At 43.4% G+C, this 143,450-nt stretch overlaps 4 protein-coding genes and 8 pseudogenes across 11 annotated transcripts; 8 read left to right on the top strand and 4 right to left on the bottom strand.

The window, feature by feature from the left end:
- The first annotated feature begins 48 nt into the window (after nucleotides 1-48).
- On the top strand, nucleotides 49-921 carry LOC142836825 (UDP-glucuronosyltransferase 1A7 pseudogene; annotated as a pseudogene).
- A 14,509-nt stretch (nucleotides 922-15,430) lies between these two features.
- Nucleotides 15,431-16,405, top strand: LOC142836824 (UDP-glucuronosyltransferase 1A7-like). The gene is made up of 2 exons (XM_075951433.1): nucleotides 15,431-16,285; nucleotides 16,388-16,405. The coding sequence occupies exons 1-2, from the start codon at nucleotides 15,431-15,433 to the stop codon at nucleotides 16,403-16,405; spliced, it is 873 nt and encodes a 290-aa protein (XP_075807548.1).
- A 3,804-nt stretch (nucleotides 16,406-20,209) lies between these two features.
- LOC142836967 (UDP-glucuronosyltransferase 1A8 pseudogene) lies at nucleotides 20,210-21,091 on the top strand (annotated as a pseudogene).
- Nucleotides 21,092-28,483: 7,392 nt separating this feature from the next.
- LOC142837063 (UDP-glucuronosyltransferase 1A8 pseudogene) lies at nucleotides 28,484-29,400 on the top strand (annotated as a pseudogene).
- A 7,149-nt stretch (nucleotides 29,401-36,549) lies between these two features.
- LOC142837062 (UDP-glucuronosyltransferase 1A8 pseudogene) lies at nucleotides 36,550-37,520 on the top strand (annotated as a pseudogene).
- A 5,065-nt stretch (nucleotides 37,521-42,585) lies between these two features.
- On the top strand, nucleotides 42,586-45,559 carry LOC142836823 (UDP-glucuronosyltransferase 1A8 pseudogene; annotated as a pseudogene).
- A 4,374-nt stretch (nucleotides 45,560-49,933) lies between these two features.
- Nucleotides 49,934-131,155, top strand: LOC142837060 (UDP-glucuronosyltransferase 1A6). Of its 8 annotated transcripts, XM_075951896.1 has the most exons (6): nucleotides 79,819-79,932; nucleotides 84,117-84,975; nucleotides 126,731-126,862; nucleotides 127,479-127,566; nucleotides 127,810-128,029; nucleotides 130,310-131,155. In XM_075951896.1, exons 2-6 carry the CDS (start codon nucleotides 84,118-84,120, stop codon nucleotides 130,605-130,607), a joined length of 1,596 nt encoding a protein of 531 aa, XP_075808011.1. In that variant the 5' UTR covers nucleotides 79,819-79,932; nucleotide 84,117; the 3' UTR covers nucleotides 130,608-131,155. The 8 variants fall into 8 exon arrangements, with proteins under 8 accessions (XP_075808009.1, XP_075808012.1, XP_075808008.1 ...); XM_075951894.1 differs by lacking the exons at nucleotides 79,819-79,932; nucleotides 84,117-84,975 and adding an exon at nucleotides 49,934-50,842; XM_075951897.1 differs by lacking the exons at nucleotides 79,819-79,932; nucleotides 84,117-84,975 and adding an exon at nucleotides 56,673-57,338.
- On the bottom strand, nucleotides 53,231-53,688 carry LOC142836957 (large ribosomal subunit protein uL24-like; annotated as a pseudogene).
- On the bottom strand, nucleotides 62,351-62,819 carry LOC142837131 (large ribosomal subunit protein uL24-like; annotated as a pseudogene).
- On the bottom strand, nucleotides 68,315-68,757 carry LOC142836976 (large ribosomal subunit protein uL24-like; annotated as a pseudogene).
- On the top strand, nucleotides 102,059-112,942 carry LOC142837130 (UDP-glucuronosyltransferase 1-2-like). Its single transcript, XM_075952098.1, has 3 exons — nucleotides 102,059-102,922; nucleotides 111,814-112,015; nucleotides 112,818-112,942. The coding sequence occupies exons 1-3, from the start codon at nucleotides 102,059-102,061 to the stop codon at nucleotides 112,940-112,942; spliced, it is 1,191 nt and encodes a 396-aa protein (XP_075808213.1).
- On the bottom strand, nucleotides 118,470-119,195 carry LOC142837065 (dnaJ homolog subfamily B member 3). The gene has a single exon (XM_075951898.1). The coding sequence runs from the start codon at nucleotides 119,193-119,195 to the stop codon at nucleotides 118,470-118,472; it is 726 nt and encodes a 241-aa protein (XP_075808013.1).
- Nucleotides 131,156-143,450: the final 12,295 nt, after the last annotated feature.

The following is a 143,450-nucleotide window of genomic DNA, read 5'->3' as shown; positions in this document are numbered from 1 at the left end:
AGAGCAGAGAGTCTCAGCAACTGGATTGCCTCAGACTGAGCTTCTCCCATGGCTCCTGCAGATTTCCCATTCTCCCTTCCTCTGTGTGTGTGTCTTCTGCTGGCCTCTGGCTTTGCCCAGGCAGGCAGGCTGCTGGTGTTGTCCATGGACGGGAGCCACTGGTTCACCATGCACATGGTTATGGAGAAGCTCATCCACAGAGGGCATGAGGTGGTGGCGGTCATGCCAGAGGTGAGTGGGCAACTGAGAGAATCCCTGAATTTTACAATGAAGACATACTCAACTTCTTACACTTTGGAGGATCTGAACCATAAGCACAAGAAATACACTCACGCTCAATGGAAGACTCCAGAACAAAGTATGCTTTCTTTAATGACAGGCTCAGCCAAAGTTTATTATGAATTAATAATTTCCCACTGTAGAAGTTTGTTTAATGACAAGAAGTTAGTGGAGTACTTGAAGCAGAGTTCTTTTGATGCTGTGTTTCTGGATCCTTTTGAGCTCTGTGGCTTAACTATTGCCAAGTATTTGTCGGTCCCTTCAGTGATGTTTACAAGATATTTCTTTTGCCACTATCTTGAAGAGGGCACCCAGTGTCCCAGTCCACTGTCTTATGTTCCTAGACTTTTCTCAAAACTTTCAGACACCATGACTTTCAAGGATAGAGTGTCGAACTTTGCTTTTTACATGGAAGAGCGTGCATTTTGCTACTACTTGTTTAAAAGTGCTACAGATATTGCCTCTGAAGTTCTCCATACCCCAGTGACTTTGGAAGACCTCTTCTCCCAGGCGTCTATTTGGTTGCTACGCACCGACTTTGTGTTAGATTTCCCCAAACCTGTGATGCCAAACATGGTGTTCATTGGTGGGCTCAACTGCCAACAAGGAAAGCTGCTTTCCAAGGTATGTTGTCGTCTTTAGCACATGAAGAGGGGCCTGGTTTCAGGCAATGAAAAGGAAATTTTTTACTCAGTTGTGATTTGATGTTTGTTTCACTGCATTAGGAATTTCTCCCTGGGTAGAGGATTGTTTTCTGCCATTTACTAATTAGGCAAAACTTTATAGGTTCCCTCTTGATTAAATTTGTATACCTGTGACACATTTCCATATATATTTCAAGGAATAGTCTTATTTTAAATATTTATGTATGCCTTCTATTTGTGTTTGGGGTCATGAAATTGGAAAGGGATTGGGACAAATACACTTGTTTTAGGAGCAACAATGGCAGAAAAGATAGACATGTCACATGAAAACAGAAAGCAGAATGATCAGTGGTAAGAAGAGGTCATATAGAGGGGAGTAAAATACAGCTTGCCTGAAAAATTGCCCTGACCACTTTGTATGATGACGCAGAAAAGAAATTTAAGAAGACAACAATAAATCTTGAAGCTATGTGTTAAGGCTTTCAGAGATGTTTAAAAAATACATTATTCTATATAGCAGCTCTCAAGTTTGTCAGCTGCATTCTATAGTATTCCACATGCAGTTTTTCTGTATTTCAAAAATTAGTGATATAATATGTATGGTGCAATATAGTTAAATTCTTTCTCAGACAAATCAAGTATAATAAAATAAAACAAAACTCACCACATCAAACTTGGACAAGAGAAGCAAACAGAAAAATAAGATCACGAAGAAAAGTCACAAGAATCAGAGAAGCGCTTGTTACCACATTCAGGATTCCTGTGAAAGTACTGAACGGGAAGCTATGGTATCTGTCTAGAGGGCCTGGGGCAGGTCCATGCAGGCCCTGTGCAGACTGCTTCAGCCTCGTCAGTTCATATGAGCTTTGCTGAGTGATTTAGCTGGTCTTGTTCTTTGTTGGTCCTCCATTCCTTCTTTCTCCCTGACTCCTTCTGCCTCTCTTCCATGAGGTTCCCTGAGCTCTGACTAGAGGGATTGGTTGGATACATCTCACTGAGAGCTGTGTGTTCCAAGGTCTCTCTATGTAATTTCTTGCTGTGGGGCTCTGTTTTTGCTCCCAGCTGTTACATGAGGGATCTTCTCTGATGATGGCTGACTAAGCTACTGAGCCATGAGTACAGCAGAATATCATTATGAGTCATTTCATGGTTACTTTTTCCCCTTAAGAACAGAAATATTTGGTTTCACCCTGCTGTCTGGACTTAAACCCTCTGATTCTTGGTCACCTAAGCAGAATGAGGTATGGGTTCCAACTCACGGAGTGGGCCTTAATTCAAATCAGACAGATATAGGTTACACCCACAAGGTTTGCGCCTCCATTGCCCTATCTTATTTTGTAGGTAAGACAGATTCTAGGTGAAAGGTTTTATGGTTGGGTTGATGTCTCCTTTTCTCTTTTGGTAGACTGCGGAGTACAATTCTGTATGGATAGCTTACAACACCAGGGATCCAGCGATGAGCAGGAGATACAAAAAAGAGACCGGCGGGGCTCATGCCTGCCTGATTTATACGTAAACATTAGCTTGAGGCAAACAAGCCCCCCAATGGGCTGGGCTATCGCTGGATCTCTGGTGTTGTAAGCTATCCCTACACAATTCCATCTCATAGACATTAGAAATTAAGGGTGAAGGTTTGATGTAGGCACCAGCTCAACTGTTCATGTTTATTGGGTTAATGAGTTGTGTGGATGTTTCCTTCAGCAATGGGGTCTTGTTGTCAGATTGTGGAGAGTACCCCATTGTCTTGGCTTCAGCCTGGGTTGTTTGGGAATTTCCACAGGGTCCCTTGGAATGACCAACAACTGAATTGGAAGAAAAGCATTCCCAAGGAGGAAGTTTAGTTTAGTTTGGTGACAAATATGGCCAGTAGTAGTTTTCTGTCCCTCACTATTTAGAGTCATCTAGATTGTCTTCATATATTTATTACAGGAAGTTTCCAGTGCCCTGCACTGAGTTTCTATATTGCCACTCAAATGTTTTTCAATTCTAGCTGTCTCTCTTCTCCTAGCCACCCTCAAACTCCTCTGCCCTCTCCTTCCCTCCTGAAACTCCTGCTTTTATCTCCATCCCTACTCCACCCTACTCATTATTGTATATTACTTCCCTCTCCCTGGAAGATCCACTTGTCTTGCCTAGTCTGTTCCCCTCTGCCTAACCTCTCCGGGTCAATAGATTGCATCTTGGTTATAATTTTTATAATGGCTAATATCCAATTATAAATAAATGCATATCATATTTATCTTCTGATCTAAATTACCTCATATAGCATGATTTTTCCTAGTTCCATACAGTTGCCTACATATGTCATGATATCATTTTTTTTATAAACTGAATAATGGTCATTTATGTAATTGTATCACATTTTCCTTAACTGGTCTTCTGTTTAGGGACATCTAGTTTTTTTTCCCCTAAACTCTGGTACATAGGACAACAATGAACCTGGGTTGATTGAGGAAGTGTCCCTGTGGTAGGATGAGGTGTCCTTTGAGTATATGCTCAAGAGTGGTATATACCACTGGATATTGAGGTAAATCTATTTCCATATTTCTGAGGAGCCACAATTCTGATTCCCATAGGGCCTGTATGAGATTGCACTCTTATATGCAGTGGATAAGTATGTGATGGTTACAACACAATGCTTACAAGTCTCTCTGGAGAATTCATCACACAGGCATATTTAAATCTTGCAGCAATGGTGACTCCATGGAGTTGTCATACCCAGAAGGGCAACACAGAGTTGGTTTGGCTCCGCACCAGCCTTCCCTACACAAGGTGTTCTTTAGTGAGGGCCCCGCTTTTCTGTGATGTTCTTCAGCATCCAGTCCTTCTCCCTGACAACTACCTTTCACTTCTCACCATCCACCCTTCTTAGACCATGCTAGGATGCTCAAACAGGCAGGCACATGACAGATGCAGAGACTGTTTATGAACAGTTTCTTAATTTTTCTGAATTCTCAATATCCAAGCAGATCATTACATAACAGTGTTTAAAAGCTGGCACAACAATAGAAGGCATGATCTTCCCAAGGCAAAGGTCACAAGTTTTTCTCTTCTGGAAAACACAGAACTAGCCAGTCAGCAAAACCATTTCATGAAGTATCCTTCTGGATAAATCATTGGCAGGGACTGGGACTTCACCTAGGAATATGTAAATCCATGCCACCATTGAGGTGAGTTTGGTATCTGGATCTTCCCTGCCACTATCTTAGAGAGGTCGAGTCTGGCTGCTGGGTTGCCCTGGGATAGGCTTGTCCTATGGTTCTGCAGATTTCCCAGCTTCCCATCCTCTTTGTGTGTGTCTGCTGCTGCCCTTTGTCTTAGCCCAGACAGGTAGGCTGTTGATGTTGCCCATGGATGGGAGCCACTGGTTTACCATAAAATCTGTCTTGTTCAAATGGACCATTGTGGTCTTAGGTTAGTGGCGATGGTGCAAGAAGTGAGATAGCAGTGCAGAAGACCCCTTGATTATACAGGAAACACTCAGCTTCTCACTCTCTGGTGGGTTGTGACTGAGAGTTCAAGGATTTTTGGACACTCAGTGGAAAAAACAAGAGATCGGTATGTTTTCTCTATCAGTGGGATCAGCCAAAGTTTCTCATGACATCATTTTTTCACTGTGTAGAAGTCTATTTAGCAAAAGGTAGTTAATATCTTACCCACATCAGACGGTGTTTTTTTTTGAGGCTTTTGTGGACCATTTTGATGTGTGTAAAATAGTTGCCAAATATCTTTCCCTTCAACGTGAGTTGGTGATTAGTGTGATGTTCTGCTTAATGTCAAGAGAAGTACGTAATGTGCCTGGCCCTTTTGCATATTCCTAAACTTCTGTCTTTCCTCCCTTATACTGTGACTTTCAAAGAGAGTGTCCAAAGTCACAAAGCCACTGTCCCAGGAATATTATCTGTCCCTTCGCTCAGAAAGGGTGGCTTGTCTACATATATTGGTCGTGGGGAAGATTCCTTGTTAAACTGTTTGTCATTTATGTTTGTAACATTTATAGTCTGGTCCAATGAATTATCTCTTGCAAATTTACTTACAAAATTTTATAAGTTTTCCCTCACTGGTGTGTATGTACATACAGTTGAGTTAGTTATTCCTAATTTTCATGTTGTTTAAAAATCCTGGTTGCATATCAATCCCTTCTCATCTTTTCTTCCATCCATACGTTCCCCACTTGCAAAAGTGCTTCAGGAGACAAGGCTGCAGCTTTCAATATGTTTTGAAATTGTTCATAATAGATGTGTATAATAATGCATCATTTAATATAGACTTTCTTAAGATAATATCTAGTTATTGGTGCTGTGTATTGCTCCTCCCCTTGTACTTTGCTTGGTAACAGATCGCTGACATCTTCACAGGTGGAAGCTTATAGAACTTCTATGACCTTCAACAATGCTTTATCACCTTCATATTTTCAACCAACCACTAACAATAGACACTTAAGCTTTTGTTTCGTGTTTCTCTATGGACAGGACTGTGCAAAGTGTAACATACCTGTTTCCTGTTTTAACTTTTCTCAGACTGGTATCCTAGATACAGAATAGCCTGGTCTAATTGTACGCCTATTTTTATGTGTATCATATTGCATTCTCTGAGTTTGAGAAGTGGATTTTAAACCCCACGTGATGTGACACTAAGATCAAAGCTGAATGACAGTGGTAACTTTTTCCACTTCCTCTCTTTTTAGATGTTGTCCACTTAATGAAGTTGTCATAACTTTTCTTGATGAAAATACTGTATGTAGCCACTCATTTTTTCCTTAACAGTACTAGAAATTGAACCCTAGTTCTTATATGTGCTAGGCAAACATGTTACTACTGAGCCATATCCTCTTTACTTTTTACTTTTTTTTTTGAGACACATCTGACTAAGAATAAATTGACTAGGCTACCTTTCAACTCATCCTATAAACCAGTCAGGCCAAATTCAGTGTCAGTGGGTAATCCTAAGGTCATCCATGAAGCTTGCTTATCTTAGTTTTGTAATCAAAGTTTTCAGACTTACACAGGGACATTCTATAGCGTGATGAATACTCTTCTTACATCCTTCCATATCTTTTTTTAAAAGAATGCAGTGTGTCAAGCATAGACTTGGTCAGGGGTGTGAGTCCATGTACCCCAGGGTGGCACAGGGATGAACAGGGATGAGCAGAAACACATCTCCAACAAGATCCATGCTTGTTTTCCCCTAGGGTGCCATGACACTGAGTTCTGCACACTGGGGTGTTGCGGGAGCTCCTTCCGCTCCTTCAGCCAATAGCCGCTGAGAGACCACACAGCCGGGTGGCAGGAACGCGCCCCTCACAACACTGGTGCTTTTTTTTCTGATTATTATTGAGCTCTACATATTTCTCTGCTCCCCTTCTGCCTTTCCCCTCTGCTTCAACCCTCTCCCAAAGTCCCCACACTCCCAACTTACTCAGGAGATCTTTTTCTTCTTCCCATGCAGATTAGATCTATGTACATCTTTCTTATGGTCCCCATTGTTTTCTAGGTTCTCTGGGATTGTGACATTTTGGCTGCTTTTCTTTGTTTCATGTTTAAAAACCACTTATGTTTGAGTACATGTGATAATTGTCTTTCTGTGTCTGGGTTACCTCACTCAAAATGATGTTTTCTAGCTCCATCTATTTTCCTGAAAATTCAATATGTTGTTATTTTTTCTGCTATGTAGTACTCCATTGTGTAAATATACCACATTTTCATTATCCTTTCTTTGGTAGAGGAGCATTTAGGTTGTTTCCAGGTTCTGGCTATGACAAACAAAGCTGTTATGAACATAGTTGAGTACATGTCCTTATGGCACGATTGAGCATCTTTTGCATATATTCCCAAAAGTGGTATTACTGGGTCTTGGGGAAAATTTTTTCCCAATTTTCTGAGAAATTGCTGCACCGATATCCAAAGGGGTTGTACCAGCTTGCATTCCCACCAGCAATGCAGGAGTGCTCCCTTTTCCCTACAACCTCTCCAGTATAAGTTGTCATCAGTGTTTCTGATCTTGGCCATTCTTACAGGTGTAAGATGGAATCTCAGAGTTGTTTTGATTTGCATTTCTCTGATGACTAAGAATGTTGAACATTTCCTTAAGTGTCTTTCAGCCGTTTTAGATCCCTTCGTTGTATATTTTGGAGATCAGACCTCTGTTTGATGTGGTTTTACTGAAGATCTTTTTCAATTCTGTAGGCTATTGTTTGTCTTGTTGTTCGTGTCCTTTGCTTTACAGAAGCTTTGCAGTTTCAGGAGGTCCCATTGATTAATTGTTTCTCTCAGTGTCTGTGCTGCTGGGGTTCTGTTTAGGGAGTGGTTCCCTGTGCCAATGCGTTCAAGTGTATTTCCCACTTTCTCTTCTATGAGGGTCCACACTGGTGTCTTTTAACTGTCTGACACTAAGGATCAGTAAGAACACATCCAATTTATCATTTCTTGTTAATGTAATATAATGATTTTATATTTATTTCTATTCATTTGACATAACAACCACAGTTTGCCCTCTCTGCTCTTCTCCAACTCTTCCCTACCTTTCCCTCAGAGAGGGTAAGTCCTCTAATAAGGAATCAACTAAGCCTGGCATATAGAGTTTAGACAGGACCAAGTCCAACCCCCTGCATCAGGTTTATGAATTTAATGTTTTATAAATGTTATTCGAGACCCTCCAAGATGGCAAAAACCAGAGACACACAAGGTAAGACAATTTAGTTTTTAAATTTTTTAAAAAAATTCTTTCTTGCTGGGCAGTGGTGGCGCATGCCTTTAATCCCAGAACTCGGGAGGCAGAGGCAGGTGGATCTCTGTGAGTTCGAGGCCAGCCTAGTCTACAAGAGCTAGTTCCAGGACAAGAACCAAAAGCTACAGAGAAACCCTGTCTCGAAAAACCAAAAAAAAAAAAATTTCTTTCTTAACTAGCTTTCTCCATAAAGGAGTGTTGGAGCCCACAAGACTATATAGTAAATGTACATCTGACAGATTTATAAATTGAGACCCCCCCCAAGTGCACAACTTTTGGAGTATCCCATTTTGTAGAGCTGCAGGAACACTTGTCTTTTGAAAAAGTTGCTGTCATGTCTGTGGAAACCTAGGAAGCCATGAATTTTTTTAATTAAAATGAAATTTATTTCCAAAACACTTCAGCAGTGTAACTTCTGCACAGGCAGCAGCATGACCTTTCCATTCCTCCACACCTAGAGGCCTTAGAGTGACAATATTCACTCTTGGTTCTAACATTCAAATTTACATGGAGTCAATCCCAAAAAATTAGCTGCGAACAAGACCACATAGAAATTCCCATCGAGACAGGCGTGGAGTAGGAAGCTGTTGTGCCTCACCTTTGCTAACAAACAAATCTGGATATCCCCACAGAGATTAGATGAGGAAAATGGGGGAATCTAGGATTCAGGGACATTTAGTAACTTATCTAATAGTTTGAGATGTACTTTCCTTTGGATGTTGGCTCTTTCCTGGGTCATGTCCTTTTCCAGAGCACTGCTTTGTCAGGCTTTACCTGCCCTTTTTGTGATTTTGATATGCATTTTATCATTGTCGTTGCCTATGGAGTTTTCTATATATGTCTATAGAAACTAAAAACCTCATGGAGATCACCCCTTACTCTTCTTCGTTTCCTTCTTTTTTTTTCCTCCCTTCACCTCACTTTATTTTCTAGCCTTACAAATAAAGACTACGTAGTGGTAATGTACTTGAGTTAATTTTTTACCATCGTATCCTGGCCTGCCATAGGCATCCTATTCTGAGCCCTGAGGGGGTATTGAGGCTGGCACTCAAGGCCCCCAATAAAGGAGCTCCTCAGACATGAACTAGCCACACCAAACAAACATTGAGCCACAGATATCTCCCTCCACCTCTCTCCCCCCCCCTCTCTCTGTGTGTGTGTGTGAAAACCCTTTTCTGATTTTCTATGGGGTAAAAAAAGAATTCCTGCCCTGGAACTTGCTAGGACCCGAATTGCTGGTTTTAAGGTATAAGTTACTGGGAATATTTGTAACCGATATAGAGAAAAATAAAGAAACATGGACAAACAATTCCCATTGTGAGTAGACTTCTTTACCCTCAAATTTTTACTCCCCCCCCATTCATTTATTGTGGAGAACTTTCTTGAGGCCTGAAAGGGGTACCCTAAAAGCTCAACTTTTAGGGACCACGTTAATGGTTAGCTGTATGAGGATGTCCGAAGCACTGGAATTTAATATCCAGACAGGTATCAGCTGCCACGTGGATGCTGTGAATTGAACCCAGACCTCTGGAAGTGCAGCCAGTGCTTCCAACTACTAAGTCATCTTTCTAGTTCCCATTCTCCTTTTAAAGATTTTCTCAGAGTTCACCTTCCATTTACCTTCTTAAAAGGACAAGACTTTGCTTATCTGATGTCCACAGAGGTGGACAACTACTTGCCCAGACCAGGTTTCTGAGTCATCTTGCATGGATCAATGAATCCACCTTTGGACTTCTTAGGTTAAGCATTACTGGCCCCAGCATTTTTCTCGAATTGGCTGAGGGTTGCATTTTTCCTCTTTGGAAGAGCTTAGTGTGGTGCATTCAGAAGTAGGTCTGGAAGCAACACTCTAAGTACTCGAGGTAGCTTTGAACCTCCTCTCCTGATAGAGAAGGCAAGCGGCTCAATGTCAGGGATGACCTTTGGAGTTGGCATATGTAGCAGGCATGCTGAGTTACCACTGAGACACACAAGCTGGTCTCTATGGTCTCTGCATTTTGTTTCTGTCCTACCCCAGATGGAATAGGCAAGTAATTCCTACTCTACTTCCTAAAGTAGCCGTCTGGAAAGGGTCTTGGAAGATTAGGGAACCTTCATGCGTGCCCCTGGGATCTCATTTTCTTATTGACACCATAGGTCTGGGACAGTCACCCCTTCCATGCTATGCTGTGCTGAATGGTGGGTGCAGCGAGGGAGAGGCACATCTGCAGTGAATGATGTTATGCTTGTTATTTGTACTATGTTCAGATCTACAAACCGTGCAGAAATTTCAGGCCCTTTTCTATCCAGGGGAAGACATGAAATTATACCTTTACAATACACACAAAACAATCTTTAAAATGGTGCAGAACAGTACAGAAAAGTTAATGCCATGTAACACTTACAATATCTAGTTAAATCTTCATAACATTGCTCTGAGAATCTCTGCACAAATGTCACACTGTCTGGTGCCTGCAGTGTGAGATGGAACATTGTGCCTATACTGTATGTGGTGAGCAGACCCTGAGTATCACTGTTTTAGGCCCAAGTCAAATGGTTTACGTGACGACTGTTTTCAGAAGCAAAATGTATTAGAGGCTTTTTTAACAAATGCACTGCATATAAACAAACTGAAAATTAAAAACCACAGGAAAAAGTCCTTCAACAAAATACAATATCCCTTCATAATAAAGATCTTGGGAAGAACAGGGATACAATGAACATACGTAAACTTAATAAAGGCAATATACAGCAAGCCAACAGCCAACATCAAACTAAATGGAGACAAACTCAAAGTGATCTCATTGAAATCAGGAACAAGACAAGGTTTTCCACTTTCTCCATATCTATTCAATATAGTTCTTGAGGTCTGAGCTAGAGCAATAAGACAAAAAAAAAGAAGGAGATCAAGGGTGTTGAATCTATCTTGGGTCAAGAAATACCAGGCTAATTAGAAGATAGAACGTATTTTTTTGTTGTTGTTATAAGGGGCAAACTCATGAATCAGGAACGAGAAGTCCAAACTCAGCTATGTAGAGCAGGAACCAGAGAGAGAGAGAGAGAGAGAGAGAGAGAGAGAGAGAGAGAGAGAGAGAGAGAGAGAAAGACTGACTGACTCTTGGGCCTCCAGGTGTTTTTCTTCTGGTACCCAAAACGTCACACCCCTAACTCAGTTCCACCTCTTAAAGTTCATTGCCTGACAGAGATTCCCCATCACCTCCCTCTTTTGTCTAAATAAGAGAGTTCCAAACCTATTACAAAACTATATACAATAGGACCAGTTATCAAGTAAAAAATTACAATCAACATAAATAATATTAAGCAAGGAACACATGTTATATGTTTAATAAACATTCTATTTTAAAGAGTCTAAGTCTTGCATCAGAAATGGCTTGGCTAATTTATAAGAGGAAGTTAACTAAGACTCTTTAATCTTTAACTCCAATGAAGGTCTGAGAAGGAAGATAATATTACTTGAGGGGGCAGGAAGTGCAATCAAACAGCTTCCAAAGAGAGTAGTACGTGACAGAGACAATTGGCTACCTGAGCATACACCCAAAGTCTCATTTGTAATATTGAATCAACCAGTTTAGCTAAGGTCTAGTGTAACTGACCGACCATTTTAAAAGCCAGCAATATTTTTAGAACCGTCTTATCCTGTCTTGGCAAGGTTTGGCAGTCTGTGTGTGTGTGTGTGTGTGTGTGTGTGTGTGTGTGTGTACGTGCGTCCTACTTATCTAGTCTGGACACCATGTATTTGTCAGTGATCGAGGCATGGCTGTTCCTTGCCCAAAGGCCAATTGTGCCAAGAAGAAATCAAACTCTTAGTGGAATGTCTTCGTTGCTCAACATTCTCTCGGGAATAGATTGGTGCTGTCAGGAGCAACTATGTCTCGCATAAACAAAACCCCAAGCTCCTTAAATGCTGTGTTCTACAGATCCTTGAAGTAGTTGAAAATTACCTATTTAGGTAGAAAACAATCTCTATATATCTAAAGAACCTATTTAATCTGACTCTATGGTTAGCAAATATGAATAACCATAATATAATACTTAGTACCTGTATAACTAAAAGACTGTGACTTTATATCAGAATACTAAATAATCTGTAAACATCTGTGCAGTAAATGTGGAAAATGACCTCAAAATGTAAACGATGTATAAGTATCTTGATCAGAGGTAGGACTATGTATTGTAATATGAAAATATATCTTAAAATTGTACCAATATACAAAATGTCTTAAAAAGAGGTAGAAACATGCATGAGTACAATCTCACAAAATAACTTTGCATAGGTGTACAAATATTATAAACAGAAATAACAAATATAACTTGAACTTGTATCTATATACAAAAACTATACCAATGTCAATTATCCATAAATAATAGCTCACAAATATTTACTCTATTACCTATTATTATTATTGTTGTTGTTGTTGTGAATAAGTTCACACTAACTTATCTATTATACAAATACAAGTCAGAAAAGAAGTCAAACTCTCCCTATTTGCTGATAGTGATATAATAGTTTACATAAGTGACCCCCAAAACTCTACCAAAAAGTTTCTGCAATTCATAAACACTTTCAGTAATGTAGCAGGATACAAGATTAACTCAAAAAAATCAGTAGTCCTCCTTTACACAGATAATAAATGGGTTGTAGAAGAAATTTTAAAAAATCACCTTTCACAATAGCTACAAATAACATAAAATATCTCCGAGTCACTCTAACCAAAAAAGTGAAAGACCTATATAACAAGAACTTTAAATCTTTGAAGAAAAAAATTAAAGACAACACCAGAAAATAGAAAGATATCCCTTGCTCTTGAGGAGGAAGGATTAACATATCAAAAATGATAGTTTTACCAAAAGCAATCTACAATGTCAATGCAATGTCCTTCAAAATTCCAGCAAAATTCTTTACAGACCTCCAAAGAACAGTCCTCAACTTCATATGAAAGGGCAAAAACAAAACAAAATAAAACAATCCTGTATAATAAAGGGTCTTCTGGAGGCATCACAATCCCTGACTTCAAACTCTACTACAGAGCTACAGTATGGAAAATAGCCCAGGCATAAAAGCAGACAGGAGGACCAAAAGAATTGAATAGAAGATTCATATATTAATCAACATACCTATTTTTGACAAAGAAACAAAAAAATGTGAAATGGAAAAAAGAAAGCATATTTAAAAAGTGGTGTCAACATAACTTGATATCAACATGAAGAAGAATGAAAATAGACCCATACCTATTATCATGCACAAAACACAAGTCCAAATGGATCAAACACCTCAACATAAAGCAAACCACATTGAACCTCATAGAAAAGAAATTGGGAAGTATGCTTGAAATTATTTGCACAGGAGACCACTTCCTAAATAGAACCCCAGTAGCACAGACACTGAGAGAAACAATTAATCAATGGGACCTCCTGAAGCTGAAAAGCTGCTGTAAAGCAAAGAACATGGTCAACAAGACAAAACGGCAGCCACAGAATGGGAAAAGACGTTCACCAACCCCACATCCGAAGAGGATTGATCTCAAAATTATACAAGGAACTCAAGATATTGGTCATCAAAAGAACAAATAATCCAGTAAAAAAAAAATGGAGTACAGACCTAAAAAGAGAACTCTCAACAGAGGAATCTAAAATGGCTGAAAGACACTTAAGGAAATGCTCAACATCCTTAGCCATCAGTAAAATGCAAATCAAAACAACCCGGAGATTCCATCTCACACCTGTAAGAATGGTCAAGATGGAAAACACTGATGACAACTTATGATGGAGAGGTTGTGGGGTAAGAGGAACACTCCTGCATTGCTGGTGGGAGTGCAAACTGACATATCCACTTTGGATATCAGTATAGCGATTTCTCAGAAAATTAGAAAATAACCTTCATCAAGACTCAGGAAAATTACTTTTGGGTATATACCCAAGGATGCTTAATAATACCACAAGGACATGTACTCAACTATGTTTTAGCAGCGTTGTTTGTCATAGCCATAACCTGGAAGCAACCTAAATGTCCCTCGACTGAAGAATGGATAAGGAAAATGGGGTACATTTACACAATGGAGTACTATATGATGTGGGAGTGTCTTCTATCTATCTGTTGCTTTCACTGGTTAATTAATAAAGAAAACTGCTTGGCCTGATAGGACAGAATTTAGATAAGCAGAGTAAACAGAGCAGAATGCTGGGAAGAAGGCAATGAGACAGACGCTATGGCTCTCCTCTCCAAGATGGACGCACGTTAAGATCCTTCCCGGTAAGCCACTGCCTCATTGTAACCCATTAGAAATGGGTTAATCAAGATGTGAGAGTCAGCCAGTAAGAGACTAGAGCTAATGGGCCAATCACTGTTTAAAAGAATACAGTTTCCATGTAATTATTTTGGGTAAAGCTAACTAACTGTGTGGGAGCTGGGCAGTGGGAAACAGCCCGCAGCTCCTTCTGCAACTATACAGCAGAAAAAATAATGATATCTTGAGATCATCATGCAAATGGATGGATCAAGAAAATATCATATTGAGTGAGGTCACCGAGACCCAGAAAAATAAATATCATTTGTACTCATTCATAAGTGGAATTTAGACATACAGCAAAGAAAAGCAGCCTACAAATCACAATCCCGGAGAAATTATAAAACAATGAGTACCCTAAGAAAAACATACATGGATCTAATTTGCATGGGAAGTAGAAAAAGACAAGACTTCCAGAGTAAATTGGGAACATGGAGATCATGGGAGAGGGTAGAATGAAAGGGGAGAAAAGGGAGGGCAACAGAGAAAAATGCATAGCTCAATATAATCAATTTTAAAAAAGTTAAAAAAAAAACAATGGATATGCTGTCATTAAGTCCTGACTCAGTTTTCAGCCCAACGACCAAGCCCAACATCAGCCCCTCCTGGAGCTGTGGGAAAGGTGGAAGTCCTAAATTCTGATTCCTTTGTTCCTAGGAAAGCAGAGCCCTGGCCATTGTACCTGAGATAACTTAGTCTGAGCATCATCATGGAGGCAACAGCTTTCAGAGGTTCAGCTCTTCATCTCTGTCATCCATCCAGATGTCTGTCTGAAAGCCAGGCTCAGGAAGAAAGCCATCCTGTCTTAGGAAGGGCACTAGAAATAACAGAAGCTGATCTAACACAGCCAATGTTTCCGTTTCGACAGGGACAATGGCTGTGTTGTTGGTTTACAGGAGTCCTACAGCAGGGCAGAGTCCCAAGGTTCACTGCCTGTCAGTCAAGACTCCTGCACTCTCAGATCCATGGAACCACGCAGCAATACAGAGATGATTTGATCCTGACCTGTCCTATGTACCATAATGTGCCCTTTAGGAAAGGACCAGGTTTTCTCTGACTTCTGGGATTCCCTATCTACCTCTTCTTGGCGACTCTCACTGTCCACCCTTTTAGTTTCACGTCTTATGAAGACCAAATTAGCATGTGATGGCATTAGATGATCATCATAAACAGCTTCTTAATTTTTTGAATTTAAAAATACAAGCATATTATTTCATAATTTTTTCAAAACTGGGTTTGCAATAGAGAACATGATCTTCCCAGGACAAAATCATGAACTTTTTGTTTTAACCTCAAAAGCACAAAGCAGATACTTTAGTCAATGTAGCTCATTAATGATTGCTCTTTTGAGTAAATCATTAGCACTAAATTTAACTTCCCTTATAAACCTAGAAATCTATGTATCCAGTGAAGGATATCTTCTGCCTGTACTAAACCAGCTCTATTAGAAGAGCAGAAAGTCTCAGCAGCTGGATTGCCTCAGGCTGAGCTTCTCTCATGGCTCCTGCAGATTTCCCATTCTCCCTTCCTCTGTGTGTGTGTCTGCTTCTGGCCTCTGGTTTGGCCCAGGCAGGCAGGCTGCTGGTGGTGCCCATGGACGGGAGCCACTGGTTCACCATGCAGTCGGTTGTGGAGAAGCTCGTCCACAATGGACATGAGGTGGTGGCAGCTGTGCCGGAGGTGAGTTGGCAACTGGGAAAATCCCTGAATATTACTGTGAAGACATACTCAACTTCTCACACTCTGGCAGATCTGGACCAGAAGTTTAAGTATTTTTCTCACACTCAGTGGAAAACTCCAGAACAAAGTGTACTTTCCTTAATGACAGGCTCAGGCAAATTTTTTTCTGAATTAATGTTTTCCCACTGTAGAAGTTTGTTTAATGACAAGAAGTTAGTGGAGTACTTGAAGCAGAGTTCTTTTGATGCTGTGTTTCTGGATCCTTTTGAGCTCTGTGGCTTAACTCTTGCCAAGTATTTGTCGGTCCCTTCAGTGATGTTTACAAGATATTTCTTTTGCCACTATCTTGAAGAGGGCACCCAGTGTCCCAGTCCACTGTCATATGTTCCTAGACTTTTCTCAAAACTTTCAGACACCATGACTTTCAAGGAGAGAGTGTCGAACTTTGCTTTTTACATGGAAGAGCGTGCATTTTGCCACTACTTGTTTAAAAGTGCTACAGATATTGCCTCTGAAGTTCTCCAGACCCCCGTGACTTTGGAAGACCTCTTCTCCCAGGCGTCTATTTGGTTGTTACGCACTGACTTTGTGTTAGATTTCCCCAAACCTGTGATGCCAAACATGGTGTTCATTGGTGGGCTCAACTGCCAACAAGGAAAGCTGCTTTCCAAGGTATGTTGTCTGTCTTTAGCACATGAAGAGGGGCCTGGTTTCAGGCAATGAAAAGGAAATTTTTTACTCAGCTGTGACTTGATGTTTGCTTCACTGCATTAGGAATTTCTTCCTGGGTAGAGAATTGTTTTGTGCCATTTACTAATTAAGAAGAAATTCTTTATAGGTTCCCTATTGATTAGATGTTTATACTTGTGACATATTTGCATAGACATTTTAAGATACAGTCTAATTTTAAGTATATATGTATGTCTTCTATTAGTGTTTGGGGTCATGAAATTTGAAAGGGAAGGGGACAAAGAAACTTGTTTGAGGAGAAACAATGGCAGAAATGATAGACATGCCACATGAAAACAGAAAGGAGAATGTTCAGCAGTAGGAAGAGGACATGTGGAGGGGAAGGCTGGGTAGCGGGAGAATGGAATTATCAGGAGTAAAATACAGTTTGTTTGAAAATTGCCAAATGACACCAAACACTTTGTATGCTGACGCAGAAAAATAAATTAAGAAGGCAACAATAAATAATGAAGCTATATGTTAAGGCTTTTGGAGATGTTTAAAAATACATTATCCTATAAAGCAGCTCTCAAGTTTGTCAGCTGCACTCTATAGTATTCCACATGCAGTTTTTCTGTATTCAAAAATTAGTGATATGATATGTAGGATGCAAGGTAGGTGAATTATTTTCAAATAAAATATAATAAAATAAAAATAAAACCCAAACATCAAAATTGAACAAGTAAACAGAAGTATAAGATCACGAAGAAAAGTCACAAGAATCAGATGATTTTGTTACCACATTCAGGAGTCCCATGAAAGTACTGAACAGGAAGCTATGGTGTCTGTCCAGGGGGCCTGGGACAGCTCCATGCAGGCCCTGTGCAGACTGCTATAGCCTCGTCAGTTCATAGAGTTTTGCTGAGTCATTTAGTAGGCCTTGTTCTTTAGAGGTCCTCCATTCCTTCTTTCTCCCCAACTCCTTCTGCCTCTCTCTTCCATGACGTTCCCTGAGCTCTGACTGGAGGGACTGGATGGAGACATCTCACTGAGAGCTGTGTGTTCCAAGGTCTCTCTATGTAGTGTCTTGCTGTGGGTCTCTGTTTTCTCTCCCAGCTGTTACATCTCTCATGATGGCTGACAAAGGCACTGGATCCATGAGTCCAGCAGGACATCATTATGAGTCATGGTTACTCCCAAAAGGTGTGGGCCTCTATTACCGTATCATATTTTGTAGGCAAGATGGATTGTAAGTGAAAGGTTTTGTGGTTGGGTTGGTGTTTCCTTTTCTCTTTTGGTAGACTGCAGAGTATATTTTCATGTCATAGATAATAGAAAAGGAGGGTGAAGGTTCGATGTAAGCACCAGCTCAAGTGTTCATGTTCATTGAGTTGTAGATGTTTTCTTCTGCAATGGGGTCTTGTTGTCAGTTTGTGGAGAGCAACCTATGTTTTGCTGACAGCCTGGGTTGTTTGGGAATTTCCACGGGACCCCTTGGAATGACCAACAACTGAACTGGGTGAATAGCATTCCCAAGAAGAAAGCTTAGTTTGGTGACAATATACGGACATTAGCAGTTCCCTGTCCCTCACTATTTGGAGACCTCTTCAGGATTGCCTTCATGTATTGATTTCAGGAAGTTTCCAGTGTCCTGCACTAGGTTTCCATACTGCCACTCAAATGTTTTCCAATTCTAGCTGTCTCTCCTCTCATGGCCACTCACATCCCTCTGCCCTCTTCTTCCCCATGAAACCCCTGTGTCCCCTTCCGTGCTCCACCTCACTCATAAAATGTTTATTATTTCCGTCTCTCAGTGTGTCCTGCCTGCTCCCTTCCTCTATGCCTAACCTCTCTGGGTTTACAGATCACAGCTTGGTTATCATTTCTATGATGGCAATATCCAATTGAAGTCAATACATATCATATTTCTCAACTGATCTGGGTTACCTCACCCAGGATGATTCTATACATGTGCCTACAAACATGATACATATTTAAAGTGCTGAGTAATGCTCCATTATGTTAATGCTCCATTTTCCTTAACCGGTCTTCTGTTGAGGAACATCTAGGTTTTTTCTTAAACTCTTGTAAATAGAACAACAATGAATCTGGTGTATTGAGAAAATGTCCCTGTGATACGATAAGGTATCATTGAGTATATGCTCAAAGGCGGTATATACTGCTACAAACATAGTTGAGCACATGTCCTTGTGGCATGATTGAGCATCCTTTGGAGACATACCCAAAAAGTGGTTTTATTGGGTCATGAGTAAGCTTGTTTCCCAATTTCCTGAGAAAACACCACACTGACATCCAAAGGGGCTGTACCAGCTTGTATTCCCACTAGCAGCATTGTTTGTCATAGCCAGAACGGGAAACAACCTAAATGCCCTTCCACCGAAGAATGGATAAAGAAAATTTGATACATTTACACAACGGAGTACTATACAGCAGAAAAAATAATGACATCTTGAATTTTGCAGGAAAATGGATGGAGCTAGAAAACATTATTTTGAGTGAGGTAACCCAGACCAGAAAGACAATTATCACATGCACTCACTCATAAGTGGTTTTTAAACATAAAGCAAAGAAAAGCAGCCTACAAATTACAATCCCAGAGAACCTAGACAACGAGGACTCTAAGAGAGACACACATAGGGCTAATCTACATGGGAAAAAAAAGACAAGATCTCCTGAGAAAATTGGGAGCATGGGGACCATAGGAGAGGGTTGAAGGAAAGGAGAGAGGAAGGGAAGGGAACAGAGAAAAATGCATAGATCAATAAAATTAATTTTAAAAAGTTAAAAAAAAACCACACTGCATGTGCTGTCATTATGTCCTGACTCAGTTTTCTGCCCCAGGACCAAGCCCAACATTAGCCCCTCCTGGTTCTGTGGGAATCACCCCTCTCTGGAGACAAGGAAGTACGGCAGTGGGAGGGCTTGTCCCTTAAAAGTACACAGGTGACAGACCAGGCCAGCAGATCATGACAAGAGTGCCCTGTAGAGCTTCCTGATGCATGTCAACAGTGAACACCACAGTTTCCTTCTGGGCAAGCTGTCTTAATCCCAGAAGTACAGGGAAAGGATTTGAAACCAATTCCTAGGAGAAAAACCTGCATGAGGTGTGGGGGCAGCAGCATTGTCTGTAAACACAAGGGGGAAGCAAACCCCCAGATGCAGCAGTGACATGGGAGACAAATGCATGGATCTGTGGAGAAGGTCCCTGGGTAACTGACAAGGAGTTCAACCTAGCTCTCAGCTTCTCCATGGAATATGGGGCTGTCTACATCATTGGATGCATCCAGGGGGACAGTGTAACAGGAATGGTGGTCACCTTCCTTTTAGTCCCTGGAGTGGTCTGTGCAGAAGCAGGTCACCCTTATGTCAGCAATTCAGAGAACACACAGTGTTGGGAGGTGGAACAAGAATTCTACTGCACATGCTCCAAGACAGCAGCATTACTCATCATGCAGAGTTGTTTCTAACCACTGTCTGTGAGCAGGCCCAGGCTAAGGACCCTCCCACTAGGCTTTGACCCAGCAGCAGGCAGCAAATCCCTTGGGAACACAGTATGCTTTTGCTTTGTGACCTACTCTAGAAATGCAAGATTCTTTGAAACTTGCTTCCTTTGGTGAAAACTTTTGGACTCCTTAGGGTCAGGATATTACTTTGTAACTCTTTCTAAACTCACATTGCCTGACTCTGCCCAAGAAAAAAATCTTACTGGAATACAAGAAAGTGTGCCTCATAATATTTGATCACTGAAAGGTGTTCTCCAAGTAAATCATTGTCAGGGATTGTTGTTTCTTAATGGTGCAAGTACATGCCCTCCTGAGGGAGCAGATTTATCTCAGTCACACTTCCTCCTTTGTCAGAAGAGCTCAGATTCTCTGTGGCTGGATTATCTCAGGCTGAGCTTCTCCCATGGCTCCTGGATATTTCCCAGCCTTTTTTCCTCTGTGTTTGTGTCTACTGCTGGCCTCTGGCTTTGCCCAGGCAGGCAGGCTGCTGGTGGTACCCATGGACGGGAGCCACTGGTTCACCATGCAGTCGGTTGTGGAGAAGCTCATCCACAATGGACATGAGGTGGTGGTAGTCGTGCCAGAGGTGAGTTGGCAACTGGGAAAATCCCTGAATATTACAGTGAAGACATACTCAATTTCTCACACCATAGAGGATTTAAACCGGGAATTCAAGTATTTTTCTGATACTCAATGGAAAACTCCAGAAGAAAGTATGCTTTCTTTAATGACAGGCTCAGCCAAAAATTTCTATGAATTAATATTTTCAAATTGTAGGAGTCTGTTTAACGAAAAGAAGTTAGTGGAGTACTTGAAGCAGAGTTACTTCGATGCTGTGTTTCTGGATCCTTTCGATGTGTGCGGCTTGACTGTTGCCAAGTACTTGTCGGTCCCATCAGTGATCATTGCAAAAGTTATATTTTGCCACTATATTGAGGAGGGCACTCAGGGCCCCAGGCCCCTCTCTTATGTTCCCAGAGTTCTCTCAAAATTCGCAGACACCATGACTTTTATGCAGAGAGTGTGGAACCACATCACCTATATGGGGGAACGTGCATTTTGCCCCTATTTTTTCAAAACTGCTACAGATATTGCCTCTGAAGTTCTCCAGACCCCAGTGACTATGGAAGACCTCTTCAGTCAAGTGTCCATTTGGCTGTTACGCACTGACTCTGTGTTGGAGTTTCCCACACCTGTGATGCCAAACATAGTCTACATTGGTGGGATCAACTGCCACCAGGGAAAACCACTTTCCAAGGTATGCTATCTCTCCTTCAGCACATGAAGAAAACCTTGGGTTAGGCCAAGAAAAGATAAATTCTTTTCTGAGCTGTGATTTATCATTTACCTCACTGCATATGGTATTTCTTTTTGGGTTAGAGATGTTTTATGCCAACTCACTAATTAGGAAACAAATCTATATTGGTGCCCTATTGATATGACTATGTAAACCTGTGAAGATATCACATATACATCCAAAGCTACAATCGAAGTTTAACTATGTATGTGTCCTTTCTCTGTGTGTGTGGCAAGGTAATGAAATTAGAAAAAAAATGGACAAAGAAAATTTCCTTACGAGAAACCAAACCAGTAAGTAATGACAGACATACCATATGAAGACAGAAAGGGGGATGTCCTGGGGTAGGAAAAGGACATACGGAGGGCAAGGCAGGGTAGCGGAAGAGCAGAATAAACAGAAAAGAAAACGTCTGAAAAATTCCAGAATACCACTGAATACTCTGTATGACAACTTTAAAAAATAATTTAAAGAGACAAAAAAAAACATTCCATGAACATTTTATTGCTTTTGGAGATGTTTAAAAAACGCTTCGAGCGTTGAAGCTGTGATCATTTTCTGTAGGCTGCACTTTATAGGAGCAGACAAGCAGCTTTTCTGCATTTCAAGAATCACTGATATGATATATAAGACACAAAGTTGGTGCATTTTCACAAACAAAATAAAATGTAGTGAGAGAAGAACACTACCATATAAAATTGGAAAATACAAGCCAACAGAAATGTAAGAGTGCCAAGGGAAGGGACAAGTTTCAGAGACTCACTTGTTAGCACTTTTAGGAGTCCCACAGAGGTACTACATGGGAGCCAGGAGGAAGTGGTGCATGCCTTTAATCACAGCACTTGGGAGGCAGAGGTAGGTGGATCTCTGTGCATCGTGTCCAGTAGGCCTACCAGAACTAGTTCAAGGACATCTAGGACCGTTACACAGAGAAACACTGTCTCGAGAAACCAAAATAAATAAATAAATGAAATAAAAAATAAAAAAAATTTAAAAAAGAAATAAATATACAAATAAATAAATGAATAAACAAGCAAATGACTAGACTGGAAGCTATGGTGTCTGTTCAGCATGGTACAGGTCCATGCAGGTCCTGTGCAGACTGCTTCAGCCTCGTCAGTTCATACGATCTTTGCTGAGTGATTTAGCAGGCCTTGTTCTTTGGGGATCCTCCATTACTTCTTTCTCCCCGATCCTTCTGCCTCTCTTCCATGAGGTTCCCTGAGCTCTGACTGGAGGGATTGGATGGAGACATCTCAGTGAGAGCTGTGGGTTCCAAGGTTTCTCTGTGTAGTGTCTTGCTGTGGGTCTCTGTTTTCTCTCCCAGCTGTTACATCTCTCATGATGGCTGACAAAGGCACTGGATCCATGAGTCCAGCAGGACATCATTATGAGTCATGGTTACTCCCATAAAGTGAGTGCCTCTATTACCGTATCATATTTTGTAGGCAAGACGGATTGTAGTGAAAGGTTTTGTGGTTAGGCTGGTGTTTCCTTTTCTCTTTTGGTAGACTGCAGAGTATATTTTCATGTCATAGATAATAGAAAAGGAGGGTGAAGGTTCGATGTAAGCACCAGCTCAAGTGTTCATGTTCATTGAGTTGTAGATGTTTTCTTCTGCAATGGGGTCTTGTTGTCAGTTTGTGGAGAGCAACCTATGTTTTGCTGACAGCCTGGGTTGTTTGGGAATTTCCACGGGACCCCTTGGAATGACCAACAACTGAACTGGGTGAATAGCATTCCCAAGAAGAAAGCTTAGTTTGGTGACAATATACGGACATTAGCAGTTCCCTGTCCCTCACTATTTGGAGACCTCTTCAGGATTGCCTTCATGTATTGATTTCAGGAAGTTTCCAGTGTCCTGCACTAGGTTTCCATACTGCCACTCAAATGTTTTCCAATTCTAGCTGTCTGTCCTCTCATGGCCACTCACATCCCTCTGCCCTCTCCTTCCCCATGAAACCCCTGTGTCCCCTTCCGTGCTCCACCTCACTCATAAAATGTTTATTATTTCCGTCTCTCAATGTGTCCTGCCTGCTCCCTTCCTCTATGCCTAACTTCTCTGGGTTTACAGATCGCAGCTTGGTTATCATTTCTATGATGGCAATATCCAATTGAAGTCAATACATATCATATTTCTCAACTGATCTGGGTTACCTCACCCAGAATGATTCTATACATGTGCCTACAAACATGATACATATTTAAAGTGCTGAGTAATGCTCAATTATGTAAATGTATCACATTATCTTTAACCGTTCTTCTGTTTAGGGACATCTAGTTTTTTTTCTTAAACTCTGGTAAATAGAACAACAATGAACCTGGTATATTGAGGAAATGTCCCTGTGGTACGATAAGGTATCATTGGGTATATGCTCAACAGTGGTATATACTGCTACGAACATTGTTGAGCACATGTCCTTGTGGCATTATTGAGAATCCTTTGGAGACATACCCAAAAAGTGGTTTTATTGGGTCATGAGTAAGCTTGTTTCCTAATTTTCTGAGAAAACACCACACTGACATTCAAAGGGGCTGTACCAGCTTGCGTTCCCACTAGCAGCATTGTTTGTCATAGCTAGAACCATAAAACAACCTAAATGCCCTTCCACCAAAGAATGGATATGGAAAATGTGGTATATTTACACAATGGAGTATTATACAGAAGAAAAAAATCGTGACATCTTGAATTTTGCAGGAAAATGGATGGAGCTAGAAAACATTATTTTGAGTGAGGTAACCCAGACACAGAAAGACAGTTAACACATGTACTCACCCATAAGTGGCTTTTATACATTAAGCAAAGAAAAGCAGCCTACAAATCACAATCCCAGAGAACCTAGACAACGAGGACTCTAAGAGAGACATACATAGGGCTAATCTACATGGGTGTTGCAATAAGGGAGTGGGCTGCTTTTCATCCTACCCGGTTCCCGCACGGCTAGCTTTAAACCTAAAATAACCACACCAAATTGTATTCATTTAAATACTGCCTGGCCCATTAGTTCTAGTCTCTTATTGTCTAATTCTCACATCTTCAATAATCCATTTCTTTTTTTTTTTTTTGGATATTTTCGAGACAGGGTTTCTCCGTAGTTTTTGGTTCCTGTCCTGGAACTAGCTCTTGTAGAGCAGGCTGGTCTCGAACTCACAGAGATCTGCCTGCCTCTGCCTCCTGAGTGCTGGGATTAAAGGTGTGCGCCACCACTGCCCAGCCGAATAACCCATTTCTAATGATCTATGTAGCACCATGAGGTGGTGGCTTACTGGGAAAGATCCTAACCTACGTCTGTCTAGGGTGGGAGAATCATGGCATCTGCCTGACTCTGCTTTCTCCTCCCAGAATTCTGTTCTATCTACTCCACCCACCTAAGGGCTGGCACATCAAAGGCCAAGGCAGTTTCTTTATTAACCAATGAAAGTAACATGTAGACAGATGACCCTCCTACATCATTTCCCCTTTTTTATTTAAACAAAAAAGAAAGGCTTTCACTTTAACCTAGTAAAATTACATGTAACAAAACAGTTATCAAGCAAAAATTACAATTACAATATTTATATCTATTTTATCTTTTCCCATAATAATGGAAAACTATAACTGTCTATTTATTTCAACGCCATCAAAGACTTTAGAAAGATATAATATTACCTATGTAAACTGGAAATAAGAAACTTCCAAAACTCTAGAAATGACAGAGACATCTCACTGCCTGGACAGTCACCCAAAGTTTTTCTGTACCATCGGGGCATCCATCTTTGGCTTACAGGCCCATAGTATCCAGCAGACATTTCCATGAAGCAGGAAATTCCAAAGACAGTTCAGTCACTTTCTTTTGTGTCCTGCGGAATGTCTTGCAGACTCTTTCATGAAGCAGGAACCCCAAAAGACCATATCACCTTTAGGAAAGTTCAGCAGTCCTCTCTCTGTGGGTTCTTTGTGTCCAGTTTATGCATCAGTCCAGGCAAGAGTAGTTTCTTGCCCAAATGGCTAACCAACTCCATAAAGAGCCTCATCGATGCCCATCTTCCTCTTGAAGTAGCTGGTGCTAACAGGAACAGACATATCTCAGTGTCACGAAAAACCCTGTTATTAAAACATTTAAATGCCATATTCTTAGTCTTTTAAAGATATGAAGAATGTCCATCTAACTGAAATATATCTCTTTATATCTGGAAAATCTAACTAACATGACTACAAGCTTGATTATTATTGATGATTATCCATTAACAACCTATATTTCCCAATTATACATTACATTTTCAAATGAACTACGCAATCACAATACCTTAATCAGTATCAGAAATACTTATATGCATAAGAAAATTGACCTTAAAATCCATACCAATGCAAATTATTCATGTCTATATCATATCCCCCTTTAAATGTAAAAGAACATTTGTAAAGAATATCTGGGAATATGGAAGTGGTTATTTTTCTCCAAACTTCTTCCTCCTGTATAGTGGCACTGTTAATCAGGCTTTTTATAATATAACCTGTGTGCTATTTTTTTTTAGTCAGCAGTTGAGTGAAGAAAATTTTAGGGTGTTCATAGCCACCATTCAGAAGGGCCTGGTGTATCATACCATATTGGGATAGAAGCAATCCACAGGGTCTCATCCTCTGTAAAAACAAAAGAAGAACTTTTCAAAGCATCATAACCTTAGATCCAAATTCTGAAGTCAAGATACCTTTAGAACATATATGCAGGTATATCAGCTTAGCAGCCCATACAATGAAATGTCTCTCTGTACTTAGCTCCTTCACAGTTGAAAATTATAAAGAAAACACAGTAATACACAGTATCCAGGCTCTCTGAAAATTTTCCATTTTTACGTGGCTTATTTTTCTTTATTTCTTTTAATCTATAACTATCTGTACTCTCTCTCTTTAAAGACTTTATCCTTTTTTAAGACATCAACTTTATTCTCTATATTCTTTTTATTCTCTCTCCCAAGCCTATGTACACTCAATCAACATTGGGACACATTTAGAGGTCTTTAATACTGAATCTGACCTATTGTGAATCTGTAATTTTTTACTGTCCAGGAGCACTTTTGATTTGCGCCTTAAAATCGCTAAGCACTTAAGAATCTAAGCTGTGAGATTCCTAGGTCAAAAACAGGTACTGCTGTCTTGCTACACACAATCCAACATGGTGGAGCCGCTTATGACTGAATCAGTTGTGCCTCTGAGCTGTAGAGCAGACAGCTGTTCTGGATGTTGGCTCCACCTCTGTCCAATTTCAAAATGGAGGATGTACCATTTTCTACTAGTTCTGGGGCCACCATGTATTAGCCGCACTCAGCACTTTAACTCTGAGACTGAGCATGCAGCACAGAAACTCTTTTCATCCAAGTTACAGCCAAATCAGACAGGCAGAGCACTGTGTAGCCTGGAAACATCTCTCTGTATGGCCGCAGAAATCCGCCATGCTCTCCCACCAGCTTAAGCCTGATCCTGCCATCTACCCAGGTGCAGACAGGGAGCGCTGAGCCATTGCCGTGGTCTCTGAATGCTTTCTTTCGAATCCCGAGTGGGAACACAAACATCCAGTTCCATAAAAGCCATTAAAATGCTAAAGCCAGAGTTTGCACTGACAGCACAGTTCCAGGGAGCAGTGTTTTAAAATGACATGGCTTTTTGTTGCTTCTATTGCTGAAACAGGAAATCTCTCTATGGCACATGCTGGCAAACAGCAAAAAGCTGTGTTAAATGCTCTCTCCATTTTTTAAAGCCCACTCAGGTTGTTAAGTGAATTTAGTCCATCATGTTGGAGTGCCAGTTGTTGACCACGTTGGGCGCCATCTGTAGTGATGAGATGAGCAGGCCTGCTTTTTATCCCGCCTAGCTCCTGCACTACCACATTTACATCTGAAATAACAACACACAAATTGTATTCATTCAAACACTGCCTGGTCTATTAGCTCTAGCTTCTAACTGGCTAACTCTCACATCTTGATTAACCCATTTCTATTATTGTGTGTAGCACCATGAGATGGTGGCTTACCGAGAAATATCCTAACCTACTTCTGTCTCGGGTAGGAGGATCATGGCATCTGCCTGACTCTGCTTTCTTCCTCCCATAATTCTGTTCTGTCTACTCCACCCACCTAAGGGCTTGTCTATCAAAGGCCAAGGCAGTTTCTTTATTACCCAATGAAAGTAACATGTAGACAGATGACCCTCCTACATCACATGGGAAGAGAAAGACAAGATCTCCTGAGTAAATTGGGAACATGGGGACCATGGGAGAGGGTTGAAGGGAAGGAGAGGGGAAGCGAGGGGAACAGAGACAAATGCATAACTCAATGAAATCAATTTTAAAAAGTTAAAAAAATAAACACTGGATATGCTGTCATTATATCCTAACTCATTTTTCAGCCCCAGGACCAAGCCCAAATTCAATCCCTCCTCGTTCGAGACAGGGATTTTGGAGGTAGGAAGGCTTGTTCCATAAAGGGACAGGGTACTCAGGTGACAGACCAGGCCAGCAGATTATAACAACAGCGCCATGTAGAGCTGCCGTATGCACGTCAATTGTGAACATCACAATTTCCTTCAGGGCAAAATGTTTTAATCCCAGATGTACAGGGAAAGGACTTGAAGCCAATTCCTATGAGAAAAACCCACATGAGGTGTGGGTAGCAGCAGCATTGTCTGTAAACACAAGGGGGAAAAAAAAACCCAGATGCAGCAGTGGCAAGGGAGACAAATGCATGCTCTGTGGAGAAGGTCCCTGGGTAACGAACTAGAAGAATCACAGCCTCTCTATAGACTATAAGCTGTCTACAGCATTGGATGCATACAGGGGACAGTGTAACAGGAATGGTGGTCACCTTCCTTTTAGTCCCTGGAGTGATCTGTGCAGATGCTGGTCACCCTTATGTCAGCAGTTCAGAGAAAACAGTGTTGGGCGGTGGAACAAGAATTCTACTGCACATGTGCCAAGACAGCAGCATTGCTCAATGGCAGAGTTGTTTCAAACCACTGTTTGAAAGGCCAGGCTAAGGACCCTACCCCTAGACTTTGACCTAGTGGTAGGCAGCAAATCCCTTGAGAACACAGTCTGCTTTTGATTTGAAAACTACTCTAGAAATGCAAGATTGCTTGAAAGTTGTTTCTTTTGGTGAAAACTTTTGGATTCCTTTGCATCAGAATATTTCTTCGTAACTATTTGTACTCACATTGCCTTATTCTGTCCAAGAAAAACCTTATCTGGAATACAAGCAATGTGCCTCATAATAATTCATCACTGAGTATTGTTCCCCAAGTAAATCATTGTCAGAGATTATTGTTTCTTAATAGTGCAAGTACATGCCCTCCTGAGGGAGCAGATTTAACTCAGTCACACTTCCTCCTTTGTCAGAAGAGCTCAGTTTCTCAGCGGCTAGATTGCTCTGGGCTGAGCTTCTCAATGACTCCTGAAGGTTTCCCATCCTCCTTTTCTCTTTGTGTGTGTCTGCTGATGGCTTCTGGCTTTGCCCAGGCAGGCAGGCTGCTGGTGTTGCCCATGGATGGGAGCCACTGGTTCACCATGCAGTCGGTTGTGGAGAAGCTCATCCACAATGGACATGAGGTGGTGGCAGCTGTGCCAGAGGTGAGTTGGCAACTGGGAAAATCCCTGAATATTACAGTGAAGACGTACTCAATTTCTCACACCATAGAGGATTTAAACCGGGAATTCAAGTATTTTTCTGATACTCAATGGAAAACTTCAGAACAGAGTATGTTTTCTTCAATGTTCGGCTCAGCCAAAGGTTTTTTTGAATTAATATTTTCAAACTGTAGGAGTTTGTTTAACGACAAGAAGTTAGTGCAGTACTTGAAACAGAGTTCATTTGATGCTATTTTTCTGGATCCTTTCGATGTGTGTGGCTTGACTGTTGCCAAGTACTTGTCGCTCCCATCCGTGGTCTTTTCAAGAGATATATTTTGCCACTATCTCGAAGAGGGCACTCAGTGCCCCAGGCCCCTCTCTTATGTTCCCAGAGTTCTCACAAAATTCGCAGACACCATGACTTTTATGCAGAGAGTGTGGAACCACATCACCTATATGGAGGAGCGTGCATTTTGCCCCTATTTTTTCAAAACTGCTACAGATATTGCCTCTGAAGTTCTCCAGACCCAAGTGACTATGGAAGACCTCTTCAGTCAAGTGTCCATTTGGCTGTTACGCACTGACTTTGTGCTGGATTTCCCTGCACCTGTGATGCCCAACATAGTCTACATTGGTGGGATCAACTGCCACCAAGGAAAGTCACTTTCCAAGGTATGCTATATCTCCTTTAGCACATGAAGAGAGCCTTTGTTTTGGCCAAGAAAAGATAAATTCTTTACTGAGCTGTGATTTATCATTTACTTCACTGCATATGGAATTTTTTCCTTGGCTAGAGAATTGTTTTATGCCAACTCACTAATTAGGAATCAAATCTATATTGGTGCCCTATTGATATGCGTGTGTATACCTGTGAGGATATTACATTTACAATCAATGCTATAATATAAGTTTAACTATGTGTGTGTGCCTTCCTCTGTGTGTATGGCATATTCATGAAATTAGAAAGGAAATGGAGAAAGAAAATTTTCCTTAGGAGAAACAAAACCAGTAAGTAATAATAGACATACCACCTGAAGACACAAACGGGGATGTGCAGGAGTTGGAAGAGGCAAGGCAGGGTAGCGGAGGAGCAGAATAAACAGAAAAGAAAATGTCTGAATAATGCCAGAATACGACAGAATACTCTGTATGACAACGTTAAAAAAATTGTTTAAAGAGACAAAAACCTTCCATGTACATTTTATTGCTTTTGGAGATGTTTAATAAATGCATCAAGCATTGAAGCCATCATCATTTTCTGTCGGCTGCACTCTATAGGAGTGCACACGCAGCTTTTCCACATTTCAGGAATCAGTGATACGATACGGAGGTTGCAAAGTCGGTACATTTTCTTAAACAAAATAAAATGTAAAAAGAAAAGAACACCACCATATAAAATTGGACAATACAAGTCAACAGAAAAGTAAGAGTGCTAAAGGATGGGAAAACATCAGAGGCTCACTTGTTAGCACTTTTAGGAGTCCCACAGTGCTACAACATTGGAGCCAGATGCTTGTGGCCCATGCCTTTATCCCAGCACTTGGGAGGCAGAGGCAGGTGGATCTCTGTGGTTCGAGGCCAGTCAGGCCTATTAGAACTAGTGCCAGAACATCTAAAACGGTTACACAGAGAAACCCAGTCTCAAGAATCAATCAAGAAAGAAAGAAATAAAATAAATAAAAAATAAATATACAAATGACTAGACTGGAAGCTATGGTGTCTGTCCAGGGGGCCTGGGACAGCTCCATTCAGGCCCTGTGCAGACTGCTTCGCCTCGTCAGTTCATAAGAGCTTTGCTGAGTCATTTAGCAGGCCTTGTTCTTTGGGGATCCTCCATTCCTTCTTTCTCCCCGACTCCTTCTGCCTTTCTACCATGAGGTTCCCTGAGCTCTGACTGGAGGGATTGGAATGGAGACATCTCACTGAGAGCTGTGTGTTCCAAGGTCTCTCTATGTAGTGTCTTGCTGTGGGTCTCTGTTTTCACTCCCAGCTGTTACATCTCTCATGATGGCTGACAAAGGCACTGGATCCATGAGTCCAGCAGGACATCATTATGAGTCATGGTTACTCCCACAAGGTTTGGGCCTCTATTACCATATCATATTTTGTAGGCAAGACGGATTGTAGTGAAAGACTTTGTGGTTAGGTTGGTGTCTCCTTTTCTTTTTTGGTAGCCTGCAGAGTATATTTTCATGTCATAGATAATAGAAAAGGAGGGTAAAGTTTTGATGTAGGCACCAGCTCAAGTGTTCATGTTCATTGAGTTAATGAGTTGTGGATGTTTTCTTCAGCAATGGGGTCTTGTTGTCAGTTTGTGGAGAGCAACCTATGTTTTGCTGACAGCCTGGGTTGTTTGGGAATTTCCACGGGGCCCCTTGGAATGACCAACAACTGAACTGGGTGAATAGCATTCCCAAGAAGAAAGCTTAGTTTGGTGACAATGTACGGACATTAGCAGTTCCGTGTCCCTCACTATTTGGAGACCTCTTCAGGATTGCCTTCATGTATTGATTTCAGGAAGTTTCCAGTGTCCTGCACTAGGTTTCCATACTGCCACTCAAATGTTTTCCAATTCTAGCTGTCTGTCCTCTCATGGCCACTCACATCCCTCTGCCCTCTTCTTCCCCATGAAACCCCTGTGTGCCCTTCCGTGCTCCACCTCACTCATAAAATATTTATTATTTCCCTCTCTCAACATGTCCTGCCTAATCCCTTCCTCTATGCCTAACCTCTTTGGGTTTATAGATTGCAGCTTGTTATCATTTCTATGATGGCAATATCCAATTGAAGTCAATACATAACATATTTCTCTACTGATCTTGGTTGCCTCACCCAGGATGATTTTTCCCGATTCTTTTCACGTGCCTACAAACATCATGATACATATTTTTAAAGTGCTGAATAATGCTTTATTATGTAAATGTATCACATTTTCCTTAACTGCCCTTTTGTTTAGGGACATCTAGGTTTTTTCTTAAACTCTGGTAAATAGAACAACTATGAACCTGGTGTACTGAGGAAATGTCCCTGTGGTACAATAAGGTATCATTGGGTATATGCTCAACAGTGGTATATACTGCTACGAACATAGTTGAGCACATATTCTTGTGACATTATTGAGCATCCTTTGGAGACATACCCAAAAAGTGGTTTTCCTGAGTCTTGAGAAAGGCTGTTTCCTAATTTTCTGAGAAAACACCACACTGACATCCAAAGGGGCTGTACCAGCTTGTATTCCCACTAGCAGTATTGTTTGTCATAGCCAGAACCTGGAAACAACCTAAATGTCCCTCTACTGAAGAATGGATAAGAAAATTTTGATATATTTACATACTGGAATACTACACAGCAGAACAAAATAATGACATCTTAAATGTTGCAAGAAAATTGATGGAACTAGAAAACATTATTTTGAGTGAGGTAACCCAGACACAGAAAGACAGTTATCACATGTACTCACCCATAAGTGGCTTTTAAACATAAAGCAAAGAAAAGCAGCCTATAAATCACAATCCCAGAGAACCTAGACAATGAGACATACATGGATCTAATCTACATGGGTGTTGAAATAAGGGAGCGGGCTGCTTTTTGTCCCACCTGATTCATGCACGGCTAGCTTTACATCTAAAGTAACCACACCAAATTGTATTCATTTAAACACTGCCTGGTCCATTAGTTCTAGTCTCTTATTGTCTAATTCTCACATCTTGATTAACCCATTTCTAATGATCTATGTAGCACCACGAGGTGGTGGCTTACTGGGAAAGATCCTAACCTACGTCTGTCCTGGGTCAGAGGATCATGGCATCTGCCTGACTCTGCTTTCTTCCTCCCAGAATTCTGTTCTATCTACTCCACCCACCTAAGGGCTGGCATATCAAAGGCCAAGGCAGTTTCTTTATTAACCAATGAAAGTAACATGTAGACAGATGACCCTCCTACATCATTTCCCCTTTTTTATTTAAACAAAAAAGAAAGGCTTTCACTTTAACCTAGTAAAATTACATGTAACAAAACAGTTATCAAGCAAAAATTACAATTACAATATTTATATCTATTTTATCTTTTCCCATAATAATGGAAAACTATAACTGTCTATTTATTTCAACGCCATCAAAGACTTTAGAAAGATATAATATTACCTATGTAAACTGGAAATAAGAAACTTCCAAAACTCTAGAAATGACAGAGACATCTCGCTGCCTGGACAGTCACCCAAAGTTTTTCTGTACCATCGGGGCATCCATCTTTGGCTTACAGGCCCATAGTATCCAGCAGACATTTCCATGAAGCAGGAAATTCCAAAGACAGTTCAGTCACTTTCTTTTGTGTCCTGCAGAATGTCTTGCAGACTCTTTCATGAAACAGGAACCCCAAAAGATCATCTCACCCTTAGCAAGTTTAGCAGTCCTCTGTCTGAGGGTTCTTTGTGTCCAGTTTATGCATCAGTCCAGGCAAGAGTAGTTTCTTGCCCAAATGGCTAACCAACTCCATAAGGAGCCTCTTCAATGCCCATCTTCTTCTTGAAGTGGCTGGTGCTGCCTAGAGCAGACGCATCTCATTGTCATGAAAAACCCTAAGTTATTAAAACATTTAAATGCCATATTCTGTAGTCTTTTAAAGATATGAAGAATGTCTATCTAACTGAAATATATCTCTTTATATCTGGAAAATCTAACTAACATGACTACAAGCTTGATTATTATTGATGATTATCCATTAACAACCTATATTTCCTAATTATACATTTTTAAATGAACTACGCAATCAAAATGCCTTAATCAGTATCAGAAATACTTATATGCATAAGAAAATTGACCTTAAAATCCATACCAATGCAAATTATTCATATCTATATCATATCCCCCTTTAAATGTAAAAGAACATTTATAAAGAATATCTGTGAATATGGACATAGTTATTTTTCTCCAAACTTCTTCCTGCTGTATAGGGGTACTGTTAATCAGGTCTTTTATGGTATAACCTGTGTGCTAGGTTGTTTTTCAGTCAGCAGTTGAGTGAAGTAATTTTATAGGTGTTCATAGCCACCATTCAGAAGGGCGTGGTCTATCATACCATATCAGGATAGAAGCAATCCACAGGGTCTCATCCTCTATGAAAAGAAAAGAAGAACTTTTCAAAGCATCATAACCTTAGATCCAAATTCTGAAGTCAAGATACCTTTAGAACATATATGCAGGTATATCAGCTTAGCAGCCCATACAATGAAATGCCTCTCTGTACTTAGCTCCTTCACAGTTGAAAAATTTAAAGATAACACAATAATACACAGAATCCAGGCTCTCTGAGAATTTTCCATTTTTACGTGGCTTATTTTTCTTTATTTCTTTTAATCTATAACTGTCTGGACTCTGTCTCTTTGAAGACTTTACCCTTTTTTTTAAGACATTAACTTTATTCTCTATATTCTTTTTATTCTCTCTCCCAAGCCTATGTACACTCAACCAACATTGGGACCCATCTAGAGGTCTTATATCTGAATCTGACCTATTGTGAATCTGTAATTTTTTTACCATCCAGGAACACTTTTGATTTGAGCATTAAAATCGCTAAGCACTTAAGAATCTAAGCTGTGACATTCCTAGGTCAAACACAGGTACTGCGGTATTGCTTCACCCAATCCAACATGTCGGAGCCGCTTGTGACTGAATCAGTTGTGCCTCTGAGCTGTAGAGTGTATGGCTGTTCTGGATGTTGGCTCCACCTCTGTCCAATTTCAAAATGGAGGATGTACCATTTTCTACTAGCTCTGGGGCCACCATGTATTAGCCACACTCAGCACTTTAGCTCTGAGACTGAGCATGCAGCACAGAAACTCTTTTCATCCAAATTACAGCCAAATCTGACAGGCAGAGCACTGCATAGCCTGGAAACATCTCTCTTCATGGTGGCAGGAATCTGCCATGCTCTCCCACCTGCCTAAGCCTGATCCTGCAATCTACCTTGGTGCAGGCAGGGAGCGCTGAGCCATTGGCATGGTCTCATAGTACTGTCTTTCCTATCCTAAGCAGGAACACAAACATCCAGTTCCTTAAAGCCTTTAAAATGCTTAAAATCCAGAGTTTGCATTGGCAGCACAGCCCCAGGAAGCTGAGTTTTAGAATGACGAGGCTTTTTTTCCGGCACTATTGCTGGAACAGGAAATCTCTCTCTCTACAGCACATCCTAGCAATTGCAAAAAGCAGTGTTAAATGCTCTCTTTCTTTTTTTAAAGCCCACTCAGTGTTAAGTGAATTTAGTCCATCACGTTGTAGTGCCAATTGTAGACCACATTGGGCACCATCTGTAGTGATGAGATGAGCAGGCCTGCTTTATTCCTGCCTAGTTCCCACACAGCCAGCTTTACACCCAAAATAACAACACACAAATTGTATTCATTTAAACACTTCCTGACCAGTAGTTATAGCTTCTAACTGGCTAACTCTCACATCTTGATTAACCCATTTCTATTATTGTGTGTAGCACCACGAGATGGTGGCTTACCGAGAAAGATCCTAACCTATGTCTGTATCATGTCGGAGGATCATGGCATCTGCCTAACTCTGCTTTCTTTCTCCCAGAATTCTGTTCTGTCTACTCCACCCACCTAAGAGTTGGCCTATCAAAGGCCAAGGCAGTTTCATTATTAACCAATGAAATTAACACATAGACAGATGACCCTCCTACATCACATGGGAAGAAAAAGACAAGATCTCCTGAGTAAATTAGGAGCATGGGGACCATGGGAGAGGGTTGAAGGAAAGGAGAAGGGAAGCGAGGGGAACAAGAAAAAATGCATAGCTCTATATAATCAATTTTAAAAAGTTTAAAAAAATGCACTGGATATGCTGTCATTATGTCTTGACTCATTTTTCTGCCCCAGGACCAAGCCCAATATCAACCCCTCCTAGTTCTGTGAGAACCACTCCTCTAGAGACAGGGAATTTTGGAGGTAGGAAGGCTTGTTCCATAAAGTGACAGGGTACTCAGGTGACACACCAGGCCAATAGATCATAACAACAGTACCATGTAGAGCTGCCTTATGCACGTCAATAGTGAACATCACAATTTCCTTCTGGGCAAGCTGCCTTAATCCCAGATGTACAGGGAGAAGACTTGAAACCAATTCCTATGAGAAAACCCCACATGAGGTGTGGGTAGCAGCAGCATTGTCTGTAAACAAAAGGGGGAAGCAAACCCCCAAATGCAGCAGTGACATGAGAGAGACAAATGCATGGATCTGTGGAGAAGGTCCCTGGGTAACGAACTAGAAGACTCCCAGCCTCTCTATAGATATAAGCTGTCTACAGCATTGGATGCATACAGGGGGACAGTGTAACAGGAATGGTGGTCACCTTCCTTTTAGTCCCTGGAGTGATCTGTGCAGATGCTGGTCACCCTTATGTCAGCAGTTCAGAAAACACAGTGTTGGGAAGTGGAACAAGAATTTTACTGCATATGTGCCAGGACAGCAGAATTGCTCAATTGGCAGGGTTGTTTCTAAACACTGTCTATGAGCAAGGCCAAGCTAAGCACCCTCCCCCTAGACTTTGACCTAGTGGCAGGCAGCAAATCCCTTGGGACCACAGTCTGCTTTTGCTTTGAAAACTACTCTAGAAAGGTAAGATTGTTTGAAAGTTGTTTCTTTTGGTGAAAACTTTTGGATTCCTTTGCATCAGAATATTTCTTCGTAACTATTTGTACTCACATTGCCTTATTCTGTCCAAGAAAAATCTTATCTGAATACAAGCAATGTGCCTCATAATATTTCATCACTGAATAGTGTTGTCCAAGTAAATCATTGTCAGGGATTGTTGTTTTTTAATGGTGCAAGTACATGCCCTCCTGAGGGAGCAGATTTAAATCAGTCACACTTCCTCCTTTGTCAGAAGAGCTCAGTTTCTCAGCAGCTGGATTGCTTTGGGCTGAGCTTCTCAATGACTCCTGAAGGTTTCCCAGCCTCCCTTCCTCTGTGTATGTGTCTGCTGCTGGCCTCTGGCTTTGCTCAGGCAGGCAGGCTGCTGGTGGTGCCCATGGATGGGAGCCACTGGTTCACCATGCGGTCGGTTGTGGAGAAGCTCATCCACAATGGACATGAGGTTGTGGTAGTCATGCCAGAGGTGAGTTGGCAACTGGGAAAATCCCTGAATATTACTGTGAAGACGTACACAATTTCTCATACTCTGGAAGATCTAGACCGGGAATTCAAGTATTTTTCTGATACTCAATGGAAAGCTCCAGAACAAAGTATGATTTCTGCAATGCTTGGCTCAGCCAAAGGTTTTTTTGAATTAATATTTTCAAACTGTAGGAGTTTGTTCAACGACAAGAAGTTAGTGGAGTACTTGAAGCAGAGTTCTTTTGATGCTGTGTTTCTGGATCCTTTCGATGTGTGCGGCTTGACTGTTGCCAAGTACTTGTCGCTCCCATCCGTGGTCTTTGCAAGAGTTATGTTTTGCCACTATCTTGAAGAGGGCACTCAGTGTCCCAGACCCCTCTCTTATGTTCCCAGACTTCTCTCGAAATTCACAGACACCATGACTTTTATGCAGAGAGTGTGGAACCACATCACCTATATGGAGGAGCGTGCAATTTGCCCCCATTTTTTCAAAACTGCTACAGATATTGCCTCTGAAGTTCTCCAGACCCCAGTGACTATGGAAGACCTCTTCAGTCAAGTGTCCATTTGGCTGTTACGCACTGACTTTGTGTTTGAGTTCCCTGCACCTGTGATGCCCAACATAGTCCACATTGGTGGGATCAACTGCCACCAAGGAAAGTCACTTTCCAAGGTATGCTATATCTCCTTTAGCACATGAAGAGAGCCTTTGTTTTGGCCAAGAAAAGATAAATTCTTTACTGAGCTGTGATTTATCATTTACCTCACTGCATATGTAATTTCTTCCTGGGTTAGAAAATTATTTTGTTCCAACTCACTAATTAGGAAACAAATCTATATTGGTGCCCTATTGATATGAATATGTAAACCTTTGAGGATATCACATATACATTCATAGTTACAAACTAAGTTTTACTCTTTATGTATGGTGTTCTCTGTGTGCATAGCAAGGTCATGAAATTAGAAAGGATAGGAACAAAAAACATTTTCCTTAGGAGAAACAAAACCAGTAAGTAATAATAGACATAGATATACCACATGAAGACACAAACGAGGATATCCAGGGGTACGAAGAGGACATCCGGAGGACAAGGGAGGGTAGCTGAAGAGAAGAATAAACAGAAAAAAAAGCCTGAAAAATTACAGAATACCACTGAATACTCTGTATGACAACTTTAAAAAATTGTTTAAAGAAACAAAAAACCTTCAATGTACATTTTACTGCTTTTGGAGATGTTTTTAAAAATGCATCAAGCATTAAAGCAGTCATCATTTTCTGTAGGCTGCGCTCCATAGGGGTAGACAAGTAGCTTTTCTGCATTTCAAGAATCACTGATAAGATAACAAGGATGCAAAGTCAGTGATTTTCTCAAGCAAAATAAAATGTAATGAGAAAAGAACACCACTATATAAAACTGGACAATACAAGCCAACAGAAAAGTAAGAGTGCTAAGGGAAAAGACAAGAATCAGAGACTCACTTGTTAGCAAGTTTAGGAGTTCCACAGAGGTACTACATGGGAGCCAGGAGGTAGTGGTGCATGCCTTTAATCCCAGCACTTGGGAGGCAGAGGTAGGTGGATCTCTGTGGGTTCGAGGCCAGTCAGGCCTTCCAGAACTAGTTCTAGGACATCTAGGACTGTTACACAGAGAAACTCTACTTGAAAAACCTAAATGAATGAATGAATAAATAAATAAATCACTAGAGAGGAAGCTATTGTGTCTGTTCAGAGGGCCTGGGGAAGGTCCTAGCAGGCCCTGTGCAGACTGCTTCAGCCTCGTCAGTTCATATGAGCTTTAGCAGGCCTTGTTCTCTGAGGGTCCTCCATTCCTTCTTTCTCCCAGACTCCTTCTGCCTCTCTTCCATGAGGTTCCCTGAGTTCTGACTGGAGGGATTGGATGGAGACATCTCACTGAGAGCTGTGTGTTCCAAGGTCTCTCTATGTAATGTCGTGCTGTGGGTCTCTGTTTTCTCTCCCAGCTGTTACATGGGGAATCTTCTCTGTTGATGGATGACTAAGCTACTGATCCACGTGTACAGCAGAATGTCATTATGGGTCATTTCATTGTTACTCCCCCCAACTAAGAACAGGAATACTTGGGTTTACCCTAACTGTCTGGACTTCTGGACACCTAAGCAGTGTGAGGTATGGGTTCCATCTCATGGAAATGAATGAAAAATGAATTTTATGCTCTGGTAATGCTGAAGCATGCGTGGGCAGCCCACGCATGGAGGTTCTGTTGAACTTGTCTGTGTTCATGATCTAAGTTAATGGGGAAGACTGACCAGGCAGTATCCATCTCATGGAGTGGGCCTTAATTCAAATCAGACATAGGTTGATTATTCCCACACGGTTGTGTCTCCATTTTCCTACTGTATTTTGTAGGCAAGACAGATTATAGGTGTAATTCTGACTAAACTGAGTATTTATCTGATCCCCCTCCAAATATATCAAGATTGGTTTCTTCTTTAAAGTATGCAGAGCTGGAAATTTAACTGTCAGGGTAGAGCTGTTGTATAACCTTTCAAGTTAAGAGGATTTTTTTTTTTACTTCCCCAGACAAGTAGTTCTAACTTCCCCAGTTCTGGAACCTGAGAAGGAGGGAGGCCTTCTACTTAGATTGGGTTACTGGCCATCTCTTTTCTAGATTATCATAGCTGTTGCCTGCTTTCTCCTACAGGAGCAATAGAGGTGGTAGTCTCTTAGTATGACAGCCAGGGTGTGGTATATTTTTAATTAATTATTTTTAGTTTATCCTCATTGGTGCTTTGCCTGCATGTGTATCTATATGAGGGTGTGAGAAGCCCTGGAATGGGAGTTACAGACAGGTGTGAGCTACCACATGGATGCTGAGAACTGAACTCTGCACCTCTGAATGAGCAACCAGTGCTTCCAACTACGAGTCATCATTCTAGCCCGTATCCCACTGTTTTAATATTTTTCCAGAGTTCAACTTCTATTTTCCTTATTAAAGGACAAATCTTTGCTTCTCTGATGTCCACACATACCTGCCCAGACCAGGTTGCTGGGTCACCTTTCATGGAGAAATGAAGATGTTTAGACTTCTCAGGCCATGCATTACTCACCCCAACATTTTTCTAGAATTGGCTGAGGTGGCATTTTTCCGCTTTGGGAGAGCTTAGTGGGGTGCTCTCAGAAATTGGACTGCAAGCAACAGTCTAAGGACTCAAGGTAGCTTTGAACCTCCCCTCCTGATAGAGAAGCCAAGTGAATCAACATTAGGGATAACCTATGGAGTTGGCATATGTGGCAGGCATAGTGAGGTACCACTGAGACATATAGGCTGTTCTCTATGGTCTCTGCCTTTTTGTTTCTGTCCTATTCCAGGTGGAACAGACAAGCAATTCCCACTCTGCTTCCTAAAGTCAGCTTTCTGGAAAGGGTCTTGGAAGATTAGGGAACCTTCATGAGTTCGTCTGGTTTCTTATTTTCTCATTGACATCATAGGCCTGGGACAGTTACTCCTATGTGCTGTGCTGTGCTGTGTGAATGGTGGATGCAGCGAGGGAGAGGCACATTTGCAGTAAATGATCTTATGCTTGTAATCTGAACTATGTTCAGATCTAGAAACCATGCAGAAATGTCAGGCCTGTGTTTACCCAGGGGAAGACAAGAAATTATACCAGTGAAGGAGATCTTCTGCCTCCATTCAACCAGCTCTATTAGAAGAGCAGAGAGCCGGGTGGTGGTGGCACATGCCTTTAATCCCAGCACTCGGGAGGCAGAGGCAGGGGGATCTCTGTGAGTTCAAGGCCAGACTGGTCTAGGAAAGCTAGTTCCAGGACAGGAACCAAAAGCTACGGAGAAACCATGTCTCGAAAATTAAAAAAATAAATAAAAAAAATAGAAGAGCAGAGAGTCTCAGCAGCTGGATTGCCTCAGGCTTAGCTTTTCCCATGGCTCCTACAGGTTTCCCAGCCTCCTTCCCTCTGTGTGTGTGTGTGTGTGCGTGTGCGTGTGCGTGTGCGTGTGTGTGTGTGTCTGCTGCTTGCCTCTCGCTTTGCCCAGGCAGGCAGTCTGCAGGTGGTGCCCGTGGATGGGAGCCACTGGTGAGATAGTCCTTCAAAGTTCCTGCATCATGAAAAAGTCTGCCAAAGATTCTGTAAAACACAGAAGAAAGTGACTGATAAACTGTCAATATAGGTGGAACTGTCTTTGAAATTTCCTGCTACATATAAAAGTCTGTCAGATAGTATAGGCCTGTAGGCTGAAGATGGGTGCCCAAATGGTGTGGGAGGTCCTTTTGTCTGTGTGTTGCTTTTATTGGTTGATGAATAAAGAAACTGCCTTGGCCTGTTGATAGGGAAGAACTTAGGTAGGCGGGGAAAACTAAATGGCATGCTGGGAGAAAAGGAGGCTGAGTTAGGAAGAAGCCATGGAGGTGCATGAGACTGATGTTGGGAATTTTACCCAGTAAGCCACAGCCATGTGGTGATACACAGATTAATAAAAATGGGTTAAATTAATATAAGAGTTAGCCAATAAGAAAGTAGAGCTAATGGGCCAAGCAGTGTTTTAATAAATACAATTTCTGTGTGGTTATTTTGGGGCTAATCTAGTTGGGTGGCCAGGACAAACAAGCAGCCTGCTGCTACAGATTGGTGTCCAATGTGGGGCTTGAACCCACAACCTTGAGATTAAGAGTCTCATGCTCTGCCAACTGAGCTATCCAGGCAGTGGTGGTACATTTCTTTCATCCCAGCACTTAGGAAGCAGAGGCAGGTGGTTCTCTGTGAGTTCAAGGCCAGCCTGGTCTATGAGAGCTAGTTCCAGGACAGGCTCCAAAGCTACAAAGATACCCTGTCCAGAACCTACGATCTAATCATTTTTTTCATTGACCCAGTGAGGTGAAGAGGTGAGCCCTGAGGGGCTCTTACTTCTGGTGCCAAACACCTGCCCTTGTGTAGGCAGGCATGACCTGTTCTGGGGACAGTGCCAGGTGGGGAGTTTGACTGGGGCGGTACATCTTTCAAATGGTAACGCAGGTGTCCTAAGGTGAGCTCAGGGAGGACAGAAACCTCCCGTGGAGCAGAGGGGCAAAAGCTCACTTGATCTTGATTTTCAGTACAAATACAAGCTGTGAAAGTGGGCCCTCCTCCTACAGATTGGCGCCCAAAGCCGATTTGGCTATTACTCAGATAAAAAGGGTTTATGTGCTGCACACTCATTCTTGAGGTTGGAGTGCTGAGCAAGGTTCCTGCCTGGTGGCCCCAGAGTTGGCACTGGTGGTGCTTCCACCATTTTAAAAGTGGGGAGAGGTGGAACCAGCATCCAGAACCACTGCAACCAATTTGGTTACCATTTCAGAGCTCTTCAAGACTTTGGGTGACTTTCCAGGCAGCGAGATGTCTCTGCCAATTCTAGAGTTTTAAAAAGTTGCTTACAATACACTTCCTGTTTACTTAGGTAATATTATATCCTTCTGGAGTCTTTGATGGAATTAAAGAATAGATATAGTTTTCCTTAGTTATAATAAAAGATAAATGTATATAAGTATTGTAACTATAATCCTTTCTTGATACCTGTTTTATTATATGTAATTTTATTATGTAAAAATTAAAATCTTTTTTATTTAGACAGAAAAGGGGAGGTGATTTGGGGTTCCCCTCTGGATGCTGTGAATACCATTGGTTAATTTGAAAAAGCCACTTTGGGCCTATTGCAGTGCAGAATATGGCAAGGTGGAAATTCCAAGCAGATAGAGGAGGAGAGAGTAGGTGAGTCAAGGAGACAGCATGTTAGCATGTTGCCACCAGAGGAGAAAGACGCCCATGCACCTGTACCAGTAAACCATGATCCTCAAGGTAAAATACAAATGAATAGAAATGGATTATTTTAAGATGTAAGAACTAGCTAGAAGTATGCTTAAGCTATTGACCAAACAGTATTGCAATGAAAACAGTTTCTGTGGGATTATTTTGGGTCTGGGTAGCTAGGAAAGTGTAGGCCTCTGTCTATACTTCCTATGGTCTGTTTGTCACCTTCTGGTTCTTGCCTACTGTCATTAAATTTTGTTTCTTATATTCTGATAGTTTATTGAACATTTTTATGACTTTTATTCTAAATTCTTTATCAGTCATTTTATGGATCTCTAGTTCTCTGGTGCCCCCATTGGAGTTTTCTGAGTTTCTCTCAACATGCCACAGGTCCTTGGTTCTTTATAATGTTAATATCCTTGTCCTGGAAAACAAAAACCTTCTGATGTGAACTTGTCTTGACACGTGTCCTTTGGTAACAACAGGTCTTTGCTATGCATTCTAGCCCGTAACTCTGGAAGGACCAGTGTACTCCCTGAGCAAGAAGGACTTTTATGAGCTTTCTAGTTGACTAAGATGCATGCTGCCTCCATGCTGATGTTGGGTGGGGCGGTTGGCAGGCTTTGCTGCTGGATGAGATGCTGGTTGGGAGGGGGCGCTACCGTGCGGAACTGCTGCCTGGGCATTGTGACTGCTTTGTTTAATCTGTTCTGAAGATCTTCTCCCTGGCCAGTTGAGTCCATTCTTTAAGATCTTAGGCAGGGCTGAAGGCTCAGTTCAAGAGTTCAGCAGAGTTGCTACTCAATAATGTGGGGTCAAAGGCTACCTTCTTATAAATATATAATGGGGGAAAAATTGTCTATGCCAAGTGGGAGATGTGGCATAGAATTTTGCCTGAGCTGAGTGCCTTTGAGTTTCTGAGGTCTATCTACTATGCTCCCGTGAAGTATGCAGAGGTGTGAGTCTCTCTGCCTGTGCAGGGCCAACTGGCAGGTCTTTTTGACTGAAGAGAGCTCCTGATTGACTTTCACTAGAAGGTGCCACAACCTTCAAGCTGCATCTTCTCATTCCAAATAACCCTTTGAAGAGAAACTCTTACTAGTGTTGCCAGCAGCTTTGTTCTTGGATGGTTTGAGATCTGATCAAGTTGACAGCCAGGAAGAATGATCACAGCCGTCCCGCACACTCTTCTAAACTAGACCGTGAGCCATCCCCTTGTCTATGTAGGGAAGTTAGATCACACTCTGAGAAGGGGTAGAAACACAGAAGTATAATAAGTGACGCTGACTCGAATGTCTTCCTATGCCTAAGAGGGTGACTAGGCTGGTTTTGTAGATGGGCTAGGATTTAGCTGTTATCTCTGGACAAGTTCAATAGCTGGCTGGGAGAAGGTGCCGTGGTGACCTGTGTACAGGTCACTAAGACTCTGACTTCCTTTCTTTCATTCAATTTCACTCCATGTGGCATGACCATGTCCTTTCTCCTAGTGACCCCCCTGTCCCCAGTGATGTCACTGAGGCAATCCTCCTAGGAACTCTGGGAACACTAAAGACTTTGTATTATGAGTGCCAGCTCACTTCTCTGTCAGCACGTCCTTGCGCAGGGTAAATGATCTCTTTATCAGCATTGGCCTGATTTGGGAGCAGGGATTGAGTGACCGGACCTGAGTAAGACAATTGTCCTTTTCTTTCTTGTTTGAATTTTGTTGGGTCCCTAGAGGACAGGCCTTCGCACCCCCACGTGATCTGTTTTGCACTCTTGTGGTTGGTTGTTCTGAAAACAAGAGTAAAAACAGGAACAAAACAATCTGTTGTTTTCAGCAATGTTTCTAAAGATGTTTACCCCTTCAGTGATGAGCTTCTTGTTTTTGCTGGCTCGGCCTCCCCTGCTGAGGGCTATATATACCCTGTGAGAAAGTGAAATAAAGGCTTCTCTGCGGAACCTGAAGTTGTGCTGTGTGTTAATACCGACGTCCCTCTCTCAGAACTACAGTTGCCATGGCGTGGCAAATTTCATTAAGTTCTGTGAACCACTCATGCTTCTTGAGCATGTCTTCAATTGTAAGGTCAATTTTTCTAAAGGGGGGCAGGGCCCAAGTCTTCCCATAGCAATAACCATACAGATATTACCCTAGCCGTTTCGCTTTGTTTTGATATAGGGTCTATTATGTAGCTTCAGCTGTCCTGGGACTTACTATGTTCACCGTGCTAGACTTGAAATCACAGAGATCCTCCTGCCTCTGCCCCTCCCCAGTACAATGACTAAAGGTGTGGCACCCTAGCTATTTTTAATCTTCAAAAATGTTCACCTGAGTGTTCCCCAGTCACCAAGAATTGAGCCACTACTTCAAGTTTTTTGCTCACAATCAATGGAAAACTCAAGAAGTAGGAATGTTTTCTCTGCTAAAGAATCCAGCCACATATTTCTTTGAATTACTGTTTCCACATTGTAGGAGTTTGTTTAATGACAAGAAGTTAGCGGTGTACTTGATGCAGAGTTCTTTTGATGCTGTGTATCTGGATGCTTTCGATGTGTGCGGCTTGACTGTTGCCAAGTACTTGTTGCTCCTACCTGTGGTCTTCGGCAGGGGAATATTTTTGTTATTACCTTGACGATGGTGCTCAGTGCCCCAGCTCTCCTTCTTATGTTCCCAGAGGTCTCTTGAAACTCACAGGCAACATGAATTTTATGTAGAGTGCAGAACCAACTCTACTACATGGGGGAACATGCATTTTGTCCCTATTTTTTTTCAAAACTGCTACGGAAATTGCCTCTGAAGTTCTCCAGACTCCAGTGACCATGAATGCCCTTTTCAACCCAGTGTCCATTTGGTTGTTCCACAGAGATTTTGTGTTGGATTTCCCGAGACCTATTATGCCCGACATGGTCTTGGTTGGTGGGATCAACTGCCACCAGGGAAAGGCACTCTCTAAGGCATGTTGTCTCTCCTTCAGCACATGAAGAGAGACCTGGCTTTGGATGATGAAGTTATCCCTTACTGAGCTGTGGGCTGTCACTCACACCTGTCGTTTCCGGTTTTCTTTTAGTTCTACATTTTCATCCCAGTTCTACACCTGTCACCTCAGTTCTACAATTGTCATTTCGGTTTGTTCAGCACAGTCTTTGACAGGTCACACAAATTGTGCAGTAGTACGGCTTGTAAACCTTGCTTGCTGATAGGTGTGTGGCCTACGGACATTCTCAGCATCACCAGGCTGCGTTTAATATTGTTTTTGGAAATAGAGGGAGAAGCACAGTAAGAAATGAAGCTTCCTTTCATTCATTCTCATCCTCTACCGTTTTCTTGAAAACGCTGCCAGGAAATTCGTGTCCTCAGTTTTTCAGGGTTACTACATAAATAGCATAAACACTAAGAACTATTTTTTTAAAATAAGACCCAGTGCCAGCCAACACGCATGGGTTCACTGTCCCTTCTCACCTTCCAGCCAGTAGTTAGCATCACAACACTAGATGTATCCTATTCTCCCAGAAGTTCTTTCTGCAGTTTCTATTTGAGACTCTCAGACATGTGTAAAATGTGTTTTGACCAAATCCACCCACACTCTATACTCTCCAACTTCTTCCCTACCCTCAGATAACACATGTGTTGATTTAAATGTCCTTCTAACACACAAATACTGATGGATATTTAATTCCAGATAGGGCCGATCATCCTAAGTCCTTTCTGGTTTTTTTTTTTTTTTAAATACAGGGTTTCTCCGTATAGCCCTGGAACTCACTCTGTAAGCCAAGCTGCCCTTGCCTGCCTCTGCCTTCCGAATGCTGGGACTAAAGGCTTGTGCCAGCATGGCCTGGTTCCTTAGTCTGTTCTTAATCACAGAGCACTTCCTAACCCCGCTATTATCTCAGCAGCACAGAGACCCAGGAGCAGAGTGGCTGGGTCTAGCTGTGCACTCGCTACATTTTAGTGCATTTAGATAATTGCTTTCAAAACTCAGATCAAACTTGAGGGTTTGGTCAGCTGTGTGTGAGAGTTCTCATTTTTCCATGCCCTCTTCTACTCTGGACATTGTCCAAATGTTAAAGTCTTCTTAATTTTGGTGATGAAAAATTCTGTGTAGCTGTTCTAGTAGGCTGAGCAAGTCATGAGGAACAAGGCAGTAAACAGCATTCATACAGGGCTTCTGGTTCAGTTCCTGCCCCTAGGTTCCTGCCTGGAGCATAAGAACTTTTTATTTATTTGCAAGTACATTTAAATAATAAGGTTCATTTATTTTTAAAATATTGTTTTAAAAATAAGCAACATCTTTTGAAACTCTGAATAAGACAATTAGGAAATAAAACACACAGGACTATATTATAAAATACACACAGAAAAAGAAACAGAGCACTTGACCATAATTCATTTGAGTTCTATTTTATTTTATTTTTAAAAATTGTATTTAATCTGTATTGATGTTTTGCCATGGGTGTTGGCTGTCCTGGAATTGGAGTTACAGACAGTTGTGAGCTGCCATGTGGGTGCTGGGAATTGAACCGGGTCCTCTAGAAAAGCAGGTAGTGCTCTTAACCCCTGAGCCATCTCTCTTCAGCCCTTGAATCCTATTTTAAACAGCTTACAGCAGCAGCACATTCAAGGCTTGTGTTATAGGCTGTTTTAGGGTTTATGCTACTGTGATGAAAGACCATGACCAAAAGCATCATTTTGCTATGGGAAGCAATGAGGCAAAAAAAATAGTCGAGGGGCCCAGGCTCCAAAAATGAATGCATGGCTCAGTGAGTGCAGTGCTAAGGGAGAACTTGAGAAAGGACAGTCATGTGAGAGGCACTAGCTCAAAAAGGGAGCAGTATCTGAGGGGCCCCAGACCCCATAAGCGAATGTAGCACTCAGTGAGTGCAATGCTGGGGAGAACACAAGAAAGGGTGGTTGTATGAGAGGCACTAGGCCAAAAGGAACAGTCTCCCCACTTGTCCCAGTGGACTGATGGAAAGTCGGGAAGTAGGCTGCTAGAAGGCCCAGATTTAGGATTTTTTGCCCACAGCGCAACATTGGTAGAAAGAGGGCTCCATGAATGGAAGAGACAGATTCTGCTGCTGCAGTGGGAGGCAACACAGGAAGAGGAGAGCTCCGGCGAGCAGAATGCCCTTTAGGCTGCCAAGCAGGGAACTGAAGTCCAGCTCACAAGACAGAGCAGGAAACGACAGCGACAAAGGGGGCGGGGGAGAAGTATAGGGGGAGAAGGCAGAGAGGCAGAAGTTGCCTCTCCAGAAGAAGGGCAGAGAGACAGAGAGGAGGGAGAAGAGTAAGAGGAATTTAGAGACAAAAACATAAGTAAACCTCAAGACTAGGCAAGGAATACCTAGTAAAGATGGTGGGACTAGGTCAATTGACCTGCCCTTATTTAATATGACAGTGAGATCACCTGACCTTTAGTGACAATGGTGGTGAGGTCACCTGACCTTAGTCAAAATGGCGGCAGTCACATGTTGTATGGGAAAACCATGTTTTTAGAGCCACAGGAGTTTTAAATATAGTAAAAATGAGAGACATAGAGACCATGTAGAACATACATTTGGATTATATCCATGTGGCCACATCATTCACATATTTTTTCATACATGAAGTAGAGAGGAAAATCGCTCAGCACCTTAAGCAGCAATGCTGAGCAGCAGCGCCACCAGCCTTGGTAGGGAGCAAGGGCTAGAACTGGAAAAACCTGCCTTACGGATCCGACTAAAACTGCCAGTTTGAGGGACCAGCGGCAGCAGTGGCAGAGAAAGAATACAAGGAATAGGAGCAAGAGAAAAAGCGTTCCCAGGTGTGTGGAGAAGGGGCTGCCCAGGGAAAGGAAAAGCAAACGGGCTGGATGTGCTGGAGGCAGGACACGGGCAGTCGTGTTTGCTGGTAGAAATTGGAAAGAAGCTAATGGGAACCTTACCATTTGCAGCACTGGAAAGTGGTCAGAGTCCAGGGTCCCCACATGTCCTCAGCCAGCCTGATCGTGGGCGGGAGGGAACGTGGAGAGAGCCTGGCTAAGTTAGACACCAATCTTATTCTTTTGTAAAGATATAAGGATGGGGGGAAGGCCGGTCCCATGAGGGGTAGCTTGGTCCCGTGAGGGGCAGCAATGGGTCACCTGAACTGGGTGAGTCAACTGAGCAGATACATCATGCAGAGAGAGTTTGGGTATAGAGTTTATTTGATGGATTATGGAGGGAAAAAAGGGGGGGAAGAAAAGAGGAAGAAGCAGAGAGATAGAAGTGACGGGGGGGGGAGAGAGAGAGAGAGAAAGAGAGAGAGAGAGAGAGAGAGAGAGAGAAAGAGAGAGAGAGAGAGAGAGAGAGAGCAGAAGTTACCTCTTCAGGAGAGAGACAAAATGAGAAGCACAGTCTGGAAGAGGTGGGAGAAACACTTGTCTCAGCAGAGGGAAGGATGAAGGTGGGCAGGGCTTGTCTCTTAAAGGGACAAGATATCCAGGTGACAGACCAGGTCAGCAGATCGTAACAACAGCCCCATGTAGAGCTGCTGCCTGATGCTTCTCAACAGTGAACACCACAATTTCCTTATAGCGAGCTGTGTCAACCCCAGATGTACAGGGAAAGAACTTGAAACCAATTCCTACAGGGAAAACCCACATGAGGTGTGGGTGACAGCAGCATTGTCTGTAACCACAAGGGGGAAGCAAGCCCTCAGATGCAGCAGTGACATAGGAGACAAATGCATGGATCTGTGGAGAAGGTCCCTGGGTAACTGACTAGAGGCTTGCCAGCTCTCGGCCTCTCCAGAGAACATGGGCAGTCTATAGCATCAGATGCATCAAGGGGGACATTGTAACAGGAATGGTGCTCACCTTCCTTTAATCCCTGGAGTGGTCTGTGCAGATGCTGGTCACCTTTATGTCATATTTAGAGAACACAGTGTTGGGAAGTTGAACAAGAATTCTACTGCACATGTGCCAAGACAGCAGCATTGCTCATCTGGCAAAGTTGTTTCTAACCACTGTCTGGGAGGAGGGACCAGGCTAAGGAACCAGCGGCAGGCAGAAAATCCCTTGAAAACAAACACAGTTTGGTTTTGCTTTGGGACCTGTTTTAGAAATACAAGATTCTTTGAAACTTGCTTCCTTTGGTGAAAACATTTGAACTCCTTAGGGTCTTAGGTATATTTTTCTTTGTAAATATTTCTAAACTCACATTACCTGACCCTGCCCAAGAAAAAGATCTTATCTGTAACACAAGCGAGAGTGCCTTGTACTATTTTATCATTTATTACTGTTGTCTAAGTAAATCATTGTCAGGTATTGGTGTTTCTTCATGGTGCAAGTACACGCCCAATTGAAGGAGCAGATTTAACTCAGTCACACTTCCTCCTTTGTCAGAAGAGCTCAGATTCTCAGCAGCTGGATTGCCTTAGGCTGAGCTTCTCCCATGGCTCCTGTAGGTTTCCCAGCCTCCCTTCCTCTGTGTGTGTGTCTGCTGCTGGCCTCTGGCTTTGCCCAGGCAGGCAGGCTGCTGGTGGTACCCATGGACGGGAGCCACTGGTTCACCATGCAGTCGGTTGTGGAGAAGCTCATCCACAATGGACATGAGGTGGTGGTAGTTGTGCCAGAGGTGAGTTGGCAACTGGGAAAATCTCTGAATATTACTGTGAAGACGTACTCAATTTCTCACAATCTGGAAGATTTAAACCGGGAGTTCAAGGTTTTTCTTGATGCTCAAATGAAAGATCAGCCAGAGGGAATGACTCTTCTACTATCAGGTCCATCCAAAGGTTTCTTTGATTTAGTGTTTTCACACTGTAGGGATTTGTTTAAAGACAAGAAGTTAGTGCAGTACTTGAAGCAGAGTTCTTTTGATGCTGTGTTTCTGGATCCTTTCGATATGTGCGGCTTGACTGTTGCCAAGTACTTGTCGCTCCCATCTGTGGTTTTTGGCAGAGGAATATTTTGTCACTATCTTGACGATGGTGCCCAGTGCCCCAGTCCTCCTTCTTATGTTCCCAGAGGTCTCTTGAAACTCACAGGCAACATGAATTTCATGGAGAGAGTCCGGAACCACCTGGCCTACATGGGGGAGCGTGTATTTTGCCCCAGCTTGTTCAAAACTGCTACAGATATTGCTTCGGAAGTTCTGCAGACCCCAGTGACTGCGACCGACCTCTTCAGTCAAGTGTCCATTTGGCTGTTACGCACGGACTTTATGTTGGAGGTCCCCAGACCTCTGATGCCCAACATTTTCTTCATTGGTGGGATCAACTGCCACCAGGGAAAGGCACTCTCTAAGGTATGTTGTCTCTCCTTTTCTTCAGCATTTGAAGAGAGACTTGGCTTTGGACGCTAAAGTTATCCCTTATTGTGTGGTGGGCTGTCACTCACACCGGGCATTTTCAGTTTTCTTTCAGTTCTACAATTGTCATCCCAGTTTATTCAACACAGTCTTTGACTGGTCTTTGCAGTAGTACGGCTTGTAAACCTTGCTTGCTGTTAGGCGTGTGGCAACAGACATTCTCAGCGTCTCCAGGCTGCCTTTATTAATTGTTTTTGGAAATAGAGTGAGAGGCGTAGTAAGAAACGAAGCTTCGTCTTATTCATTCTCGCCCTCTACCTCATTCTTGAAAATGCTGGGAGGATACTTCGTGTTCGGTTTCACGGGGTTACTGCAGAAATAGCATGTGTAGATATGAACACTCATCACGATTTTCTTAAAATAAGATCCAGCTCCATTCTGCATGCAGGTTCTTCATTATCCCTTCTCACCTTCCGGCAAGTAGTTAGCATCACAACATTAGATGTATCCTATTCTCTCAGAAGTTCTCTCTGCAGTTTCTGTTAGAGACTCTCAGACAATTGTAAAATGTGTTTTGACCAAATCTACCCATACTCTTTCCTCTCCACCTTCTTCCCTACCCTCAGATGACAAGTGTGTTGTTTTAAATGTCCTTCTAACACACAAATACTGATGGATATTTAATTCCAGATGGGGCCAACCATCCTTAGTCCTTCCTTTCTTTCTGTTTTCTTCCTCTTTTTCTTTTTCTTTTTAATACAGGGTTTCTTTCTGTAGCCTTGGAACTCACTCTGTAAGCCAGGCTGCCCTTGTACTCAGAAATCCGCCTGTCTCTGTCTCCTGGGTGCTGGGACTAAAGGCTTGTGCCACCATGGTCTGGTTCCTTAGTGCTTTCTTAACCACAGAGCATTTCCTAACCCTGCTATTATCTCAGCAGCACAGAGACCCAGGAGCAGAGTGGCTGGGTCTAGCTGTGCACTCGCTACATGTTAGTGCGTTTAGATAATTGCTTTTAAAACTCAGAGCAAACTTCACCATTTGATCAGCTGTATTTGATTTAATTTTCCATGCTTTCTTCTTCTCCGGATCTTGTCCAAATGTTAACGTTTTCTTAATTATAGTGATTAAAAGTTCTGTGTAGCTATTTCAATGTTCACTATCTGTTCTGGTAGTCACTTGGGCCATTTGCATTTTCTCTATGTTAAATTACACATTGCCATCCTTTTACCCTTTTTCTAATTGCTACCAGCATCTAGAGTTCAGATATATTAACATTTGTTCATTTAAATATCTGCTGCACTTTTTTACTTAGTTGTTTAATTTCAAGTTTTTTTAAATTTTATGTGTAAACTGTTTTGCCTTTATGGTTGGGATTCTCATTCATGCAGTACCCATAGGAAGCAGAAGAGGGCACTGGATACCTGAAACTGGAGTTATTTATGGCTTTGAGCAGCCCTGTGGGTTCTGTGAATTGCATTGGGATCCTCTGGAAAAGCAGCCAGTTATCCTAACCACTGAGCCATCGCTCAGGCTCTGTGGTTGTTCATCTTTTGTTGACATGGTTTATATTTTGGGTCAGTTAACTTTTTCTTTCACTTTAAATGGTAACTTTTTCTTAAAAAAACTATCTAAATTTTTAACATGTATGGCTGATTTGAAGACTAAAATATCATAATGTTACTGGACCTCATATATGGGCATTTTTAATTCCTCTAAGGCTGACAGTATTATTCTGACAACTTGGTATAGGTGTGTAAATTTAGTTGCTTTTGAATGACAACTGCTATTTACTAACTCTATTTGAGGAAGGACTTCACACTTCATTGACGGTCATTCAACACATCTCTGTCAGGTCTTACTTTTCCACGATTGCTTCTGTCTGCTTCCAGCCTTTCAGGTTCACCACACTCACAGACAACCCTGTGTTTCCATTGATTGCGTCTGGGGCAGGTTTTAGTATAGATTCCATGCTTACTAATTTCCAAATTGCGTTGGGGATTCCCTTAATATATTCTCCCTTAAAACTTAAAAATTGTGTTGCTGAGGCTGGAGAGACAGCTCAGCAGTGGGAGCTGGTGCTGCCTTGGCAGAGGACCCAGGGTTGGTTCCCAGCAGCCATGCCAGGCTGCTCACAACCACCTCGAGCTACTGCTCCAGGAACCTAACTCCTGATGTTGCCCTCTGGGCACCTTCATACACCTGCACACACCCATACAGTCACATGGTACTCAACTTAAAATAAACCCTTGAAAACTGCTATTGTTGAGCTCTACAAATCAAACACATATTAAGGCCGTGTGCATATTGCATTTTAAATCTTTTCCTTAAGTGGAGAAATACTGGCATATTTTGATATTGTCTTTATTTTTGTTATGCAGTCTTTAATGAAATCTGTCTGAGCCGCCCCTACTCCTGCATCTTCTCAATCGTTTCTTCCGTGTATTTGCCCTTCTTCATTCCTACTAGTCGAGACTTGACTTCCCTTTTCATGATCTTTTTTTTGGTCGTTATCCAGCTTTATCCTGGTGGTACCCACCTTGCTCTGGTGGATGTCCACACGGACAGTTGTGCCATTAGCCTCTCCTGGCTGCACCTGTTCAATGTAGGTGACATAATTCTTTCTGTGCACTTGGACCACTTTGCCAATCTGCTGGCCTTTGTAGCGCTGTAGGACAAAGTGAACTTCATCATCCTTTCGAATGGGCATAGATGGAACATTGTACTTCTGTCTCAGCTCTTTGGAAAGTGGGGACGACATGATCTTCCCCTGAATGTGAGAAGGTACATTGAAGATGTTTGGGGTTCTTGATATGGTCAGAAGTCACAAAGGGATTGAACTTCATTTTGACATCAGTGATCAGTGATCAGTGATTGTCTTCTTAGTCAGGAAGATGCACTCTATTTTACAGATTTAGATTTCATTTTATTCCATTAACAAAATTTTGTACTTAAAATTGTACATTATGGACAAATTTTATCTCTAGCACTAAAATGTATTTCTACGTTTTGTTATTTTAAAGCTATGGTATACAGGTAGTTTATTTTGGTTTTGAGGTAATTATTGATAGTTGAAGTATACTTTTGTCCTTTTATGTTTTATATGGCCATATTATTTAGATACTTCATTATTTTAGAAGATTTCTCATGTACACATAAAACTTGCAAAGATTCCACCATTATTATACCATTTATTTTCTTTTTTGGGCCATGGACCTTTCTGTTGTTTAGTTGTGTCTACTTGCTACCACATGTTATCTGGGATGAGGGAATCACAATTGAATAGCTACTTTCCTAAGTTTGCTGTTGACAAACCTGTGATACATTTTCTTAATTGTGATTGATGTGGGAAGACCCAGGCCATGGAGGCAGTGCCAGCCCTAGTCAGGTGGTTCTGAATTGCATCAGGAAGTAGGCTGAGCAAGCCATGAGGAACAAGGCAGTAAACAGCATTCATACAGGGCTTTTGCTTCAGTTCCTGCCCCTGGGTTTCTGCCTGGAGTCCTACCCTGCCTTCCCTCAGTGAGGTAGTGTGGCTTGGGAATGGTAAGCTGAAATAAACCCTTTCCTCCCCAGGATGCTTTTGGTCATGATGTTCTATCACACCAGCATAAACCCTAAGACAGCCTATATGGTAACTCTGGAATATGCTGCTGCTCGAAGCTGTTTAAAATAGGATTCAAGTGAATTATGGTCAAACACTTTGTTACTTTCTCTCTATGTGTTTTACAATATAGGCATGTGTGTTTTAATTCTTAACTGGCATATTCATAATTTCAAAATATGTTGCTTACCTTTAAAACACTAAAAGGATAAAATATCAAGATATACATATGAATTTATGTATATATAATGAATATAGTACTTTATCAAGTAAAATATGCATTGCATTAAACAATAAAATTTTAAAAACTTATCATAATTTAAAAAATGCTAAATATTAAAATGAGCAAAGTATCCACAAACTTTCCTCAACCTTATGATTATTTCAAGTAATTTGTGGTGGTGGAGATATGACTCAGTAGTTAGAATATCGGCAGCTTTTTAGGAGACCCAGGCTTAATTCCCAGTACCCACATCACAGCTTCTCATGTTAACTCTGTGTCCAGGGAGCTGTTCTCATCTCCATGGATACTGCACACATGTTCCACATACATACACGGAGGCAAAACACACATACACATAAATACAAAAAAGTTATATACCTGTTTTTTAAAAAATAAATAAATAAACTTTATTATTTAAATGCACTTGCAAAAAAATACCTCTTTTACCAAAATTAATCAGACCCAAAGTCTATTCAGCTCAACAAACGCCTCTCTAGGTAGAGCAGCTATTCCGGTTGGACTCTGTGCTGAAAGGCAAAGATGATAGTGGGTGGCATTTTTATCGCACACTGGGGTGTGCTTGGTGAATGACAGATTTTCAGTTCATTCATTCGAAAGAGAGAGGAGGTTCTTTCTGAAGATTAGAGACTCCTGTGTTAGGCCTTTCAAAATTAAGCCTTGCTTTCTTGTCTTGGAAAGATCAGGCAGGATGTGGGCATGGTTACAGAAAGGCAATAGGATCTACAAGATGCTACCTACGCCGTCATGAAGACAAAAAGCAAAACAAAACCCAAAACAAAACAGCAAGAGGGAAAAATATCTTGAGAGTCTATGTGGAGACCAGACCCTAATAGAGGCCTGGTGAGATGATAAAGTGATACAGCCCGTGTAGGGCTGCCTGATGCTCTCCACAGTGAACATCACAGTTTCCTTATGCCTGAGCTCTCTTAATCTGGGATTTATAAAGAAAAGACTTGAAACCAATTGCTAGGAGAAAAACCTGCATGAGGTGTGGGTTACAGCAGCATTCTCTGTAACCACAAGGGGGAAACAATCCCCCAAATGCAGCAGTGACACCATAGACAAATGCATGGATCTGTGGAGAAGGCCCCAGGTAACTGACAAGGAGGATGGCCTAGCTCCCAACCTCTCCAGAGAATATTATGGGGGTGTTTACAGGATCGGATACATCCAGGGGGACATTATCACAGGAATGGTGGTCACCTTCCATTCAGTCCATGAAGTGGTCGGTGCAGATGCTGGTCGTCCTTATGTCAGCAATTCAGAGAACACTGTGTTGGGAAGTGGAAAAATAATTCTACTGCACGCGCTCCAAGACAGCAGCATTGCTCATCTGGCAGAGTTGTTTCTAACCACTGTCTGTGAGCAGGGCCAGGCTAAGGACCCTCCCCCTAGGCTTTGACCTAGCAGCAGGCAACAAATCTCTTGAAAACACAGTTCGGTTTTGCTTTGAGACCTATTCTAGAAATGCTTGATTCTTTGAAAATTGCTTCCTTTGGTGAAAACATTTGGACTCCTTAGAGTCAGGTATATTTCTTTGTAACTCTTTTTAAACTCACATTGCCTGACACTGCCCAAGAAAAAGATCTTATCTGTAACACAAGCAAGAGGGCCTCTTAATATTTGACCATTTATTACTGTTGTCCAAGTAAATCATTGTCAGGTATTGGTGTTTCTTAATGGTGGGAGTACACGCCCTATTTAAAGAGCAGATTTAACTCAGTGATACTTCCTCCTTTGTCAGAAGAGCTCAGATTCTCAGCAGCTGGATTGTCTCAGGCTGAGCTTCTCCCATGGCTCCTGCAGGTTTTCCAGCCTCCCTTCCTCTGTGTGTGTGTCTGCTGCTGGCCTCTGGCTTTGTCCAGGCAGGCAGGCTGCTGGTGGTACCCATGGATGGGAGCCGTTTCTTCATCATGCAGTCGGTTGTGGAGAAGCTCATCCACAATGGACATGAGGTGGTGGTAGTCATGCCAGAGGTGAGTTTGCAACTGGGAAAATCCGTGAATTTTACAGTGAAGACCTACTCAATTTCTCACACTCCGGAGGATTTAAACCGGGAGTTCAAGGTTTTTCTTGATGCTCAATTGAATCCTCAGTCAGAGTTAATGACTATTCTACTAGCGAGTTCAGGCATAGGTTTCTTTGAATTACTATTTTCACACTGTAGGAGTTTGTTTAACGACAAGAAGTTAGTGGAGTACTTGAAGCAGAGTTCTTTTGATGCTGTGTTTCTGGATCCTTTCGATATGTGCGGCTTGACTGTTGCCAAGTACTTGTCGCTCCCGTCCGTGGTCTTCGGCAGGTCAATATTTTGTCATTATCTTGAAGAGGGTGCCCAGTGCCCCAGTCCTCCTTCTTATGTGCCCAGAGATGTCTTGAAATTCACGGACACCATGACTTTCCTGGAGAGAGTGCAGAACCACCTCGCCTACATGGGGGAGCGTGTATTTTGCCCCAGCTTGTTCAAAACTGCTACAGAAATTGCTTCTGAAGTTCTCCAGACCCCGGTGACTGCATCTGATCTCTTCAGTCAAGTGTCCATTTGGCTGTTACGCACGGACTTTATGTTGGAGGTCCCCAGACCTGTGATGCCCAATATTGTCTTCGTTGGCGGGATCAACTGCCACCGAGGAAAGCCACTCTCTAGGGTATGTAGTCTCTCCTCTCCCTCAGCACGTGAGGAGAGACCTGGCTTTGGACGATGAAGTTATCCCTTACTGAGTTGTGGGCTGTCACTCACACCTGTCATTTTCAGTTTTCTTTCAGTTCTTACCTTGTCATTTCAGTTTGTTCAGCACAGTCTTTGAGCGGTCACACGAATTGTGCAATAGTAAACCTTGCTTGCTGATAGGTGTGTGTCTTGAAACAGACTTTCTCAGAATCAATAGGCAGCCTTTATCATTGTTTTTGGAAATAGAGTCAGAAGCACAGTAAGAAATGAAGCTTCGTCTTATTCATTCTCGTCCTCTATGTTGTTCTTCAAAATGCTGCCAGGAGATTTGTGTCTTGAGTTTCACTGGTTTACTGCAGAAATAGCATGTGCAGTTATAAACACTCAGCACGATTTTCTTAAAATAAGATCCAGCTCCATCCTGCACGCAGGTTCTTCGTTATTCCTTTTCATCTTCCAGCAAGTAATTAGCATCACAACACTAGATGTATCCTATTCTCTCAGAAGTTCTCTCTGCAGTTTCTACTTGAGACTCTCAGACATGTGTAAAATGTGTTCTAACCAAATCCACCCCCACTTTTTCCTCTCCAAATTGTTTCCTACCCTCAGATGACAAGTGTGTTGCTTTATATTTCCTTGTAACACACAAATACTGATCCATATGGGGCCAATCATCCTTAGTCCTTCTTATCTTTCTGTTTTCTTTTATTGATACCGGGTTTCTCTGGGTAGCCCTGGAACTCACTCTGTAAACCAGGCTGCCCTTGTACTCAGAAATCCGCCTGCCTCTGCCTCCCAAGTGCTGGGACTAAAGGCTTGTGCCACCACAGCCTGGTGGTTCCTTAGTTCATTCTTAAGCACAGAGCATTTCCTAACCCTGCTATTAACTCAACAGCACAGAGACCCAGGAGCAGAATGGCTGGGTCTAGCTGTGCACTCGCTACATGTTAGTGCATTTAGATAATTGCTTTCAAAACCCAGAGCAAACGTCAGCATTTGCTCAGATGTTTGTGAGAGTTCTCATTTTTCCATGCCCTCTTCTACTCCAGATCGTGTCCAAATGTTAAAATTTTAGTAATTTTGGTGGCTAAAAATTCTATGTAGGTGTATCTGTGTTCACTATCTGTTCCAGACGTTAGTTGGGCTTTTGTGTTTCCTCTATGGTAAATTACACATTGCCACCCTTTTACCTTTTTTTCTAATTGCTACCAGCCTCTAGAGTTCCAAATATTACCACATGGTCATTCAAATAATGTGCTGAACTTTTTTTACTTAGCTGTTTATCTGCTAATTTTTGTTCATTTTTATGTGTAAAGTTTTTTTGCCTTTGTGTTTGGGCATCCCATTCATGCAGTACCCATAGGAACCAGAAAAGGGCATTGGATACATGAAACTGGAGTTACTAATGGCTTTGAGCAGCCATGTGGGTGCTGTGAATTGAACTTGGGTCCTCTGGAAATGCAGCCAGTTATCCTAACCACTGAGCTATCACTCAGGCTCTGTGGTTGTTCATCTTTCAATAGACATGGTTTATATTTTGGGTCAGTTAACTTTTCCCCTCATTTTAAATGCTAACTTTCTCTTTAAAACTATCTAAATTTTATCATATATGGCTGTTTCCAACACTAAAATATCAGAGAGTTTACAACATCTCATATGTAAGCATTTTTAATTCCTCTAAGGCTGACAATATTTTTCTGACAACTTGATCCTACAAGGTATAGTTGTGTAAATTTAGTTGCTATTGAATGACAACTGCTATTTACTAACTCTGTTTGAAGAAGGATGTCACACTTCATTGATAGTCACTATTCAACATATCTTTATCGGGTCTTACTTCCCATGTTTGTTTCTGTCTTCTTTCAGCCTTTCAGGTTTGCCACACTCATAGATAACTCTGTGTTTCAAAGAGGCCCCACTTGTTAGTCCTGTGGTCTCTTCCTCCCAGCACTCTGTTTAATTTTCTGTGCCTACCTGAGTTCTGCCCTATAAAGGGCCCAAAGCAGTTTATTAACTAATAAAAGCAACACAAAGACAGAAGGACCTCCTACACCATTTCCTCTTTTCTGTTTAAATAAAAAGGAAGGCTTTAACATGGTAAAATTACATATAACAAAACAGTCATCAAACAAGAATTACAGTTACAATATTTATATCTACTGTATCTCTTATCATAACTAAGGAAAGTATAACTATAAATTCTTCAGCTCCATCAAAGACTCTGGGAAGTACATTGTAAGCAACCTCCAAAACTCCAGAACTGATAGAGACATCATGCTGCCTGGACAGTGACCCAAAATTCTTCTGTACAATTGGGGCATCCATCATCAGCCTACAAGCCCATAGTATCCAGCAGACTTTTCCATGAAGCAGGAAATTTCCAAGACAGTTCAGTAACTTTCTTCTGTGTCCTGCAGAATGTCTCACAGACACTTTCATGAAGCAGGAACCCTGAAGGACCATCTTACCTTTAGGCAAGTTCAGCAGTCATCTCTCTGTGGGTACTGCATGTCCAGGGAAGCAGTCCAGGCAAGAGCAGTTTCTTTCCCAAATGGCTAAGGAGCCTCTTTGATGCCCATCTTTCTCTTGAAGTAGATTGGTGCTGCCAGGAGCAGATGTGTCTCGTTGTCATGAAAAGTCTTAAACTCTTAAATATTTTAAATGCCATATTCTGAAGATCTCTCAAAGATCTGAAGAATCCCTATTCATCTGAAATCTTCTCCATACATCTAGAAAATCTAACTAAGATAACTACAAACTTGACTATTATAGATGATTATCCATTAACCTATATTTCTTAATTATACATTACATTTTCAAACGAACTACACATTCACAATACCTTAATCAAGAGCAGAAATGTACATATAACAAAATTGACCTTAAATTTGTATCAATAAACCAACATTCATACCAATTCAAATTATTCATACCTATATAATATCCCCCTTTAAATGTAAAAGAACATTTATAAAGAATATTTGGGAATATGAGCATAGTTTTTTCCATACTGCTTCCTGATATTTGGGGACACTGTTAATCAGGTCTTTCATGGTGTATCCTGTGTACTAGGTTCATTTCAGTCAGCACTTGGGTGAAGTAATTTTTTGAGGGTGTTCATAGCTACCTTTCAGGGGGAAGTGGCTATCAAACCATATTTGTGTAGAACAATCCACAGGTTCTCATCTTCTGTGAAAACAAAAAGAACCTCTTTTCCAAAGCACCATATCCTTAGACACAAATTTTAAAGTCAAGATACCTATATAATATACATTCTGGTTTAGCTTAGCAGCCCATACAATGAAATGTCTCTCTGTACTTAGCTCCTTCACAGTCAAAGAATTCAAAGGAAACACAATAATATACATAACCCAGATTCTCTGTGAATTTTCCATCTTTACATGGTTTATTTGTACTCTGTTAGTTTTTAGTATTTATTTTTATTATTTTTACTCCTTTAATCTATGACTATCTGTACTCTATTTCTTTAAAGATTTTACCCCCCCCCTTTTTAAACCTTAGCTTTATTTTATGACTCTCTATACACTTTTTTGTTTGTCCTCAAAGCCTACATACATTTATCCAACACTGTGACTAATTTAGAGGTCTTTTATGTCTGAATCTGTCCTACTGTGAATCTGTAATTCTTTACTGTTCAGGAGCACTTCTTGAAATGCTAAGCACTTCTTAAGAACTTAAGCTGCACCATTGTTAGGGGTAATACGGTACTGCCTGCTAGTCCCGCCAGTTTCAGCATGGTAGAGCTGGTTGCCCACTGAGAGCCAAACACACCGCCCCACTCCCAGGCACACAACCATCCATGTCGCCATTAGGCAAGCTGTAGCATGCTGTTCACAAACCCCATCCAAATGCTCTGTCTCATCAAAAAGCCAGAGGTCATGCTGGCAGCACAGCCCAGAGAGCCAGCATTTCAAAACTGCTGCTTTTCTCTTCTCTTGCAGCTCAGTCAGGAAAATCTCTCATAAAGGAGCTGTGGCATGCCACCAGCAAACTGCAAAAAGCTGTGTTAAACTCTGTGTTTTTGTGTTTAAAATTAAGCTATCTCAGGTTTTTAAGTAGATTTAGTCCATCACGTTGGCACCAATTGTTGCAAAGAAGGCCCGCTTGTTTGTCCCAGCCGACTGGCTAGCTTAGCCCCACAAACAACCACATAGAAACTGTATTAATTAAAACACTGCTTGGCCTATTAGCTGTAGTTTCTTACTGGATAATTTTTATTACATCTTAATTTAACCCATTTCTATTAATCTGTGTATTACCACATGGCAGTGGTTTACCGGGTAAAATTCCCAGCATCTGTCTCTGGTAGATCTATGCCGTGTCTCTCTCTCTCTCTCTCTCTCTCTCTCTCTCTCTCTCTCTCTCTCTCTCTCTCACTTGGCTCTCTTCCTCCCAGCATTCCCTTAAAGTTTACCCTCCTACCTAAGTTCTGCCCTATCAAGGGCCCTAAGCAGTTTCTTTATTAACCAATGAAAGAAACACAACGACAGAAGGACCTCCTACACCAACACCATCTTTCCATTGATTGCCTCTGTGGCAGGTATTAGTATAGATCCTATGCTTACTAATTCCCGAATTGTGTTGGTGATTCCCTTAATATATTCTTTCTTAAAACTTGAAAATTGTGTTGCTGAAGCTGGAGAGACAGCTCAGCAGTGGGAGCTGGTGCTGCCTTGGCAGAGGACCCAGGGTTGGTTCCCAGCAGCCATGCCAGGCTGCTCACAACCACCTCGAGCTACTACTGCTCCAGGAACCTAACTCCTGATGTTGCCCTCTGGGCACCTTCACACACCTGCACACACCCCCATGTGTCACATGGTACTCAAATGAAAAATAAACCCTTGAAAACTGTTATTGTTGAACTCTACAAATCAAACACACATTAGGGCTGTGTGCATATTGCATTAACTCTTTTCATTAAATGGAGAAATACTGGCATGTTTTTGGTAGTGTCTTCTTTTTTTTTTCTTATGCAATCTTTAAGGAAAACTGTATGAGATGCCCTGACTCCTGCATCTTCTCAATTGTTTCTTCCCTGTATTTTCCCTTCTGCTTTCCTACTTGTCAAGACTTGGCTTTCTTTCCCAGGATCGTCTTGTGGTCTTTGTCCAGCTTTATCCTGGTGATACCCACCTTCCTGGGGTGGATAACACACGGATAGTTGTGCCATTAGCCTTTCCTGGCTGCACCTGTTCAATGTAGGTGACATTTCTTCCTGTGCACTTGGACCACTTTACCAATCTGCTGGCCTTTGTATTGTCTTTGGACAACATGATCTTCATCATCCTCTCAAATGGGCATAGATCAACATTGTACTTCTGTCTCAGCTCTTTGGAAAGGGGGGAGAAGACAAGATCTTCCTTGGAATGTGAAAAGGTGCATGAAGGTGTTTCCTGTTCTTGATATAGTCAGAAGTCACAAAGGGATTGAAATTCATTTTGACATCAGCGAACTAATATTATCTTCTTAGTCAGGAAGATGCACCGTATTTTACAGATTTAGATTTTATTTCATGTCATTAACAAAATTTTGCAGTTAAAATTGTACATTATGGACAAATTTTATCTATATCACTAAAATGTATTTCTAAGTTTTGTTATTTTAAAGCTATGGTATACAGGTAGTTTATTTTGGTTTTGAGATAATTATTGGTAGTTGAAGTATACTTTTGTTTTTTTATGTTCTTTATGACGATTTTATTAAGATTCTTTATTAGTTTAAATGATTTCTCATGTAAACATATAACTATTATACCATTTATTTTTTGGGGGTGGTGGCTATGGACCTCTCTGTTGTTTGTTTGAATCTACTTGGTACCACAGGTTATCTGGGAGAGGGAACCACAAGTTCCTTTCCTAAGTTTGTTGTGGGCAAGCTTGTGGTGCATTTTCTTAATTGTGATTGATGTGGGAAGACCCAGGCCGTGGAGGCAGTGCCAGCCCTAGTCAGGTGGTTCTGAATTGCATCAGGAAGTAGGCTGAGCAAGTCATGAGGAACAAGGCAGTAAACAGCATTCATGCAGGGCTTTTGCTTCAGTTCCTGCCCCTGGGTTCCTGCCTGGAGTCCTACCCTGCCTTCCCTCAGTGAGGTAGTGTGGCCTGGGAATGAAAAGCTGAAATAAACCCTTTCCTCCCCAGGATGCTTTTGGTCATGATGTTCTATCACACCTGCATAAACCCTAAGACAGCCTATATGATAAGCCTGGAATATGCTGCTGCTCGAAGCTGTTTAAAATAGGATTCAAGTGAATTATGGTCAAACACTCCGTTGCTTTCTCTCTATGTGTTTTACAGTGTAGTCCTGTGTGTTTTAATTCTTAACTGGCTTGTTCAGACTTTCAAAAAATGTTATTTACCTTTAAAACAATAATAAGATAAAATATCAAGATATACATATGAATTTATTTGTGTAAAAATAATATGGTACTTTATCAAGTAAAATATGCATTCCATTAGACAATAAAGTTTTCAAAACTTATCAGAATTTAAAAAATTCTGAATATTAAAATAAGCAAAATATCCACAAACTTTCCTCATCCTTATGATTATTTAAAATAATTTGTGGTGGTGGAGATATGACTCAGTAGTTAGAATATAGGCAGCTTTTTAGGAGAGCCAGGCTTAATTCCCAGCACTCAACTCACAGGTTGTCACGGCAACTCTGGGTACAGGGAGCTGTTCTGGTCTCCATGGATACTGTGTACATGTTTCACATATATACATGGAGGCAAAACACACATACACATAAATAATAATTTTCAAAAAATCAAATAAATACATAAAATAATGTGTGATATACCCGATTTTCAAAAAAAATTAAACGAAGTTATTATTATATAAATGTACTTGCAAATTGATAAATACCTCTTATACCAAAATTAACCAGACCCAAAGTCTATTCAGCTCAACAAACGCCTCTCTAGGTAGAGCAGCTATTCCTGTTGGACTCTGTGCTGAAAGGCAAAGGTGATAGTGGGTGGCATTTTTATCACACACTGGGGTGTGCTTGGTGAATGACAGATTTTCAGTTCATTCATTGGAAAGAGAGACAGAGTTCTTTCTGAAAATTAGAGACTCCCATGTTAGACCTTTCAAAATTAAGCTTTGCTTTCTTGTCTTGGCAAGATTAGGCAGGATGTGGGTGTGGTTACAGAGAGGCAAGTAGGATCTACAAGATGCTACCCCTGCCATCATGAAGACAAAAAGCAAAACAAAACCCAAACCGAAGCAGCAAGAGGGAAAAATACCTTGAGAGTCTATGTGGAGACCAGACCCTAATAGAGTCCTGGTGAGAAGATAAAGTGATACAGCCCTTGTAGGGCTGCCTGATGCTCTCCACAGTGAACATCACAGTCTCCTTATGCCTGAGCTCTCTTAATCCTGGATGTATACAGAAAGGACTTTAAACCAATTCCTAGGAGAAAAACCCGCATGAGGTGTGGTTGACAGCAGCGTTCTCTGTAAACACGAGGGGGAAACAAGCCCCCAGATGCAGCAGTGGCAAGGGAGACAAATGCATGGATCTGTGGAGAAGGTCCCTGGGTTACTGACAAGGAGGACGACCTAGCTCCCAGCCTCTCCAGAGAATATTATGAGGGTGTTTACAGCATCGGATACATCCAGGGGTCCATTGTAACAGGAATGGTGGTCACCTTCCTTTTAGTCCCTGAAGTAGTCTGAGCAGATGCTGGTCACCCTTATGTCATATTCAGAGAACACAGAGTTGGGAAGTAAAACAAGAATTCTACTGCACATGCGCCAAGACAGCAGCATTGCTCATCTAGCTGAGTTGTTTCTAACCACTGTCTGTGAGCAGAACCAGCTAATGATCCTCTCCCTAGGCTTTAGACCCAGTGGCAGGCAGCCAATCCCTTGGGAACACAGTCTGCTTTTCTTTGAGACCTATTCTAGAATTGTGAGATTCTTTGAAACTTGTTTCCTTTGGTGAAAACTTTTGGACTCCTTAGGGTGGGGTGTATTTCTTTGTAACTATTTCTAAACTCACATTGCCTGATTCCGCCAAAGAAAGATCGTATCTGGAACACAAGTGAGAGTGCCTCATAATATTTTATCATTTATTGCTGTTGTCAAAGTAAATGATTGTCAGGGATTGTTGTTTCTTCATGGTGTTAGTACACGCCCAACTGAGGGAGCAGATTTAACTCAGTCACACTTCCTTTGTCAGAAGAGTTCAGATTCTCAGTGGCTGGATTGCCTCAGACTGTGCTTCTCCCATGGCTCCTGTAGGTTTCCCAGCCTCCCTTCCTCTGTGTGTGTGTCTGCTGCTGGCCTCTGGCTTTGCCCAGGCAGGCAGGCTGCTGGTGGTGCCCATGGACGGGAGCCACTGGTTCACCATGCAGTCGGTTGTGGAGAAGCTCATCCACAATGGACATGAGGTAGTGGTAGTCATGCCAGAGGTGAGTTGGCAACTGCGAAAATCCGTGAATTTTACAGTGAAGACGTACTCAATTTCTCACACTCTGGAGGATTTAAACCGGGAGGTCAATATTTTTCTTGATGCTCAATGGAAAGATCAGACAGACTTAATGGCTTTTTTACTAACGAGTCCAGGCAGAGGTTTCTTTGAATTACTGTTTTCACACTGTAGGGATTTGTTTAATGACAAGAAGTTAGTGGAGTCCCTGAAGCAGAGTTCTTTTGATGCTGTGTTTCTGGATCCTTTCGATGTGTGCGGCTTGACTGTTGCCAAGTACTTGTCGGTCCCGTCCGTGGTCTTCGGCAGGGCAATATTGTGTCACTATCTTGAAGAGGGTGCCCAGTGCCCCAGTCCTCCTTCTTATGTGCCCAGAGCTCTCTTGAAACTCACAGACACCATGACTTTCCTGGAGAGAGTGCAGAACCACCTTGCCTACATGGGGGAGCGTGTATTTTGCTCCAGTTTGTTCAAAACTGCTACAGAAATTGCTTCTGAAGTTCTCCAGACCCCGGTGACTGCATCTGATCTCTTCAGTCAAGTGTCCATTTGGCTGTTACGCACTGACTTTATGTTGGAGGTCCCTAGACCTGTGATGCCCAATATTGTCTTTGTTGGTGGGATCAACTGCCACCAGGGAAAGCCACTCTCTAAGGTATGTAGTCTCTCCTCTCCCTCAGCACATGAGGAGAGACCTGGCTTTGGACGATGAAGTTATCCCTTACTGAGTTATGGGTTGTCACTCACACCTGTCATTTTCAGTTTTCTTTCAGTTCTTACCTTGTCATTTCAGTTTGTTCAGCACAGTCTTTGAGCAGTCACACGAATTGTGCAATAGTGCTGCTTGTAAACCTTGCGTGCTGATAGGTGTGTGGCCCACGGACATTCTCAGCATCACCAGGCTGCGTTTACTATTGTTTTTGGAAAGAGAGTGAGAAGTAAGAAATGAAGCTTCGTTTTCTTTATTCTTGTCTTCTACCTCATCTCGATAATGCTGCCATTTCCTAACCCTGCTATTATCTCAGCAGCACAGAGACCCAGGAGCAGAGTGGCTGGGTCTAGCTGTGCACTCGCTACATTTTTGTGCATTTAGATAATGGCTTTCAAAACTCAGAGCAAACTTCAGCATTTGGTCAGCTGTATTTGAGATTTTCTCATTTTTCCATGCTGTCTTCTACAAAGCTCTTGTGAAAATGTTAAATTTTTCTTAATTTTGTGACGGAAAATTCTGTGTAGCTGTTTCAATGTTCACTATCTCTTCTGGTCGTCAGTTGGGCCATTTGCGTTTTCTTTATGGTAAATTCCACATTGCCACCCTTTTACCCTTCCTTCTAATTGCTGCCAGCTTGTAGTGTTCAGAAAGATTAACACTTGGTCTCTCAAATATGTGCTGCCCTTTTCACTTAGCCGCTTATCTTCTAGTTTTTGTTTATTTCTATGAATAAAGTGTTTTGCCTTTATGTTCGGGCTTCCCATTTATGCAGTACCCATAGGACGCAGAAGAGGGCATTGGATACCTGAAACTGGAGTTACTTATGACTTGAGCAGCCATATGGGTGCTGTGAATTGCATTGGGATCCTCTGGAAAAGCAGCCAGTTATCCTAACCACTGAGCCATCGCTCAGGCTCTGTGGTTGTTAATCTTCTGTTGATATTGTTTATATTTTTGGTTGGTTAACTTTCCCCTTAATTTTAAATGTTAACTTTTTCTAAAAAAATATCTAAATTTTATTATATATGGCTTTTTCCAACACTAAAATATCAGAGAGTTTACAACATCTCATATGTGAGCATTTTTAGTTCCTCTAAGGCTGACAATATTTTTCTGACAACTTGGTATAGGTATGTAAATTTAGTTGCTATTGAATGACAACTGCTATTTACTAACTCTGTTTGAGGAAGGACTTCACACTTCATTGACGTCATTCAACACATCTCTGTCAGGTCTTACTTTTCCATGATTGCTTCTGTCTGCTTCCAGCTTTTCAGGTTCTCCATACTCACAGACAACCCTGTGTTTCCATTGATTGCGTCTGGGGCAGGTTTTAGTATAGATCCCACGCTTACTAATTTCCAAATTGCGTTGGGGATTCCCTTAATATATTCTCCCTTAAAACTTAAAAATTGTGTTGCTGAGGCTGGAGAGACAGCTCAGCAGTGGGAGCTGGTGCTGCCTTGGCAGAGGACCCAGGGTTGGTTCCCAGCAGCCATGCCAGGCTGCTCACAACCACCTCGAGCTACTGCTCCAGGAACCTAACTCCTGATGTTGCCCTCTGGGCACCTTCATACACCTGCACACACCCATACAGTCACATGGTACTCAAATTAAAATAAACCCTTGAAAATGTTATTATTGAACTCTACAGATCAAACATGCATTAGGGCTGTGTGCATATTGCATTAACTCCTTTCACTAAATGGAGAAATACTGGCATGCTTTTGATATTGTTTTCTATTTTTTTCCTATGCAGTCTTTAATAAAAACTGTATGAGATGCCCCTACTCCTGTATCTTCTCAATTGTTTCTTCTGTGTATTTTCTCTTCTCCTTTCCTAATAGCCGAGTCTTAGTTTCCTAATAGCTTTCCTTTCCAAGATCGTCTTGCTGTCTTTATCCAGCTTTATCCTGGTGATACCCACCTTGCTCTGGTGGATGTCCACATGGACAGTTGTGCCATTAGCCTTTCCTAGTTGCACCCGTTCAATGTAGGTGACATTTCTTCCTGTGCACTTTGAACACCTTGCCTATCAGTTGGCCTTTGTACTGTCCTCGGACAATCTGAACTTCATCATCCTCTCGAATGGGCGTAGACTGAACATTGTACTGTGTCTCAGATCTTTGGAAAGGGGAGAAGACATGATCTTCCTTGAAACTTGAGACGGTGCATGAATGTGTTTGGGGTTCTTGATATGGTCAGAAGTCACAAAGGGATTGAACTTCATTTTGGTGGATGCAATTTAATATTGTTTTCTTAGTCAGCAAAAAGCACCCTATTTTACATATTTTATTCCATTTACAAAAATTTACACTTAAAATTGAACATTATGCACAAATTTTATCTTCATCATTAAAATGTATTTCTAGGTTTTTGTTATTTGAAAGCTATGATATACAGGCTAGTTTATATTGGTTTTGAGGTAGTTATTGGTAGGTGAAGTATGCATTTGTTATTTTATGTTCTATATGGCCATATTATCAATTCTTTATTAATTTGGAATATTTATCATGTACCCATGTAACATGCTAACGACCCCTTCATTATTATACCATTTATTTTCCTTTTGGGGCTGTGGATCTCTATTCTGATTGGTTGTGTCTACTTCCTACCATACAGGGAACTGCAATTAAGAACTACTTTCCTAAATTGGGCTGTGGGCAAGCCTGTGATGCATTTTCTTAATTGTGATTGATGTGGGAAGACCCAGGTCATGGAGGCAGTGCCAGCCCTTGTCAGGTGATTCTGAATTGCATCAGAAAGTAGGCTGAGCAAGTCATGAGGAACAAGGCAGTAAACAGCATTCATACAGGGCTTTTGCTTCAGTTCCTGCCCCTAGGTTCCTGCCTGGAGTCCTACCCTGCCTTCCCTCAGTGAGGTAGTGTGGCCTGGGAATGGAAAGCTGAAATAAACCCTTTCCTCCCCAGGATGCTTTTGGTCATGATGTTCTATCACACCAGCATAAACCCTAAGACAGCCTATATGATAAGCCTGGAATGTGCTGCTGCTCGAAGCTGTTTAAAATAGGATTCAAGTGAATTATGGTCAAATACTTCGTTGTTCTCTCTGTATGTGTTTTACAATGTAGACCTGTGTGTTTTAATTCTTAACTGGCTTATTCAGAGTTTCAAGAGATGTTGCTTATCTTTAAAACAATAATAGGGTAAAATATCAAGATATACATATGAATTTATTTGTATAAAATGAATGTAGTACTTCATCAAGTAAAATATGGATTCCATTAAACAATAAAGTTTTCAAAACTTATCAGAATTTAAAATATGCTGAATATTAAAATAAGTAAAATATCCACAAACTTTCCTCATCCTTATGATTATTTAAAACAATTTGTGGCGCTGGAGATATGACTCAGTGGTTAGAATATAGGCAGCTTTTAACAAAACATGGGCTTAATTCCCAGCATCCACATCACAGCTTGTCACAGTAACTCTGGGTCCAGGGAGCTGTTCTGCTCTCCATGGATACTGTGTAGATGTTTCACATATATACATGGAGGCAAAACACACATACACATAAATAATAATTTTCAAAAATCAAATAAATACATAAAATAATTTGTGATATATCTGTTTCTAAAAAACTAAATGAACTTTATTATTTAAATGTACTTGCAAATAAATTTAAAAAAAGTACATTTGTACCAAAATTAACCAGACTCAAAGTCTATTCAGCTCAACAAACGTCTCTCTAGGTCGAGCAGCTATATCTGTTGGACTCAGTGCTGAAAGGCAAATGTGATAGTGGGTGGCATTTTTATCACACACTGGGGTGTGCTTTGTGAATGAGAGATTTTCAGTTCATTCATGGGAAAGAGAGACGAGGTTGTTTTTGAAGATTAGAGACTCCCATGTTAGGTTTTTCAAAATTAAGCCTTGCTTTCTTATCTTGGCAAGATCAGGCAGGATGTGGGCATGGTTACAGAAAGGCAAGTAGAATCTACAAGATGCTACCCCTGCCATCATAAAGACAAAAAACAAAAAACAAAAACAACAACAACAACAACAAAGAAATAGAAGCAGCAAGAGGGAAAAATACCTTGAGAGTCTATGTGGAGACCAGACACTAATAGAGTCCTGGTGAGAAGATAAAGTGATACAGCCCGTGTAGGGCTGCCTGATGCTCTCCACAGTGAACATCACAGTCTCCTTATGCCTGAGTTCTCTTAATCCTGGATGTACAGGGAAAGGACTTTAAACCAATTCCTAGGAGAAAAACCCGCATGAGGTGTGGTTGACAGCAGCGTTCTCTGTAAACACGATGGGGGAAACAAGCCCCCAGAGGCAGCAGTGACACCATAGACAAATGCATGGATCTGTGGAGAAGGTCCCTGGGTAACTGACAAGGAGGACAACCTAGGTCCCAGCCTCTCCAGAGAACATGGGGCTGTCTACAGTATCGGATGCATCCACGGGGACATTGTAACAGGAATGGTGGTCACCTTCCTTTTAGTCCCTGAGTGGTCCATGCAGATGCTGGCCACCCTTATGTCAGCAGTTCAGAGAACACACAGTGCTGGGAAGTGAAACAAAAATTCTACTGAACATGCGCCAAGACTCATCTGGCTGAGTTGTTTCTAACCACTGTCTGTAAGCAGAACCAGGCTAAGGACCCTCCCCCTAGGCTTTGATCCAGCAGCAGGCAGCAAATCCCTCGGAAACACAGTCTGCTTTTACTTTGAGACATAGTCTAGAAATGCAAGATTCTTTGAAACTTTCTTCATTTGGTGAAAACTTTTTGTCTCCCTGGGGTCAGGTTTATTTCTTTGTAACTCTTTCTAAACTCACATTGCCTGATTCTGCCCAAAAAAAAGATCTTATCTGGAAAACAATCAAGTGTGCCTCCTAATATCTGACCACTTAATACTGTTCTCCAAGTAAATCATTGTCAGGGATTGTTGTTTCTTAAAGGTGCAAGTACACGCCCTCCTGAGGGAGCAGATTTAACTCAGTCACACTTCCTCCTTTGTCAGAAGAGCTCAGATTCTCAGCAGCTGGATTGCCTTAGGCTGAGCTTCTCCCATGGCTCCTGTAGGTTTCCCAGCCTCCCTTCCTCTGTGTGTGTGTCTGCTGCTGGCCTCTGGCTTTGCCCAGGCAGGCAGGCTGCTGGTGGTGCCCATGGACGGGAGCCACTGGTTCACCATGCAGTCGGTTGTGGAGAAGCTCATCCACAATGGACATGAGGTGGTGGTAGTCATGCCAAAGGTGAGTTGGCAACTGGGAAAATCCGTGAATTTTACAGTGAAGACATACTCAACTTCTCACACTCTGGACGATTTTAACCGGGAGTTCGAGGTTTTTCTTAAGGCTCAGTGGAAAGAACAGCCAGAGGGAGTTACTCTTCTACTAAAGAGTCCAGCCGAAGGTTTTTTTAATTTAGTGTTTTCACACTGTAGGGATTTGTTTAACGACAAGAAGTTAGTGGAGTACTTGAAACAGAGTTCTTTTGATGCTGTTCTTCTGGATCCTTTTGATATGTGCGGCTTGACTGTTGCCAAGTACTTGTCGCTCCCATCCGTGGTCTTCGGCAGGGCAATATTTTGTCACTATCTTGAAGAGGGTGCCCAGTGCCCCAGTCCTCCTTCTTATGTTCCCAGAGGTCTCTTGAAACTCACAGGCAACATGAATTTCATGGAGAGAGTGCGGAACCATCTCTCCTACTTGGGGGAGCATATATTTTGTCCTGCTTTTTTCAAAACTGCTACAGATATTGCTTCTGAAGTTCTGCAGACCCCAGTGACTGCGACCGACCTCTTCAGTCAAGTGTCCATTTGGCTGTTACGCACTGACTTTATGTTGGAGGTCCCCAGACCTTTGATGCCCAATATTGTCTTCGTGGGTGGGATCAACTGCCACCAGGGAAAGCCAATTACCAAGGTATGCTATCTCTCCTTTAGCCCATGAAGAGAAGTGTTGTGGAATATTATTTCAACTAGGCAAAGATGTTTCGCTTTTGTTCATGCAGCAGGATATTACCTTAACTGTGTGAAGCTCTGTTACCTTTGTTTCTGCTGCCTTTGTTAACAATGTAAGGATGTGTTACATTTGTTTCTCCTGCCTTTGTTAACAATGTAAGGATGTGTTACCTTTGTTTCTGCTGCATTTGTTTAACTATGTAAAGATATGTTGCATTTCCTTCACCTTGCTTCCCTAAGGCACCTGTCTGGTCTAATAAAATGCTGGGTAGCCAATATTTAGGCAGTAGAGGATAGGATAGGGAGGGTTTTTAGGCAGAGAGGATAAATAGGAGGAGAAATCTAGGCGAGAGAAGAGAGAAGGGAAAAGAACAAGAGGAGAAAGGCAGGCATATGCCTGGGGCCAGAAGTCAGATACCTACTGGTCAGCAGTGGAGATAGTAGAAAAGTAAGATATACAGAAAGGAAAAAGACAAAAAACGTGAAGCAAAATGTAAATAAAGAAACAGATTAAAATACGAGTTATAATAAGACTAACCATTCATAGCAAAAAGTTTCTATGCCATGATTTGGGAGCTGGTTGGTGGCCTAAGGAAGCCTGCTACAGAGAGGCCAGGTCTGTGGACAATGATGTTATTCCTTGCTGAGCTGTGGTCTGTTATTTTCATTCATCATTTTTTTTTCTGCTGTGCCAATGGACTCTTCTGACTACTCACAATTGTGCGACGTATAAATATTGCTTCTTGATTTGCGTGTGCACCACTGACGTACTTGTACACAATCACCAACCTGCATTGTTTTTGGAAACAGAGTGAGAAACACAGTAAAAAACTAAGTTTCATTTTGCTCATTCCTGTACTCGACCTCTTTTTTTTTTTTAATGCTCCTAAGAGTGTTGTATGTTTCTTATTACTTCACAAATAGTACATGTAGTTACAGACCTTCAGAATTATTTTTTTTTAACATAAGATCCAGAATCATTCTGGACATAAGATTCTTCACCTTGCGTTTTCACCTTCCAGTAAGTGATAGCCATCTTCTAACACTTGTAGATTTTAATGCTATTTTTTATTATATATATATATATAATCTCATAAATGCGTACAATATGACTTGATTAAATCCACCTCCCACTCTATGTTCTCCAACATAGGCGAACCCTCCCTCTCCCAGCAGTCATTTCTCCTGCTCTTTGTTTAGGGGTGGGACCCTGTGAAATCGCCCCCCTTCCACATCTGTATGTCCATTGATATTGCTGTTGTTCCGGTTTCATTTTTGCAGAAGAGACTGTTTCACAGCAGACTTTCTGGCAGTTAGACTCTTCTTGCCGTCTTTGTGGCCCCTCTTTCACAATGCTCTCTGAGCCGTAAATGAAGGAGCTGTGGTGCAGATATATCCACTGGGGAAAGAGTTAGTTCACTCTGTGTGTGTCTGTGTGTGTATGTGCGCACGCATGCACACTCACTAAGGATCCTCCCCTCTGGAGCGGAGCAGCATGTCCTTCTTGAGGAGAGTCTGAGAGTCTGCAGAAATTGCACCCATTTTGCTCTGAGACCGGTTCCAGAAACACAAGCTCTTTTCGAAACTCTCTTTCTACTACTTTTGGGATCCTTGGGGTCATGCCCATTTCTTCACAGCTGTTTGTAAGTTGCCCGATGAAACATCGCACGACTCTGTCCGGGGCTAAAGATTTTAAGCTTCCTCTAGCTTGATGGCCGCCTAGTGCTTTTTGCTCCCGTCAATGGTCTTCAATGGGAATATTTGCCACCACCACAAAGAGGGTGCTCAACTATCCACTCCCGTTTCTTATGTTCCCAGGGCTCTTTTGAGATTCACAGACACCATGACTTTCAAAGAATGAGTGGAGAACCTCTCTACTACACGGGGAAGTGTGTATTTTGCCCTTGGTTTTTCAAAAGTGCCCTAGAAATGGCCTCTGAAGTCTCAGATACCTGTCACAGTGCAGGATCTCTCTAGCCAAGCGTCTGTTTGGTTGTTAATACACTGATTTTGCGATGGAGTTCCCCAGACTTGTAATGCCCAGCATAGTCTTCAGCGGTGGACTCAGCTGCCATCAGGGAAAGCCACTGCCTGAGGTATATTATCTCTCCTTCAAGAAGAATGAGCTGGATTACTGGGCTATAGCTTCCTCATGAGTACTTGCTTAGTATGTATGAGGTCCTGAGCTTTATCTTCAGAAACCCTGCTGTGCCTACTAGTTTTATATCCACTTGACATAAGCTAGGATCAGTTGGGAAAAGGAACTCTCAATTGAGAACATGCCTTCTTAAGATGCGCTTGTAGGCAAGTCAGTGCATTTTCTTAATTAGTGATTGATTTCGAAAGGCTCAGTTCATTTTGAGTGCTGGTCCTGGAGTGTATGTACAAGAAACAGGCTGAGCAAGCCATGAGGAGCAGGACAGTAAGCAGCGCTCCTCCATGGTGTCTGCTTTAGTTCCTGTCTTCAGGCTTCTACCCTGTCTTCCCTTAGTGATGGACTCATAGGTGCAAGGCAAAATAAACTCTTTCTTCCCCAAGTTGCTTTTGATCATGGCATTTTAACACAGCAATAGAAACCCTACCTATTTAGGCTCTGGACACCGAGAAAAAGAAATTCTCTATTCAACTGAATCTTCTCATTTACAGTCACTGAAAATTAGAATTTCTGGTTCACTGAATCACTTCATCGGTTCTTTTATATGGATCTGAAGATTCTATAAATCTGTCCTTACTGATGAACATACATAGTCTCTATCATTTCTTAGGTGCCTTTCTTATTACTGTTCTTAAAAAAATAATAGCAAAAACCACAATGAGACGAAGATTTCCTTGCTGCGAATCCCGAGTCATTCCATATGGGGACAGTCTTAGCAGTGATGCTCAATTCTTCCACATGTCTACCGTCAATCACTGCGCCTGAAATTAGCATAGAACCCAGCGTCAGGGCTGGCATCATGCTCCTTACTTTTCCTTTTTTATCTTCCAGTAAGTCCTAGACATTATTCTAGGCACCTCCTGACATTTCCGGTTTAAATGATTGCTTAAAAGCTTTTATTTTGGTGATATTACAATTCTGTTTAATCAGCCGTGTGGATATAGATTTCCTAACTTGTGCTTTTTAAGAACGAGACTCTTTAAGTGCTTTCCTGACATTCGTGTTTCCACACACTGGGCTTCTCCCCAGAGGCCAGTGTTCTAGGGACTAAGATGTGTGGCTCTTGCTGTATATATGTCTCTTCATTTTTAACGTGTTTGAGGCACTAATTTCAAATCTTCACACTAGCATAAATAGGTCATGGGAGTTTGGGTTTTCTCCTATCGTCTCCAAGTCTTGATGTTGTCTAGTTTTAAAGTCTGTTGGCTTTTCTGGGCAGAACGTCTCCCACAGTGCTTGCTTCCGTTTTCACTGGTTTTCGTGGATGTATTATCATTTGTGTATCTTCTTTAGTGAGTTAGATATTCATATTCTATACCAAGACAGGGATATTTAATGAGATCCTATGAGCTTCATGAGGATTTGGCATACTACCATTTAGCAGTTTGTATGTTCTGCAGGTATACCTCCACTAATAGCTCTTCATCTTTTCCCGTTTGTAATTTTCCCTTTGGAGTTATCAAACCTAAGACATTTACCTTTGATAATCTTTCTTCAGCTTGTTAATTCCTTTACCAGCCAAACACGTACACACATTTTCTCCATGCTACCGTTAAGTGTTTAATTCCTCCACTGTTAACAACTTCATTTTACTTTCTGGCAAGAGGTTTTTAAAGGATATAGTATAAAGGATGTATCTGTCTCCTCAGAGGGCAGGCTCTATGTCATTTGCTCTTAGCTCCGTTATTTGGCCTCTAAACCGAAATGCTCATCCGTCGTATTTAATTCTCTGAATTCCTGGCATCTGCTGCTCAATTCTCATTCTTGCCCCAATGGCTGGCTTATTCACCCGTGGTCAGATCCTCACCTGATTATATTAAGCAGCTTCATTGTGAGTTAGTGTCTGGGAGATACGCTCCCAGCTGTACTTTTATTTTTTTTCTGAATTTTCTTATTGAGCTCCAGAATGCACTTTCCTCCTTAAATTTTAAAATGGTTTTGTTTGACTCTAAAAAACAACCAGTGAACTAACCAACCAAACAAAAACCTGCTAAGACTCTTTTAACATCACATGAAGTGTCTTCTTTTCTCATTTGAGAAACATTAGAGGATTTTTCTTTGAGCTAATCCTATTCTGAATTAGTCTGCTTTTTTTTTTTGCTGTTTCATATCTTCTTTTACATCTGTTGATAAAAATTTGTTAACTTATTTTATCTGCATATCTTTTTATCACAATTTATTCCAAGGTATTTTGTCGGCTTGGGAGAAATTATGGTATAAACGGGCGATTTTCCTTTGCTATTTTGAGGTGGCCGTTGATAAAAGATGGCTTTGTCTTTTTGCATGCGTATCATGTGTAGTCCCACATTCCTAATCTCTGATTAGTTTAAAAAGGTATTAGGTATACAGTGACATGCACACATTTTCTTCTTCTGAAATCTATACCGCTCATTTCCTTCTGCTAGAACACATACCTCTAAAACATTGTGGAATAATAAAGTTGCTTCAGGCCATTTAAACTGTGATCCTATTACTTGCAAAGAAAAACTGTCTTGATAATTATGATCATCACATTCTTGGCAAGGACATTGTACCTCTGGTATCACGGTGCATAGTTTGGTTAGGGATAGGCTGTGCTCTGCTATCTATTGCTCTGGCCACTTTCAAGGTCCAGCAGACCTTGTAACTGGGACATATTTTGTCATAAATTGACATATTTTTACGAGGGGAGATGACTTTTTAGACAAAGTGAAATAATTTTCTTTCTACAAGGCTAGAGATTCAGTTGTATCAAAATGAGGGATGGAGTGAGAGACATGACTATATGCTCTTCTAAAGGACCTGGGTGTAATTCCCCATCCCATACAGCTGTTCACCAGTCCTAGAAGATATGATGCCCCCCTCTGGCCTCTAAGGGCAATAGGCATACAAGCAGTGCACAGAGCTATGGGTAGGCAAAGTATGCACACATAAATCAAATCTTAAACCATGAGGCAAGGCTTTTTGGAACAGTCAGGCAAGGGTGTTGCAAGTGGCAAGATCTTAGGAGCGTGAGTCAGTTCAAAGATTTCTTTTCCTCACCTTTACTCCCCATCCATAAAGTGCCAAGTACTACCTAGGCCGTGCCTGCACCCTTGCCCTCTTTTCCAGGGTGGGACCCAAAACTCTCTGAACAGCAGTGGTATTAGTTACTCATTGCACAACTCCAGTGCTTATAGATATAAAAGCCATATATGAGTTTATATTGATATGCCTATAAAATATAAGTGTATTAAACTATAGTTTTACAGATAAGTATTATTTTATATGGATATGATTTTATATATCTGCTAAAGGATCTATATGTGGGAAAGGTCTTCTACATGTGCAAGGTTATTTAAAGGTGAATCTGAAGCTAAGGTAACATCACAAAGAAGTGGTCAGATCTCAAAGATAGCCCTTTAACTAAGACCAAGCGCATGGTATCGGTAAAAGGGAAGTTTTCACTGAGTGACAGCTAGGTGTATGGATTTCTTTATCCCTGTTTCAGGTGAGGTTATCTCTTGGAAAGCCACGCAGGTTTCATGTTGCTGGAGAACAGGATTTCTAGCTTGGGTCTTGTGTCTGATAAGGAGGAAACACTACCTGGAGGAAAAAAGTATGTGTGTAGTTGTGTGTGTGTGCACGTGCACGCGTGCGTGTGTATATGTCTCTGTAATGATGGACTTGTGAGCTGACGTGAGCCCTTCTCCATAACTTCTTTTTGCTAGTGTATTTTATCGTGGCAGCAGAGAGAAAACCAGGGCAATGAATCCATTTGATTCTACCATTTTCGCGTTCTGGATTCAGATTTTTCAAGTCTCAAATTGTTCTTTTGTCCTCCGGCATCCCGGAGGTCCGGGATCTTTTATCCATGGCCTATAGGTATCTGAAGGATCTGGAAGAATGAGCACCTGAGAAGGGATTTCCTCTCCATGCCAACCTTTCCAGACACACACAGGACCTGGCAGGAAACTGCCCCATTCAGATCTTTCCCCTACTCCAAATGCCAGGTGTCCTTCACTCGCCTGCCTTGCCGGGGCAGGGGGGGGGGATCTGCTCACTATCCACAGAGACGGGTTCCCTCCTAGGGTCCATCCCTTCATTCCACTGGTCAGTGCCCCATGTCTGAGTTGTTTGTTCTTCCGAAATCCCTACGTGAAAGCTGACATCTCCCTGTACACTCAGAGGAAGTGTGGGGAGTCTTGTAACACCTCCCTCCCACGGTGGGCCTGTGTGTGCCTCCTGGGCAGCAATTCTTTAGTGTTCAAACTTATGAGTAACAGACCTGCCAGACTCCCTCTTTTAGTGCCTAGTACAGACACACCTGCACATTTCTGTGTCTGTGGGCACGCATGTACACACACACATGCACATGCACACACACACATCCACTCACATGCATGCACATGCGCAGACCGGTCTTAGAAACAGTAGAGTCAAGTCTCTACTGTGAGCAGAGCTTGCACAGCAACCCTTCTGGTGATGCTGTACTATGGCAGCTCCTAGCTGCCTTCCTCTCCTGCCCTCCTCCTGCCTTCAACCTCTGTCCCTTTGGGCCTGTCTGGAATAGGAACAGGACTCTGCTCTGAAGGGCCCAGGCCATGGGTCTCTCAGTAGAATGTGTGTCTGGCATGAAGACTCTGAGTTTACCATTCCCCTTGCTTCTCCCAGTCCACACCAGCTTACTTAAAGCCTTTGTTTTTCCAGAGCTTTTCTGTTGTGAAAAGAACCTCGTTAGGCTTCTTGGGAAGGACAGAACTGCACTGTGCGTCCTTGGGAGTGAGTCTCTGGGGATGGAGTCTCACTGCTATGCAGACAGAGCCAGGATGCGGGCACCCTCCCTTAGTCTCTCTTCATTCTGGGTAAAAATAATAACAATAAAACCCGAGGATGAATGCCTCTCCCCAGCCTGGACTGAGTGAATTCTTTGTATGCCTTGGACAACTAACTTTCATCTTGGCTAGGTTCCTGGGACCAGGCTTGCCCGTGAGATGGCCCCTTAATCTGCTTTCCTGAGCCCCATGGCACTAGGGTGCCAAAGTTAAGGCAAGCTTTGGCAAGCCAAAGTATGCATGTGCGTGACAAGGTCTGGGCGAGCCCGATCTGGGATGCAAAGAGCACCCTCTCCCTGGGCGGCCTGCTTTTCACAGCCAGCACTCCCTGGTCCACCCTCAGCAGAGCAAACATGCCCCTCCCTCCTTGGTGGTGGTTGGGAAACCCCGGAGTTCAGGGGCTGAATTGCTTCATTAGCCGATGGTGGTTAACTGAAAGCAGACTCCTGGATCTCTGATTCTTCCCCAGGCCCTCATCACGTGCTGCCTAGAAGCACACTTCTCTAACCTTAATATCCTAAGGCAAGTAACAGATTATGTGTTGCAAGAGTATAATATAGAATTTGAAATATATGTGTCTTTGTCTTCTGTCCAGAGCTTTACAAATGCCTGTAATTTCCAGAGGGATGGATGGGAGGACAAAACTGTAAGGGTTCCTTATTTGTAACAAGCTGTTCGACTTTCTTTTCTTCCTTCCTTCCTTCCTTCCTTCCTTCCTTCCTTCCTTCCTTCCTTTCTTTTGTAGCTTATGCTAAAGGGGGTAACTTTTGCAAAGTTTCAAAGGAGGGGAGCTGGGACCAACTTTGAGATTAGAGGACAGGGCAGAGAAAGGGGCTGAAGGGTTGGGTGGATTACTGATCAACAATAATGTAATCAATCCCGTGTATTGCACAATGAAGCCTGTGCGGAAAGTGCAGAGGGAGCGGGTTTGGAGAGCTGCCAGGTTGCGTGTTGCCCCAGAGCGCAGGGAATTTTCCTGTCCCTGCCCCCACACCCTTTGCACTTCTCCATTTGTGTCTTGTTGCACTGCTGCCGAGATCCACTGCAATAGCCATTAACCGAGTAATGCTAGTTCTAGGAGCCGTTCTAGAGAGCACGCAAAACCAAAAGGACGAGCCTCCGGTCTGTAGCCAAGCAGTCCAGGAGCTGAGGGTGTCTGTAGTAGAGACAGTCTTGTGGGACTAAGCCCTTAACTCGAGGGATTTGTCAACTCTGTTAAGTGCTGCTAAGTGCTGGCCAGCGTTGAATCATACTTACCAGCTGGGTAGGAAGACAGCCCCCTCCCCCCACCCCCACCGCCCGCCCGCGCAGTCTGGTAACACAAGTGCTGTGTGGATGGATGCCTTAAGGAAAAAGTTGGTTTTCCCTTTATACGTATGTCGAAGAGTCTGGTACGAGCTCCTCAAAAGGGAGCTGGTTCTGTGTTTGTTGTTCCTTGAATGAACCTTCACTACGTGAATGGAAATAAAGCACATGGATAAAATGGATAGCAAAGCTAGCCTATTCTCCCGCGGATGCGTACTGAGAGCCTCCGCTATACCAGACACGATCTGGGTGCTGCAGAGACAGCAGAGTAAGAAGAGCATTGATTGACCCTGCCCCGCCCATGCTCCTGGGAGTCGGGGAAAGAGTAGTCGGGAGAAACAATAATGTACACCATTGATCCTGCCCTGCGCATGCTCCTGGAAGTCCGGGAGAGAGTAGTCGGGAGAAACAATAATGTACATCATTGATCCTGCCCTGCGCATGCTCCTGGCAGCCCGGGGAGATATAGTAAATGTACAATAGGTGAGATAATGATAGTAAAGAAGGGAAGCAGCTCCAGAGTGACAGGCTGTTTGACCGTGGCTTTACCAGGGAGGATATCACAGATGGGACATTAGCAGAAAGGAAAGGGGATGCAACATCCTGGTTATTATGCATATTGTTTAGGGGGAGTGCCTTAGGGCTTTATTGTTGTCTAGATGCACGATGACCATGACAACTCTTATAAAGGAAAACCTTTAATTGGGGCTGGCTTACACAGACACGATGCTGGAGAAGGAGTTGAGAGTTCTATATCTGACTTAGCAGGTGTCAGGGAAAGAGAGAGACACTGTGCCAGGCTTGAGCATCTGAAACCTCAAAGCCCACCCCCGTGACACGCTTTCCCTGACAAGGCCACTTGTTTGAATCCTTTTAAATAACAGTGCTGCTCCCTATGAGCCTGCAGGGACCATTTTCATTTAAACCACCTCAAGGAGGGTAGAAAGCTGCAGACCCCTGGTCACATCTGACCTGAGCTGGACTGTCACGGGAACATGCTAATCATGTTTGTTCACTGTAGATGTCACTCTTCAGGGCTCTGTCACGTCATGGAAATCAGTGGCATGCATCAATAAGAAAGGCTTGGGCCATTAGCCAGAATGTTCATCTACCCTTAATAGCAAACAAAGGGTTTCAAAATACATTCTAGGTGCCCTGTGGCTTTTTGAGCCCATTTTAGGACACGTGAAAGGCTATGCTGTTCTCATAGTGGTGCTGAAACGGTTATTTACTTTTCCCAGGTGCATCTTCTCCTAAAGGGTACTGTAGAATTTTCTGGAAGCTGCAAGGGTACGTGATTTTGCATTAGAACAAATGAAGAAGGAGATTAGATTTTTCAGCTGTTACCTAGGAGGTCAGACACTAAAGGAACATGAGAAAACATCAAACAAAACCACTCTTTGACAAATTTCTAGCCCCCAGTTGATGCATGTTAGCAAGATGGGTTTATTCTTGCTTGTATAGCTTAACTAGGAGATGTTTGTGTGTGTCTGAGTATGCCAACTTTAATTTCTCTTTTCTTTCTTTCTTTTTTGTTTTTTTTTTTTGAGACAGGGTTGCTCTGTAGCTTTGGAGCCTGTCCTGTCTTGTAGACCAGGCTGGCCTCAAACTCACAGAGATCCGCCTGCCTCTGCCTCCCGAGTGCTGGGATTAAAGGCATGCATCACCACTGCCCAGCTGTCCACTTTAATTTCTGAAGTGGTCCCTTTGACTACATGAACCCACACAAACACTGTGAAGGCTGCAGTGGAAAGGTTCTGAAGGCCTTTGGCTTAGTGTCTCCCAGGTCAGCTTCCTGAAACACTCACTCTATCTGAGGCACTATCCTGATTCTAGAATTGCGAATAAAATTGACTTAGGTTCTTTTTTTAAAAATTGGTTTTGAGATTTTTATTTATTTTAATTTTATGTGTATGAGTGTTTGCTTATATGTAACTCTGTGTGCCATGAGCTTGCACTGTCCGCAGAGATCAGAAGAAGGTATCAGAGCCCTGGAGCTGGAGTTACAGTTTTCAGCTGCCCAAGGGAGCTGGGAATCAAACTCAGGTCCCCTAGAAGAGCAGTCAGTGCTCTTAACTGCTGAGACTTGTCTTTCTGGCTCGATCCTGTTTTCGAGGCAAACACTCCTGTACTCCAGGCTTTCCTCAAACTTATCACTAGCTGAGGATGACCTTGAACTTCTGATCCTTCTGTCTCCACCTGCCTGATGCAAGGATTATTGACTTGACAAGCGTTCTACCAGCTGAGCTTCATCCCTGGCCTTTAATTAGCTTTTTTTTTAAGATTTATTTATTCTTATGTGTATTGGTGTTTTGTCTGCATGTCTGTGTGAGGGTGCCGGTTCCTCTGGAACTGGAGTTAGAGACAGTTATGAACTACCATGACAGCGCTGGGAATTGAACTCAGGTCCTCTAGAAGAGCAGTCAGTGCTCCTAACCACTGAGCCATCTCTCCAGCCCCTCAATTAAGTTTTCCATTTCCCACCCTTTAATGATCGTGACGAAATTCTAAGTCCAATAGTTAGTGAGCAGCTGAGCTGCTAATTTTGAAGAAGCTAATTCTGGCTTTCTTTCAAAAGCTACAAGGGTAACAAGAAATATCCTTTGCTTAGGCAGTATCCTTAGTGTCTTGCACATATGCTGGTTGTAACTGTGTTCTGAGTTTGTACCGTGTGAGAAGATGGGTGGGGGTTAAGGCCTAACTTGCATATCCCCCCCTCCAAAAAAAAACATTGAAGTCGATGCTCAGGTCAACCTCTGAAGTGGACCTTAGATACGGTCATTGCAGATGGGGGTAGTGAAGAGGAGATCCTCAGGATGGGTCCTAGCATAGTAAGACTGGCATCCTTATAAAGGTAGGGTCGTATGGATCCAAAGACACACAGGAGAAGGTGAAGATTAAGAATTTGGCGGACAGGGCTCTATGTTGCTCTGGACATTATGTCTTCTTTTAAGTTAGTGCTTTCTTCCTGTTGTGAACAAAGTTGGCAAGAAAGTGTCAAAGCATTGAGAGAGAGAGAGAGAGAGAGAGAGAGAGAGAGAGAGAGAGAGAGAGAGCCATTCCTCCACTGACCTTATGCGGCACAGGTCTGCGGTGGGGGGTGACCCCCGCTCCAGGTTGTCCTTTAGCAGCAGCAAAGATCCCCTGGAGGAATAGGTCTATTAGTGGAGATAAAGCTAAGAAACCTAGACTCTCCAAGGAAGGTTGATAAGCTATGAAAAGTGAGTTATGTGCTTAAAATTGGTTAAATATTAATTTTTCTTCCTTTGTAGTCGAGGGCATGATTCAGAGCAAGGGAGAGGAAGGCGTGGAGTATTAAAATCACTGGGTGCGTTAGAGGGAGTAGCTCAGAGTGCTGTGGCTTCAGGAGTGTTCACTGTTGTTGCTTTAACTTCCTCTAGGATGGCTTGCCTCCCTGCTGCTGCTCAGAGAGTTCCTGCAGGGTTTCTCTTCTTAGTGCTTTGGGGCTCGGTTCTAGGTGACAAGCTGCTGGTGGTCCCCCAGGATGGAAGCCACTGGCTTAGCATGAAGGAGATAGTGGAGCATCTCAGTCAGAGGGGGCATGACATCACGGTGCTAGTACCAGAAATCAGTTTGCTTTTGGGCGAATCCAAATACTACAAGAGGAAAATCTTCCCGGTGTCCTATGACCTTGAAGAGCTGCAGACCCGTTACCGCACCTTTGGGAACAACCACTTTGCTCCCCGTTCCCAGCTGATGGCTCCTTTCAGAGAGTACAACAACAACATGGTTATCATCGACCTATGCTATTTCAACTGCCAGAGCCTTCTAAAGGACTCCGCCACCCTCAGCTTCCTCAGGGAGAGCAAGTTTGATGCTCTGTTCACAGACCCGGCCATGCCCTGCGGTGTGATCCTGGCTGAGTATCTGAAGCTGCCCTCCGTCTACCTCTTCAGAGGTTTCCCATGCTCTCTGGAGCACATGCATGGACAAAGTCCAAGCCCCGTGTCCTACGTTCCCAGATTCTATACCAAATTTTCCGATCGCATGACATTCCCCCAACGGGTGGCCAACTTCATTGTTAACCTCGCGGAGAACTACGTATTTTATTGTCTGTATTCAAAGTATGAAGCTCTTGCCTCAGATCTCCTCAAGAGAGATGTGTCCCTACCAGCCTTACACCAGAACTCTCTGTGGCTGTTACGGTATGACTTTGTCTTCGAATTCCCCAGGCCAGTCATGCCCAACATGATCTTCATTGGAGGCACCAACTGCAAGAAGAAGGAAAAACTCTCTCAGGTGGGTGGACTCCTGTCTCCTGGTGGCATCATTTCTTCACAGACAGGTGTGACTCTCGTCAGCTGGGGCCCCCTCTTCTGTATTTGGCATCGTCGCTGGGAAGTCGGTCACGTGACACAGTAGTAGGCAAGGGAATGCTGGGCTCAGAGCAGCAAAGATGTGTGTTCTTGAGGCTGGATGAAGACAGGGTTCTTGCTTGGGTCAGTGATCTGGTGACAGTCTCAGAACCTCTGAATGAGCCTTAGACACCTTTAGTCCACAGAGGTGGAAATTTGACTCAGAGCACCTATTCAAACCACTTTCAACCAGCTTATTCCATGGTCAGAAGTCGGCCAACAAAATCCGAGGTTATAGCTCCCAAAGTCTTGCTTTCACAGGAGCCTGGTAAGCATGGTCAGTACAGTATTAAAGGGGTATTGACAACTATGGAGGTATGTGTGACAGGATGTAAGTGACTTCTAAAATCTGATCATTTGCCCTCTGGCCTTTATCAGAAAGATGTGGTGGTCCGAGCAAGCATCTCTTTATGGCTTAGGATATGCAACTACTTTGGAAATCATAATGTGCATTTTTAATTCAGCTGAAGGGCATCAGGCCACTCCTGTCTTTTATCTAGGATTTCCATCTGAGGAGAAAACCCTCCAGTGGACCCGAGAGCCTTTCCCAGACTTTCTCACCTGCTGCAATGGGCATGCTTTGAGCCAGGGGCACTGGTGGAGGCACAGTGCTGCAATCATTGTCAAGATCGGATTTGGGTCTTGGGATGTAGCTAAATGGGAGCAACCTCGTGTTTACCTAGCATGTGTTTGGCCCTGGGTTCAAGTCCCATCTCAGTAAAAAGAAAAGCAAAGGAAAGAAAGATGTAGGGACAGAAGAAGAAAGGAAGGAAAGGAAAGGGAAAGGAAGGGAAGGGAAGGAGGGAGGGAGGGAAGGAGGGAGGGAGGGAGGAAGGAAGGAAGGAAGGAGGAAGGAAGAAGGAAGGAAGGAAGGAAGGAAGGAAGGAAGGAAGAAAGAGGAGGGAAGGAAGGAGAAAAGGAAGGGAAGAGAAGGAAGGAGGGAAGGAAGAAGGAAGGAGGGAAGGGAAGGAAGGAAGAAAGGAAGAAGGGAAGAAAGGAAGGAAGGAAGAAAGAAAGAAAGAAAGAAAGAGGAGGGAAGGAAGGAGAAAAGGGAGGAGAAGGAAGGAGGGAAGGAAGAAGGAAGGAGGGAAGGGAAGGAAGGAAGAAAGGAAGAAGGGAAGGAAGGAAGAAAGGAAGAAGGAAGGAGGGAAGGAAGGAAGGAAGGAAGGAAGGAAGGAAGGAAGGAAGGAAGGAAAATTTCATTTGTTTAAAAGAATATACTGCTCTGGTCTACCACGGGGTCACAAACCTGTGTTCTGAGCACTCAGGACACTCAAAGAAGCTGAAGTGGGTGGGGTGGCTGATGTAATCGGGGACAGCCTGGAAATGGGAGAATGAGGGAGAGGGTGAAGGACAAAAGGGAGGCAGGAGAGGGAAGGAGGGAAGGGGAAAAAAGAAGAAAGAAGAGAGAGGGAGATGGAGAACCGGGGAAGAGATGGGGAAGGACCGAGAGGGCAGAGGTCACACAGGAGAGGATATCTTTAAGCCTGGGTCTGCAGCTCACAGAAGCCTGGGTCTGCAGCTCACAGAAGCCTGGGTCTGCAGCTCACAGAAGCCTGGGTCTGCAGCTCACAGAAGCCTGGGTCTGCAGCTCACAGAAGCCTGGGTCTGCAGCTCACAGAAGCCTGGGTCTGCAGCTCACAGAAGCCTGGGTCTGCAGCTCACAGAAGCCTGGGTCTGCAGCTCACAGAAGCCTGGGTCTGCAGCTCACAGAAGCCTGGGTCTGCAGCTCACAGAAGCCTGGGTCTGCAGCTCACAGAAGCCTGGGTCTGCAGCTCACAGAAGCCTGGGTCTGCAGCTCACAGAAGCCTGGGTCTGCAGCTCACAGAAGCCTGGGTCTGCAGCTCACAGAAGCCTGGGTCTGCAGCTCACAGAAGCCTGGGTCTGCAGCTCACAGAACACTCTCCCCGGGGTGCACCCCCCACCGAAGTGCTGATTCATCCCAACGGTGCACTTTTTAAAGTCCTCATTTAACCCAGTGTCTACCATGCCGGTGATGTGTGGCTACTTTCTTTGGAGATTGCAAAACGTTTTGGCTTTGAATTTCTGTTAATCAGTTATAAATGCTGGAGTGAGTCCAGGTTCCCACTCGGTGTCCAACATCAGTGTCCAAATAGCTAGAAATTTAGTAATAATTTAGGTAATACTGGCTCAGATGTATGCCTTCAAGTTTTTAAAAAATGTTTTAAGTATTTTTTTTATCTTTCTGCTTTAAGTGAGTTACCAAAAAAAAAAAAACAAAACCCTCAAATATAATTTGTATACCATATAGATTCACTCATTGAATGTTTACAAGTAATGATTTTTGTCCTGATTTTCTCTCTATTGTGTAATAAGGCACACTGACCAGTAGCAGCTTAGGGGAGGAAAGGGTTTCTTTGGCTTACATTTCTAAGCCACAGTCCATCATGGAGGGCAGTCAGGACAAGAACTCAAGCAGAAACCCTCAGGGGAAGTTGCTTGCCAGCTCACTCAGGCCCAGGATTTCCCTGGACAGGTGAGCCTCAGCTGTCCAAGAAAAGCTCTGCCCTGACACAGTGAGCTGGCCACCCCCACATCAGCTAACATCAAGAAACCCACAGCCATGCCCACAGACCGACCTGGCCTAGGCAATCCCTCAACTGAGACTCTCTTTTCAGGTGACTTTAGGTTGTGTCAAGTTGATAGAGTGAAGGAAGACAGTTTGTGTGTAGTTTTATGTCCACAGACTTGTCTACAATCACCAGTGTCATTTAACAGCATCTCCAGGCAGTCCCAAAGACCCCCTTAACCCTAACCTTAGCCTTTCAACCTTTGCTTCCTGTCTCCATGGACTTTGGCATATCTTGGAAATTTCAAAAAGAATTTGTGGGGTTGTTTGTTTGTTTTTGTTTCTCAAGACAGGGTTTCTTTGTAGCTTTGGAGCCTGTCCTGGAACTCACTCTTGTAGACCAGGCTGGCCTCCAACTCACAGAGATCTGCCTGCCTCTGCCTCCCAAGTACTGGGATTAAAGGCGTGCACAGCCACTGCCCAGAGAATTTGTAGTTTTTTTCTTTTTTTAATCAGCTTTCTTTGTATGTTTTTAAAGTTCATCCATGTTATAGCATGTACATCACTTTTCTGAATGAATAATAATATGGGTATAAATATCTCATATTTTATCAGTTTATCAACATTTGAGTTTCTATAATTTGAATAGTTTCCATTATTAAGAAAAGTGCTGTTATGAACATTTTGGTACAAATCTTTGATTACATTATTATTATTTTGGATATATATTCAGGAGTGGAGTTGCTGGGCCATCTAACAGTTTCATGTTTAAGTTATTGATTTTTTACACAGTTGTTTTCACCATTTTACATTCTCACTAGTAATGAATGGAAGGTTCTAGTTTCTCAGCATCTTTGCCAACACTTGTTATTTTCCTCTTAAAATTTGTGGCCATCCTAGTAGGTAAGAATGCTGTAGAGTTTTTATTTTCCTTTCCATAATGGCTCAATAGTCGCCATCTTTTTGACTGCTTATTGGCGGTTTTCATGTCTTTTGGGGGGGGGGGAGTCAAGGCCATTGCGCGTCTCTAAACCATTTCTATACTTGTGGTTAAGTTGTAATGTATGTAGAATGTATCCATCCTTTATAGAACTCTCTTACCAGGTTATTTTTCTTTGTAGTTTCCCTTTTTATGTGTACGAGATGTGCATGTGTGCACGCATGCATCTGAGTGTAGATACGAGGGTGCCCATGCGGAGGTCAAAGGACAACCTTCCTACTTTGCGTGAGATAGGATTGACGATTGCTCACTGCTGTAAATGACAGGCTAGACGACCCATGAACTCTTTGGATGCATTTGTCCCCGCCTCCCATCTCTCAGCAGATGTGCTGGGGTTACAGATGCACGCATCCACATCTGGTTTCACATGGCTTCTGGGGATCTGAGCTCCAGTCCTCGGGCTTGTTCCTGTAAACACTCTGCCTAGTGAGCCATCCATCCTCCCTAGCTTTCCTTTACATCCCTGATACCATCTTTACGGGGGCATTAAAGGGTCTGTTTAGAGAATGTGGGGCAGGCTTCTGCGCGTTTGGGTCCTCTTGAACAGCCTTCAACACTGTCTTGTTTTTTCCATTTAAGACTCGCACTTTAATCTATTACTGAAATATTTTATTTATGAGCATTTGTGCATGCGTCTGTGTGGAGGTGTAGTGTGTGTGTGTGTGTGTGGAGGGTACCAGCAGAAGCCAGCAGAGGGAGTAGGAGCCTCTGCAGCTGAAGGAACAGGTAATTTTGAGCCACCGGAAATAGTTGCCAGGTGCCAAACTCTGGTCATCTGAAAGAGCAGCAAGTGCATTTTAGTGTTAGGTGTCATTTTCAGTGGGATTGTTCCATTTTAATTTTGAATTACATATTACCAGTATATAGAAATATAATCAATTTTTGGATAATGGTCATGCACCTTGTAACCTTGCTGGATTGATTTGACATTTGTAGTGGATTTCTTAGGATTTTCTAAATAGAAGATCATGTGTGCTGTAGAGATGTATTTCTTCCTTTCCAGCCTGAGAGGATTCTTATTTGTTTGTTTGTTTGTTTTTGCTGCTGAATTGCCTAGTTAGAGTGTATGAGGAAGGAAGATGTCCTTTCTTTGCTCCCAATCTCAGAGGGAAAGCATTTAGCATTTCACCTTTACATGCTATACCTAGAGATATTTGGGTAGATCCTTGGATTAAAACATTGAGATAATTTCCAACTGTCACTAATTTGTTTTGTATTCTTACAATACAGGGGCTGCTGGATTTTGTCAAATGCAATTCTTGTGTCTGTTAAGTTCACCCCGTGGTTTTCTTTGCTCTACAAAGTGTAGTACAACAGTTGATCTTAGGCCAACTTTGTCTTTTGGGGACAATACTATTGTAACTATTATTATCCTATTCTGACCCTTCTTATGTGTTGCTATATTTGGTATGACATTATTTTGCTGAGGATTTCTGTGTACACATTCAGGAAAGGCATTGGAAGGTTTATACATTTTAAACATGCATTTTACAATGATTTATTTGGTGTAGGGTGAGGGTGCACACACTATGGGTGTGCATGTGGACACCAAGGGGACAGCTTGCGGGAATTAATTCTGTCACCATGTGTGTTCTGGGGTTGAACTCCAGCAGTCAGGCTTGATGGCCAGCGTCTATGTGCTGAGTTCTATCTCAATGAAACAATTTGATCTTCGCGGGATGGCCTTGTAGGATGAGCTGGAAATGTTCTCTCCTTCCCCACTGCTGTGAAGGATTAGAGCTGCTTGTGTGCTTTGTTCCTGTTTTCTTCTTCCCGGTTAATAGTTGACCAAAGTGCCACTGAGGTAATTTAGTGGCAAAGCCCCCGTAATGGAATAAATAGGTACTTGCAGGCCTGGTCCCATTCCTCTACATGTCCATCTGAAAGGTGCTTACTGGATATAGTTTTGGGGCCTGGGATGCTTCACCCACAGTGGAGAAGCACTTTCTAGAGTGCTATGTCTTGAAGGCTTCCAGGGTTTGGTGCTCCCTCCCACCGGCAACTCTGGATGACCCTGTAGACAGGCCTTCTCTCTGCGGCTCTTGCACGCCCCCTGGTGGATATTCCCCTTTCCTGCTTTCACATGGGACTGTTCCTGGGACCAGGCTGCTTTTAATTCACTCTCCCGTCTGCACAAGGGTCAGTTCAGGCTGACCCCCCCCCCCAAGATATGCCTCCACTTCTTTGAAGAGCACAGCATGGCTGTGCCACACTTCCTTCTGTAATTTTCTCTATGCTGGGGATGAAACTCAGGCCCCTGGTGTGGCACACGAGGCTTTGTTACAGGTTGGATTGGGATTGCAATTGCAAGGTGAGGGAAAGAAGGAAGGGAGGGAGGGAGGAAGGAAGGAGTTGAGGACTATGCCTCAGGCCCTTCAAATGTTGCTCATTTAGACAAATTATCTCAGTTGCATTTGGTCATGTATTACCCAGGTAGAAGAAAGCAGGAACACAGTTTTACACCTTTGAATACCTCCTAGGACACAGAAGGTTAAAAATACAGTTAAGAGTGAGCTGGGGTCCAGGACACTTGGCCCTGAAGACTTGGACATTCTCTGAGTGCTTCCGGCAGCCAGCTCCTGCACTTCCTTTCCTCTGACCCTCATGACTTTTCGTTCTTCTCCGGCCTCGGGTATAACCGATCCATCTTGCTGTCTTCATTCACCACCCCATTCTTTTTCCTTCCTTCTGGAGGCTCCTGAACTGTTTAGCTTCGTTGTTTTTAGCTGTCGACAGGCTGGCAGGACCTTTCTGCAGCCTGGACTGCAGGCACTCAACTACGGCTGCCTCTGTTGCCTCTTCCATGTTGCTCACTCAGCCCTCACTACTGAGAGTTGGCCCGGCCCCTAAGACCACACAAGAAAAGGCATTCCACACGAGGGTGTCCATGAGACAGCTCCCCAAGGGAGCCTGAGCCGCCCAAGGCGTTTGAGCCAATCCTAGCCTGCCTTGCCTCTTTAGTCATTTGAACGGACCAATCACAACCTTGCCTCCTTTGCACCAATCACAGCAGCTCTTCTGCCAGGCCTAGGGGCGTGCTAGCCAGGCGGCTTGGGTTGAACCCAGGCTGGGTGATCGAGAGTTCACTAGAGTTCGTGGTTATGAAAGCAAATCCTCTGGCAAAAACAACCCTGCACGGACCTGGTTGAAGCTTTGTCTCCAGGAGCCAAGGCAGCCAGCTGCAGTCTTTGTACTGCGGTGTCTCGAGGTTTTCACGGAGTGTTGATCAGCCTGTTGCTGTTTTGGGTCTAGTCTGTCTGGATGTTAGACCATAGTCCCGTTGCTCAAGGTCAGGAGGCCAGAGTGAAGAGTCCATCAGCTGCTAATGAGGGCGTAGGTTTGCCCTATCCCCCCTTCCAGCACTTACTTTATTTTCTGAAAACTAAATATCAGAGCGAATTTTAGAATTTGTTTATCATTAAAACTGCAGTGATTCTGTCTCTGCCTCCCCAGTGCTGAGATTAAAGGTGTGTGCTACCACACCTTGAACTCACAGAGATCTGCCTGTCTCTGCCTTCCAGGCATTGGGATTAAAGGTGTGTACCACCACACCCAACTACTCTCTTTTTTATTTTATTTTTTTATTTCAAGGACATTAACCTTTTTTTCAAGCCTGCATATATTTTTTAACACACTGTAAAACATTTAGAGGTTTTCTTCCTCTTTGAATCTCTCTCTACTGTATTTCTCTCTTTTTCTGACCACATGAGTCTTTAATTTGCTAAGCAACATGGGTTGGACTAAAGCCATAGCTTTGACGGCTGGATCCAGCCCATTCCTTAGCTTTCCAGCCTCATGGTAAAATATCCCTGGGGTCCCCCCCCCGCCCGCCCGGCAGCAACCTCCGGCAGGTCCCAGCAGTGCCGGGAGCCGGTGCACCCGAGCAAGCGGCTACAGTCGTCGGCGGTGGCGGCAGGTCAGACATATAAACACAGGAAATAGCCATATAAGAATTTATTAACAAGGAGAGAAAGAAATAAAGGGAAAGAGAGAGAGAGAGAGAGAGAGAGAGAGAGAGAGAGAGAGAGAGAGAGAGAGAAAAGGAGAAAGGCAAAGCCCCGTGCGAGAGGAAAAGCAGGAAGAGAGCGATGGCTGGGCGGAGGTCAGGAGTTAAAAGGAGTGGGCGTGGCTAGGGCAGGGACTGAAAGAATAACACCGCCTAGAGCCAAGTTTATTGCCACAACTCTATGGCATTTCAAGGTCTTTGCCAGCAAGCAAGCTGCAACAGTGTGTCCACAAAAACACTCAAATGCTCTCTCTGTGGCCGGACCTCCTGACTCAAAGAGTCAGAGTTTGCACTGGCAGGATGGCCCAGAAAGCCAGCATTTTAAGATGGCACAGCTTTTTTCCTGCTATTGCTGAAAATCAAAAAGCATGCAGTCAGCTTTTATCAACACCATTTAAGAGTTTCGTGGCAGGACCTCTTAAAGAGCTTTAGGGTTTTGCAACTAAAGCTGAGTCAGGAAGCCTCTCTTAAATGAGAGCGCTTGCCTCTAGCAAGCCGAGCAGACCCCAAAAATTGCTGCTACCAAGAAGCCATGCTTTACTCTATTCTTTTCTGTCTAGAATTATTTCCCAGGCTCTCTCAGGTTTTATGTTGATTCAGTTGTCCACATGGGTGCCATTTTGTAGCATGAGGGCCTGCTAGCTGGGGTTTCTATCCTGCCCAGACCATAGAAGAAGCAGGATGTGACTTGCCCCGCTGAAAAAGGTACTGAGCCATGTGGCTAACATAGATAAGAAAGATGGGCTAATGTAAGTTTTATAAGAGCTAATAGGAAGCCTGAGTTAATGGGCCAATCAGTTTATAATTAGTATAGATCTCTGTGTGCCTGTGTGAAGGCTCACAAGACCTCTGTTCTCACTGTGTGCCCTGATCTCAACTGAGGATGCAGGGGTGCTGATGTTTCCTATGGAAGGCAGCCATTGGCTGAGTATCGGGAGATGCAAGGGAGATACCAGACTATAGTCGTGGCTCCAGAGGTGAATTCACAATTCAGAGGAAAGGATTTTCCCACCCTGGAAGCCTATACCGTTCCTTACACCAAGGAGGAACCCAAGTATAGTTGGTGGCTTTCAAAAATTCTTTGGTTGGAGACACCCGAGGACACTTTTGAAAGGTCTGGCGTATTTGAGAAAGTTATCTGCCTTCTGTGTGAAGTCATGCTTGTGTCTACTGCACACACCTCTGATTAGGCACTGAACTCCAGCTCCTTTGATATGGTTTTAAGGGTTCCTCTTTATCCCTGTGATGAGGTACTGGTGATGTAGACATCCCAGCAAGAAGTTACTATGTCAGATCTCCGTTGGTGCCTTTGCCAGCTTGTGGTTCGGGCAGCGCCCGTTCTTTAAGAACTTGGTTCTAATTTCCTCCATGTCTAATCTTTTCAAAGATCTCTCCGTTCCTTCCCACAGTCTTTGGTGACTTAATTGTTGCATGAGGAGGGTGGCCCTTTGTTTGTCCCGACCACCCGGCTAGCTTACACCTGAAATAACCATACAGAAATTGTATTAATTAAATCACTGCCTGGCCCATTATCTCTAGCCTCTTATTGGCTATCTCTCACATCTTGAGTTAACCCATTTTTAAGAATCTGTATATCACCATGATGTCGTGGCTTACTGGGAAAGATTCAGCATGTCTGATCTGGCAGCTCCATGGCAGCTCTCTGACTCTGCTTTCTTCCTCCCAGAATTCAGTTCTGTCTTCTCCACCTACCTAAGTTCTGCCCTATCAGGCCAAGCAGTTTCTTTATTGATTAACCAATGAAAGCAACACATAAGTAGAAGGACCTCCTACACCAAGTTAAAGTATTGAGATGCCTGTGATTGCAGTGTTCACTGGGAAGACTCAGAGGCCAGGGTGAATACCCCCAGTATCCAGGAGGATAGCACTTTAGACAGAGCCATACCCTAGGCTAATGCAAAGTGAGGAGCTCATGGGAAACAGCTCGTTAAGCCCACTTTATGTCATTGCCTGGGTTGGAACTGGCCTAGATTTTGGTGACTCTTAGCCACAGGTGCACACAGAATTCTCAGCAGACCTTGCTTTATAATCAAGCCATTTGATTTTGAGTTTGAAGTATCTTCCTTTATTCTCACACTTAGCAACAACCTTCAAAAACTGTTCCCTGCTCATTACAGAGATAGCTAGGTAAATGAACCTCACCAGAGAGCCAGCCACGCATCCTCTTTTTCTGGGGCAAGTTGACCTAATGATGATCCTTACCTTACAGTGTACTGAGTTCTTCTTGTAGAGGGGAAGCGAGGCTTTAGAGAGTTCCCCAATAAAGTTACAGATAAAAAATGTTTCATTGTAGATCAAAATGGTCAGGGCCAGCCTGTTAGAATATGCTAACGGAGGATGAGGTGATGAAATAGGTATACACAGCCTTGTTTAATTTTAAATTGGAGGAAAACAAGATATGAACGAGGATGTCCCCTAAAGAGAGAGAGTGTCCTTTCACAGTTTTTCTAAGAAAGAAATAAGATCAATATTGTGTTGTTTAGAAGCAGGGTTGAGCAGGAGTCAAGGATAGATTTAGTCTTCAATGATTAACGTCTGGGAGCCTCTGCCACCCAATGGTGTGGCCAGGTTGGGCTGGATATAAAATGAAAAAACAAAAGCAAGAGGCAGAGCCCGGTGAGGAAGATCTGCTCCCGTGAGCTTCTACAGAGATGGCTACAGGGCTCCTTGTGCCCCAGCAAAAATTGGTGGGGCTGCTCCTGCTCTGTGCCTTGCCCTGGGCTGAAGGTGGGACGGTGCTGGTGATTCCCGTGGATGGCAGCCACTGGCTGAGCATGAGGGATGTTGTGAGGGAGCTCCATGCCCAGGGTCATCAGACTGTGGTCCTGGCTCCAAATGTGACTCTGTACATCAAAGATGAGGACTTCTTCACCCTCCGGACCTATGCCATTCCATACACTAAGCAGAGATTTAAGGAACAAATGGCAGGAGGCGTTAACCTGGTCTTTGAAACCGGAAGCTATATGGAGACATTCTTTAAAATAGCCGAGGCTTTCAAAAATATATCAACACAATTGTTAAAGTCTTGTACAGATCTACTGCACAACGAGACCCTGATCCGGCATCTGAACTCCAGCTCATTTGATGTGGTCTTAACGGACCCAGTTGTCCCCTGTGGGGCAATATTGGCCAAATACCTACATATTCCTGCGGTGTTTTTTTTGCGTTACATCCCTTGTGACATTGAATATGAGGCCTCACAGTGTCCAAACCCACCTTCATATATTCCAGCTCTACTCACAAGGCTGTCCGACCACATGAACTTCCTGCAAAGGACCAAAAACATGCTGTTCTCTCTCACCTTGAAATACTTATGTTATAAATCTTTCATTCCGTTTGAGAATCTGGCCTCTGAGCTTTTCCAGAGAGAGGTGTCCTTGGCGGAGGTTCTCAGCCATGCATCCGTGTGGCTGTTCCGAAGGGACTTTGTGTTCGACTATCCCAGGCCCATCATGCCTAACATGGTCTCCATTGGGGGCATAAACTGTGCCATCAGGAAGCCACTCTCTCGGGTCTGTATTGAAGCCTTTAACCAATCAATATTCTACGCAGAATATATTTTCTAATGCTAACTTTCCTACTAGTCTTTTAAACGATTCTCCCCATGTTTCTGATAGCCTTTCCTGAATAGGTCATCAGAATTGGGTCCTTCTGTTTTTATTTTATGTGTATGGGTTTTTGCCTGTGTGTATATTTGTGTACTGGGATTACAGATGGTTGTGAGTCACCATGTGGGTGCTGGGAATTGAACTCAGTTCCCCTGGAAGAGAAACCATCTCTCCAGCCTTGGATCTTTCTGTTATTCAGTGGTCACTGATAGGACTAGTGGCTGAGGCGAGGGTCCCCGACAGACTGAAGAGTGGTGGTGGGTCTCTACTGAGGCTGTCCATGTGTCTAGGTACTGTCTTCCTGAGGGTGAGATTTCCTGAATCTGGGAGAACAGAGACACTGAGTGGTGACATGCCCTATCAGGAGGAGTGCCACTTGCGTATGTCTAGTAGAGGGATAAAGGGATTTCAGATGGCCATTGTTGGTTCTGCGAGCAACATGGAGGTCTACCCTTTCCCTAGTGTCACCGTTAGCGTCTTCGGGGTCTAAAAATCTTCATTGTAGAGTTCGTTTGCAGCCTTGGTTAGCTTTATTCTACGGTATTTCTCTTTTGAGGCAGAAGTTCAGGTGGAGTCTTCAGGGGTCTTCTGTGTACAGCCATATCGTATACAAACGAGGACACTTGGCTGTCTTCCTTTCCTCTTTGTGTCTTTCTGTTTCTCTCCCCTGTCTTGCTCTAGCAAGAATCCTGGCACTGGACTCAGTGAGTGGACAGAGTAGACATCTGAGTTAGTTCCTGATTTTAGTGGAAGTGCTTTCAATTTCTCCCCATTTCCTTTAACGTTGGCTATAGTTTTCTGGCACACAATGTATGCTATATTGAGATATATTCTTTTCATTTGTAGAGTCTACAGGGCTTTTTGTAGTAAGAGATCCTGGGTTTTGCCAAAAGTCTTTTCTGTATGCATTTGGATGACCTGTGATCTTAGTCCTTCTGATATTCTTTAGTTTTAACCTGCGTTTGTTGATTTACATGTCTTAAACCAACATTACACTTTGGGTATAAAGCCAACTTGATCATGATTGATCTTTTTGATGTGCTCGTAAATTTACTTGGCAAGTATTTGATTGAGAAATTGTTCATCTATTCTCAAGAGAGTGATTGTTCTATGGTTTGCTTTGTCTTATATGTTTATTCATATAGGCAGTATGAATTATACAATTAAGCAGTACTCCATGCGGACTTGGGAGGTATTGAATTCAGAGGTTTTAATTTACTACTTTGATTTTCTATTTTGTACTTCAAAAGGCACCCAGATGCACTTTCTAGGGGTCCTAGTTCATGCCAGTGGGTACAGGTCCTTTTACCCATGTCCAGAGGATTAAGATTTGTTGTATCTTTACTTCAATTTTATTTTCTTGGATTCATTCTTTTCATGGTGTCCCAGATTTACTGGATATTTTGTGTTAAGAATTTGTGAAACTTAACATTTTCTTTGATCGCCAAATCTATTTCCTCTAGCATATCTTCAATGCCTAAGATTTTCTCTTCCATCTTTTATATTCTGTTGTTTATGCTTGCTTCTGTAGTTTCCGATCCTTTACCCAGATTTTCCATTTCCAGATTCCCCTCAGTTTGTGTTTTCCTTATTGCTTCTCTTTCAGTTTTCAAGTCTTGAACTGTTGCTTTCACCTGTTTGATTGCTTTTTCTTTGTTTTCTTTAAGGGATTTGTTGATTTCTTCCAATCTTTTGTTTGTTTTTTCTTCCACTTCTTTAAGGGAATCTTTTATTCCTTCTATAGGGTCTTATAATCTCCCTAAAGTTATTTTTAAGGATGTTTTCTTTTGCTTCATGTGCATTGGGATGTTCAGGTCTAGCTGTTGTAGAACCACTAGTTTCTGGTGGTACTGTCTAGCTCTTTATGTTATCGAGTGTATTCTTACCCTGTTGTCTACCCATTTCTTCCTCCAATTGGAACAGGTGAAGCCTGTGTTTCGGGGAGGGGGGTCCCTTTTCCTCCAATTGGTGTAGTTGGGGGCTGTGGCTCCGTTGAATACTCCTTCAGATGTAAGCAAGGCAAAACCTTCTCTGATCATTCCTCTGGGGGCCTATGAGCCCGAGGCTCAGACGGTTGCTCCTTCTAGGTGTAGGCATGGCTACAGCTCCTATGCTCATTCTTCCTGGTGCAGGAGGGGTGAGGTTGAGGCTCCGGTTTCAGATAATATCTGGAGGCCACGGCTGTGGTCCGACCTCCGTGCTGCTAAGGCTTCTCCCAGCGGCCTCTTGATTTCATTTTCAATTCAATTCAATATCTATTTTTGTTGTTGTTTTGATTTTGAGACATGGTTTCTCTGTAGCTTTGGAGCCTGTCCTGGAACTAGCTCTTGTAGACCAGGCTGGCCTCGAACTTACACAGATCCTCCTGCCTCTGCCTCCTGAATGCTGACCACCCCACGGCTCAATTTAATATCTTATGTATGCCCTTTGCTTAGACTATCTCAAGGTAAGCATGCCAAAAAAAAATAATCTTAGCGTGGGGACGCGGATAATGCTAACAGCTTGGACTTCTCAGATGAGTGTGCATTGACAAACAATGCTGCTATGAATATAGTTGAGCACATGTCCTTGTGGTACGATTGAGCATCCTTTGGGTATATACCCAAAAGTAGTATTTCTGGGTCTTGAGGTGGGTTGTTTCCTAATTTTCTGAGAAATTGCCATACTGAAATCTAAAGCGGCTGTACCAGTTTCCACTCCCACCAGCAATGCAAGAGTGTTCCATTTACAACAATCCTCTCCAGCATAAGTTGGCATCAGTGTTTTTGATCTTGACCATTCTTACCATGTAAGATGGAATCTCAGAGTTGTTTTGATTTGCATTTCTCTGATGACTAAGGATGTTGAGCATTTCCTTACGTGTCTTTCAGCCATTTTAGATTCCTCTGTTGAGAGTTCTCTGTTTAGGTCTGTACCCCATTTTTTTTATTGGATTTTTTATTCTCTTGATGACTAATTTTTTGAGTTTTTTGTATATTTTGGAGATCAGACCTCTGTCTGATGTGGGGTTAGTAAAGATCTTTTCCCATTCTATAGGCTGTCTTTGGTCTTGTTGATCATGTCTTTGACTTACAGAAGCTTTGTTTGGGTTGGGAAAGTTTTCTTCTATAATTTTGTTGAATATATTTTCTGTGCTTTTGAGTTGGACTTCTCCTTCTTCTATCCCTATTATTCTTAGGTTTGGTCTTTTAATGGTGTTCCATATTTCCTGGGTATTTTGTGTTAAGCTTTTGTTAGATTTTATGTTTTCCTTGACCAATGAGCCTATTTTCTCTATTGTATCTTCAGCGTTTCAGATTCTCTCTTCCATCTCTTGTATTCTGCTATTTATACTTGCATTTGTGGTTCCTGATCATTTTCTCATAATTTCCATTTCTATAATTCTCTCGATTTGTATTTTTATTGTCTCTATTTTGGTTTTCAAGTCTTAAATCATTTCTTTCATCTGTTTGATTGCATTTTCTTTGTTTTCTTTAAGAGATTTGTTGATTTCTTCCAAGTTTTTTGTCTTTTCCTCCATTTCTCTGAGGAATTTTTTCATTTTTTCTTTAAGAACCTCAAACATTTTCCTAAAGTTATCTGTTAATTTATTTTCTTCTGCTTCACCCATATTTGGGTGTTCACATCTTGGTGCTTTAGGGCCACTTAGTTTTTGTTGGTCTTGTGTTGCTCTTTGTGGTGTTGAGTGTGTTCTTACCTTGTCTACCCATCTTTTCCTCTGATTGGTGTAGTTGGGGCTATGTCTCTGGTGATCAATCTTCCAGGCGCCAGTAGATGCAAGGCTCAAATGGTTACTCCTTGTGGTGCAGTCAGGGCAACAGCTCCAGTCACCCCAGAGGTCACTCCATATTCCCAGAGATTGCTCAGTACTCCTGGGTGTCTTCTACAATCCTGGGGGTCATTCAGCCCTGCTTCCATAGAGGTTGCTAGCTCGGGCCTGCTCCCTCAGAGGTTTCAGATTCATGCCCAGTTTTACAGAAGTCTCTGGCTCGGGCCTGCTCCCTCAGTGGTGGCTCCCTTCAACCTGCTTCAAGGCGGTCATTGCCTTGAACCTGTTCCCACAGAGGTCCCTGGCTTGGCCCCAGTCACAGAGAGGTCTCTAGCTTGGTCCTTCTCCATGGAGGTCCCTGACTTGTGCCTGGTCCTGCAGAGGTCTCTGGCTCAGGCTTGCTCCCTCAGCAGCCACTTCCTTGTACCTGCTCCTATGGAGGTAGCTTCCTTGGGCCTGCTCTGGCTGAAGTCACTGGCTCAGGCCTGCCTAACTGAAGGTTGCTGCCTTGGACCTGCTCAGGTGGAAGTTGCTGGCTCAGGCCTGCTACCACAAAGGTCCCCGGCTGGGACCCAGTCCCACAGAGGTCTTTGGCTTAGGCCTGCTCTCTTGGAGGTTGCACCCTGTACCTGCTCTGAGGATGGTGCTGCCTCAGCTAAAATTGCCGACTCAGGCCTGCCCTTGTGGAGGTTGCTACCTAGGGCCTGCTCCAGAGGAAGTTGCTGACTCAAACCTGTTCCTGTGGAGGCCAGAGTGTTTGTGACCCTTTTTGGGAATCTCGTGATCAGAAAGCCTTGTGGGTAGCCTCAGGACAAATAAGGGGTGGAGTTGGACACTGCGGCCTCAAAGTCTACTTCACAGGAAATGGTGCAGAAAAACCAAGGAAAGATCACCCAGGTACATTGTAAACAAACAAACAAAAAAAAGCAGGGTCTGTTAACACCACATCAAAAGAACTGGAGCTCAAGGGTGGAAGCAGAGCCTCATTGGGCAGCAGATCCCTCCAGGGTACCACATGGAATGTTGATGCAGTGTTTCCTACTTGCCGTTATTTTTAAAGGCATCCTCACAGAAAACTGCTTTTCTCAGAAAATTAATTACCAATTAGTTCAGAAAGTGATGTCTACATTATTCCCTGGTGTATGGAATATCCTAGGGTTTCGGGGAGCAGATGGCCTCTGCTTTGATACACACAGAACATCTGGAGCCAGGACCACAGTCTCCTGTGAGATCCACGTTCACTTCAGGCTTACTGCCTGCTCTAGGAAAAGGAATTGCCCTCCCTGGAGCCAAGATCTGAATCCCCAAAACTGCTGCTGAGAGTTGGAGAGCAAGCTCAGTTTCTCTGCTCTGGTGCTCCCAAGATTCTGGAAACAGCATGTTCAGGAGGCACTGTCCTGGCTAGCGGACATGCTCAGTGGACACCCACCACAGCTCCTTGGTTCCATTAGACACCCTCACTATTGCCTCCCGCTCTTCTCACTGGACACTCGGATCCTGACTCATCGACTGAGGAGGCCTTAAGGATTTAACTCAGCAAAGCTGCTGGAAAGATGAGCAGGCAAATGAGCAACTCAGAAAAAGGGACACAAGGAAACCAGTATTGGTGGAGCAGACTTTGGATAGAGGCTTAATACAGACCTGAGAGAGTGGTTTTCTGAAGACACAATTTATTCCCCCTGCAAAAGTAGCTTCTTTATTAACCAATGGCAATAGAATTTATTCACAGCATATATCACTGAGGTTCATCAGAGAGCAGCAGAAGGTGTCAGGAGTCTTTCTAAAATGACTAACTAGAATGACTTAACATCGAGAGATGTTAAGAGTGGTTTTTCTCTGTGCAGAACCAGAAGGGTAGGACAGAAGTGAAGGCCAGGCATGGGTTAATAATGCAATGATTAACAGAAGGTGGGCCTTGTCCCACCTGTGGCATGCCTCTGTACAACGTGACTTGATGGTTATATAAGACAAAGACACTCACGTTGAGGGCAGAGACAGGCAAGGAAGGACCTCTGCTGTGGGCTTCTCCGAAGATGGCCACGGGACTCCTGGTGTCTCTGCGAGCACTCGCAGGGCTGCTGCTGCTGCTCTGTGCCCTTCCCTGGACTGAGGGTGGAAAGGTCCTGGTGATTCCCTGGGAGGGCAGTCACTGGCTGAGCATGAAGAACATTGTGAGGGAGCTCCATGCCCGAGGCCATGAGACTGTGGTCCTGGCTCCAGACGTGTCCACGTTCATCAAAGGAGAGGATTTCGTCACTCTGCAAAGTTTTGCTGTCCCGTTCACTAAGGAAGACTATGAATATAACGCGCTGGGCTACTTTAAAATGTTCCTAGAGACAGAACAATCTGTCATGATGTTTTTAAGCAATATGGAACGTATGAAAAACATAGCATTGTTCTACCTGAGGGCCTGCAGTAGTCTACTGCACAACAAGGACCTTATGCACCACCTGAACTCCAGTTCCTATGAAGTCTTGTTAACAGACCCTGTGTATCCCTGTGGGGCTGTACTGGCAAAATTTTTGAATATTCCTGCTGTGTTTCTTCTGCGCTTCATTCCTTCGGACATTGAATTTGAGTCTGCCCAGGCTCCAAGCCCTCCCTCATATGTTCCAAGGTTATTCACCAGGAATTCGGACCACATGAGCTTCCTGGAGAGGGTAAAGAACATTCTCTACAATCTGCCATACAAGATTATTTTCCGCATCTCTTATATGCTCTACGAGAACCTGGCGTCGGAGCTTCTGCAGAGAGAGGTGTCCCTCACGGAGATTCTCAGCCACGCATCCATATGGCTCTTTAGGCTGGACTTTGTGTTTGAGTACCCCAGGCCCATCATGCCCAATATGATTTTTGTTGGGGGAATAAACTGTGTCTTCAGAGAGCCACTCTCTCAGGTCTGTATTAAGCCTCTATCCAAAGTCTGCTCCACCAATACTGGTTTCCTTGTGTCCCTTTTTCTGAGTTGCTCATTTGCCTGCTCATCTTTCCAGCAGCTTTGCTGAGTTAAATCCTTAAGGCCTCCTCAGTCGATGAGTCAGGATCCGAGTGTCCAGTGAGAAGAGCGGGAGGCAATAGTGAGGGTGTCTAATGGAACCAAGGAGCTGTGGTGGGTGTCCACTGAGCATGTCCGCTAGCCAGGACAGTGCCTCCTGAACATGCTGTTTCCAGGATCTTGGGAGCACCAGAGCAGAGAAACTGAGCTTGCTCTCCAACTCTCAGCAGCAGTTTTGGGGATTCAGATCTTGGCTCCAGGGAGGGCAATTCCTTTTCCTAGAGCAGGCAGTAAGCCTGAAGTGAACGTGGATCTCACAGGAGACTGTGGTCCTGGCTCCAGATGTTCTGTGTGTATCAAAGCAGAGGCCATCTGCTCCCCGAAACCCTAGGATATTCCATACACCAGGGAATAATATAGACATCACTTTCTGAACTAATTGGTAATTAATTTTCTGAGAAAAGCAGTTTTCTGTGAGGATGCCTTTAAAAATAACGGCAAGTAGGAAACACTGCATCAACATTCCATGTGGTACCCTGGAGGGATCTGCTGCCCAATGAGGCTCTGCTTCCACCCTTGAGCTCCAGTTCTTTTGATGTGGTGTTCACAGACCCTGCTGTTCTTTTTTCTGTTTACAATGTACCTGGGTGATCTTTCCTTGGTTTTTCTGCACCATTCCCTGTGAAGTAGACTTTGAGGCCGCAGTGTCCAACTCCACCCCTTATTTGTCCTGAGGCTACCCACAAGGCTTTCTGACCACATGCGATTCCCGAAAAGGGTCGAGAACACACTTATCCTATGACCTTGAAGTACACGTGTCCTGTGTGTTCCACTCTTTTGGAGTGCCGCACCTCTGAGATTTTCCAGAGAGATGTCCTTGGTAAATGTTCGCAGCCACGCATCTGTACGGCTGTTTTAGGGGGCTTTATATCCCACTACTTGAGGCCATTGTGTCCAGTATGGTCTTCATTGGGGACATAAACTCTGCCAGTAGGAAGACACTCTCTCAGGTCTGCATTGGAGCCATAATTTATCTTTACAACAGTCTAGTTTTCTAAATATCTCATTTTGATGTGGTCATTAGCTTTCTGGGGAATTTTTTTTAACCTTGAACTCTCCAATGTGCCAGGAGCCAGCCTGGAGGTGGACAGATCCCGAGAGGATGTAAGGAGTCAGTGAGGGAAGGAGTGAGCCAGGCATCATGGTCAGGAGAACCTTGCAGCCTGACTGACTGGCAGCCAGAGCGCTCCTTTATTATACAGAACTTAGAAAGCAGGGATAGATTAATGCTGTTCCAAAACATAGCTCATAATGTTTTGATTCTGGACATGTGTTTTACTTCTTTCTTGCATATTTAGTCATCATTGACAAGCTGTGACAAAACAGAGTTATCTTTTATAACCATTTTTACTCATTAACTCCACAAGCCAGTTTCTAAGAATCTAAAGGCGTATGACAGCCTGTTCTCAGGCTGGTATCCTTTGTGACTAGAAAGTCGCTAGACCAAAACCAAGTCTCCAAGCTACTCCAGGCACATTGCTGTCCTGAGTAGTGTATTATTAACTCTTAATGGTCAGAGTTCCCAAGAAATGTCCTCAGACGAAAGTTACTGCAGTTATTCTGGCATAATACACTGTTCATGTTTTATGTCTTTATAGAATTTGCCTTTATGTCTAATTCTGGCATTCTGTTGTTCCTTGGTCTTACAACACCACAGAGGCTCAGCATGAGCTAACTTTTCTAAGAAAGGGAGGTCCTGCCATCTCATTCTTTTTGCCATCTTTCTACATCATTCCTTACCCAACAGTTAAAGTCTCTGCATAGGGCAGAGGTAACTTCAGCTCACCTAACTTTGTTGCTGTCTATGCCACGTAATTGTCTGAGTGCACAGTGGGAAGAGGCGTGCAATCTGGCCGATGGCCAACTTCTCCAGCACACGGAATCTCGTTAACCTTTTTAAGTTTGCTTTGTTTTGATTATCTTGTTCCTAAGTATAGGAACAGATGTTTTAAGAATATATCAATGCCTCATGAAGAAACCTCTGGCTTCTTTATATGTGTTATATCCTTCAAGGCATAAGGAAGACCTTAAGGAAGATAGGGGTATTTCCCTAAAAGCAGGAGGGGTAGTATGTTCAGGGTTTTCCTGGGGAAGTTTAGAAGCAGTGCTACCGGGAGAAGGCATAAATGATTCATGAGAAAATTTCCGTCAATACAATATCCTCAAACTGTGCAAATATTAAGAGTCTCCCATGAAGTGTGATCCTAATTAATGTTAATCAATAAAGACCAGAAGTCAGGTATCGGGGTCAAAGCTGACAGATCAGAGAAGCAAACCATCAGACTTCTTACCCCTCCGAATCCTCAGACCGAAAGATTCTGTCTCTGCTCTGTGTGCTGGGATTAAAGGTGTGAGCCACCACTGCCCAGCTTCTGTGATTTTCTAGTGGCTATTTCTGCCCTCTCATCTCCCGGAAAGCTTTATTTGTCAGAACACAAATAAGATATCACACAACACCTCCAAATATGCAACAGGTAGAGACGAAAACCAAAAGTGGCGTGACAGCCGTCACGTGACTCAGCTTTGCTGGATCTGTGTCAGGCAGCTGTGCTGGCCTTATTTTGTCATTCTCATCAGATATGGCTGTGCCACAATTTGTCTCTGATATTCTCAGTTTTCAAAATATCTGTAACTAGGGGGCTGGAGAGATGGCTCAGCGGCTAAGAGCATTGCCTGCTCTTCCAAAGGTCCTGAGTTCAATTCCCAGCAACCTCATGGTGGCTCACAACCATCTGTAAAGAGGTCTGGCATCCTCTTCTGGCCGTCAGGCATACACACAGACAGAATATTGTATACATAATAAATAAATAAATATAAAAAAATCTGTAACTGATATTTCAGGTTTACAGTGCCATACTGAGGGTCTGTCTGTCCGTCCTGGGACTGACTCACAGCAATGGAATCCAGCAACACTGCTCACTTGTGTGAGCACTGTCTTTCCAGACGTGAGGTTCTTCTGAAGCTGGGCAGATGCAGAGGAACTGAAGGCTGACTTGACTCTAGGAGACATTTATTGCTTTCAGGCTTTCAGTAGCAAGATGAAGGGAGTTTTTACCTACGAATCCTTAATGATTCTCTCTAGGAAGGCCCGGGTGTGTGCCCACATGTTACTTGAGAGTGGAAATAGAAGCAGTCAGCATGTGTGGTTTCATTTACATTTGTCTCCATGGTTACTAGCCATTTTTCAGGTGCTCCAGAGTCACAGGACCAGTGTTTTTAAATATTCTGTGGGTGCATCCAAATTGTCACGTTTTATGTTTTGTATGCCTATGTTCCTGAGATTCCCCAGTTCCCAAGGAGGTGTCTTCTACCTTCTGTTTTCAACATCATAGACACCAATATTTGCAGAGATTTTATTAGCATTTTTGATAGTTGTCACCGGTAGGCGTGGAAGCTGGCTTGGTACATGGAGGCACTTGTGCTATGGTGATGTACTTTGTTCTGATCACTAAGTGACATCTCAGATATCCTACTTATTTGTCCCCAACATTGCCATCTTGTGTTATTTTCCACATTACTCTTACCTTTACATCTAATGAAACAGTTTAGAATTTTGGTTCCATGTTTAAGCAATGTTTTAAAAACTCACTCCTTGCTGCGGGAGTTGCTTCTGCTGCTTCAACCAATAGACTTTAAGATACCAGCCCACTTGGGTGTGGTCTCATTTGCTTTAAAAAGCAGTGGTATCCGTGTGTTCACTCTCTTGCTTCCAGCTCTGCTTCTGGCTACTAGACTCCTTTCTTGATCGCGCAGAGGGCTGTTGTCTGGGACGGTGATCTGTAAGTTTTTCCCTTTAAATAAATAACCATTATATTAATCATAATTCCAAACTGGTGTGGGATTGTTTGTGACTTATGCCTTCAACTGCTGTTGATCTCTCTTAATGTGAGAATTCTGGCTATTCAGATAGGATAGACTTGATTTTATCTCTCACAAGTGGCATAAATCCATTCCTTTCACATTATTGGTTTTCTTGAAAATTTCCGTCTTGGTTTTACTCTTGTAATTCAATGGCACTCACTGTCTCCATGGAGATTTGGTGGAGCTTTCCCACATCTCTAAGTCATATGTTTCCCTCATTTACTAATGAGATCTTTTGTAATGATATGGGACCACTCATGTGTGTTTGGACAGTCTCTCCGCTTCAAGATCCTCAATGACAGCTATACTCTCTTTGTCATATGATGTAACATTGTCTCAGTTCAGTCTGGTGTCATCACTTTGCCTTCAGCAGACAACCAATCCATTCGAGTGAGCCCCTGGATCTCATTCAAAGCTGGAAGATTTTTCTCTGCTGATGCCCCAAGAACTTTAGTCTGCTCTCTTCCTTCTGCCTCTCCTAAGGCAGTAATGGACTGGTGTTGTAGGAGGCCGCTTGTTTGTTCCTGGCTGCCCAGAACCCAAATGATCACACAGAAACTGTATTAATTACAACACTGCTTGGCCTATTAGCTTATCACTCTATCTCACTCTTATCTCTTAAATTAACCCATTTTTATTATTTTATATTTTGCCACAAGGGTCATGGCCTACCGGCAAGGTTCCACCTAACAACTACATCTTTCCTCTCAGGCAGCTACATGGTGTCTCGCTAACTCCACCTTCTTTCTCCCAGCATTCAGTTTAGTTTACCCCTGCCTAGCTCCATTCTGCCAAGCTACTGGCCAAAAACAGTTTCTTTATTCATTAACCAATAAAGGCAACACATACACAGAAGGACTTACCACACCAGCCTGGACCCTGATCTTTGCTGATAGTGTAGACTTTACAGATGTGTTCAAGGTGCCTCATGTAGTCAGTCACTCAAGTGGAAGCTAGCTTTTTTGTCAAGTTGCTCTGGTCTCTGTCCCCTACACGCCATGACAAGTTTGATGTACCTTAGAAATTCTTTTGATATTTCCAGCACCTGTGGTAATTGTGAAACCAAGTTAAAGCTGAGTGTAGACCTAACATGGGACTAGCCAATACTGGAATTTTGGGGAATTCACTTATATTTTGGCCCTAAGCTTTCAGGTAGAGAATAATCTTGGAAACAGTGCTATTCTTCCATTGGAGAGGATACATGTGAACTGACTTCCTGGGGCCTTAATGACTTGTTACAGGAATGATAGGAATAGCATAATACCCACTCCACTAGGTTACTCGCTTGTTTGTTTAAGACAGGGTCTCATCATAGTTTAGGCCGACTTGGACCATGCTGTGTAACTGATGACAACTTTGAACTCCTGCTCTGCCTGCTCCCACACCCTGGAATTACAAGCATGTATCACCATGTCCAACAAAATTAAACTTTTATTATTTTTTTTTAAAAAAAAGTCAAGTTAAGAGTGTCCAATTATTCTGAAATAATAGAAATTTTAAAAAATATGTTTAGTAATTATGTATTAAATGATCTGAAAGCCACTTATTTGTTTACCCCAGAGAGTCATAAAAATTGCTGAGATTATAGCCTATTTCAATTCCTTTTTCATTTTTAGCTGCACTGTTGGAGAACAAACTGTAGATTTTTTTCAGAGGAAGATCCCTGGCACAGATTTCCCCCAAATGGGGGGGGGGATTAAGTCTTAAGGTGCTGGGCAATCAATCTTCCAGGAAATAAAATGATTTGACTCAGCAATAGTTTAATACTAAAAGATATGCAGGTATTCACAAAAATTTAAAAAGGCGAAGTCAAACCTGTTAGAAAAACTTTGCTACAGTCTCTTCATGAGTCTAGATGAGATGTAGGGTTCTGACCAAGCAGAGTCAACGGCACACCCAATACCTATAGTAGTTCTTCAGGCACAGCATCTGGATCCTTGTGTGCTCTGAGGCTCTGAGCGCAGGCCAGACCCTCACAGTGAGAGAAGCCATTAAATGGTCCCCAGGGTGCTCTTCCATAGGCATCCTCCACAGTCACACATCTGCAAGAGCTGCATACTGAGCCTGGGACAGACACAGGGTCCCTCCTCCAAGAACTGGCCACCTCTTCCCCTAGATACGGTGTTGGGAATGTTCTTGCTAATGCTGTGAACAACAGCTGAAACAGCAGACACAGATTTCAGGTTCTGGCTTCTCACCCAAACTGCTCCATCCACTCTCTTTCTTTTATAGGCACTGCACGGGCAGAAGTGGCCGCTCCCTAGACCCAGATAATTCTTCATAGATAACCACAGAAGGGGAACAATGGGGTTTGATGAGAGGGAAAACATACAGAGACATGGCAGGTGCAGAAAGCAGACGGAGGAAAAGGAGGCAGGGAACTCACTTTGGAGGAGACATTGCAGAGCATGTATTTGGACTCCTACCCTCCTCGAGAGGGTGGGAGGTACAGGCTGCTTGCACAGTGTGCGGCGGCACATGGGAGGCATCTTCATATACACATCTGCCTGGCTGCCGAGTCTACTCCCAGTTAGGTATGAGGGGCGTAGCTTTGCAGCAGAGGGAAATCCTGTGTCACCTTGGACAACCAAGCTGAATGGGCAGAATGACACAGAAGCAGCGAGGTGGAATGCAGGACACCCTAGTGGAGCGCACATGATGGAGAGTGGAACCCTGGGACATGTAGAGGAAGGAGGTAGCAGCAACCGCAAGCACTTGTGAGAGCAATTCCCTGAGGCCGGCCCAGTCCCTACAGCTAGAGCCCTGTCCTCGGCTACATCTCAGATTTGCTTTGTCATCCTGCTATTTCAGCTCAATGAAAGAAGTGATTAAATCTAGGGAGTGTGCCGAACCTTGCTTTCAATATAGGAAGACCAACGAGGTGAACTCTGATAGTCACTAAACAGCAGCTACAGGTCACCGGAGTTTAGCTGGTGAAGAGATGATAAGAGTAGTTTCTCGGGTGGAGAGGCAGCTAGTAAGACATTAGTCAGTGCCAACTATGGATTTCCTCTGTAATGATTAGTGGAAGGCGGGCACCGTGCCATGCAATGATATGCTGAACGTTAGGGAACAGGGAGATAAGGGGATGAGGAAACTAGGGTAGGTGTCACAGCCTGCTAAGGTAGCTCCATGGCTATGGGCTTCTGGAGTGATCCCAGAACCAAGGAGGCCCACATAGGGCTTGTGTGGCTGCTGGTTTTCAGAGATGCCAAACAGCGTACGCGTCTTAAAAACATTTTAAAACATGAGCGGAGTCAAGGATAATGTTCAGTCTGGGCCAGTAAGATGGCTCAGCAAGTAAAGGTGCTGTCGCGGAGTCTGACGACCTGAGTCTGATTCTCTGGGATGTACGTGGTTGGAAAGGGAGAAGTGACTCCCTGAAAGTAAAGTAATTCTTGGAACTTCAGGGGCATACTGTGGCACATGCTACCCCTTTGAGTGTAAACACACACACACACACATACACACACACACACACTTTAAAAAATAATAAGCTGCCTAGACTCAGATAACTCTGCATAGAAGGGAAACAATAGGATTGGGCATGAGTTAAAACATACAGAGACGTGGCCTGTGCAGAAAGCAGATGGAGGAAAAGAAGGCAGGGAACTAACTTTGGAGGAGAAACTGTAGAGCATTTATCTGGATTCCTACCCTCCTCGAAAGGGTGGAATCCAAAGGGAGTGTGTGTGTGTGTGTGTGTGTGTGTGTGTGTGTGTGTGTGACCAACCCACTGCATTTATTTTAGTCTTTAAGGGCATTAAACTCTATCCAACCCCAGTTTTATAGCCGTTTGTGAACTCCCTGCAGAGGTTTAAGAATTCTTTCGGTTTTGGTCCATTTCATCAGTCCTGCTTTTTTCAAATCTTGTTTCAGTCCATACAAATAATTGTGGGGAAGCAGGATTTTGTGCTGGACTTTGCAAGGCTACCATGCTATAAAAGCCCTTTATATGGGTCATAAACTGTGCCAATAGAATTGGCTTGTTCGGGTGTGTATAGTATTCCTGGCACAGGCTACATTTAGGGTGAAAGCCGCCTTTTGTCGGGCTTTAACCAGTGCTGGCTTTGTGACAATGGAGAGGTTTACATAGCCTTCGTGAAATAATTCTTCCTACTTCTGACAGCTACCATGAATGTAGAAAAAAGGTGCAGCTGAGACCATTCCTGACACCCCATCAACCAACCTCGCATTTTTAGGGTGCATGGAGTGTGATTTCAGTAACACAGCTTTGTGGCTTCCACACCATGCAGAGATTAAATGTGAATTTAAGTCATCTAGTGTGGGATGGTTTGATACAAGAGTGTTCAAAACTAAGGATGCCCACTTTGTCAGGCTTCACTACTTTCAAAGAGGCAAGGATTTACTTTTAGCCGAGTGATGGTCAGCTCTTAAGACATCCGCAGCACCCATGCACAGCCGAGTCCCTTCGGAGTTACTTAAGGATGCTAATATACTATTGTTTCACCAGGATGGAGGAAATATCCAGGGCCAGTTAGTTAGACCTGCACATTTCCAGCCCAGGGCAAATGTAAGGATCGAAGTGCTGTGCTAAATATCATTTCCTAGTTCCAAGAAATAATACTGTTTGCCTAGGGATTAATCATAATTGACAGCCAAAGCAACACCCACAGATTCACAACATTTTAAAATAAAAAAGGAAACAAGAACATTGCAAAGGCCAATCTTTGCCGTGCACCCTTCACGATTCTAGTCTACATTTACGGCACTAAGCGAGCAGAACTGGCGGTGCCCTTTGACCTGGCTTATATGTAGAAACTGTTCAGCCATGGTAACCTGCCCTTGTACGCTTTGGATCTGTGAGCACACCTCAGGCCCTCACACTGTTACCTTGTGTGCTTTCCCCAGCACAGGTGCACAGAGCAGCATATGGAGTCTGGGCAGAAGTGGGTTCTGCCTCCGGGACCTGGCTGCCCGCCCCTTGTACTAGATGTAGTGATGGGAGTGTTCCTGTTAATGCTGACATCAGCCGCTAAAGCAACAATCACAGTTTTCAGGTTCCGACTGCTCAGCCACCAGCTCCATCTCTTCTTTTCCTTTTATGGGCAGGGTAAGGACAGGAGTTGCTATAGCCTACACGTGAGTAATTCTGTATAGATAGCCATAGAAGGGAAACAGTGGGGTATGAGGTGAGGTAAAACATGCAGAGAGGTGGCAGGTGGGGAAAAAGAAGGCTGAAAAGTTGCCTTCGGGAAAGAACCTGCAGAACATTTTCTGGCCTCCTGGCCTCCAGGAAAGGGTGGAATACAAAGGCTGTGTGGACAGAGCAGCCTGGCACTTGTGAGGCATTTTGTCATTTTGTACAAAAACAGCTGCTGCCTCTGCTCCCAGTCGGATCCTAAGAGGGTGGCTTCTCTCCAGAGGGAAGCCTCAGCCTGGCCATCCTGGCAGAACGACACAGATGCAGAGGTGCAGAATGTCACACCCCAAGGAGCTTGCCTGGTGGAAAGTGGAGCCAGCCCCAGGGCATGTAAAGGAGGGAGGTGCCAGCAACTGCTCATCCCAAGTGGCAGGAATTCTCTGAGGCAGGGACAGATTCCTGGTTATGTATATGGTGCCCACAACTGGGGTCCTACCCTCACCTCAGCCTCAACCTTACCTTTTCTTGAATTTGAGCACAGTGCCCCAGAAAATTGCAGCCCATGCTTTATGGGGAATTCCATCCTTGTCAGGATTCTGGTCTGGCGCAGATTGTAAAAGGAAACCCAATGACAAACCTCAGAATGCAGTGAAGACCCAAACAAGTATTCACCTAGGGCCCTTAACAGAGTGCAGGATCCTGCAGCCCCAGTATCCAGAACAGAACCTGAAACTGAGCCATAGCCCTGAGCTGTCTCTTTGTCCCTTTCAAGGAGATCAGCTTACGGGAGGGAGCGGGATGCTTCGGGAATTCACTGTGCCAGTGAAGAGGCTGGTGTTGTCCGGAGGGGCTTTACAAAGATCAGCTTCATTCCATAGAGTGGTCACACGACGCTGAAGAGATCTCACAGCAGAGTCAGATCCTCAGTCTTGACTTTGAGATCTTTCCAGCATTCCCATCTTTGCCAGCAGTCAGCCACTTCAAATCATGTTCCCTGATCCTTATATTCCTGGTACTGTGAAGAATAGGAACCATGGCAAAGGGATATCGTCTTTGCTTTGGTCTACCTTGCTTTGCAGTGTTCTGTATGCTGTGATACGCTGACTGCTACTTGTGAATTGGGGGAGAGACGTTAATGAGCTATTGAAGTAAGGTCTTATCCAGCAGAAAGGTTTTGGGAGATAGGACTGCTCCAAGCTCAATGGCAACTTACTAAAAGTCCAGGTCATGAAAGAAATGGGTGCCCAGCGCCTTGTTTGGGGAACTGGAGGAAAACAAGAAGTGAACTAGTATGCCCTAGGAAGAGAAAAGCATGTCACGGGAGGTTTTATTAGGCAAGAAAAGCGAGGTTTAACTTTCTCTGGGTGGAGGCAGGTAGATGGGTACATTAGTGAAAGGTAGGTTGAGATTTATTCCGTAATGATTAACTTAAGGGCACTGCACTACCCAATGGTATGCAGAGTGATAGGTGGCCTGGTTATAAGAAGAGGAATAAACTTATGAGGGAGGCACAGGGTGTGCACAGTCTACGGCTGTGGGCCTCTGGGGAGATGGACACAGGACTCTCAGGGTTGTTGCTGCTGCTGTGTGCCCTGCCCTGGGTTGAAGGTGCAAAGGTGCTGGTGTTTCCAATGGAGGGCAGCCACTGGCTGAGCATGAAAGATGTCACCAGGGAGCTCCATGCCCGAGGCCACCAGATTGTGGTCCTGGCTCCAGATGTGACCCTGTACATCAAAGGAGAGGACTTCTTTACCCTCCAGACCTATCCCTTTCCGTACACCCAGGAAGAGTATCAGCAGAACATACTGGACAACTCTAAGAAGGCCTTTGAAGCACAACATTTTGTGAAGATGTTTTTTGAAACTATGGCAGGTATAAGAAAATTTTCACAACTCTATGCAAATTCTTGTGCACTTCTACTGCACAATGAGACCCTGATCCAGCACCTGAACTCCAGTTCCTTCGATGTGGTCTTAACGGACCCTGTATTTCCCTGCGGGGCTGTGCTGGCCAAGTACCTACAGATTCCTGCTGTGTTTTTTCTCCGCGCCATTCCCTGCGACATAGACTATGAGGGCACACAGTGTCCAAACCCTTCTTCATATGTTCCAAGGCTACTTGCAAGACTTTCTGACCACATGAGCTTCTTACAAAGAGTCAAGAACATGCTGTACCCTCTCGCCTTGAAGTACATTTGCCATGTCTCATTCACTCCCTATGAAAGTCTGGCCTCTGAACTTCTGCAGAGAGAGGTGTCCTTGGTGGAGGTTCTCAGCCATGCATCCATGTGGCTGTTCCGAGGGGACTTTGTGTTTGACTATCCCAGGCCCATCATGCCTAACATGGCTTTCATTGGGGGCATAAACTGTGCCAACAGGAAGCCACTCCATCAGGTCTGTATTCTGCCTTTATCACAAGAATTTTCCAGGAAAATTTTTTTTTTTTACTTTCAAGTGCTTATTTGCTCATCTGTCCAAAGTTATCTCTCTCTCTTAAGATGTTTCAGTTACATTCACCTATTAATGTGTCCACAGCGCTATACTCTAGATTTTCAGAGGCCACGATGAAGACTAAGGGCTAAGGTGAAGGCAATGGGACTGAGGGGCTGTAGCGGAACTCTGCTGGGACTGCCCATGTATCCGGACGTGGCTTTCCTATCGAGTGTACTGAGTCTGCACAGTTGCTGAGAAAGTAAGCTGTGACCTGACCCATCAGAGGGGGTGTTGCTTTCAGATTTTTTTGAGGGTTAAAGGAATCAGTGAATGGCAGTTGTTGATGTGGCAGGGATGAAATGGGTGTGTACTCATAGGACGCTTGAGCACTCAACAGACCTGGAAGCAAGCTAATGAGTTTATAGGATCAATCGGACTAGGCACATATTGCTCAATAGTTGATGTGTAAGTGAGCAGCTACTGTATTGTAGTGAGCTGCGTGGTGTCACACTTGATGGAGATGTATAATCAACTCCTGAGATGGTTAAGGCCTGACCTATGCTATGATCACGCAATGATTATCAGCTGCCTGCATATGCGTGAACCTATGGGCAGTGCCCACCTGGCAGTTCGGGGTTGGCAGCCCATGCCTACATAAGGGCTGGGAGAGGTTTGCCCAGAGAGAGAGGTTAAAGAGAGAAGAGAGAAGAGAGGGAGAGAGGAAATAAGGAGAGAGAGAGGGGAAGAGAGAGAGAAAGTGAATAAAGTCCTGGAATAAAACTGCAGTGAGAAGAGCTCCGGTGGTAGCGTCATCCTTGCGGGTCGAGGGTGGCCATGACACTGTATGATTGTAGATTTTCCATGATAGGACTAAATTGTCTATTTCAAATGTTGTATGTAGAAAACTAAAAGAAAAATAGTCTAGAGAAGTCTACTATAACAAAACTTCTTTACTTTATCATAGTGTAGAGATGGAGAATAAGTTGTACATTTAGTCCTGAGGTCACTGGCTATTTCCTAGTCCCGTCAGCTTGTCTGACAGTAATTAAAACTATACTAAATGGTTTAATGGAGATCTAAGGAAGATAAATGAATTTGTATTTAAGGAGAAAACCTGTGATCTGGGTTTAAGATGTCAGGTCTGTAATCCTAGCACTTTATAAACTGAGGCTAGATTATGAGCCCATCCTTGGCTACATAATGAGAGTCTAAACTGGTTTACACAGTGGGAACCCAAGAGGGGAAGAGGGGAAGATGAGGAAGAAGGGAGTGAGGAGAGGGGTTAGGAGAAAGAAGGCATGAGGAAGATGAGGGTAAAGGAGAGAGGAGAAAGAACTGATGAAAATGTGGAAGTAGAAATTCTGGAAACAAGTTGATACAGATAAATGACTTCCTAAAATGGAGAAGGTCCCTTTCTTCTAGCTTGGAGGCTGCAACATAAAATCAAAGGGGCGATGGTTACTTGAAGGCAGTGTACTTTCTTCCAAATGCTTCCATCCATGTTGACGAAGCTAAACCTACAATAACTGTGTGTAAACCTCCAGCCACTGGGACTGGCATTTGGAATTCTTGATCCTGTTTTAGATGGAAGAGGGCCTCCTACTATTCTGGATTTTACATTGTCTTCCTCTTCCTTGTCTGGTGCATTCTAGAAAATTCTCCCAGTGAGGGGATCCCCTTTAATCAATCTGAATGCCTTGAAGAATTAGGGGAGATGTACGTGTGTATATGACCGGGGGTGCATATGCTCCAAACTGCTCATGTGGCAGTGAAGAACAACTTCAACTTCCGGTTGCTGGTTCTCTCCTTCCACCATAGGTTCCAAGGATCTAAGTCAAGTTGTCAGGCTTGTGCAGGAACGTGCTCTTATAGATCCTATGCTATATTCAAGAGGCTCCTCTTTGCACAGGAAATGCCTTGTGCCCACTATGACAAAACTTCCCTTAGAAGATGACCTTCCACAGGCATGTCTGCATAAGTGTTTTGAGACTGAGCAATTTTTGAAGAGATTCTCAAGCTTGACAGTTCATTACAAAACCTATCTTATAGTTGGGTCTGGTGGCGCATGCTGTTGTGAATTCCCACACTTGGGAGTAGATTGCTTTGAATTCAAAGCCAGTCTGGCCTACATACTGAGTTCTAGTCCAGCCAGGAACTTTGCATTTATCCTGGACCATTAATCCAGGATATATGAATACTGATTCCTGTGTTTGCTCTCAACTGTTAAAACTAGCCAGAGTGACCTTGCTGTGCCAGGCTCTTTGCCTACCATGGGCTCTCTGCTCAAGCTTTTTCTTCAACTATGTGGTTTCAGACCCACTCATTCTGTCCTACTAGGGTGGTGATTTCCACATGTAACCATCACAGATACATTCATTCTCCTCAAGTCCTTGATACCTCCTACCAGTTCATATACAAATCCACACCAACATGTTACTCAGTGACTTTCCCCCTCGTTTTTATGTGGTGTGCACGTGTGTGGTGTGTGCATGCAGAAGTCCAAGGCAGATGGCAGAGATCATCCTCCATTACTTGTCCACCTTATTCAGGGTCTCTCAAGAAAAAAAAAATCAGAGCTTGCCAATATGGCTTTGGGGATCCCATGTTTCTGCCTTCTGAGGACTATCACATATACCAGACCTTTATGTGGGTTTCTGGGGATGCTTGCCTAGTAAGCACCAAAACCCCTGAGCCATCTCCCCAGCCCTCAGTGACTGTCTTTTCATTAGCTCTTAGGCTGAAAACATCTGTTTCAAGTCTGGTAGTTAGCCTGACTTGGGTAGAAAACAGCTACCCCAGTTCTGCAGTGACTATTCCATTGTGTGATTTCTAAAGGCTCTGTGTGCCCTGGGGGGTGGGGGGAGGAGACAGTGCTGAATCTCGTGTTTCTGCTATGTACTCACTGCGTGAGGTTACACTTTCGGGGTAGTTTGGGTATCCAACCTATTTATAGAGTCTTGGTTTATAATAATGTGCTTAGGTCCCATGCCCTTTTGGTAGAGTGTGGCAATTTAAACCCATTCAGTTCCCTTTTACTTCCATGTCTTGTGCAGTCCTCAAAGAGGGCACTGGAGTGAGGAAGACCATTCTGTGGTGGACTCTCTGAAGGGCAACCATCTTCTGCCAGATCTGACTAGGAAGCACCCACCTGTGCTAACAGAATGGACTCTACTGGAACATACATATTTATATATATGTTACATATGGAAATTGAAACGCTTGGTTATCCTCCAAAAAACACTTCTTTTCACTTCCAGCATCTTCCACTGTTGTAGAACAAATTTAGGGTTGAGCACTTACCTTGACTGATAGAATGCAGCCCTGAACCCCCAGAGAGCACGGTCCTGGCAACCCTCCTTTTTTGGCCCACTAAAATGGATTTCAGGTTTCGATCCTACAAAACTTGGGAAGAATAACTGTGATAGACATTACCAAGTTCATGGTAATGCATTGCAGCAGCGACCAGAATCTACTTAGTGTACTTTCTTCAACTTAACTGCTTTTAAAGGCTTGGTTTTAGCCTTACATTGAAACAGTAGTCAATTTGTTCCTATATCAGTATCATTGTAGGTAAACTAAAAGCCACTTTTTCGATGTATTTTAAACTAAATCATCAACATACGCAGTATCTTTCATCACAGTGTGAGTGAGGGGAAGTGGAGCTTTCCACTTCATAGAAAGCTCTCTAGGTCGAAATATCAACAAAATGGACACTGTGTGGCTTTAGGTGCTGTGAACAGTGTTTCCTACCACTAAGACATAACGGTGGTCTGCCTCAGGATTACGTTTAATGAGTGCCAAAGGCATACATATATTTACAACAGGCATAAAGACCAAGAGAGGTCCTATCCCTGCAGTCCCAACAATAAGAGGCACCCGCATGAACTGTATAGAATGTCTTGAATACAGATGTTCTGAAAGTAGAGTTCCCTTGAAAACGCTTTTAAACAAAAAAAAAAGTCCTGATAGTCCTTAAACCGCACTTTATGTCTTTACTGAGTATTGATGCGAAGCAACTGCTCTTTGCCATTAATTATCAGGGACTTTAACTCTCCATCTTCTTCCACTTCCACCCTTTCTTGACCATTCTCAACGATTCTCTTGGTGGTGATTTTTTTGCCATTAACTATTTCGGTGGAGGTTGACACCGACTTGAAGTTGCCAGCCGCCCCACCGCCACAGGACATGGAGAAAGACGAAAGGCTTGAGTTTCCCGGAGAACCGAAGGATGTGAATCCGGTATCTAACGAAGCAAAGCCACCCCCAAAAGTTGGGAAGTCGGTGAAGGAAGTCGAGAAGGGTACGGCCCCTCGGCTTCTGCTTCCTCGGCAGCTCCTCCGATCCCCAAAGAAGTTATCAAACGGGTCTCCGAAGAAGTCGAACGAGAAGGGGTCGCGGCCCCCAAAGAACTCCCTGAAGACCTCAGCGGGGTCTCGGAAGGAGAAGACATACTGGAAGGCGTCGTGGAACGGGCTGCCGGCCGCGCCGCCTCCGCCCACCTCGCCCACCTCGCCGCAGCGGTCGTAGACTTCGCGCTTGCGGGCGTCCGATAGGACCTCGTAGGCCTGCGCCACCTGCTTGAACCGCCTCTCGGCCTCCTCCTTGTGCTCGGGGTTCTTGTCCGGGTGCCATTTGAGTGCCAGCTTGCGGTACGCCTTGCGGATGGTCTCAGCTGAGGCCTGCCGCGGCACACCCAGCACCTCGTAGTAGTCCACCATGGCGGCTGGCCGGCCCGCGGCCTCGGCGCTGCAGCGCGGCTGGCGGCTGCTGAACGCCCCCTACCGGCCGGCGCCGCCCGCCCTTGTGACGTGGGCGCCGCCCATTGGCGGGGGCGGGCGGCGCCTTAGCCTATCAGAATAAAAGGCTCCAGGGTTGGGTCTGCGCCCAGTGACGCTCAGTGATGCTGATTGGTTTGTTGGTCTGTTATGAAGAACAAAGGGTAACTTAGGGGAGAGGCCATGATTCTGGCTGCCATAGAAAAGCGCTACTTCACTTTTCCTTCCTCTTCCTTTTCCTCCTCCTCCAGCTTCTCTTCCCTCTTGCCCTTCCTCCTTCCTACCTCTCCTTTTTCTCCCCTTCTGCCGCAGCTGCTCTCCCTTCTCTTCTCAGCTGTGTAGATCAAGCTAGTCTTGAACTCACAATCATGCCCTGCTGCCTCCCCATCCCGCGCTGTGGATTTATGAATGTGTTTCACCAAGGCCAGTTTTTAAAAATGGGTTTTTGTGCCCTGCCCCAAGTCAACTTTCCTTTAGCCAGGTAAGAGGATAGGAAAATTGACAGAAGTGACTTTTGTCTGACTCTGAAGGACAGTGGTTTGTGAAAAACTGAGGTTCTCAAATGTTTTGGCTTCAGGACCCTTTGTTCTAATTTCTGTGACTTAGTTCCATTCAGATCACAAGAAAGTAAAGCAATATCTGTTAGCTGCAGTCTAACATAAATCATGTTCTTATGAGGAAATAACTTCAAAAACTCAGAAGGGTGGGATATGTTTATATTCTTTAAATAACTCCAGCATTGGGCTTAATAAAGCTAGATTCTCCGGCTTCTGCCTTCAATCTACTGTGATCTCACGCATGGGAGTAGCCTTTAGAAAACTCCACCATATGCTTATGAGGAAAAAAGATCTTTAAAAAGTCAGTATCTCCGTGGATGAAAATAGTCTTGACATTCCCTTGAAAAGTTCCCAGGGTTCCCTAGCTAATACTTGGAGAGCCATTGTTGTCATGAACAGAATAATTAGAACTTGTGGACTGTTTTGTAGCCCTCTAGGTGAGATGTTGTTTCCACTAACTGTGGTATCATGGCTATGGGTTTCCTTCTGTCCTTGCTTAAAACTTGTGTTGTCTCACTTCCTTGTGTGTGTGATTTTTTTGAACACTATATTATCTGACTTGATCAGTTGTGAGGCAGCATACATCTATAAAGGTTACTTGGTCCTAAGGGGAAATGATTAACCAGTGAACTTTTGAAGATTCTATCATGAAGGGCAGTAGGTCTAACCAGTAGCACTAGAGCACCCAAAGAGTCATTGGAGTTCATGTCACACTCAGTGACTGAACTTGAACCTACCAAAGGCTGGCACTTGGTAATGAGATCGTGATAGAAACCTGATTAGGAGGAAAGGGCAAAAGAGCTAGAGAGAAGAAATAATCTTCAAAAGGTTAACCAAGGTCTAAGGAAGGGCAAGGCTAAAGGATTTGAGTTTTTTTGTGGGCCCGATGAAACTGTTGACCATGGCACCAGAAGCAGTGATGGGATGGGATGGTGGGCCAAACTGATATAGTAAACTACCTAGGGGCTGAAGCTCTGGAATAGGATCATGGCAGCTGGATCTGAGAGACTGAGCGCTTGACTTAAGTATTAGTAAAGGAAGATGGCGTCTGTACAAAGATAGTTCCTGAATGCATGACTTTGGACTGGCATCTGGGCTGAGATCGTGATTCCGAAGCTGTACGCCTGTCTGTGAGGAATGTATCCGTTTAGACTTTGTCTAGCTTACGGACCACTGTGTGAACTTTGAGATGGTGAGAGACAGGATAGAGAAAAATGTTGCAGAGATTTGAGGAAAGCTGCCTTTTCCCTCTAGAAGGTCCTGAGCTCATCCGAAGGAGGATGGCAAGCTTGTGTGCTTTGTTTAGTGTGAATCTCCATTGTTCCCTCAAAGGAGCCAGGTGTCCCACCAGTGGGAATATTAACTTCTAGCTCCAGCTTAAAAAGAAATTCCACTTGAAAAGTGGGGCTTTTCAAAGACACCACATGCTTCAAGGGCCTCCAAAGTAGGACCACATTGCTGCTGTGTTCTGTTTTCTCAGCCTGCAGAACACATCTTGCTGTGCGCTGTAATTGTTTGGTACTTCTCTGACCCCTGGACCCCTCCTCACAGGCACCGGCCATTGGTCATTTGAGTTTTGGCTCTGGGACTAACATAGTAGAATTCACATGTTTCATGCATGTTGCTGAAGGAAGGGGTTTGAAATATGTTTGGTCTGCTCATGCTCCAGGACAGATTTATTACTGGATTGCTTTGAAGAGATTCTTCTTGTTGGTAATAAGAAATATAGATTGCCTTGCATTTAGAACAGTGAGCAGTGTTCCCTGGCTAAGGGTAGGGTTGGGGCCCTAACCATTCAGGTCCACAGTGGCTTCAGGATGCACTGAAGCCGTACACAGTCTGCCTTGCATATGGCCTTGGGTTCCATCTCTGGCACTTTTAAATGAAAATGCTCAAGGTTCTGAGTAAAGACAGGAACAGAGCCATAAAAGCATTGTTGTGTTTATGGGCTCTTTGCTCCACATAAGCTGCGGGTGAGTTCTTGCGAAATGGGGCTTCCCAGGGTTACTGATCCTAAAGTTTAGCTTGGATTGTGAGCTTTGGGATTTCAGTTAAATGCTCGGCAAAGAACAAAGGGATTGCAACATCTTTTCTGCTTACTGAGAATTAAGAGTGATGGAATGATTGAGCGTGGGGAAAGAGTTCAAAGTGCATGTGTGCATGTGTGTGTGTGTGTGTGTGTGTGTGTGTGTGTGTGTGTGTGTCTGTGCAAAAACAAAAGCAAAACTGGGACTCTGCTGAGGAAGGGTGAAGGCCCAGGAATAGAGACTTTAAGTGCCCGAATGAGAGGTTTTCTGCCAGCTCTATACTCTAGAACACCAATGCTTTAAAGTTAAATTCTTTCTCCTTGTTATTCCCAGCACACACACACACACACACACACACCATACATGAAGGACCAGTACTGTGGTCGGTATTGGGATCTGTGCTTCCTTCCTCGGACTGTATAGTGCATCAGTGGATTCCCAGGAACGGCACAAGGCTGGTTCTGCTCACACTCTGGTTGCCACTTCAGGAGGCATTTCAGTTCTTCATTCATCTCAGAGGGCCCCAGACAGTGCTGTTTGAACACTTCCTTGGACTCAAAGTCCTATCTTTTGCCTTTTCCCCATTCTTCATGGTGGGGTCATGACCTTGAGGATCACAGTTTTTCATTCAACTTCTTACTAGGGCCTGTGTCTTAGCTCTGCCAAGGACTCTGGCAAATGTCTTTGCTTCTGTTGGCCTCCGTATGTGTGCAAAATGAGGGAAATCCTTCTGCTTTTATGTACTGTGATTTTCTGTTTGGAATATGTTCTCTTTCTGTTTTTTTTTTTTTTTTTTTTGCTCTTGGAGAAGACTCATATGACTTTGTCTTTGTCATTTTCTACCCCAGCCTGGCTCCATTCATTTGCACTCTCAATGGACCGCATTTCTTAGCTCGAGCTGTGGATCTGACTCTCTTGATAGAGCCTGAGTCCTGGAAAGGCAGGACACTCATCAACGCTGGTCTTAGCTGCAGTCTTGAGACCCAGCATTGTACTAAATTCATTCAGTATGAAGTAAAAACATCCAGTGAAGGAGCTAGCTCAGTTAGTCAAGTGTTCTGAAGCTGTATGAAAATTTTGGACATGGTGGGGGCATGCTTATAGTGTTAGGGAACCAGAGAAATGAAACTTCCTTGACTCAGTGGTCTCCCGGTTTAACCTAATAGGAAGGGTCTACGCCAGTGAAAGAGCCTATCTCAACACAAAATGTGCGGCCTCTGAGAGATAATACTCATGGTTACCCTCCGGACTACATGCCACACACAGAGACACACACAGACAGGCACACACTCATGCGCACACACACATTTTGAAAGGTGATGAAAGTGGTGAAGAGGAGCCCCGAGTGAATGATGGGGAGCTTTCTTAGGGCTTTTGTGGATAAAAGCGGAGCTTCAGCTCTTCTCGGTTCCTTTCTTTCCAAAAGACTTTCTGAGTAACTTTCCGTTTTATTCTTGGGAAGGTGCCAGGCTTTGACGCTTCCTGGTAACCCTTTCAGACTTATGAATAAATGCTAATTTAATGAATTCAAAGTGGCCAGAGATGGTTTGCTCGCTATAGTCACTCAAAGACATGATTTGGGAGAGACATTGCAGCCATTCCAACAGCCGTTATCTTCTAAGGAACCCCGGAAAGCTCCACCCTCATCTTGAAAAGCAAATGTTCTATGGTCTCTGCCAGTCAATTGACAGCTTTAGTCATGGGACACGGTCAAACATTAACTGCTTACACAATGTCTTTTGTGTAAGAACCATGAGCAGGCCTTAATAGACATTTTGAGAGCACCGGAGGGAGAGGTACCATGACTGTGACGTGCTGGAGCTCCCATTCGCCTCTGCTTCTCGTGGGCCTTCTGTTGTGTGTGCTTGGCCCCTCTGTGTCCCATGCTGGGAAGCTGTTACTGTTCCCTATGGATGGCAGCCACTGGCTCAGCATGCTTGGAGTTATTCAGCAGCTCCAGCAGAAGGGACACGAGATAGTGGTCATAGCACCTGAAGTCTCACTACACATCAAAGAAGGATCCTTTTACACTCTAAAGAAGTACCCTGTGCCATTCAAGAAGGAAGACATGATAGCCACTATTGTGGAACTTGGGCTTAGTGTCTTTGAGGAAGACCCTTTCCTGCTGCGTTTGATCAAAACATACAAGAAAGTCAAAAGGGACTCTGCCATGCTCCTGTCCAGCTGCTCACACCTACTGTCCAATGCCGAGTTCATGGCCTCTCTGCAAGAAAGCCACTTTGACGCTCTGCTAACAGACCCCTTCCTTCCTTGTGGTCCCATTGTGGCCCAGTTTCTGGCACTGCCTGCTGTCTACTTCTTGAATGCATTGCCATGCGGCCTGGATTTGGAAGCTACCCAGTGCCCCTTTCCACTGTCCTACGTGCCCAAGAGTATGTCTGTAAACTCAGATCGCATGAATTTCCCGCAGCGAGTAAAGAACATGCTCATTGCTTTGTCAGAGAACTTTCTATGCAATGTGGTCTATGCCCCCTATGAGCCGCTTGCCTCAGAAGTCTTACGGAAAGAGGTGACGGTCAAGGACCTTCTGAGTTATGCGTCTATCTGGCTGATGAGAAACGACTTTGTGAGAGATTACCCCAGGCCCATCATGCCCAACATGGTTTTTATTGGTGGTATAAACTGCCTTCAGAAAAAGCCCTTATCTCAGGTGTGTATGTGAGCGCTGCCTCTCCTTGCCCGAGTTCTCTCCGGGAAAGGAACCTTCCATAGGTATGTGCTGAGTTCACTGAGCATGCTGGAATGCTTTCAAGTGCTCCCTTTGTTAACTTCTCTTCCTTAAGTCTCCCAGTTTTGAATTTGTCTATCTTTGGCATCCTCTCCTGACTTCCTTCTTTGTACACAGTATTTTGGAAAACTATATCTTGGGCTTTTTTTTTTATGTGGAATTCGCTTTAATGCAACTGACATTAACTGTCAAAAGAACCGTGTGTTTGGAACGCTTCTCAGAGAACACAGCTGTGGATTATGAAGCTTGCCCTTGAGTGGGGCACTGGATTTGGGCACCAGCAGCTTAAGTCTGATGCAATTGTTCTTTAACCCTTATAACTGCTGGCAAGAGACACTGCCTTTATGGTCCTGGCTAAATAGAACTTCTTATAGGAAGTTAGTTCCTGCAGCTTTCTGCCTCTTCTAATAGGGCAAGGTGTCAGCCCTCTGTCTGAGCAAGAGATAGTCTTAATGGGAGAAAGCAATACACAGACCACAGTCATACGTGTTGGGTCTGAAGTAAGTAGCCAATAAGGAGATCCTGGAGGCCAGAGATGTGAAGATAATGAAGAGACCAAACATATAAGCAGACCTGCTTCAAGTCCATGTGCTTGGCTCCAGTGAAGGGCTTCTGATAGGTAGTCTAAGTGAATCCTGGGAAGGCAAAACATGTTCATAGCTCAGAACCAAAGCCACAGGTCTCAGCAGAGATTATTATTAATGTTTAAAGGTCTCACCAGCTGGAGGAGGGGTTGTCCCCAGAGAAAAGGCTTTTTTTTTCCCAAAGCATTTATCATGTTTAGAAGAAATAAATCAGAGATCAAAGATTATTTCTAGTTAACATGTTGTCTCACTGTTTGGCTATCCCAAGGACTGTGATGTTGTGACAAAGTTTAGGGCATATTGTAGCAAGTGGAGAGGACTCACCTTTGTTGAACCCACAGAAGTTGAGTCAGAGTGAGCCATTGACTATCTTGCCTCCGTGGCTTACTCTTTTGGCCTCTGTACACAAACTTGTGTGCCAGTTTAGCCTCAGTTAAAATCATACTATCTGCCTGTGAAGGTTTATGACCCTACAGATCTGATTTTGTGCTAATCACATACTGGTGGCTGCTGAGTAGGCACGCAAAGGCGTACGGGAGGGCAAACTAGACTGTGCCTTTCCCGGCAGGATTGCACGTGTCTTGAAGGAGCAAAGATTCTGGAATGTAGGTGAGCTACACGCTATCAGGAGGTAGACGAAAAGCAAGGGGCCCCAGAATGTGGGATGCCCGTCCCCAGGAAAGAAGGGCCTGGGGAAGAAAGAAGAAAACTGTGATGTGATCCTAGAAAAGAACAGCCTCAGAGCAACCAACTCCAGGATGCTCTGGGTCAAAATCCAGGACAGTGGCAGAAGAGCCTGGTCTTTAGATTGTCCCAGGAAGTGAGACCGACGTGACAATGCTCTGACGTCCAGTGGACTGCAGGAGCCTGGCCTTCGGAGGGCTGGAAGAGGGCTGTGCCCCTGGGAAGACTGCACAGGGTATGGGATCCTGATACGTTCCGGAGAGAGCTTAGTAGAAGCCTCTCTGTGTCTACATGTAGGGAGGGTCAGGACATGGTTTGCCCAGGAATATTTGGGTTTTAGGAATAAAAGCACCGTGTTCCGTGCAGTCCTTTAGCTGTGTGTAACTTATTACATCATGCCATCATGTTGATGCTGTTCATGCTCTTTGGAAACATCTGCATCCATCTGAGAGACTCTTGATGGTTAGCTAGCTTATTAATTATGTACAGCCGGAGAGAACTGCCATGCCATTTAATGTCTGTTTTCTGCATAGGGCCACAGGTAGGCATGTGTGTATGGTCGTGTGTCATGTTCATGGGTGCATGGCCATGTGCATGTGCACTCCTGTATGTGCCTGTCTTTCTCTGATGGGAAATCAGCACCTTATCTGGATTCTGCATCTCCAGGGAACCCCCACAGATAACCCTGTAAGCAAGAAATCCTCCTGAATTGACAGGAGACAAGGAGACAGAGTTGCTGTGATGGTTTTTGTCTATTACATACATACCTTTACTGATTCTCATGAGAGGAAAGTATCTATCTTGTAATCTAATATGTGCAGTTCCCATGGGATGTGAGAACAAAGAGATGAACTGGAAATTTCTCCTCTCGCTCTAGGAATTTGAAGCCTATGTCAACGCTTCTGGAGAGCATGGCATCGTGATTTTCTCTCTGGGATCCATGGTCTCCGAGATTCCGGAGAAGAAAGCTATGGAAATCGCCGAGGCTTTGGGCAGAATTCCTCAGACGGTAAGATGGTTCTACAAGACTCCTTCATGTCTGCTTTTAGTCTCTAACTCTAGACCTCAGTGTCTAAATGCAGAAATCTGAGTTGTGGAACTCCTCTGCCATTCCACAAAGTTGTTATTATTATTATTACCATATATTATTATTATTTCAATTTATTCAGGTATTCCTATGACATGGTCTGCTCACTCAGATTTCTCATTTTCTCTAGGAAACTCCCAAGTATTAGAGAGAATGTTGTTAAAAAAAATAAGCATGATATTGTTTTTTCACATCAATGAAGACTGTTTCTCCGAAAAGCTGTTTTGTTTTGTTTGTTCCTGCTTGGATAGCTTTTGCATCCACTTGCCTTGTGAAGAAAGTTTCCCTTTGAAGTGCAGAAACATGAAGGAATACTGAGGGTGGCTTGATGGCTTCTCACACTCGAGTTGCCAAGCTTTAGCATCAAGAGCCAATGCTGCTCTTGAGCCCTGGGGACTTCCAATTCACCAAACCTCCCATAATGCAAAGCCCATCTGGGTTCTTCTTACTCACAGGACTGGCCTTTCTAGCTAGTCTAGCTGATTTTAAAAATCAAATTGTGTTCTTTTTTTAAGCCTGTGCTTTTTGTCCCTACTAGGTCCTGTGGCGCTATACCGGACCTAGACCATCGAACCTTGCGAAGAACACAATACTTGTAAAATGGCTACCCCAAAATGATTTGCTTGGTAGGTTGGGAGCATCTGCCATGTAGGTCAAACCAGAGTTACATTAAGGAAATGACAGGCTTTAATGTTCTAAATGATTGCTTAGATTGATGGTGACTGAGACACATCACATACATCATCCCACCCCACCCACTCCCAGAGTTTTTACAATGGCCACGCGTAGATGATGGTCCTTATGGGCTTTTCAGAATTTAGACATTGTCATCTGAAGAACCTGGTGTCCCTCTCTGTTGTACTCCTCAGGCCATCCAAAGACTCGTGCGTTCATCACACACTCTGGTTCCCATGGTATTTATGAAGGGATATGCAACGGTGTGCCGATGGTGATGATGCCCTTGTTTGGCGACCAGATGGACAATGCCAAGCGCATGGAAACTCGAGGGGCTGGGATCTCCCTGAATGTTCTCGAAATGACTGCTGATGATTTGGAAAATGCTCTAAAAGCGGTCATCAATGACAAGAGGTAAGTAAGAGGAGAAGAAAAACAAGCAACATGCTTGTGTTTGTGTCTACAGCATTTGCAGTCAACAAAATAGCACAACAAATACATAAAAAAATCTAGATTCATACACAAGATAAAGTGGGCATTATTCCTACTTGTAAAGGGACTTTATATTTTATCTTAGAATTTGTTAAATTTTTTAGTTTCCCTAGATTTACAATCTTCAATTAAAAATAATGTCACCATAACAGGCATCTCATCTCTAAGATCCTGTAAAGAAAAAATATTCCATTAAAAGGCACATGGGGTGGAGTTGGAAGCTCTCTTCATAGGCAAGGGCACTAGCTGTGCAAGCCTGAAGAATGAGTTCAAATCCCAGCACTTATGTGAAAAGCCAGGCCTCAGCATCATGGAAACGGAAGACAGGAGAACTGCTAGGCTTGCTGGCCACTAGTCTAGCTCCAGATTCAATGAGAGACTTTGTCTCAAAGAAATAAAGTTGTCAGTGACAGAACAAAACATTGTGTTATGGCCTATGAGTATAAAAATGTGCACACACACACACACCACATACACGTGCACACTGTGAGATCACTTTGTCTCTATTTGAAACTTAGTGTATTGCTTTCAAGGTTGCTGGAACTATTTTATTTAAAACCTATGGGAAGACCAACATGGTGACAGACACTTGTAATCTAAACACTTAGAGACAGAGACAGGAGGATTGTGATGAGTTCAAGAAGAGTTCAAGGCTATATAGCCAATTCCAAGCTGGCTGAGTCTGTGTAGCAAGATTCTGTCTTAAGACAAAACCAACCAAGCAAACAATAACAAAAACCCCAAGCAAAAATTTAAAAGGCAAGGAGGTGGCACAATAGCACAGCAGTTAAGAAGGGCACTTGCTGCTCTTCTAGAGGACCTGAGTTTGTTTCCCAGCTCTGGGGGGAACCCGGTGCCCCCTGGTGGCCTCCATGGGCTCTGTACTCATGTGTATATACCCACTCAGAGACAGACATATTAACACAGTTAAAAATAAAATTAAATCTTAAAAGCAATACCACAAAAGTTTGTAAGAAGAAATGATGGCCAGTGGTAGTTTTAATCTAAGAGCAGCGTGTGTGCATACTTACGTGTAATATGTATGTAAGAGCGTTTTAGGCATGCCGCTCTAGTCTGTTTTCTGTTGCAATAACAGAATACCCAGAATTACACCATCTATGGAGGGTTAAAGTTTATTTAGCTCAGAGTCTGAGAAGTTGTGGGGAGTCTAGAGCAGGGCAGCTGCATCTGGTAAGGGTCTCCTGCTACCTACCATGTATCCTCCATGGTAGACACCTGGAGTTGCCAAGGGTGTGTACATGCAAGAGACAAAAGATAAGCAGCACCCTTGCTTGATCACAGCCCACTCTCACGGTGACAGAGTCCATCTCTGGAGCAAAGGCCATCCTCTGTCTCAATGACATCTCATTTCCTCAAGGTTCCACCACCTCTCTTTGCATTGGGGACCAAAGTTCCTATACACGAGCCTGTGGGCAGCACATTCAAACCACACTACTCCTTTATCTGCAACTGATTCCTTTGTTGTTGTTGTTGTTGTTCTTACTTCATTTTACCATAATGATGTTATAATTTCCTACAAAGAAATCACTAAAAGGTGAAAAATTGGAAACAAAGTTTAAATATTTATAAAATACCTTTTTTGTTGTTGTTTTGCTTTCTTTCCTCCTTACCCCCCTGTAGTGTTGAGGCAAGCAGGCCTGCTTTTCATCCCTCCCAGCTCCTGCATGGTTAGCTTAACACCCGAAATAACAACACACAAACTGCATTCATTTAAACACTGCCTGGCCCATTAGTTCCAGCCTCTTATTGGCTAATTCTCACATCTTGATTAACCCATTTCTAATAATCTGTGTAGCACCACGAGGTGGTGGCTTACCAGGAAAGATTCAGCATGTCTGACCTGGTGGCTGGCTCCATGGCGTCTGATCCAGAGAGGAGAGGCATGGCGATTGCCTCACTTCCCTCTTCCTCCCAGCATTCTGTTCTGTCTACTCCACCCACCTAAGGACTGGCCTATCAAATGGCCAAGGCAGTTTCTTTATTAACCAATGAAATCAACACAAAACAGAAGACTCTCCCACATCAACCCTTTCCTCTCCTTCCTCCCCTTCTGCCTGCATTTCACCATCTATCCCTCCTCCTCCTTGTTAGAGATAGTGAATATCGATTAAGTGTGTGTCCGGGGTGTGCTCTTCTGGTTATAACAAGGTGTTCCAAGACTAACAACCACTTTGTGTTCAGTTACAAGGAGAACATCATGCGCCTCTCCAGACTCCACAAGGACCGTCCCATAGAGCCTCTGGACCTGGCTGTGTTCTGGGTGGAGTACGTGATGAGGAACAAGGGGGCGCCACACCTGCGTCCGGCTGCCCATGACCTCACCTGGTACCAGTACCACTCCTTGGATGTGATTGGCTTCCTCCTGGCCATTGTGTTGACCGTCGTCTTCATTGTCTTTAAATGTTGTTCCTATGGCTTCCGGAAATGCTTTGGGAAAAAGCAGGGAGTTAAGAAGTCACACAAATCCAAGACCCATTGAGAAGTGGGTAGGAAGTGAAGGGGAGGTATCAGTCCATTCTTCAATCAGTTTGACACTTGAAAACAGAATCAGTGTTAAATTTATTTTGTTTTTATTAGGGAAATAATCAGCCATACATCTCACACTCAGAACAATTTTTTTTTAAATAAAACAATCTAATTGCTGACCACACCCATCAGGGAAGCTATGGACAACACTTGCCATCTGTTTCGGAAAGAATGGCTCTCTGTAGTCATTGACAGCCCCACAGTCATCCCCCCCCCCAGTTCAGCTGATAGATTCCTCACCTGGATCCTCGGACTGCTGTGGCCTCCTCCAGTGCTCGTCATTCCTTGTCATGCTCATGTATTGTGGGCGACGTGGCCTTTGCAGCTCTGGGGGAGGGGACGATGCTTTGAGACTGTGTTGGAGATGATAATCATTGCTTGTGTGAAGCAGATCTGGAATTGATGAGAGCAAAAGTATATTCTTAGGCAAGTCCAACTTCTGTAGTGTTTCCCAAACCGAGAACTTACTAATAAATTCAGACAAATTGTGTTTATTATTTCTCCACTGGTGTTATATTTATTGTCAAACATCCTCTAATTGTAAGAGTGCTACGTGATAGTGACTCCAAACTTGAAAACCAAAGAGATTCACACATCGGTACGTGCACACAAGCGAAGAACCACCTGTAGTTGCAGTGCTCTTTAATACAGTCACAGTTCCGCAGTTAGTGCAGACAAATCACTGTTGCTGTGTTGGGTGGTCTTTGTATTGCATTCTGATGTTCCAAGACTGACAATAAAGTTTGTTTTGAATCAGAGGACAGAGCGAGCTACTAACTGACCAAAATTAACCATAGAGGTTCCAGAGGACTGAAGACAGACAGATGTAGGGCAGGGCTAAGAGAGGCTCTGTGTCAGCCCCTTTCAGGTGGAGGAATGGAAGAGATGGGAGGTCACTGGTCACTTCGCTGCTGCTTCTCTGATCATTCAGGTTCTTACCCTGATATCTGGCTCCTGAGTTTTTAATTGATAAAGAATAATTAGATAAACACATAATTGCTGCCATAGTTTTGATTCTGAATTTTCCAAAGATGTATTTGCTGATGGCTTAGTCCTAGGCCTATGGCACCGCTGAGAAGTTGTGGAGCCGTTAAGAGGATGATCCTGAGGGAGAAAGTTAGGTTTCTGGGGGTGTTCCTTTGAAGGGGATGTTGGCATGCAGGCCCTTTGCTCTCTCTTTGTTCTCTCCCAATCATGGAACAAGAAGCTTCTGAGACACTCTCCCTGGGTGTTCTCCTGTCCTGCACAGGTTCCAAAGCAACATGGTCACATGACCATGGATGGAAACGTCTATAGCTAGCTCCAAATAAGCCTTTTCTCATGAGCTGCTATATACTAGGTATTTGTTACAGTAATAGAAAGCTCATTAAAATGGGTATTGTTTTGACAGATACACACAAAAGATTTCAGGTACACTACATATTCTGCATTGGTCAGTTTTGCAATGGTATAATGAAACACCCAGGTCAAGTAATTTATTAAGAGAAGAGGTTATTTAACTTACAGTCTTAGAGGTTCATAAGTTATCCTTCATTGGCTCAGTTTGGTGAGGGTAGCAGAAGGTGTCATGTCATAGCAGGAGCATATACATGAATAAACCAGGAATTATATTTGGTGTCTGAGTTTCTGTCCTGCCCAGTTCCCATAGTAATTAAATCCCAAAGAAATCACACAGAGGTCTACATTAGTTATAAACTCATTGGCCCATTAGCTCAGGAGGCTTCTTATTAACTCTTAAAGCTTATATTAGCCTATTATTCTCTGTGTTAGCCACATGGCTCAATACCTTTTTCAGCGAGGCAGTCACATCTTGCTTCTTCTGTAGCAGGGTCACAACTGCAGAGGAATGGGCTTCCTCCTTCCCAGAATTCTCCTATTCTCATTGACCCTCTTCTACTACCTCTCTGGTTGTCCTGCCTATACTTCCTGCCTGGCTACTGGCCAATCAGTATTTATTTAAAATATAATTGACAGAATACAGACCATTCTCCTACACCATATATTTTGAACCAGGAACAGAGGTGGAGTCTGTGATATCACAGTTCTCTTTGAGGAAAATCCCCCAATGGCTTAAGGACTTCCTAATAGGGCCTACCTGCAAAAGATCCTTTGCTTCTTAGTAGCAGACATCTTACAGGCATTCAAGATTCAAGTTATATATTCTGACTCTGGTTCCAAGTTCATGTCCACTTCACAATTTAAAAAATGGATTAATGTGCAGCCTTAATCTTAAGAGGCAGAGGCAGAGGCAGGCAGATCTCTGAGTTCGAGGTCAGCTTGGTCCACAGAGCAAGTTCCAAGAAAATCAGGACAGAGAAACCTTGTCTGGAAAAAAATTATAATAATAGATTAGCTTCCTGTCCAAAGATAGTCTCAAAGTCAACTGTTCTAGCACAGGTTGGAAGCCCAAGTCTAAGGCCTCCATAAGACTCAGGATAGTCAGTTGAGAGCCTCAGTAAAAAAGAGACAACAACAACAAAAAAAACCCAGAGACTAAAACAAAATAAAAAACCAAACCACATACAGTGGAGGCCAGGCTTCAAGTAAACATCCCTTATTCTGAAAAGGAGTCATGGAGAATTAAAAAAAAACCCATCATCCCTAAAACAAGACAAAGGGAAACATCAAGCACCAAAGATCTTTATTATCAGGGGCACAGGGGCATACTGTGGTGGGATGTGGGCCCCCAAAGAACATGGCCATTCCCACTTTTATGGTTTCAGAAGTTGTCTCTGACATATTTATTCTCTCAAACTGTTTTTTCACACTTCCTTCATCTTTTTCTTCACATTGTGGTGTAGTAAAGAGGTTGGTTGTTGGTTCCTGGCTACCTGGCTAGCTTAGATCCAAAATAATCACACAGAAACTATATTAAATAAACCACTGCTTGGCCCCTTAGCTCTAGCTTCTTACTTATATTAATTTAATCCATTTCTATTAATCTGTATATCACCATGTGGCTGTTTAAATAAAAAGAAAGGTTTTAACATTAGCATAGTAAAATTACATAAAACAGTTATCAAGCAAGAATTACAGTTACAATATTTATATCTACTTTATCTTTTATCATAACTAAGGAAAGCTATAATAATAACTATCTAGTCTTCAACTCCATCAAAGACTCCAGAAGGATATAAAATATTACCCAAGTAAGCAGGAAGTGCATTATAAGCAACTTTCAAAACTCTAGAATTGACAGAGACATCTTACTGCCTGGACAGTCACCCAAAGTTCCTCTGTACAATTGGGGCATCCATCTTCAGCTTATTGGCCCATAGTATCCAGCAGAATTTTTCATGAAGAAGCCCTATTGTAACGGTGTCTTAGGAGGCATCCCAAGAGCACCCCAGGGTGGAATCAGGGACCTGAAAGAAAGCAATACTGATGCTCCTCAATTTACAATAGCACTACATACGGATGGACCCATGGGAAAATGAAAACACACTTCGTTAAGATGCACTGAACCCATTTGATGCACCAACATCCTGGCTTAACCACACAGTGGACTGAGCTTAGTCTTTCTCTGTGAATTGCCTATCTTTATGTGGCTTATTTTTCTTTACTTCTTTTAATCTATGACTGTCTGTACTGTCTCTTTAAAGGCTTTATCCTTTTTAACCATTTAGTTCTTTTTATTATTCTCTATACTCTTTCTTCTCTCTCCCAAGCCTATGTACATTTATCCAACACTGTGACCCATTTAGAGGTCTTTTATGTCTTAATCTGTCCTAGTGTTTATCTGTAATTCTATACTGTCCAGGAGCACTTCCTAAAATGCTAAGTGCTTCTTAAAAACTTAAACTGTGCCATTACTAGGTATATACAACACTTCCTACTTGCCCTGCCCAGCCCAGCATGGCAGAGCCGCTTGCACATCTGAGCCACACACCGCCCCATTTCCAGGCACACAGCCAGTCTGCGTTGCCACCAAGCAAGCCGCAGCATGCTGCTTACAAACCCCATCTAAATGCTTGGTTTCCCAAAAGAATCAGAGTTCGTGCTAGCAGCATGGCCCATGGCTGGGAAGCTGCTGTTTTTTGAAACTGCCTGGCTGTTACTGCTGAATCAGTAAGACTTCTCTTAAAGGAGCCATGCCTCTGCTTGCTTTAGCAAATAGAGCCCACCCAAGAAAATGCTGCTACCAAACCATGCTTAACTCTGTTCTTTGTGTCTAGGATTACTTTTTAAGCTTTCTTAGGTTTTTATGTGGATGTAGTTACCCACCTTGGTATGCCAATCTGTAGTAAGAAGGTTTCTTGTTAGTTTCCAGCTGCCCAGCTAGCTTAGACCCTAAATAATTGCACAGAAACTTTATTAATTAAACCATTGGTTGGCCCATTTGCTCTAGCTTCTTATTGGCTAGCTCTTATATTAATTTAACCCATTTCTATTAATCAGTATATTGCCACATGGCTATGGCTCACTGGGTAAAGTTCCCAGTGTCTGTCTCCAGCGGCTCCATGGCTTCTCTCTGACTCCGCCCTTCTTTCTCCTAGCATTCAGTCCAGTCCTTCCTGCCTAGCTCTGCTCTGCCCCATCCTGCTATAGGTCCAATGCAGTTTCTTTATTCATCAATGGTAAACACAGCATACAGAGGGAAATCCCACATCAGTGTGGCAGGCTACTGGCACATATAATTTGTGATCCTAGAGAAGCTAAATAAGAAGGTGAACCCAAAGAAAAACATATAGTCATCCGCCTGGATATGGGAAGTAGACAAGATTGCCGGGCAAAACCTGGGAACTTGGGGGTGAGGGGACATGGGACTAAGGGGAAATGGGGTGAGAAACTTGAGAAGGGGAGAATGGGGGGAGCTTGGGGGAATGGGATGGTTGGGATAAAGGAAGGGTGGACACGGGAGCAGAGAAATATATAACCTAATTAAGGGAGCCATCTTAGGGTTGGCAAGAGACTGGATTCTAGAGGGGCTCACAGGTGTCCAGGGAGATGCCCCCAGCTAGTACCTTGAGCAACTGAGGAGAGGGAACCTGAAATGACCCTATCCTATAGCCATACTGATGAATATCTTACATATCACCTGAGAACCTTCATCTGGCGATAGATCGAGATAGAGACAGAGACCCAAATTGGAGCACCAGACTGAGCTCTTAAGATCCAAATGAGGACCAGAAGGAGGGAGAACAAGAGCAAGGAAGTCAGGACCACGAGGGGTGCACCCACCCACTGTGACAGTGGAACTGATCTACTGGGAGCTCACCAAGGCCAGCGGGACTGGGACTGAATAAGTATGGGATGAAACCGGGCTTTCTGAACGTGGCAGACAATGAAGGCTGATGCGAAGCCAAGGACAATGGCACTAGGTTTCGATCCTAACACATGAACTGACTTTGTGGGAGCCTAGCCTGTTTGGATGCTCACCCTCCTGGACCTGGTTATAAGTGGGAGGACCTTGGACTTCCCACAGGTCAGGGAATCTGGACTGCTTTTTATTCTCAAGAGGGAGGGGAATGGAGTGGGGGGGAGGGGGAGACGGGGAGGGGGGTGGGGGAGGGGGTGATATGTGCGAGGAGGGGGAGGGAAATGGGGAAACGGGGAGGAGGCAGAAATTTTTTTTCAACAACTAAAAAAAGAAAAAGGAAAAAAAAACAACAAATTTTCCCATTAGGCAATCCTAAAAGTCCTTCCAACCTTTGAAGAGTAATTATTTCATTCTTGGTAACAGTTTTCCCTTGACATTATCTTCAAGCTGCTATAAGGAAACACAGGAAGCAGTTAACTGATAAAGATGATATTTATACAACCTATACATTTAGGTTCATTTCTTAGTTCCCAATTAGTAACCAAAGAAACAAAGGTGGGAAACTTAATGGAGTAGCAACACAAAAGGATGGATTACATGTGAATCTAACATTATTGTCATCATCTGGAAAGAAACAATAATTTTCATTTGGAAAACAAACAGCCCAACAATTCTTCACTATCCTCATTGTTCTAGTGTCTTCCATGACAATTAATTAAAGGACATTTTTCCTTTAAAAAATATCTTTTATTATGTGTGTGAGTACCAGCATGTATGTATGTGCACTGCGTGTATGCAGGTGCCTGTGGAGGCCAGAAGAGGGAATCAGATCCCCTGGTACAGGAGTTCAGCTAGTGAGCTGTCATATGGTGCTGAAACTCAAACCTAGGTCCTCTATAAGAGCATTAAGTGCATTAGCCACTGAGCCATCTCTCCAGCTTGGGCATTTTGCTTCTTATCATGCTCTGTACACTCACGCTATGTGTTATCTTTAAAATATGGCCCCTATCTATACCTTCCTGATACTTATGTCCTTCCAGTGTGACTTTGAAACTCTTCCCCTCAAGATGAGGCATATGTTTGTCCTTGGAGTCCTGACTTGCCTCCGCTGATAAAGGAATTCCTGCTGATTCCAAGTGGTGCCCCCAGAGCCTCTCATTTATTCTCATGCTCTTGGATCCTGCCACATGGCCATGAGAACTGCCTGAGTGAACTCTGCCACATGGTACCTCAATACCTGTATCTTCTCAGCCCACAGCAAGCCCTTAGCATGAGTGACTCCAGTTGCACTTAGAAAGACATGACCCAAATTGGAGACAGCAAATAATTTGTTGTTTGAAGCATTGCATTTTGAGGATGTTTATTTTAAACCAATTGCTGACACATTTACTTCTGGTTCTAATCCATTAATCATTTGTATATTGAATCTGAAAAACCCAGAAAGTAAAACCAGGTACTCCTGTATCCAAAATGGGCAATAGAAAAAAAATATGCATAGCTCAACCTGGTGGCATGTAGTCACCATACATGGAAGTTTTTGACCCAAAACATATGACTTGAGAGATCACTATTTAACAGGGCCCCAGACCTTAGTAGGCACCAGACCTTAGCACAACTGACTCGATGGAAGTACCATCCAGGCTGTAAAACTAAACACATGCACACCATCACCTGCCAAAACTAAAAGAAAGGCCTAATCCATCAAAGTCCACAATTCTGGGAAAGTCTCACAATGTACTAACCTTTCTTTTTGGTTTCTATAGTTCTGCTTTTGGCCAGTTGTTCTTGCTAACTGTAATATGTTAACCCAGGACATTGTTTTTATGCTTAAAAGCTCACCCTGAGAAAGGTTCAAGGGCTATTCTGGAATCTTGAGCAACCAGTTTAGTCACCAGCTAATAAACACTTGCTGTTGACTTAATCCCATGTATGAACAGTCTTCTCTAGTGAATATACCACAACATTTCTGGAGGCCCCAGCGAGATCCCAGAGACCAGACCTCAAGATCCTGGGTATTAGAGGGTGCTCAACCTGGATATTCCAGGTCCCCAGGACCACCTAATTGCTGCTTAATGCTTCAGAGGGGTCTAACACCTCCATCCAAGAAGGAAACATATTAGAAAGTTGCCTAGTCTGTCACCTCAGTAGGTAAGTCTGGTTAAGGTGCCTTCTATTTGGACACATAGGAGGGATCAGGCACAGCTACTGATTCAGTGTCCAGAATCCATGTGAGATGCCAATGGATCCTTCTGTCCAGGTGTATGACTGTGTGGTGGCCACCCCTGGCTGTCTTTACTGTGTCTCTGTTTCTGTCAGTTCTGTTTTCCTGTATTGACCAGTGGTTTTCTTTGGTGTGAGAAACCCCTGGCTTAAGACCTGTGCCCCATCCCATTGGGGACCAGAATCCTTTTGACTCTGCCAGTGTAGTAATAAGGGCGGCGGGGCTGCATCTCCAACACCCCAGCCACCTGCTAGACTAGCTTTTGCCCCGAAATAACAACACACAAACTGTATTCATTTAATCACTGCTTGGCCCATTTCTATCTAGGCTAATTCTCACATATTAATTTAGCCCATTTCTAATCATCTGTGTAGCGCCCCTATGTGCGCTTACCGGGAAGATTCCAGCCTCTGTCCATCCTGGGTCGGAGCTTCATAGTGTGCGTCTGCCTGGGAGCTGGGAGCATGGCGTCTCTCTGAGGCATCTGCTCCCGAGAGGAGAGCTGTGGAGTCTGACCTCACTTCCTCTTCCTCCCAGCGTTCTGTTCTGTTTACTCCACCTACCTATGCTCTAACCAATAAAATGGGCCAAGGCAGTTCCTTTATTAGCCAATGACCTTCCTCCATCATGCCAGATCACCCAGAGAAACAAAAAAAAAGGAATAAAAAGAGAGAGAAACAAATAGACTAACAAACAACAACAACAAAAACCCTCCACCTGTCCCACTCCAGGAGCAGCAGTGCTTGCTTGTTTTGTTGATTGACTCCTGCTCACATCAGGGCTGGTCCCTGTGTAGAGGTGGGGAGGGGCTGGGCCTCTCATCTAGAGCCCCTACCTCCTCTCCCCTGCTCCTCTATCTAAGCAAAAGCACACAGCGGGAGTGGGAAATCACTCCCTGGGTGAGCATTCCCTCTGCTTTCTGCCTGCTCTCAGCAGCCCCAGGGAAGGGGAAAAGTTTCTCTAGGCTGAGCCCAAAGGAAAAGAGAACATTCTATTCCCTTCTCTTTCATAATTTATGTCTCATTTTCAGCCAGTGATATGTAAAGCCTACGAGTCTCTGAAGAAAAACAAACAAACAAAACAAAAACAAACAAACAAAAAAACCCACCTCTGGGTTATGCAGGGGGATTGCTGTTAGAGGACCAGCTTGGACAGAACAAATTTTCCTTTCTGTTCAAGGAGATTTTAAACAATTTCACTAGGTATTTTTTAGAAAGATTAAAAACAATGGCTAAAAACATTTCTTTTGCCATCCATTTGGCCCAAGATATTAGAAAAAAAAAGGCATAAAAGTTTAAAAAACTTAAAGGTAAAGCAGGTTCCAGTTGCTTGAGGTAGCTTGAAGGGTGTTTAGCAACACAGAACTGATAGGAACAAGACCTTTTGTATAAACTAAAAGCCACCATCCCCTTCTGTAATGATGAGACACAGTTAGATTTACAGATACCCAGCAAAATCTTGGTGTTTTGTCCTCTGTGAGGAGAAACCAACACCCACACCCCCAGGACTGGCCCATGCCAAGCTCCTATAATTGTTCAACTAACTAGTTCAACTACTTCTGTCAAATAAACAATACCCATGACCCTGGAAGCAAAAGGGGAAATTGTAGTCCATATTGCCTTGCTTGAAGAGACAGGCATCTGGTGCCCTGCCAGTCCCCCTGAGATATACCTCTTCTGTCTGGGAAAGAATCTGTTATCCCCGGCTCTCATGATTCTTCCAAAGAAGCAGGTGTACACTGTCTTGGACCCGAAAGATGTGTTTTTCAGTCTCCCATTGGCAGAGGTGAGTTGACCCATCTTTGCTTTTAAATGGACAGAGCCAGTGGGATGTTCTAGAGGGCAACATACCTGGACCAGGTTGCCCCCCAGGATATAAAGACACTAAATGCAGACTTCCTTCCCTTCTGTCAGAGGCTTCAGGGAAAAACAGATTATAAAGGGGCCACAGAGAGACTTCTGCAGGAGGTACAGATCTTGGGCTACAAAATGTCAGCTAAGAAAGCCCAACTTTGTAGAAGGCTACCTATCTCGGCTGCCAGCTGAAGGGGGGCAACAGCAGACTGTCTCAGAGTAGGATTGCGCCGTCCTTCAGATCCCAACTGTGAAGACTAAGAGACAGATTCGAGAGTTCCTACGTGCAGCTGGATATTGCTGCCTCTGGATACCAGAGTTTGTAAAAACAACAGTGTCTTTATGCACCAGCAAAAAGGAGGACTTGGATCCCCTAGTCTGGACTGAGACTAAACAAAAGGCATTTGAGGCTTTAAAAACATCCCTGACTTCTCCAGTCCTAGAATTTCCAGACAAAGGGAGTTTTTTATTTATTTATTTATTTTTAAATATTATTTATTATGTATACAATGTTATGTCTGTGTGTATGTCTGCAGGCCAGAAGAGGGCACCAGACTTCATTACAGACGGTTGTGAGCCACCATGTGGTTGCTGGGAATTGAACTCAGGACCTTTGGAAGAGCAGGCAATGCTCTTAACCACTGAGCCATCTCTCCAGCCCCCCAGACAAAGGGAGTTTTAACCAAAACTTTGGGGCCATGAAAATGCCCTATGATGACCGGACTCTGTCCTGGCTGGTTTTGTGCATCAACTTGGCACACGCTTGAGTCATCAGAACCAAAGGGGCCTCAGTTGAGGAAATGCCTCCATGAGATCTGGCTGTAAGGTTTTTTCAATTAGTGTTCAAAGGAGTAGGGTCTAGCCCATGGTGGGTGGTGCCATCCCTGGGCTGGTGGTCCTGGGTCCTATAAAAACGCAGGCTGAGCAAGTCATGGAGAACGAGCCAGGCCAGTAACCAGATGGCCTTTGCCTCAGCTTCTGCCTCCAGGATTTGGCCCTGTTTGAGTTCCTGTCCTGACTTTCTTTAATAATGAACAACAATATGGAAGTGTAAGCCAAATAAACCCTTTTCTCCCCAACTGGCTTTATGGTCATGGTATTTCGTTGCAGCAACAGAAACCCTAACTAAGACAGACCCTGTAGGCACAGGACGGCCAACCTGTCTAAGAGCTATGATGGTAGCTGATGGTTTAATAAACCCTCTGGCCTAATGACACAGGTGCTCATCCATGACTATTAGGAGATGAAAGATGAAACCAGGTACATGGGAGCTGCATTCAGCACTTTAACCGAAATGATTTGGGCCCAAACCAGGTACCTCAGCCCAGAGAGCAGAACTGATTCATCTGACCCAGATTCTCACGTGCGATAGTTGGAATGCAGCTGTCCCACATAAGCTCATAGAGCGTGGCACTATTAGGAGGTGTGGCTTTGTTAGAGGATGCTCAAGCCACACCAAGTTTTCAGACAACTTTTTGCTGCCTGCAGGTCAAGATGTAAGAACTCTCAGCTCCTTCTCTAGTACCACGTCTGCCTGCACGTCACCATGCCCCACCATGATGATAATGGACTAAACCTCTGAACTATAAGCAAGCCACCCCAAATAAATGGTTTCCTTTATAAGAGTTTCCGTGGTCATAGTATCTCTTCACAGCAATGAAAACCCTAAGAGAGTTGCGGGGAAAGGAAAGTCCAACACCATATACATAAACCACCAGCCAGCATACTTTTAGGACTGGGCATGTCCACAATTATAGAGCAAGAGGGCTTTTTACCTCTGGAAAAAAAGGACATTAAAAAGCCTTGGCCCTCCTGGAGGCTATTAAACTTCCCATACATGTTGCTGGCCTCCACTGCTGGGCTGCTGACCTGGCCTTTGACAAATGGCTCTAAGGCCAGTGGGCCATGTTGACATTCTGATGACATGTGTCCTGGTACTGCCTGAGAGTCCATGGGAAAGAGGAAACGAACAGCTCAAATCCACAGGTTAATGGAGGACCCCAGAGAGAAAGATCATTCTCCCAGAAGCAACTGGCGGGAATGTTGGTAACCGACCTTCACCAGGCTACTCAGCTGGGGTCCAGAAAACTTTCTGAGTTGCTCAGACCAAGGTATGTTAGACCTACACATGGGACAGCCGAACATGGGATGTCTCAGTCAGATGCCAGGTTTGTGCTCAAGTGAATCCAAAACAGGAAGGAGTCCAAACGAGAGACCAACACCCCAGTGAACTCTGAGAAAAACTGACTTCACCAAGATCCAGCCCGCTTGGGGAGGGTCCAGGTGGGTAAAAGTGTTCCCCACCTGAACTAAAACTGCTCAAACAGTGGTTACAAAGCTTCTCCAGGAACTGGCCCCCTGATGAATCCTCCCCCTAGCTATGGGGTCCAACAATGCCTGGTTTTCGTAGTCATAACCTCTCAATTAATAGCCAAAGCTTTAAACATAGATTAAAAATTTCATTGTGCCTGTAGACCTCAGAGTTCTGGCCAGGTAAAAAGGATAAACAGGATATATATATATATATATATATATATATATATATATATATATATATCTTTAACAAAACTCTATTAGACTCTACCAAAGGATAAATAGGCCTTGTTTGCTTTGCTCCAGCCCACCGTACCCCATATAGGGAGGGATTTATCCCTTATGAGATTATATTTAGAAGACATCCTCCACTACTCCCCAGGCTGAGATGAATAGTGGGCAGAACTCTCTCACCATTTATTTCTCGGGTCCCCACGGGCTCTCCAGTCTTCCATAAAGGCGATTCTACTGGATTATTCCAGAGACCCAGCTGACCTCCGGGTCCACCAGCAGCTTCCCCCTTGTTCCAGTTCAGTGACCCTGTCTGCGTCAGGCAGGGAGCCAAAGGGGCACCGAAACCAACTTGGAAAGAACTCTACACGGTCATTCTTTCCACTCCTAAGGCAGCAAAAATTGCTGGCATTACACCATGGATCCACCTCACCCAGGTCAAGAAAGAGAAAGCCACAGATGCTGCTGCCAAATGGGATGTTTCCAGACTGTTAACCCATTGACATGAAGGCTTCATTGGGCCCCAGCCCCTTCCACTCCCTGCCCCTCTACCTTTTCCTCCTGAGACTTGGTTTTGGTATGAATACAGGGTTATGGTCCAACCCCCACGGCCCTCAGGCCCGGACCTGGGAGCTGAGGGAGACAAATACAGGAAAGGTGTGACTACAGACTAGTAACCCATCTTGATCTTTACTTACTGATACCTACTTTAAGTGTCTGGTTATATGGAGAAAAGAAAAGATAGGAGAATTTATCTTTTGAGATAGAAACACAGAGTTTACAATTCTCTACCTGCCCTGTGACTGGGCCCCCTGGTTGCCAGAAAACAACTGAGTTTCCATTGCAAGAATTGGCATTATGGCCGGGTGGTGGTGGCACATGCCTTTAATCCCAGCACTCATGAGGCAGAGACAGGTG

The sequence above is a fragment of the Microtus pennsylvanicus genome, chromosome 17 (assembly GCF_037038515.1).
Source record: "Microtus pennsylvanicus isolate mMicPen1 chromosome 17, mMicPen1.hap1, whole genome shotgun sequence".
Taxonomy (NCBI): Eukaryota; Metazoa; Chordata; class Mammalia; order Rodentia; family Cricetidae; genus Microtus; species Microtus pennsylvanicus.
The sequence above is the reverse complement of the archived record's forward strand: the minus strand, read 5'-3'. Positions and strand labels throughout refer to the sequence as shown.

What these genes read in the sequence shown, in the direction of transcription:
- LOC142837060 (XM_075951890.1), top strand. Translation starts at nt 123,638, where the DNA reads ATGACTGTGACGTGCTGGAGCTCCCATTCGCCTCTGCTTCTCGTGGGC. An exon ending in AGAAAAAGCCCTTATCTCAG is followed by an intron (nt 124,508 to 126,730) that starts GTGTGTATGTGA and finishes CTCTCGCTCTAG; the next exon opens with GAATTTGAAGCCTATGTCAA. An exon ending in TGGGCAGAATTCCTCAGACG is followed by an intron (nt 126,863 to 127,478) that starts GTAAGATGGTTC and finishes TGTCCCTACTAG; the next exon opens with GTCCTGTGGCGCTATACCGG.
- LOC142837130 (XM_075952098.1), top strand. Translation starts at nt 102,059, where the DNA reads ATGGCCACGGGACTCCTGGTGTCTCTGCGAGCACTCGCAGGGCTGCTG. An exon ending in TCAGAGAGCCACTCTCTCAG is followed by an intron (nt 102,923 to 111,813) that starts GTCTGTATTAAG and finishes TGCTTTCCCCAG; the next exon opens with CACAGGTGCACAGAGCAGCA. An exon ending in CTTTTCCTTTTATGGGCAGG is followed by an intron (nt 112,016 to 112,817) that starts GTAAGGACAGGA and finishes GTCCCTTTCAAG; the next exon opens with GAGATCAGCTTACGGGAGGG.
- LOC142837065 (XM_075951898.1), bottom strand. Translation starts at nt 119,195, where the DNA reads ATGGTGGACTACTACGAGGTGCTGGGTGTGCCGCGGCAGGCCTCAGCT.
- LOC142836824 (XM_075951433.1), top strand. Translation starts at nt 15,431, where the DNA reads ATGGCTCCTGCAGATTTCCCATTCTCCCTTCCTCTGTGTGTGTGTCTG.